General features: G+C 40.4%; 3 protein-coding genes across 6 annotated transcripts; 1 reads left to right on the top strand and 2 right to left on the bottom strand.

The window, feature by feature from the left end:
• Nucleotides 1–32,869: 32,869 nt before the first annotated feature.
• On the bottom strand, nucleotides 32,870–42,652 carry slc26a2 (solute carrier family 26 member 2). Of its 2 annotated transcripts, none has more exons than XM_036568497.1 (5): nucleotides 42,610–42,652; nucleotides 42,221–42,372; nucleotides 39,046–39,646; nucleotides 37,064–37,803; nucleotides 32,870–36,121 (listed from the first exon to the last, which is right to left on the bottom strand). In XM_036568497.1, exons 3-5 carry the CDS (start codon nucleotides 39,625–39,627, stop codon nucleotides 35,344–35,346), a joined length of 2,100 nt encoding a protein of 699 aa, XP_036424390.1. In that variant the 5' UTR covers nucleotides 39,628–39,646; nucleotides 42,221–42,372; nucleotides 42,610–42,652; the 3' UTR covers nucleotides 32,870–35,343. The 2 variants fall into 2 exon arrangements, with proteins under 2 accessions (XP_036424390.1, XP_036424389.1); XM_036568496.1 differs by having other exon boundaries at nucleotides 39,046–39,650; nucleotides 42,610–42,644.
• Nucleotides 42,653–44,017: 1,365 nt separating this feature from the next.
• On the top strand, nucleotides 44,018–63,472 carry pde6a (phosphodiesterase 6A, cGMP-specific, rod, alpha). The gene is made up of 22 exons (XM_036567817.1): nucleotides 44,018–44,494; nucleotides 47,745–47,897; nucleotides 48,097–48,186; nucleotides 48,279–48,419; nucleotides 48,728–48,802; nucleotides 48,926–48,990; nucleotides 50,895–50,961; nucleotides 51,197–51,244; nucleotides 52,203–52,352; nucleotides 52,602–52,745; nucleotides 53,306–53,371; nucleotides 53,470–53,616; nucleotides 54,354–54,461; nucleotides 55,798–55,907; nucleotides 57,225–57,312; nucleotides 57,487–57,587; nucleotides 57,757–57,864; nucleotides 58,673–58,736; nucleotides 60,374–60,448; nucleotides 60,839–60,922; nucleotides 62,612–62,780; nucleotides 63,098–63,472. The coding sequence occupies exons 1-22, from the start codon at nucleotides 44,018–44,020 to the stop codon at nucleotides 63,142–63,144; spliced, it is 2,577 nt and encodes an 858-aa protein (XP_036423710.1). The 3' UTR covers nucleotides 63,145–63,472.
• A 2,432-nt stretch (nucleotides 63,473–65,904) lies between these two features.
• On the bottom strand, nucleotides 65,905–115,387 carry ppargc1b (peroxisome proliferator-activated receptor gamma, coactivator 1 beta). Of its 3 annotated transcripts, none has more exons than XM_036568493.1 (12): nucleotides 115,296–115,387; nucleotides 84,742–84,927; nucleotides 82,954–83,160; nucleotides 79,783–79,896; nucleotides 77,015–77,957; nucleotides 75,631–75,676; nucleotides 75,098–75,162; nucleotides 73,202–73,670; nucleotides 71,740–71,809; nucleotides 71,433–71,551; nucleotides 71,212–71,336; nucleotides 65,905–70,101 (listed from the first exon to the last, which is right to left on the bottom strand). In XM_036568493.1, exons 1-12 carry the CDS (start codon nucleotides 115,374–115,376, stop codon nucleotides 70,010–70,012), a joined length of 2,517 nt encoding a protein of 838 aa, XP_036424386.1. In that variant the 5' UTR covers nucleotides 115,377–115,387; the 3' UTR covers nucleotides 65,905–70,009. The 3 variants fall into 3 exon arrangements, with proteins under 3 accessions (XP_036424386.1, XP_036424388.1, XP_036424387.1); XM_036568495.1 differs by lacking the exon at nucleotides 115,296–115,387 and adding an exon at nucleotides 114,614–115,050; XM_036568494.1 differs by lacking the exons at nucleotides 75,098–75,162; nucleotides 75,631–75,676.
• Nucleotides 115,388–144,179: the final 28,792 nt, after the last annotated feature.

The raw sequence follows: 144,179 nt of genomic DNA, 5'->3' as shown, positions 1-144,179 counted from the left end.
TAAAAAGTCAACTTCAGCCTCATGGTGAATGTTGCTCTTGTTTTACCTGCAGAACCTGTTAAAATCAGTCAAATACAGTTTTGCTAACATGAGGAAAATGGTCAGTTCGCCTGGTAAGTTTATCCAGTAAGCCTGGAGTTTAAGTGCTGAGCAAGAGCGCACTGATGCTGTTGATGCTTAGCTTGTTTCCAGCTTATGGAGGTGAACCTGAGCTCTAAATGCTTGTATTCAGAAATAAAATAAACTGAGCATAAGCACAGTAACAAACATTAGACATTGCTGTTTATTCAGTTCGATGTGCAGAGAGTCCTATCTGCTGATGCCTCCCCACATTTCTTTCACTTTGGGTCTCAAGTCTTTCTGAGTCATGATGTTCAAGTCCGAGTTAGAGTCCGTGTCACTGGTGTTGAAGTAAAAGTCAAGTCCTAAGTCTTTCTCGATTTCCTCGAGTCAAGTCTAAAGTCATCAAATTCATGGCTCGAGTCAGACTCAAGTCCACACCTCTGCTACGTACTCACAACTAATTGCATTTGTCTTAAATTTGTTTAAATTTGTCCCTAAAGAAAGATTGTTCCCCATTTAAAGTAGTATATTCTGTTGTTATAACTACATGAGCAGACAAAATAAGCTTTCTCAGATTGTGTTTATCACTTTTAATTATACAGTTACATTATTTTCTTAACCTGAACCTGAACAGGAAAATCATGAATTCTATAGAGTAGACATTTCATCACCAATGTCGAGTGAGAGCAACAGTGGCTGCATGTTGCAAGCAATGAGTGTATATATCATCTATATCATACAAACCGTAAATTGTTACAACTCCTTCATGAATGTAGTCCCCTCACTCTCGTGCTTGTTCATACAACTGGGTTCTTGTTACAGTGAAGGCTCTGGAGAGGAACTGGAGCATTCCACTTTGCTGTTGCTTTTGTTAGCCTGCTGCTTGTTGATTTGTTCTTAGGTCTCCCACAAGCACTGTCCAGTGTAGTCTGCAGGATGCTTTTAAAGCCCTTTAAAAGCTGTATTTAAACAAGAGAGCTACAATTGTGGCTTCTATCGTAACAACACACAGCACAAGCAGACGGGCTTCAGCCTGCGGTACTATGTCATAAAATAAAAATTCAACATTATTAATAGTCGGTATCGGAAGGGCAAAGTGCTATTTGTGTATCTCAATTCAAAATGTATTACATCTTGGAAAAAAAGGACAACAAATTCAAATATTTGTGTTTTTCATGATATGGGTATTGCACAAGCACGTCATCTTGGGCCCATTCCTGACCGTGTTTTCAGCCGCTTCTCAAACAGCTGTTTGCAGTGGTACAGACAGTCCTCCCTTTAACTCAGATGGATGCATTCCACTTGAGGGGCTCGGCTCCCAGATCGATGCGATATCATTCTATTTCTGGCTCTCTAGACTCCAGGGCATTTTACCAATGATGCTAGTTCAAAATGTGCCTCCCTGGAAATCAATACTTTACCCTATTACTAATCTTGGTCATTAGCAAGGTTAGTCTGAGGTTATATGGCCTCTGCTGAATGGATTATGGCATACAATTGGCGCTTAATTAAAATAAATTGATATATGGTAATACAAAGAATTTCTACTGAATTTAAGAAGAGAATTAGCATTTAAATGATAACCCAGTACGCATTCAGTTACAGTCCTTACTGAAAACAAAAGGAACCAATTATGATAGTGGAGGCCTTTAAATGAAGCGTTTAAGTGGAATGATATGGCTGTCACTGCGCTATGTTGAAGTGATTTGCAGAGAGGAAAACAGACTTCTCCGTTCATAGCCTCTGGAATCTTGTCCTTACCGGACAGTGTTGCACAATCAAGATCAAACATCAGATGCCAGGTCAAATCTATAGCCTGTGAACAGAGTTTAATGTCAATATACAGTTGTCCTTACCATGCAGGTCACAGGACCGAAGTCTATAAGGTCACTTTGGAACAACAGACAAGACAACAGCAACGAAATGCTACATAAGAAATTGAATATTGATCAGTAATCACAACCTGTGATAGAGGTTCATGTCACCCTGGATCGTCAGCCCTATGGGAGACACCAGTCAATTAAATTTCACCTTTATATTCACCTTTTCCACTGACATGCTAAAAACAGAGGTAAAATACTGTATGTACAATGAATAATAGGGAATATTTGTATCCATCCATCCATTTGTATCCATTCAATTCAAAATGTTCACAGAAAGCCAAGGACAGCTAGCATTTCAAAATGGTGTAAAAAATAAAATAAAACCGGAAGAAAATTGACCTACTAGGTTTTGATTTGACAGTGTCAGTGCTCTGCTGATGTAAGAGTTTGTAGTCACACTGTTAAATTGATCACAGGCTGCCATTGAGTCTGATGAAGCTGAGTGATTGAGCTGAGAGACACTCTGACTAGGCCGTAATAAAGACTGCTGCTCCACCAGTGGCACTGATGTATGTGTAAAGAATGGAAAATCTGGTGTCCTGTCAAGCTTCAATAACAAGAAAACACATGACATGCTGACATGGAGCAGAGAAGAATGAGCTAACACAGGAATCTTACAACACCACGCCATAAAATGCTTACTTTTGGCAGATTGATAGCATGCAAGTTAGTTTGAGTCAAGAGTGCAAGTCTGTGTACTTCTCATGTTTTTAAACGATCATATATGGTGCATTGATAAATGAAATAAAAAGGTAAATAAAATAAATACTCCTGCGGATGAACGTATTTTGCTGCATTTAAAATCAAAATAGTCACATGGGCATATTTGATTCTAAGTTGTTGATAAAAGTAAACTCAAGTACAGCTAGGAAAAAAGCAGAATCATTTTTGGCTAAAATATAATCTAATACTGCTGAATCAGGGTAAAGAAATTTTAAAAATAGCATATAATTGTGTAATTGTAAATAGCATTATATTGCTGTAAACACTGTGTAAGTAGTAACATCATGCTATTCACACTAAATGTACATGGAGCAACAGTGTACTTAACTGCATTTAGTTGATATAAACACTAAGTGTAATATCAACTAAATGAAAAGTCTAAAAGAACCTAAAAGAACCTAAAAAAAGTCTCTCACAAAGTTTATTTTTTTGGGACACTTGCTTTCAGCTTTTTTAAAGAAAGGATATTTTTCCACACCTCCAAAGTTCAGTCTTAGAAGTTGGTTGAACTTTCTGCTTCTCAGAATCCAAGAATAATCTACAACCAATATATTGCTGCTTTCAGAACAAAACTTTGTGTCTCTATTTTTGTCGTTTTTCAGTTTTTGACATAATTTGAAAATGCCTGTTGGCTTTTACATTGTGCATGAATTTAATGAGGAATGGACCAAAAGAAACAGCTTGGAAAAAAAGTCTGGTTACATTGACTTACATTAAAAGTATAAACATACAGATTTCTTTGAAAAAGATGAAAGCAAGTTTCCCAAAATAAATGGAAGCTGTAATGAAGGCAAAGAATATGCTAAATACTGAAAAAAACTCAATCATATTTAGTTGTTGGAGCCTTTTGCACAGCTTTGTATTTATATATTCTAATACTGAGTTTCCTATAATGAAACAACAAAACAATGAGTGCAATGGATGAACTTCCCAGTATATCAAGCTTCTATCAGCACAGGAACTTAAGTTTTTTAAGCTCTACACTGCAAACAGTGGTGTCTGGGCAAGTGAAATGATCTTAAATCTACTCAACATATCTAACATTTCCCATATTGAGATTGTTGTCAGCTTATTATAAGATTATTTAATTCATTTTCAGACATTATTTACTTGTTTTAAGTGATTTTAGTAAGTCAAATTAACGCACTGTATTGGCAGACATTTTTGCTTGTTGTAGGAAACATACTTGAAAGAAGCAAAATTATCTGCCAATAAAGTGAGATAATTTGCCTTACTAAAATTACTTAAAATAATAAAAAACATCATTCATAAAGCACAGATCCATCAAAATTGCATTCAAACACATATAACTGCCATATATTCATGGTCTTCTGCAGGCCCCATTCAGTTCACAGCCAGAGCTGTCCATGAAAGAGCGCTCAGTCTGTAGGCCTCAGCGGACCCCCGACTGCATCCGCACTGAAGAGAGGAAGTGAAGGTGCCTTCTTCCATATGCTTCTTGTCGCTATGAGTCACAGAGCTGCCATCCTCATTACCTCTGCATTACACACACCATTGCCTATATTCCAGCATACGTGCAATGGACAGTCACAAGCGGGAGTACTTTCATGAGCTGGAATTTTCCACCATGTCATAGCTAGTAAAGCGCTTCTCGAGCTGGATAAATTTTACCAGAGGAGGTTCTGTAGTGTGATCTGTAAGTGATTTGGCTGCCCAAAATGCATGTATGTTTGCATCTATGCATTTTTCATAATTTTTCTTCAGATAGCCTGGAGTGAAACATCATAGCCCAGATGTTTGTGTCAGTGTTACTTGACAGATGCCAATATTAATAACGACACAGTGCATTGGCCATATCTATCAGCAGGTTTTCATATTAAATCAAAGAGGACTTTTACTGAGTCAGTTCTAGTTTCAGCTTATTACAGATGATCATTCACTGCACACCAATTATTGTCACCCTTGTAAAAGCTAAAGACATTGTAAACTGTACTTGAGTAAAGTCATGAATCTTGTAGGTAATCATTTATAGAATGTGCCCAGAAGAAATAAAACTAATCCAGTTTAACAGCTTAAAGTGTCCACCGAGCCTGACTACCTAAAAAAGTTTAAAAGCATAATAGCAGAAGAATGCCCCTTAACAATTTCTGTATATGCAGAAGGCCAGTATCTGTATATGGGTCATTCTACTGAATTGGTTCAAGGTCATAGTTGAAAATTATTTTGGAGTTTTAACTGCCTTGGACTTTAACCTTCAATCGTTTTGCTTTGAGTGACCCTAATTATGTTTATTTTCTTAAAACAAATGACTAAACATTCCATTTTCTCACTACCAGTACAATAATAATGCTTCCAGAACTTCACCAAATGTTTCGATAGTGATTGTTTTAGCTAATTTTGAGCAGAACTCAAAAACACTAGCCAGCGCATGACTAGCAAACATAGCTCTGACCAGTTTGAACATAAAATCATAATATTTTTATGAAAAACACTAAGAAGTGTACTTAACTGCAGAAAATGCTTCAGTAGTGACAGTAGTGATGATTCTTAATGTTACACACTGATTTACAGATTTTGGGACACATTTACTTCAAAACAATGGGATCTAACTGCTCGCCATGTGGCCATGAGGGACAGGGATGCAGTCTCACTTCCTGCTCTAAAATGCAGAGGTGTGGCTAAAATAAGGCTCCGCCTATGGACTAAAACTTTATGTTTCAGTAGTGACAATTTTTTGTATAAAAAAAACTAATGTTAAATCAAAACCTTTCAACTTCATTTTAAAAGAAATTTTTTTAATTAACAACATGGAAAAAATGCAAAAAAAACAAAATAAGTATTATTTTCACAAATTGAAATTTAGTGGTTAGGGTTTAGGTCAGCCACTTCACAATAGGAAACACCCTATGTTGATTTTGTGTGTATTTAACTTATTGCTATCTCTATTAAGACATTGGACTCAAATAGATCATAACATAATCATTGTAAAAAATCTAAAGTCCAAATGCTTAAATATTTTTTCAAATAGCTTTTTTTTTTTTACTGTGGGACTGTAGATTGAACTAATTCAGTAGAATAATCCATATAAGATCACATGTTGGAAAATAGGCAGAAAGATAGTTAGTGAGGTACATATGTGCAAGGCCAGCTTATAAAAAAAATAAAAGAACTTAAAAATCTATCCTAAAAGATACAGGTAACCAGTGCAGTTATTTCAAAACGGGGATAATATGAATTCTCCTTCTCATTTTTGTTAGGATTTGTGCTGCTGTATTTTGTTTAAGCTGAGGATGGACTGTTTTCTTAGGAATTCAAGTAAGAAGAGCATTGCAGTAATCAACTTGTAACAAATGCATGGATAAGTTTCTCCGTGTCGTTCTGGAATACAAAAGGCTGAATTTGGCAATATTTTATCAAATTAGTGACAGTGTTTACATGGGGGATAAAACAGAGCTCACAATCTAAAATTTAATCAACCTAAAAACACTTCAGATTTGCTACACAAGTCAAAGGGGCCTTGTTTTTCACAAAGCAGCTTTCTTTGACTTACTACCAAGATACCAGTATTTCAGTCTTTCTTGATTTAACTGTAACAAAGTTTGAGACATATCTGACACACAGCTGATAAGACCTGTCAACAGAGTCTTGATATTCAGAATGAATGAAAATATGTATTTGTGCATCATCAGCATAGCTATGAAAAGTCATCTCATGTTTCCTGATTACATGACTTGAGACTCATAACATTTCTAAGGAGAAAAGGGCCCTAGAATTGAACCCTGTAGGACTCCACAAGGGGTTTTTAACTTAAAAAATTTTAGTTACTGGGCTGGCTTAAGATTTTGAGTTAACTGAACTTCAAATAGTAAGTTAACAGAATAGTAATCTGTGTTTTATGGCCTATCAACTTATTATTTAAAGTTCAAAAACTCAAAATTGTAGGGCAGCCCAGTAACTTTCTTAAGTTAATAAGTTAATGACTTAAGTTAATATTTTTTTCAGTGTAGTTACTGAATAATTTATCATATAAGTCTTAAGATTTATAACTGCAGTTTAAGGGATAAAATTGCAGAGATCTGCAATTTCATTTGTTCTGTTTTTGGATTATGGACAGTTTGCACTAGCCAGAATGTGCTGTGTCTATGAGGGTTTAGATGAACAACAGAAGAACTCGAGAGTCTTCATGTGGTTTTATGCTCACTTAAAATCTGTGAGTAAGTGAATTCCTCCACACTGGATCAGGTCTGATGGTTGTCTGAAGTCTGAAAAATCTAAGCAGCTGAACAGACTTACGTACTATATCTCAGCTAATTCTATGTAATCTCTTATAGACTTGGAAGGAAATGACAGGCATGATTTAATTAACAACTTCCTTTGTGCTGCGAACACTAAAGCCTCCTGACATTCTGAGCAGGAAGGATTGATTACCTTAGAGAGCAGTGATGAATAGATGAATGATGGCTCTGCTCCTCCACCTCAGGTTGTGCGTGGGTGGCGGCGGGCCCACTCCTGGGGCGGCTCCACGGAAGTCAATCCGCAGATCCAAAGGGGTCGCACGAGAAAAGGCCAAGGCTGATATACACAGCAGCCTGGAAGCTTGGCTCTCCACACACCGCAATGAAGCGCTCCGACTGCGTGACAGCAGCACGCTTCTGGAAGAGCCAGATATCAACAGTGGCTGGGCACGGTTATGAATCACTCGCAAATGACTTCGCCCCACCAAATGCCAGTGCAAATTGTCATAGCCCAAGCCCATAGGTGCCCTATTCACATCAGGATAATACCTTTAGCAGTGCATGGCGGGGGACGTGTGATTGAGTGGTGGTCTCTCTCTCTCCACACAGGGAAGTTTTTGCTGGCCCTGTTGCTTCAAATGCCCCCCCACCAAGATCCATTAAAGGCCATCATGAGAGAGAATGCCTGCTTATGCTTGCTGAATACCTGAAGCGATCTTATCTGCCTCTTCTCCACCACTTCTCTCCCAACACATGCTTTTTTTTTCCCATCTCCCTTAGTCTCAAGCCCTGGTTGTCATGGAAACCAAGCCAAGCTGTCACTGCCCAAAATGGCATGACGCAAAGCCAATTCTTCTGTGCCAACGACAAAGTGACACATTAAAGTGATAGCTCACACTAGTAAGAAGAGAGGCACTCATAAAATGCAGACCGCCACACATAAAACCTTAGATTGTTGAGCAGGGGAAAGTTGGAAAGATAAAGAATCACTCTGGTTTGATGATTTCCTGTGCTTTTTTTTTCTCAAGTTCTATTTTTTAGGCAATGTGCCAGTTTGAGTGCTTGTCAGTCTCATCTTGGAACACTTTGAGGTTTGTAAGTCAGAATACTTTGCAAATATCATGTACTGGTGAGGTTCAGAGACAGTGAAAACCATCTTAGACCTGAAGTGAATGATGACTAAAAATGTCAGTAAGCCAGCTATAAAGTTTCCTGTTTTAACCTTGATTGCTTGGCTAAACACACATTATGACCATGTGTCTTGACTACTGACAATTTATATACGTGTTTGCATTTTTTTCCAACAGACAAAAGTATTTTGTAACTCTATTTGTATTCAGATGCAAACCTGAGGTGGGTGTGGTTTAACCTGGAAAAGGCTGTGAGTTGCTGTAATGCACAGATGTTGATACGCAAAGCTGCTAATCAGGGGCATCAATAGAGATTTATGGATGGGGGGCTAAGCTGTTTGTATGGGGTATCTGGGGGCATGCTCCCCCAGGAGAAATGATTTTAAAATAGCCCCAAAATGCCTGTTCATATTAAATGTTTAGAGCACTTTAGAGTAAAGCAGGTGACATTTGACAGCACAAATATGAACCTGCCTTATGAATGAGGATATATTCGGGGAATAATATTTGTACAACGTCAGCACTAGTGTCAACAGAAGGCTTGAACAACTCATACCTGCTTTCATCTTACTAACCTCCATCAGACCAGCTCCTTCAGCCCGTGAGCCTCCTTCACCTTCTTCATCTTCCACCACCACATCAGTGTCACTGAAGGGTCAAGAATGATCCACCACTCAAATAATATCTGCTCTGTGGTGGTCCTATGGGGGTCCTGACCATGGAAGAATAGGGTTGAAAGGGGGCTAACAAAGTATGCAGAGAAAGTGCACCTATATGATAAAATAAATGGACAATGAGTGTAGAAACAAAGAGGTGTCCCTAATAAAGTGTGTGTATATATATATATATATATATATATATATATAATATATATATATATATAGTCCATCTACAGGTTGAGGAATTGATGGATAAAAAACTGTGTTATGTGTGATATGATATTGCTGACATTAACTTATTGCAAACAATCAACTGATGTGACTGAATCTGATGATTCAACTGTTTCAAAATACGGAAGAGAATCTGAAAACAAACAACATAAAGAGACGTCTTTAACATGAGTTCTATCTCTTTCGCTTGTTCTCACTCTCACTATCTGAGTGGAGTGTCTTAAAATTCCTGCCCTTTCTAAAATAGTTGGCCTGTCAGCTAGGTAATGTTATTGTCATATAACCAATCCTCTCTTCTTTTCCTCACATAAACCTAGAGTCAGCTAGTTAACAAGCAGGTAACAAATGGGTAAAAACCGAAAAGCTAACTATACTAACCATAATTGTCCACATATTGCAGGTAGGCATCTTCACTGTGTAACCACTTAACATTTCACTCTGTACATTATATTTTTGATATTTTGCCTGAGGTTTATATTATAAATAAGCTTTTAGCCAACATCCTGTCATAAGTGGTTACTGACTGATTTTATGGTGTATTATAGGCTCTCTTTAGAGAGTAGCAGTCAAGACAATGCTGGATTAGAGCTGCAACAGACTTGCAAAACTACACAAAGTAGATTTCAGAGGGTTAGTAACTATTTAATACAGTAGTTTCTGAACAAATCCAAAAAAATGTGCTTTCCAATAAAGTGGTGTACTCAAAGTTTACATCATATCCTGTATTTGAACTTGATGTTCTGCTGCCTTTGCTGCTTGAGGCTGTCGGTGTGGGAGGATTCAAACTGGGAATTGTTTTTCAACAAATTTAATACAAAAACAGTGATACAGTTGATAATGAATCTGCTTTTCAGTTTGCTTAACACTAGAAAGTTAATGTAATGTTATTTTTTTAAGTTATTTTTTAATGGAATATGTTGCTCCTAGTAATGAAATTTAAGATTTCATTGAAGTTTTATTGCTTGGTATTTAAATTTTAGCTCGTATCTTTATGGCACTTTATGTTCAAACTATGCTACAATCGAATGTTTAGTTTGTGCAACTGGCTACACTGGTGTTACTGAAGATTCAATTCCAAGTAATTTCGCACCTTTCCTATTGATTCATGTGTCGTGAAATGACCGGCAGCTGTTGTCTTCAAAAAATAACTAATTAAATAAATCAAGAAACGGATTTATACTGCGGAACATGCCTACAAGCTACCTGCCAGCATGATTGGACCCGTACCTGCCACAGTGAAGCTAAACACAATGACTGACACCATGATGTAGTGTGAGGATTACATCCCGCAATTCCTTCCAACACTCATACCATTATAAACTGCACCCAAGGAATATGATGCTGCCAAACATGCCTTTCCCATTGCAACACTGTCATTTCGGATTCATTCTGGGGATTAGGCCCTGGGTCAGGCGTGACGGCCGTGCTGCGTTTCACCAAATAAGGGTCTTGTAAATGCGCATGGTGTGGTCATGATGTTTGGAGTCATAGAGTTGGTTTACTTGCTCCCTGATGAGAGGAGGAGAAGAGTAGGAGGAGAGGAGATACGAGATAGCTCTAATGGAGAGTCACTTCAGCCTGAAGCCTCCGCTGAGCTGCCGTAATGAGTTTGGTTGGGGAAGGCCGTTAATTAGCACTCTGCTGACTTTTCATTTGAGCTTTAACTAGACACATAATGGGCAACACCAGCCAATTCACACAGAGCGCTGGGGGTTAAGGCCTGCAAAGAGACTGGCAAAAGCTCTGGCAGCCGGCTAGCGAAACCCACAAGATGATCAAGAATACAGCACACCCACATTTTTCATAATTTCAGCAACAGATGCAGGAAGCCAAGCAGATTCCATTTGCTCCCCTCCGTCCAAATGTCCTTCTAACTTTCAGGATCAGAAGCTTTATCTGCTGCTAGTTTAATGATCAAGTGCAGGAAAAAGTTATCATACAAAACCATATGAGAAAAACCTCTCAGGCCTGATGGTTATCGGTTCATTTTTGGCATGTCATTTCACAGAGAAGGCAATCGCAACAGTATGGAAAACCGTTTGCTTAATGTGCTGTCAGAGCAGAGGTGCAGTGAACATCTATTTGCCTTTGCCTTACGTGAAATTTACTGAGCAGTACATCAATGTCAGAAGGCTCTGTGAATGAATGGTTGTTAGTACAAAAAGTTTAGCGCCTTATTTTGAGAACAGTTATCACACTGTGCGATATAGAGGAGGTGCAGTCGTGTTCTGGTGTTGCAACCTGGAAGAGGGTGCAATGTGAGGCCTGTGTTCAGCAGAGGAGGTCCCTGCACTCACCTGACGTTCAACCCTGGTGGCTATGCTGCGGAGCAGGGGCGGTGACAGGAGGCGGAGCAACAAGCCCTCTCTTTCGCTCCTGGCACAGGTGCTCATGCTGCCCTTAACAAAAGAGAGAGACAAACCAATGACTGAACTGAGTAGCGCTGAAAAACTCATGTTGAGAGAAGAACTGAAAAGCCATTATAGAGTAAAAGGCCACTAAAAAATGGTGGGGTTTTGGCTTTGTTTGGTCTTGTGTAAGAACTATGACGCTGCCTCCTGCATCCTTCCTCCCCCGGGATAGCACATGGCACAGTACACTTGTAAAGATAATCCCTAAGTTTAATTTGAACTTTGTAACAGACATAAACATATATTTTACTGTGTATACACTGACTCCTTCAGTAAAGACCTTTGGCCCAGAACAGCCACCACTATTTTCGGTTTCTAACAGACACTTAAGGGTGAGGCTACGCTCCTACTTGCATTCACTGACATATCTTTGCCTTCCTTAGGACGTAGAGCAGAGGTGCCCAAACTTTTTGTCTCAGGGGGCCAAGGTGCTAAGTTTCTGGCGAAAGGGTCAAAAAGTTGAAATAATATGCAAATATAGAAGGTAGGCTTTAAATTAAGATTTGAAAAAATAAATAAATAAATAAACAAATAAATAACATTACACTATATTCACTACACACAGAATTTCATAAATTATGTATAGGCATATGCAAAAGTTTGAAGACCCCATGTCAAATTCCATATTTTGCTTATTTTCTAAGTGAAAATAACACATACAAGAAACTTAAATATGGCATATTTGTGCAGATTTCAGTAATTTCTATTTATTTGCTAAATTTGACATGCTGATAAAAATAAAGCATAAAATATAAAATGTGCCATAACATTTACACATGCCGTCCATATATCATGGGAATGATTCTTGGGTCAGTTGGTTTTGGGAGTTCCCTGCTATCAACTGTCTTTGGCCAAATATTGTAATCATGATGTCTGCTGTATGTGGGCTTGGATATAATCGGTTGTAATACGGACCCCCGCAAGTGGATAAACCTGACTTTTGCGAGTACGACGAAAGAGTATTCAAAGAGAACTCCGTGAAATCTTGGTGAAAGGGGTGTCTTCTGAGGATGAGAGTGAATTATCTACTATTGTCATCATACCTTCGTCAGTATAATCAGGGTTTGGAGGGTTACTTTAAAAATGTAACTGTAAACCAATCCAAAGGATTACCATATTAAAGTAACAATCTGATTACTTCTTTTACTTTTGGATCACTTGTCTTTAATTAAAGATGTTTATTTAAACAAAGAAAAAGAAAATAATTCCAACAAGGCTTTTCAACAAGAATTTATCTCAACATATGTCAAACTCAAAAACTGCACTGTTTTATGAAACAGAATGATAGATTATAGGTGACTTAAATATTGTGCTGCACAGAAACCGTCACCGATCTCATTTTCAGTGAAATGACCAAACCTAGTATATGAAAATATTTTAAATGTGATGCTGACAGATAGTAAATTTCTGTGACAGTATTATTTGTTTAGACATTATATTATTTAGTATATTCAAACCAGAAATCAAGCTTTGCTCCCTTAGAAAAGAAGAGTAATTTTAACAGGAAAAAAATGGTATACTGAGACTAAAAGCTCTTAGATTAAAACACAGGGAAAAAGTAACTAAGTAGTCATTGTAGAATGATCCACTGTAGAACGGTCCAGTTCATTGAATAAAATGGTACCATAATTTTTAGTCACTCAGTAATCAGCTCTCAGTGGTTGCAGTCTGTCACTAACCGTTTTGAACCGGAAACCACACTACGCACGCACAGAAACACTGTAAAACGATAGTAAAAACTACATACCTTTGCTGCACATGCATAGTCCAAATTGGGTTTACGGTTCAAATTGTGAAGCGACACAGTCCACAATAATCCTGTGAATTTAAAAGGGCATTAAAATAGGCATTAAGTGGGATCTGATCATCTTAATTACAAATAATGATAATTTGGACATTATTTACATTTTGCATACATCATTTGAAAACTACTGAAGGAAGAAATCATACATGTGAAAACAAAACTAACTTTTTGCTCACGAGACTTTTCACATTTCAGACTGTTAGTCAAACCTGTCAGGTTAAAGCTTTCAAAAGTTTGATTTATAGACTGTCACTCATCCCTCCAGCAAGGACTCCAATTCCCATAACTCCTTGAATGATCACGTGACCCAGTCTCCTCAGCACACAACCTATCCTAGATCAGCATCGCCTGATTACTGAGTCTTTTCACCTGTTCTGTGAATCATGTGGTCTGCTTAGACAGCCTTTGAGCCCAGGCTTTAGCTTAGCCAATTTGCAAGGAATTGCTTCTGTATTCAGAGCTACTGAGTGTTTCTTTCTGATTACTGATTACCTTTTTCCTGTCTATTATGATTCTGTCTTTTGTCTTATCCCTTGGACTTTGTTATGATTGTGATCATTTTGGACTTGACCTTAGCCTGTTTTGTGACAATTTCAACTCCCTCAGTCTAAGCCTCTTCTGTTTTTAACATCCGCAGGTGTCTAACTCATTCTGTCCCATTACATAGACAGCCAAACTGTAGAGTTTTAAGGAGCAACAAATATATAATAATAATAAATTAATAATTAGTAATATTTATAGAATAAATAGTTTACTGTCTGATCATATTAGATCAGTCTGCTGCTGTAAAAACTGGCATGTGGAAATCCAGGTTAAATGCCTGATTCAAACGTCTTCAGGAAAACACTGCAGATCTCAGTTCTGATAATAAAAATAAAATGCTTAAAAACATTTCTATAGATTGGCTGAATAAGACACCCCCCCCCTTCAAAATAAAACTCCTCAAATCTAAACTCATGTGACATATTTACCATCAAAACGGCGAATTTTGGTTAAAGATTAAGAGTTTACATTTTAATGTAAACCTGCTGGTAATCACTGTTACCTGTAATCTGATTACTGTCTTTTTACTGTAACTTTAACAGATTACGTTTTTTTGTATTCTGGTTACGTAATGCTGTTACATGTATTCCGTTACTGCCAAACCCTGTGTATCATGTTGATTTTGCATTTGAGACCTAAACATTAAGTTGGAGCTTCTTTTTAAGTCTGTGCGGGTGACATTAATATGTAAAAACATATGATGTGGTCAGAAAACCCCTGCCAAATCCACCCCAGTTCCTCTGGCTTTTAAATGACTATTTCAGGCTTAGCAGGACGACTCACTCTCACTCACACACACCATATTTTTGTGTGTGTTTTTGTTCATAATCAGTAAAGCTACTTCTTTCAATTTTAACAAAAAAAATTCCAAGCCCTGCTTTAAGTCTGATTTATCAAGCTATGCTAATTACATCATGTTTCATGTAAATGTCTTTACTAGCAAGCAGTCAAACTCGCCAGTAGGTTTGAAAGCAAAAAAAAGGAGAAAAAAAAGAAAACGAGAAGTCAGAATGCTGATGGGGAGTGAACATTTTTCCAATACATTATGGTGCCCAATCTGCTGACCCATGTAACTGGATGGGGTCATGAGGAAAAGTGTTAAGGAGGAACACTGTGCACTTGTGGTTCATAGCACTCAGTAATATCAAAGCTGTTCGGTCAACTTTAAATGCATATTTTCAGGTGCACTGAGTGCAATACATGTGCAATTTCCTGAAGAGGACTGTGCAAAGGTCACCTTTACAGCTTCGACATAACCTGACTCATTCTGACGTGGTTAAAGTTTAAATCAAATATGAAGTGGAGCACTGCTCTGAGCTCCATGGAGCTCCAGACTGGAGAGGTGTTAGTGAAATTGACCCTATATATCCTCAGAAGTGCAAACCAATTCACACTGCTGTAAAAATATCAGAGAACATTCCATAAATGGCTGTGCCTGTGAGCATTGTCACTGATATACATGAACTAAAGGCAGGAAAGTGTAATTTACTCAACAGACCAATCTCAGTAATCTGCTTTGATTGTCCTGCTTTGGGTCAGATAATAATTTGCTTTAGTAAGTGCTCTTGAAATACTTCTCTCATTCTTGTAAAGGAAGGATTCTATCAGACAGAAGTGTACCTGCAGTCATGGTAATGGAGAAGACTCCAGAAGAGACTTCATTACAAGCCGGCAACTGTGCCAGACTTCATGTCACGAAAGGAAAAGACATCGACGTGGGCATTTAATAGGCTGGACTAGGCCATTATTTTAAAATTGAAGGCATATTATAGCATCTAAGGAGATCAGACTCCAGAAGCGCTGTACAGGGAAGACGATGGCATGACATTTCAGACTTTAGCTAAAGGTTATGGCTTTATTGCAAATTGAGCTTTTAACCTTGACCATAATAACGACTCTATTAAAACGTTCATTCCTTCACTGCTGCTTTGAGTCATACACTGAAAAAACATTAAAAGGGGAATTCCACTGATATTTCAAAATTTCTCCATAATTCAGAAATTGAGATGTAAACGGTCACTCCGAGTGGTTTGATGTGAAATGGTGCATTGTAGAGAAACATACTGACTCCTTTTCTTTACAGTGGTGGTGATTGGAACCAGGAATCATGATGCCTACAGCTCAAAAAGAAAACTTCACCTAACACAAAACAGAAAACAGACACCAAGAATGGCAGAGAAAAGGTATAATCTTTCATTAAAGATTAGGGCTTCACAAATACTAGCATTAATCTGTGTTGTCTGGGTTGCAACTAAATCACACAAAGAGACAACTAAGTTTTTATTCACCTCTCTCCTCCTTTGCCCCTCACATTTTTTTCATCTCTGCATAATTTGGGAACCATTAATTCTCAAATTGCATGACCTTATTGGCTACCATTATGTCCTAATCAGCATATTAATTTTGGGCCATGTCCAGTTTTGTCAGAAAAAGAGCTGTATCATTCTTCTTGGCCATTTTCCAAAAACTTAACTCAATTTCCATTCTAGAGATGCGCTCATTAAAAATAACTGGTTATTGAGGTCATAATCTTGGCCTGGATTGCAGTCTTCAAAGGGTTGTGAGAGTCATCTCTTTAGAAAGTCACAGAAAGGTATAGAAATCATCCACAGTGTTTATATGCAGTGTTGATAGTGGTAACATAGAGGTAAATCTGAAAAGAAAATTTTAAGTTAAAAAAACATTTTTTGGTGCTATTTTGCCTGATAACACTCTTCATGTACCTCTCCACTAAGAATGTCTTTTAAAAATGTGTTTTAGGCCAAAATCTGAACCCATACGGTTTGCTCACATAAAATAAGGCCTTTTTTAAACAAGTTTTGCTGAACTCTAGTCTACCACGGTTTGGCCTAAACACTTTGAACAGTTAACACTCCAATATGTTTCTCCATTTCTGTTGGGCTGTTTACACATTGCATCAACATGCATCAGGTCATGGTTGGATTTTGCTTGATCAAGTGGAAAGCCAAGTGTGAATACACTGTGATCGGATTACAATCAAATCATTCAAACTACATTTGGAAGCCAAGCTTGTCGATTTCTAACATGTCAGGTGAAAAAGTAAACAGACGTTAAACAGAAATAATGGATGTGCTCAGTCTGTTGGAGGTGGTGTGAAATAATTGACATACATGTGTAATTCATACTGCTACACTGTAATATTCAGATTTTCACCCGAGGAACCAAGGTATGGTTTCTGTGCTCCTTGTAGAAAAGCCATTCACTTACTCAAGTGTGCAACACGACTGGCTCCTGGATTCAACCGTGTAGTTCACTGCTGAAAAACAGACCATTAGAAACTATTAGGATTGAAACCTAATGGTTTTGCTTTCTAATAGGGGATTGGCTTTCCAGATACCACCACACTGTTAGAAATGAAGGTTCTGTGCAGGTACATTTTTCATTCATCAAGGTACAAACAATGTAAATGTACCCTCAAAGGTACAACAGTGGTTTTAAGGTCCAATTGTGTACCTAAATAAGTTTTTCCCAGGAAATGCATATATTTGTGTATTTTCATAGCATAATTTTAAAAAACATAACAATAAAATAAAAGGTCTGGAGACAAGACGGGGTGTGTGGAGTCAATACAACTTACAAAATATAATTTCAAAGGATTATGGTACAACTATGTTGCCTGATAAAAGGTACTGAGGGTACCACAAGAGGGTCAAGAGGGGTACTGCCCCAGAGTTTCATACCTTTACTTCTGAGAGTGCAGTTACCTGTACAATACCTTTACATCCCATTAGGAAACCATCAAATGCATTTAGAATCAGCCTTTAGTCACCTGTTAAACCATTAGGATTCTTTATATTGTGATATCAACCCAAACACATTACAAAACCATCAGGAACCATCAGAAACACTTAATGGTTTCTATGTTTTTTCCAGCAGGGTTGACACAGCCTCATCAGACCGTTCTGTCAGCCCATTGCAGAACACACTCTAACCTGACTCTCAGTCTCTCTCTTTGTGCTCTTATTGTGTTTGTATGTGTGTTTAACTGTGTGTGAGACTGTTTGGCTGTTTAACTGTTAAATAAAGGAAAACAATAACACTTCTGATTCTGATGCACGACGAGGCCTAATTACCAAAAAGGGTAAATCGCTGTGCATGACGTCACCGGTCACGTCACGCATATAATACTCGGAATTTCAACACCCCCAACGTCTGATCGCCGTTCCTTTAATTGCGATACATGAAAAAAAACATGTCACTATAAGGACGTTTGGACAGCAAAGCAACACACACACACACACACACACAAATGAGGGGTTTTTAACTGAGGGGCTTCTGACAGATCACGCTTCTTCGGCTGTCCGGATCAAGACACAGGCTTATCGAGGGGAATGGAATGTGAAACTTGTCATCCTGTTATTTTCGCCTCGTTTTTAGAGCCCACGGGGCGGACAGCGCGCTTTTATCCGCGCGTTTATTTTTTTTCGCGCGTTTTTTCCTTTTTTTTCGCGGTTATTTGCGGATCAAAGCCAGAGGTTTGTGTCTGCTTTTAGGGCTCCTTCAGAAGCTCGCTCTCGCCCCGCCGCCACTCAGGCAGCCGCGGACCACCTGTTGAGGAGACTGACTCATTTCTCAGGATGTGACATCGACGAAGCAGCGAGGCGCTGCATATGCGCGCAATAAAGCCGCTGTGCATCACCGCGCGCGCAGCCTATCGGACACCTGCGTGACTCACCCAGCATTTTAAATGATGTGTGGTTTTGACATTGACCTGCGCGAGGGCTAATATCTGTGACTCAGGCGCTAAATATATCACACCTTGTCCGTCTGATTAGCTCCCTAAAACTGCACTCATTCATCCCAGAGAAACGCACGTCTGACCTTTGCGGACCAAAACTGGCTCTGCGCAGCTGTCGGAAACGAGGGCGAGAAAGCATCCTGGAATGAAAAGGGGAATTACTCAGACAGGCAGTAAACAAGAAGAAATAAAGATGTGTACAAAACATCCCCACACACACCTGGGCTTCACTTCTGTTCTATTCAGTTCAGTTCTATTTAGTTCTGTTCATTTCCGCTCCGCTCTTTATTGCCACATCAGGCTGTGAGAAATGTATGATGTCCTCAATATACATCATAAAAACGATTAAAACCTACATCTGTAAGACTAAACGAGGCCAAAACAATTAAAACTAATAAACTTTGAAAATTCTGTGCTGAAAATAACGCAAAAATTCAGTTCATACAAAGATATATACATATAACACATACCTTTACAGTAACAGACCACAACAACATTAAGGATCCCTTTTAAGGGAAGCACGCACCTATCATGAGCCTGTACGGCAGTTAAAGCCTGTAGTGGGATGCCACCTAGCCCCCCCCCTTTAAAAGTCGATAGTATCGGCAAGTCCCTAGGCACGCAGTCCTGGCGAGCACAAACGCCAAAGGGGCACTCGCTCCTTGGCATCAAGCCCAGTCCTTGCCCGAGGCTGTGCTTGCCACTGCGACTCCTTCTGCATGTGGTGGAACTCCCCACAGCACACTGTGCCAAGTCCCGCACAGCTGGGCACAATGGCAGCAACAATGGCGCTCCACCCCCACTGCATCATTGTCACTTGTGCTCGCTGGGGCCCCGCTTCCGCCGGCGGTGACTGACCAGAGCTGGAGGATAGCCTTCCAGCTATTTGATGTGTCTCTTGATTTGTGTGAGCACGTCTGGTATGCAGTAGATGTATCGGCAAGCCCATGACGGCAGGCGTGATGAGCTGTCTACCATCTATGCTGCACATGACCCACAGCTTGTGGCCACTGCTGAACCTTCCGGCTAGCATCCATTTACCCACCGGCCCAGGCTCGCAGCAGAGCCCAGCATGGTGTCCTCTCTCTCCGCAGTCTCCTTTTTTATTAGCTCCACTTATCATATAGGTGCACTTTGTAGTTCTGAGATTACAGACCGTAGTCCATCTGTTGCTCTGCATACTTTTTTGCCCCCTTTTACCATACTCTTCAATTGTGAGGACCCCAACACAGAGCAGGTGTTATTTGGGTGGTGGATCATTCTCAGCACTCCAGTGACACTGACGTGGTGGTGTGTTTGTATGTGTTGCACTGTTACACAGACACAGCAGTGCTGCTGGAGCTTTTAAACACTGTGTCAACTCACTGTCTACTCTACTAGACACTTCTATCTTGTTGGTCCACCATGTAGATGTAAAGTCAGAGACAATAGCCCATCTGTTGCTGCACAGTTTGTGTTAGTCATGTAATATTATTGTTTGTTGAATTGACAGCTATTAAAAGTCTACCTTTCCTTCTTAATTATCAAAATATTTATCATTATTGAAGTATTTTGCTAAAATATTTCAAACAACATGCAGATGGAAAGAAAAAGGTGGAATTGAAAGAAAAAAATGGCATTGTAATAGGCAACAAAAACAAACAATAGCCTATTATTTGTTTTTCTGTTTTAATATTGACATATAAAGCATGAGATATCAATATGATAAGTAATTAGATATGTCATTTTAGGCATACTTTTCACTGTTTCGTGTTTGAATCGCTGTATGTAAGCTGCAGCATCCTGATATTGCCTCCCTCCCCCCACTTGTCAGACCAAATGTACACCTCTTGTATATGGACCATTCTCCTGAATTTATTCACACATAATACGTATTTAAACGTATTTAAACCCAAGCCATTATTAACAATAAGCTAATTCTATACAAAAGCATCATTTATAGAGTACTTTCTATTGGAAGGAGGCTGTTCTAAAAACTAACCCAACCTGTGAAAATAATACTTACAATTTATTTTCTATTAAAAATCTTTTTTATTTCCTTTAAAGTTGAAAGATTTAGATTTTTCATTAGTTTGAATATTTTAAATAAAAAACTTTATTCAGGAAAAAATGTTGTCCCACATTTTCACGTCACTCCCGAAACACAAAGTTTGTAGGCGAGGCCTTATTTTAGCCACACCCCTGTATTTCAGAGCAGGAAGTGAGACTGTATCCCTGTCCCCCATGGCCACATGGTGAGCAGTTAGATCCTTTTTATAATTAAGTACATTTTTGGTGTTTTCATAAAAGTATTATGATTTCATTTGTGTACAGCTGTCCAAAGCTGTGTTTGCTAGTCATGTGCTGGCTCACGTTTTAGAGTTCTGCTCAAAATTAGCTAAAATTTACACTATCGGAACATTTGACAAAGTTTTGGTACTGTTATTTTTGCTTTGTTAGTGACAGAATAGAATATTCATTCATTCATTTGAATAAAATAAACCTAATTAAGGTATAGGGTCCCTCAAGTCCAAGTCAGTAAAAAGTCTGAAAGATGATCCATACAACATGAGAGTAAAAACAAATAGAACAGAGTAGAATTTAAGTACAAATAAACATAAATACAGTGAAATGCAACGAAGGTTTCTTGGTTGAGTTTTTGTTTTGGTTCCTGATTGTTCAGTCCTGCCATTGTATGTATTTGAATATAAATTCCATCATCAGCACATCTGATTTAAATCAACCTGTATTCAAATGTTATCTTTTTATCTTGTTAGTTCATGTTCCAGGTCATAATAAGCACGATTCATCACATCTTATAATTTAAAGGGAAAAAAATCTTGTTTTCTATAGTCTTTGATTGTAGTGACTTTTACCTGCCTCTGAAACATCTTCTGAGTTTTGATTACATCTCTGTACATCAGCGGGTGGAGAAAAATAACATTAGCCAATAATATCATGTTTCACCTTCACCTCCCACCACCCACACCTATCATCAAGAGAAAATACTCAGCTAACTCAGAAGCCCTCTCTGACATCATGTTTCACTCAGGAACACACTAGTGTTCAAAAGTTTAGAAACACTGTTTTTAACAATACAGACCAATTTGGTTGTAGATAAATGTACAAAATGATTTTAATATTCTAATCATGTTCAATTTCACAGGTTTTTAAATAAGGCACTAGGAAAAAAACAGGAAGTGATGAATTCACTATAGACCAGAATGATGAACAGAGCTATAGAAAATTAGTTCAATGACTGAGAAAGCTGTATAACATAGAATTAAATTATAATAAAATTAATATTCAGCATGTATCATATTTCCAAAGTAGAAATCAAATCTCAGGGCACAAAAACTGTGTAAATAGATAATTACAGTAGATTATTTATCTACTATTTTAGTCACTTCAAGTTCAAATAATTCTTGAAATATTGAATAAAACATCTAAAAGTACCTTTGGCAAAGATTCTATAATATTTGTATCCACATAGTATAAGTTAGTATATTATTGTATATAAAATAATAAAATGTATTAATATTGCAAGTGATTCCAGACTTTTGAATGGTAGTGTGCATCACAGTGCAGAGGGTAAATGCGCTATGATCTCGGATTCATATTGACTTTAATTTAATGAAGGACTGATTAGCTGAACTAGGTAGTGGAAGGTCACTGCACTGGACTTCTTCGAGGTGAGGTTTGAAAAGTTGGTTTAAAACATATAAACTCTCACTGCTCTGATAAGTAGTTTACATATAATTTTCTCATAAGACTTTTGAACAGTACTATAGCAAAATTCAGCATAGCAAACATCAAAATCACAGTAAAAAGTCAAAATCAAAATGCAGATAAAAAATCAAACAAAGCACCAGCTGCATAAAAAGACTGAGCAGCATACAGTAGGCCAACAGGAGCACATGGCTTCAATTTTCAGATTTCAAAAACAAGTTCCCTAATAAACGATCTGACACGCAAAACATTCTGATTTTTACATAAATATCATCTTAAAGTAGTTCTGCAGCAGAGGGTCCCTGGAAAATGTCCCACGAGTGCCAGTAAATGCTTAGAAAACTGTCCAATAATGTCTTTGCACAGCTGATAATAGCTAAAACATTGAGACCTCCTTAGTCACTGACCGAGTGGCTGCCCAAAGTATGGCGTTAGTGGAGTCACACAGATGATTTTTCCAGGAAGATATGTGATGTGATTTTTTAATTTATTAGATCAGCGCCACTCTAATAAAATGAAAATAATCCTCTGTTGTGATACAATACAAAATACACTAGGAGTTCATGGATTTCAGTAAAGCAGCGCAAAAACATGGTCTATCGTAAGTGCCACAGAGATGTAGCCAATGCGGTTTTATGGTTAGTTCATTTTTTTTAAGTAAGCATACTGAAGGGTCAACTGTGGCATGCAAATCTGACATTAATCGCTTGATTCCAAGTAATGTGAATGGAAAAGAAATTCTCCAGAAGTGTCTTCATTATGGTCTGGTTTCAGTAAAAGACATGACACAACTAGGTCATTATTGTAAAACAGGAGGGACACCTAAGACCGCTCTTCACTGTTTTTATCATCACTCTTTCTTGAGTTCTTTGCAAATGTAAAGTAGCTGTAAGACCCATTCAGCCTGAAGGATTTTCCTTCCGAATCCACTCAGCTCCATTCAGCTCCTTCTGACATGTTTTATCTGTAGCCTTATTTGATAATGTCATTATTAAACGCTGTTCAAAGCGCTCCTTTCTGTTAAACACACTCTCTCTTTTCTCTACTGTCTCGCTTCGCTCAAACAAATTCAAAATTTCCACAGTTTTATTCCCTCACTCCATCACTCCCTTCTCTTAGCAGCTGTTCCCGTCTGGTCCACGCCAAAAGCAGGCCAGCTGGAGACCCCACCGGCCCTGAGAGAGGACAGAGCACTCAGCCTGAGAGAGAGAAAGTGGGGAGGAGGGTTAGCAAAGGGGGACAGTGAGAGAGAGAGAGAGAGAGAGAGAGAGAGAGAGAAAGTAGAGAGTGAGAGAGAAAGAGTGAGAGAGAAGAAAGAGAGAGAGCAAAAGAGAGATAGAGAAAAACAGTGAGAGAGCGCAGAGACAGAGAGAGAGAGAGACAGACAGAAAAAAGAGGTATTGTGAAAGACAGAGAGAGAGACAGAGTGAGACAGAGAGTGAAAGAGAAAGACAGAGCGAATGTGAGGGGAGAGAGAGCGAGAGAGAGAGAGAGAGAGAGAGAGAGAGAGAGAGAAAATCTGGGGTTTCAGATGGGAAGCAGAGGCAGACGGTGGTCAGGCCCTGTGGAGAGAGAGAGGCGATGACCCTCCACTGGCCAAGCAAAACTAGTTCATCAGCTGGCCCTCACTGATGAGATAAATGACAGAATGTGGCAGCGGTCAGGGTCAGGCATCTGCTGCTATGAGCCCCCCAGCGCAGCAGGACCACCACACAGAGGGCGCAGAGACTGCGTACAAAGTGTGTAACAATACATCTGGTGTAATACATAAATTTGATTCATGATACAATCTTATCTTATTAATCTTATCACAATATTTTGAACTAAATATGATAGAAGAAAAATAGTAACTGTATCCACATCACTACACAACCTACTCATTAGATTAGAGCTGGGAGACAGGAGAAGTGTGCCATAGGACACTGAACATGCTGGAGGGTAAAGATGTTTGTGACGTTCGGTGTTCAAACAATGCGCTTGACCTATCCATGATCTACATTCTTTCAACTTACCCTTGCTAGATTGGACAGGCTGACAAAAGTCCTATTGAACTTAATGTATGCATGGGGCCGGTCACACTAGGATAGACCGGGTGCAGTTTTTTTTGTGTGATTGAAGTTTTTACGGATAAACATTAAGGGTAATATAACTAAGTTTAGTGTTGATGCTAAGGTTCCTTCATAGCCTACACCAGGGGTCGGCAACACGCGGCTCCACGGCAGAATTAGATTTAGATAAAAATAAAATAATCCTCCTTTGCAGTAAAATAAAGCTCTGCTGATCGTTCTAATACAGTTTTAGGAATAAATGGTCTTAAACGCTGGAGTTAATGTAGCCTATAACTGCTAGTTCACCAACTTTTGACCCTGAAGGTTGGCGCAGACTGCTGGTCACCATAGCAATGCAGACAATGCTAGAAGCTAAGGAAAACGAAAGAGAAAGATTTAAGATGAACATCGATAATTTGGAGACGAATGGACTTATTTGCATTTAAAAACACTTGATTTCCTGAACGCTTGGTTTCCTAATTTAATCTGCAACGAGAAACTGCCAAACACTAAAAAGTCGCTAAGATGAAGTCGGCTTCTCATTCGAATTTTCATGTTCCTCCTTAAATGGTGCAGCAGTTACATTCTGGTGCCTTAGGCACCATTTAAGGTGGAATGGGAAAATTAGAACAAGACGCTGGTGAATGAGAAGCTAACTTCAGCCTCGTAAAAAGCAAAACGCTGAGAGACATTTTACAAGAAACTATTCCACTTTTGAAGAAAAGTATCCTGCTGGAGATGTGAGAAAAGCGGCTATGTGAGCCAAAGCTTAAAGCATAGCAAACTGAGTCTGCTTTTTCATTCATATTATACATTCTAGCCTATACTAGTATTTACAGTCAAGATAGTAAAATGGACATAAAGATGATATGGCTCTCAAGGTGGTTAGATTTTTGTTGAAAGGACAAATGGCTCTTCTTAACATTTGGGTTGCTGACCCCTGACCTACACCACCAACTTCTGTACTATTGGCTATAGTTCCTCAGAGATATGCTGACAACATTTTCTCCATCATACTTCACACACTTAGATACGGAAATGTTCAGATCCCAATAAAAACTCACAAACCACACAAAGTCTCTATAAACAAGGGTGGGGAAATGAGGGCCAGAGTCCAACACAGTTTGGTGATTTCCCTGCTCTGGCACATCACCTAAACCTGGTAATTAATGATGAGTTCAAACAGGTGTGCCTGAACAGGAAATTCCTGCCTCTAAAATCCCCAAACCAGCAACAGTAAAGAGATGATAAAGTAATGGATGCTTGCTGTAGCTATAACAATGTTTCTGCACAATTTAAAAAAAATCGTTTTACTGCTTTTTAAAATGTTAAGACCTCAACAAAGGAAAAACAATACCACTTACAGAGTACAACACACACCAACCCAAATATGGCAGTATTATATAGTATAGTTGAACAGTATACATGACTACATGCCTTGAGAGTGCACAATCATTGCACAGTCTTTCCAGCATGTATGAGTTTGCTATCAGCTCCATCACCTTCTATCTCTTTATCAATGGTCAGTTTGTGATCACGTGATCACTGTTGGGTGGATAGCTATGGTTGGCAGACCATTATGAAGAGCATTATGGGCTCATGAGTGGCATAACTGTCTAAATGTTGGTCTGTCATTGGGAGATTCCCAGTGATGCCACAGCCATTCGTCTTAGTCTTCACCCTTTCAGCTTAGTGGCATTGTGTGATACAGGGAAACCTAGCTAGCCAGTAGAATTGGCAATAATGAAATCTGTTAAAAATCCAAGAGAAAAAGAAGCTAATTCTTCTAATAGCAATAAAAAATTAGACTTTTCCAGACATTTTATGACCTTAATTCTTTAAAATCTAGTTACGACTTCATTGAATGTTTTAGGCTCTGTGGTAACCCTTTATAAGGCACAGTGAAATAACATACACCAGATCTGTCCAAACAGTGAGTGCGTTTACACTTAATAATCTGATAACTGCAGAAAATCAGATTCTGTCAGTAACCCAATCAATGTGTTTACATGTACTTAAGTAATCAGATAATGGGAAACTTCAGGTCTACATGAGTCAGGTGGAAATCGGATTTCTGCTTTGCAACCAGTCAATAAACTCACAGAAGACGTGACGTAAACGTAATGTAAACTCAAACTTCATGCCGCAGGTTTTTTTTTCACGCCACTTTACCTGAAAATGTGAACATACAGAATCTAGAAGATGAAGAATATTTAAATCCTTCATTTCGTCAAGAATGTATTTGTCAGTGTCGCTCCAAAAGTTTTTTGCTTCCATCTTGCGGCAACGCTGTTTGCTTATTTCCGGTTCGCAGACAGAGAACTCAGAAATCAGAGTAAGAGTTTATATGCACTGAGAAATCTGATTATTGAGCTAAAACCCAGCTCTCTTTATTGGATTTCTTAATCGGATTTCTATACCGTACTCAGATCTAAGAGAACAGAGTATGCTGTTTACACTGCCATTTGGATAATCAGATAACTGCACAAATCTGATTATGATCAGATTATTGAGTGCATGTAAACAAAGTGTGACATTTATCAATATCTGAAATCAATGAAGTACTTTAAATATAGGTATTTTGACAAAAACTAAGCTGACTTCTCTTTAAGTTATTTGGATTTTTTTTATTCAAGAGCAACAAAAATGCATGCAAAAAATGATTTGTGGCATAGTTTGTTCAATTGCATTAAATGCCATAATCAATAGAATGCATTTGATTTTATCCATGTCCCCAGTGCACATTGTTGCATTTTTGCTTTCAATATATTCTTTCACAATGTTTTGTTTTACCTTTTTTGCCTGCCCAGCTTCTGCTTAGCCTGCCATCTGGATTACATTCACCTCTGCCAAACGAGCAACAGGAGATGCAGGAAAAGACTGATGAATGTGCTGCAACATTGAACCTATTTCATCCCCCTGCAGTTGCTTTGTTTTGATCACAGTTCACTGAACAAAGCCACACTTACATATTGGAGGTGAAGTGCAAAAGGCAATGAGGAAGCACCTACTAGCTACTGTACAGACAAAAACCTGCAGCTCCTGCCTTCTCATGAATATAAATCAAAGGCCATATACTGTGGAAGTTACAGCACAAAGCGCTCCAGTGATTTTAAATGGCACTCCTCCAGTTTGGATTATGCAGATGCAGCGTAACTTGGAGGCAGAAGACAAATGGAGATGCCAACAACCTGCCTTTAGCGCCGTGCGTTGCTTTAGAACGCTAGCCCCTAATACAAAAGCCGTGGCACTACAATGCGCACGGAATAGAAAACCTAGCACCAACACAATGCTAGAGCACCAGAATGCGTGCATGAAATAGCTAAAAGAAACATTATTTCAGCCACAGCCACATGCTGGGCTTTGATACTGCTGGGAAAATGGACATTTTCCTTCTTTTTTTTTTTTCTGTCCCTCAATTTCTTTTCAGAAAACATCGATTGGAAGCGACGAGGGAGTTTATATAAGAGCATAAGAGTGAATTATGCTAGAGAGGAGATTGCTGTCATGTGTGCTATAACTCAAAAAGCAGAGCGAGGAGTTTTATGGATGTTGACAACTGACGGCCAGCAATTAGTTCCACAATTATATAGTTATCTACACTGTTATGCAATTACACCAGTGATCTAAAAGGGGGATTGACAAGAAGACTTGGAAACCAGAGGGACCCCACAGGCACTTTTTCAGTCTCAGCACTCAGAATCCCTGGATATAGAGAAGAGGAGGCTTTTATATTGTATATTATACACACAAATGCGTCTCTTCACACCTTTCACAACAGTGAAAAAAAGTGATATCACTGATTTCACATGTATTGTTGCACATACACAATGTGCATCAAAAATTTGGGGACACCTAGCTTTTCAAAAAGTTTTCCTTTCTTTGTCAGCTTGCAAAAACTTAAGATGACACGGGCTTATTTAGCAGAAAACAGGCACGTGTGAATATTTGTGATAGTGTGTATTATGTTCATGATAATGGTATCTTGGGCATAATGAAATATCCCACACATTTTATACCCTTGTTCTGACGTCAGGTCACACCTGCATTCAAACCTTTCAGCTGTTTGAACCACCTTTGGCAATAGTTTGGTAAAGAAACTGAAAAATGTCAAACCATACCAAAAGAGTCACTTTGGTGAAATCATAGGTGAATGTTGCAGAATATAATCACAGAATTGGTGAATAGCTGTTTTATGAGAACAAAACTTTTGCAGTCACTGTAAAAATGACTATAATTTACTGGCTGTAATTTCTCGAATAATTTATTTACAGTACTTGATATAAAGAAACAGGCAAAGATTTAAAGATCTGGCAAATGTGCCACTATATTGCTAACCTCTGGTAGCAAAAGCTTCAATGTTCACGCATACATGCATAAAGTGCATTCAAAGTATCTTTGGGATAAGAATAACAAGTAAAAAAAAAAAGTCTGTGAAATGAACAATAGATGAAAAAATAAAATACTAAAAGCTAACAAAACAGCAAGGAATAACAAGAACCTCCAACCTGTCACTACAAGATTCAGGGACAGGCTGCTCAAGGTATAAGGTACTGGTCAGTTTCCCAGTATGCTTTGCAAATACCAGCTAATTACAGTACAAGCATCTGGTTACGGGCTTGGCTGAGGGGGCAGCAAGGAAGCATTATGCCCAGAGGCATTGCTATACTGACCATCACCAACTAGCCAACTACACTGTAGTTATCTTAACCAGAGAAGAAAAAAAAATAAACAAGTGCCTAGTTACTATAACAGCAGACCACAGCAGGGAAAAGCCAATTAACCACAGTTCCACCTTTCACATCACTAGGAATAGATGTCTGGGTGAAACGCCGAAGAAAGCAGTTACCTCGTTAAGCAGCCTGTGGTAGGAACTGAAACAGCTCAACTATGTTTCCACAGACACAGTGGAGCAAGGTGAGTTTATATGTTGGCACTGAAAAAGGTGTTTGATGACACTTTATTTTGAGTGAAACGAACACTCAAAAGACTCTCAGTAACATGTCAAAAACATATGAGGGTTAGGATTAGGTATTGGGTTGAGGTTGAGGTTAGGGTTAGGATTAGGGCCAGGGTTAGGGTTAGGTTTTGGTAAGGTTGGGTAAGGTTAGGTTTTGCGTAATGGAACTAACATGTTAACAATTCATCTACTTAATGTAAGTAATGTATCAACAGTACATCTTCAATGTATTCAGATGATTCACTACTGCTACTTCATGGATATGTTGTTGATGTCTTACTGATAATCTTTTAAGAGGTTATTAAGCATCTTCAAAGGATTACTCCAAATGAAGTGTTATCAGAGCCAGTTTAAGAGGAGCCTGGCCACTTCCTGTTTCCCCATTATATCATAAACATGACTGTAAAACCCGAGAGCAAGTCCTCAATGAATGGGAGTAAATGGAGCTTAACGGCTAAAAACGAAAAGTTAACATAGTTTCTAATCACACGCCCAGAACTTTAATTTTAGAAAGTAGAAGAAAGTATTTCACCAAAAAGCAAAGGAAACGTACCCATGTATTTTCTTTTTGCTATAGCAAACGGGCGTTGGCCAGGACACTAGCATCAGAGTCGCATCTACAAGTTCTCTGCTAGCATTAGTGCTACTGAGTGCTGATTGGTTGGTGAATGGAGCAGCTCATCGGCTGTTTGTGCTCACAGACGTCATGGACATACATGAGGTGCCGTTTTAGAATCCTATAGCTCGAGTTTAAAAGCTCTTAAAAATATAACAGCAGCATTAAAATGTTTTATGTTATTCAGTGTTCAGGAAATGATTGTATTCTTTTACATTAAAAATGTTTAAGCAAATGCTCATCTTAAACCATTCATTTTGGACTTGCTAACGTTTTATGTCTTACATTACACAATTAGTGAGAGTTTGCGTTCGATGGCGGTGTGCCTCTGAAAAATAAGTAATGATCTAAGGAGAGCTGTGGTGGTCACCTTAATTTATTTAAGGTGGAAAAAGATACAAGAACACAAGAATGTTGCACTTTGGAATTATCCTGTATTATAAAAGCACAAACATTATGTAAAGTATGTAATATTTTTAATGGCACAGGAGGACTTTTTTTTTTGAGCAGTCCGAAATCTGGGCAGTTTATCTTAAAGTGAGATGACCTAGGCCCCCATAGCTACACTACTGGTGCTAGTTAGACTAAAGGTCTACCACCCAGCCTGAAAGAAATAGGAGAAACCAGACATAATGCTAATGATAACAGAACTGAAGACTGTGTCGGTATACAAAGAGCAGTTATGGACGTTTTTTTCATACAAAAATCCCCACAATGTAACCACCGACACGGTGTTATTTACACTACAGTAGTACACTAGTTTCAGGCTTAATGTTGTACTCAAAATGCTGTGGGCTGTGAGGCTTAATGTGTATTTCAAATTACTCAAAAACATTCCTCAGTGTGGCGATTTGAGGCCTGATATGCTGACAAATAGTCTAAATGAATTCACGGCGCTACCCTGTCGTGTCTTCGCCTGAACTCAGATGAATCTGATTTGCGGAGAGCAAAAAGGACAGACAGAGAGAGAGAGAGAGAGAAAGACGGGGAAGGGGGGAGTGAAAAAGGCTGCTTTGACTTCAACTATCTCAACACCTGCTAATGTCATTGGGACATCGAATGCCTTGGAGACAGCGGTGTCCCAGGCAGCCTCGGAGATGAGGCGAGAATACCATTTTTCATGACAGGAGACAAACTGGCCTGACGTTTTAAAGGCCTCATGAAGTACAGATATGAAGCCGAAGTGCTTACTTGTCTGCATCCAAACCTCAAGATGACAGGCACATCTTCCGTCACGGTCTGCAGTCTGAAAGACCTGTCAGCAATATCATAAAAACTGCAGAAGTCTTTGAGCAGATCTCATGTGACGTTTGCCACAAATATGAAGGGCTACAACATCGAGAAAACGTCTGTTAGCCGTTCAAGGGCGGATTTTCTAATTAGATGTTCTACAGCCATCTGGTGGTGGTTTTAGGGTACTGCACCACTGGCGAACTAGGGTCCCAGAGGGCTAGAGTTCAGCATTGTTTCTTAATTTCTACACTCGGACACACCCATTAGGCCTGGAAAGTCATGGATGAGTTACATCAGGTGTGTCTAAGTAGCAAAACCCCCAATCCACCAGCACTGGAGTTGAATGTCCCCTTTGTAGAGTATCTGCTCATTTTGGTGTTCAAATGGGTGCTTATGAGTTACCTCTATGTGCCCTTAGTGACTCCTGTGGTGAAGTCTGCATTGTTGAACACTCAGAACAGCAGCAGTCTTTTACCCACAATTCCTAGGTCCTATTATAGTGGAGGGGCTTGTTTACAGCTGACCGATGTAAACGTTAGATGTTAACAACATGCAGCGTAGTTGTTAATATCCCCGAAGTGCACACTTGGAGGAGGGCCACAGGGCTTAAGGTGCTATTTGGGACAGGCCTTTAGTGTAGGATTAAAATGGAGAACCAGGGAGTGTCCCTTTAATCTCAGTTTACGTTTAAAGGAATGGTTGGGTCAGTGAAGACATGGTTAGTGTCTAAATTTTGCTTCTTTAGTTTAGCGCTGGAGCTACGAAGCGAACATGGTTAAGATGTAAACAAAGCCATTCAGAGTGGTTTTGGTGTAAAATGCTTCATTCTAGAGAAACTTACAGAGTCAGAATTGTTCACAGTGGTGGTGAGAGGAATCAGATGGCTTGAGTGTTTAATGCCTCTAAAAGCTACACAGAGACAGTTATAAAATAAAATGCATATGAATACTCAGCCTGATGTCTGAGACATTATTTTGTGGTAGTTTTGTGATGAAGTTAAATGTATTGGTGCATGGTGGAGGAATACATAAAAGGTTTTCGAAGGCAAAATAGCCCCCAAAGAAAACTCTTCTTTTTTCAGATTTACCACTATTTTACCATCATCAACATTACACATAAAACTCAGAAGACACATGTAGGTTCATTGGTGGTTTTAGATTGTAAATAAAATGTCTATATGTGTGTTGTAGACATAAGGACCCCTGGTTCCTATCACCATCACGAAATAAATCTGAGTAAGTTTCTCCACAAAAGAACCATTTCACATCAAACCACTGTAGATTACTGTGCTTAAAAACTGTTGAATTCACGTTTAAATTCTAATGCTTGTTAGCATTTTCAGCCTTGTAGCTCCAATACTAAACTAGTTTGGACACCAGTGTATCATGGCTGATTGACTACATCTGGGGTAAATGGAAAACTGTGTAAATTTGATTATTTCTTTAAGCTGTGTCTCAGAACTTGTTTCTTACTCTTGCTCATCTACTAGCCAAGTCATTGTTGTTTTGAGTTATTTTATCCCGTCCCCAGCTAGCAAAATGCTAATCAATCACAGGCTAAGACAGATAACACAACAGAACAGCACCTCTCTGTAGTAAGACTGAGGTATTCCAGCAGAGAGAGAAATGACTTACAGAGCAGATAAGGGGGACTTGTTTAATTACTGGTCAGCCAGCAGAACATGGGGTCTGATCTTGGCTGTTTGGCATTCAGAGCTTCGCACAGAGAGATAAGTTTGCCTTCACACATCAAGAGGACACAGCTACAGAATGAGAACACAGGGCCTTCTAAAAAGAGACTGGGGCAAGCCTTTACTCTGGCAGCAGTGCAGTGAGATATAGCTGTCCTTAACTGTCCTTTTACAATGTAGAACTGGACAAAAGACAAGAAGAAACAGGTTTGCAGGTAGTATATATGTTCTGTTTATTTTGTGCAAGCCATAAGAATCTAAAATGCACTTAGAGACATAAAATAACACAAAGCTTTCCCTTTTGAACACCCAAATGGCGAAAAACCTGTAACAACCACCGAAACCTTGTACAGATAGAACATTACAATGAATGAATAACAGTGATCTTGGTCTAACCTCAGTGATAAATAAGACAATAGAACTGATAAATAGGAACAATAGAAAAGATAATACAGCACTTAAAGCTCTTAAATCTCAATGAGAAATCCAGTTTATGATATTGCATAAATAAAATCAAATTCATAGGAAAAGGCAGAAAAATATATTCGAAAAAACAAATGTAGATAAAACTGCTGTTACTATAAATGGCTAAAAATTAAGTACATCTGAGGTGCCTAATGCACGATCCATCTCTTTTACAGCTGCCAGGATGGAAGGATTCTGGCAGTAGCTAGGAAACCCATGTTTGGTTGGGAGGTTGCCGGTGGACGTGACTTCACTGACTGCTGTGACGTGGCTGTCTACAGAATTGGACCCGTTCAACAAGTCCATGTGAATGCCCTGAATTATGTAAACTAACCCCAACCATAGTAACAAATCCTGGAGAAAAGCTTTCTGAATTGATTTTCCTTGTTGACACAGTAAACTAAAAAAAAAAAACAAACCCTGACATTCTGCTGTTTACAAAGCATAATGGCTCTGCGTGTCTTATCTTGAATGTAGTACGATTACAATGACTACATATAATCTCCTGCAGTGGGAGAGGCACGGTGAACACGTGGATTCGCTTTCACCTCCAGGTTAAACAGTTTTCAGTCCAAACCTATAACCGGTTGGTGTTAAAGAAATAAGTGAATATACATTCTGTAAATGGCACATAGAAAATACTCATAAAAAAGGCTGGTACTTGCTTTGTAAAAGCAAATAATTTGTAAAAGCAAAGAATTTGTTTACTGTTGTTCTACAGAAAATTCCCACGAAAGAAGATTCATATTTTAAGCCACTCAGTAGTCGATGCAAACAGACATATTACGTCAACTTGCTTATTTATAAATAACATAAAATGTCAACTCAAGTCATTAAATATGGCTATAAGAAATGAATCGTTCCATATTATTTGGGAAGACTTCATCTTTTGCATAGATTTCTTTGGCATATAAAGAAAAAACCTTCCTCCTTTTGAGATCAGTAACTTGTTCTAGTTTGACCAGCAAAACTGAGTGTAACAACACACAGTTTTGAAATTTTAAAGGACTGAAATAAAAAAAATAATAATAAAGTGCTGCAAAACACACAAAAATGTTGGATTCTGTAACAATGAATTGTTTGGTCTTCAACAGCAATCATTCTTTGGACCTCTGCATCTTCAATGAATTCTTCATTTTCACAGAGAGCAAGCAGGCACTCAAATCCAGACTGTCTAACATACCTTAAGACTAAAAAAAAGAAAAGCTACAAAAACAATCATATTGCATCATATTGATTGTCAATCTGAAATAACAGTAAGGCACAAAGGTTTGACTGCAAAGTTCAGTAAACATGCTGCTTGAAGAGGGGAGGGTAGTATGATATCATTATTGTGATAAATCACACCAGTATTTCTAGAATGCTGGCCAGTTGTCTGCATAAAAATAGAGGTTTAGACCAATTGTAGAGAGCCCTGTAAATGACTATCAATGGTGTTAGTGTAGCAACAATGAGTCGTTAAAGTAAAGGTTTGGCAAAAAATTGAATTTGCACAACCCTAGAAGTCATTACTGAGGCAAGTTTTCTTTAGGTTTAAACTGGAGCTACAAACACTGCCAACAAACACTAGAAACCAATAGTGACCCAAATCTTTTCTGTAAATGCATCCACAAAACTTCACTATGTAGCTGAATGCTGTAAGCAGCTATTTTAGAACATTTGTTGTGCTGAAATCATGCAAGTATATGGATGCTACAGATTAAATTAACAAACTGAATATTTTGACTGAATATATGTTTAAAAATACAAATGTAATCTAGCATCTACATTGTCTGCGTGACACAGTATTCAGCTACACGGTATGGTTTGTTCATATTTTATACCTCACAGCAAGTTATACTGTGTCCTAAAACCACATTGACAAGCCTGCGTGACCCTTAATAAAGACCTGGATATGGTTTGAGTGGAGTGCTAGATTTTTTTGGCATGTATTTACAGAAAAGATTTTGGTGAGTACTGAGCTCTAGTGTTTGTTAGCAATGTTAGCTCTGTAGCTTCAGAGTTTAATACATCTGGGGTAAGTAATTGGATTTATTGGATTTTTCTTGAAGAAAAATTATTGGATTTTCTTAAACAAAAATAAGTCATTGTGCACTTAGTATGATTTTTAGTGTTTTTTTGCACAGCTATGCTAATGCTTTGTATCTGTGCATTGTGAAGAAGTATCGCGATATACATTTTTTGCCATATTGCCCACCCCTAAGCATAAAGCATTTTTCTATCAGCAAATGGTCAGGCAATCACCATTCTGTGACAGTAAGCTTTGGGTATAACGAACGGCATCACTGATAGTGTGAAAAATAACTTCTGGGCTACCCGTCTTAGGGTCATAGTAACCACCCCTCCGCAGGGAATCAATCACCGAGGTGCTGCACTGCGCTAACAGTAAGCGCACCCCTAACTCCTTATAATCCTTATGCACTTCTTTTAGAGCACCAACACCAGCACTATCCAGAAACAGCACTGCACTGCAGTCTATAACCAGTGTATGAAAGGTAGGACTCTGTGGGAGGAAGACATTGGTGACCGCTTCAGGGTCCTGCTTGACCCCATTCGCTGCAGTTTCCTGCTTCTTCCTCTGCTTCTCCAGCTTCTTGCGCCTGGCTTTCTCTTTCAGTGGGTCCAGGCCCACGTTGCGATACAGAGACTTCTTAAACAGAGTCTGGTTGGCATAATAGATAGGAGCTTCATAGCGAAACACAGCCACCCCAGGCTCCGTGTGAAGGCCTTTATATGATGCCAAGTCCTCAAAAATCTCATAGTCTCCAGCTTGCCCCAGCTGGAAGACCTGGGCCCGTTGAGTGCGTCCCAGCACGCAGAAGGCAGACACCAGCACTCCCACCAGCAGGCCGAGCTCAGTGTTCACCAAGGCCGACGTGGCCATGGTGACCAGCCAGATAGTGGCGTCCACGCGGTTCACGCGCCACATCTGGGGAACATCCCGGAACTTCCGGAGCGCTCCACGCAGATTCACGACAATGATGACGGCCAGGACACATCTGAAAATAAGGAGACAGACAGTGGTGAACATACAAAGATGCTAAAAGCTAAAAATAACTTCAACACCTGACAGACAAACACATTTCCATCCAAGTTTGAACTACATTGACTGCTGAGTTTTGGAATAACTGCTCATTAAAATATCTTTAATACACTTGCATATCGCATATCTGCTTAGTCAGTTTGCAATGACTTAATTTAAACTGTGTCATTCCTTAGAATTGGACTGCTTTTATTATTGTGCCTTTAATGATACGTAAATAAGTCATGTTCTGATTGGCTGCCCTGTATTAGGATCAAAAAACCTGTCTGGGCTGAAACACTCTGTAGTCTGGAAAGGTGAATAATGTAAATGCATTGGCTTTTGTGACATCAAAACAAAAAAAAACAATGCATTAAAAAGATTTTTTGCAGCTTAGATTCCATATATGGATTGTATGAACTGGAGAGCGAAGTGACATTTTGAAACTTAAATAGTGATCACACATAAAATTCTTTTACTTCAACAAAGTGAAAATTCCAGTTTTCAATGATGTGGGCCCTATAAGGAATACTTCCTATTCCTTATAGCGTTGGGAACCACTACATAACCATTATACAAAATGGTTATGATGCCTCAGACATTGTTTTATGACAAAACATATTTTTAAAAGCCATTCTTGGTGGAGGCTGCTGTTAGATAAAATAGTAACAAAAGCCACTGTTTCACCATTACCATTATTATTTTAGATAGTAAAAATGTCTACATGTCTTCTAGACAATATGAACTTTGGTTCCTATCACCACCACTGTAAAAATGGTCATTTTCTTTACAATGCACTATTTTCCACCAAACCACTCTGAATGAGTTTGTTTACAACCCAACTGCTGCATTTTGTAAAAACTGCTATAGATTTCCCCTTTAAGAAAATCATATATACTTTACTGCAACATGCACTTACTTCTGAAGAGAGTAGAAGAGAGGAGCAATGACGAGGAGCACTAACAATAACACCAGTGCAGTGACCAGGCCTGAGAGCTGAGTCTGGCAGCCAGTTGACTCCTTCACTAGAGTCTTGGTCAGGGCAGCACTGGTGGTGAAGCAGCGGAAAAAGGATGGAAAGATGTTACAGAACCCGATGGCGTACATCTCCTGGTTGGGGTCCACCACATAACCATGTTTCTTAGCAAACATCTCAGACAAAGACACAGTGATGGCAAAGCCAACAATGGCTATGGAGAAGGCATCAACTGCTATGTTGGGGATGAGAGACCAAGCTGGCAGCTGAGGGGGCATGAAGCCTGTGGGAATGGCCCCAGCTACCTCGGATCCATACTTCTCCTGGAACTGACCAAAGTGGGAGGCCAGCGTAGCAATGATGACCACAAACAGCTCAAAGGGAATGGGTGCTTTGAGTTTGGATTTAAAGCGGTCATTGAGCTCTTTGGTGGGGACAAGCACCAGCAGGCAGAGGAGGCTGGTGATGAGGTCACAGATGTTGGTTTGGCCCAAGTTCCTCAGCAGACTGATCCAAGTTTTGATCAGAGAGCCCCAGCCCTGGGCACGAGGCAGCTTCAGGCCCAGAAGGTACTTCAGCTGTGAGGTTAGGATGGTGAGAGAGGCACCAGTAGCAAAACCACTCAGGAGAGAGTCAGAGAGGAACACTGAGACAAAGCCAACCTGAAGGAGGCCCATTAACACCTGAAGTCACAGAAAAAAGAATGACATGAATAATATTATAGGTTTATTTGTCAGAGACCATCAAATAAATATGCACCTTTAGCTCAATTATGTGTGCTAGTTTTGTATGTATTTATTCTCCACTTCTGTTTTCTATGTGACAGGTCCCCCTAAAGGATGTTCCTGTTGTTTGTAGGTTAGGATGAGCTCCTGATAGATGACTTCTCAGTCATGTGAAAGATAGTTAGCAGGGGTGGGAGGAAAAAAACTCAATACAGAACAATATTGCAATATGCAATATTTGGGTTTAAATTAATAGACTACCAAAATGCACCATGTCATAGTTTTTATTAAGGACAGATCTCACCCTGGATGTGGGAGTACAAGGTTAGATCCCCACATTCAGACAGGAATCAGAAAACTACGAACATTACATTCATCTGCCACTGAAAAGTGCTCTGAATAAAATCATTTATTTGAAATGTTGCTGTCTGCTTTAGAAATAAGACTCTGTTAAATATGTAAATGTAATATTTTAATTTTTTTAAGGTTTGTTTGAAATTTGTCTACTTCACAATTTTGTTTTGCCTCAATGAAAAGACTGAGGTCAGATTAACCATCTTCTGTTTTAATAATAGCAATAATTGTAATAATTTGCAGAAATCACAGTATGTTACAATATGTCATATCACAATACTTAGCATATCACAAAGATTTAATCTGCAGTAGAATCATATCGTGGCTCAAGTACCAGTGCTAAAAAAAGCTCCTTGTGTCGCAAGTTACATCCGGGTGCTATGACATAACAGAGCAGTTGCTTGCTTACAGAGAGGAATTTGCTATATGTTTGCATATGCAGTATGTTCTTGTACTGTGGCGTTTCATGGTTGATTTGTTCTGTGACGGCTGAAGTAGTAATTGTCACCTACTTTCTATCACTTTTCAAGAAGTGTGAGTTTGGGTTTAGTTTACTATTCTGAAATAGTGCTGAGTCTTGAATATATCTTCTTTATTATACTTGTCACAATCTTTCTTTGTTTTAAATTATTCTGTTGTGTATTTCCAGGTTTAAAAGAAAAAAATCCAAATTTTCAATATGGCCCAAAACTTCTGGACCCCACTATGAGCCTGGCGCAAACAGGGATTTACACCAAATCATAATAATCTATTTGCCGTAAATAATCTGAATACATTAATATGTATCCCCTCACCATTCTACCAGTAAACATACACATTTTAAACCTTCTAGGCAGTTACACTTACCTGGTAGACTCCTGCTGTGAAGGTGACGGTAGCTCCGACAATGATGGCGTAGCAGCTGCGGTCACAGTGGGGAGCAGTGCTGTTCTCTAGGCTGGTCAGATTGCTCTGTGGATCTGTGAGATATCCAGCCACAGCCAGCTCCCTGTCCACAACCTGGCCCACCAACAAACACAGCACTCCGAAGATTCCTACTGAGATGTGCCTCGATGTCCCCAGGAGAGTGTAGATGATGCTGGAGAAGAAGGACGTGTAGAGGCCATAGATTGGATCCTGACCTGCCAGCAGGGAGTAAGCAATGGACTGGGGCACCAGCAGTATGCCCACAATAACGCCAGACATGAAGTCACCTATAAGCCAGTCTTTGACCTGATATCGTGGCAGCCATTTCAGAATGGGTATAGAATCAAAGAGCAGGGCTTTGGCTCGACCCGGGCTGCAGGAGCATTGCTTTTTCAGCTTTCGGCTAAGCACCTTTTTCAGAGGTTCCTCTTCTCGCTCACGTTCCTCCAAGATTAAGGGAATGTGAAGGTCACCCTCGGGTCCAATATCTGAGGCAGTCCCATTGCCCTCACCACCAGCCATCGTGCACTGACCCAAAGCTCTCCCTCAGAGAAAGACAGAAAGATATATCTGTTAATTGGGCTACCAGGAGATGTGTTGCGTAGAATGCAGCCATAAACGCTACATATCAGTTTGACAAATTAGTACACTGAGACAAAGCAAAAGGAAGGCGTGCATCTTAATCTGTTTGATATGGGAATGTGATATGGCCCTTTAATGCAAACAAAGGATTTTTTATCAAGGGACAAGGATTCATCAGGGCAGGCCCAAGACAGTCAATATTTGCTACACGGCACCACAATCAATAAGTCATCAAGCAAACGTTATCTCAATGTGTCTCAAATGACTTTCAAAGGGTAAAAACAGCGAGGTACTTTGTATGAATAAGGTTGGGTGTATACGTATACATAAGAACATACATATTAATAAATAAATTAACTAGTCTAACATCCACTAATAAACAGAGTCAGAGACATCTATGAGTCAGAGACATCCATGGGTATTTATTGAACAGAAGCACATAAAGGGAAACAAATTTGTCATTATTACATGGGCTACAATTAGACATTGTTAGCATGGCAGTGAAATGCATGTTTCTACATTCTGAGTGATTCTACAATTTGCTGCCAGAGACCATGTCAACAGAATACAGCTTTTTTGATTGATCTATTCACTCAGTGGCTTCAAATCCCAATATTTCAAAGGGAGACAGTACTGTCATGTTTTAATTTGCAACGTTATAATCAAAAATCAGAAAGACAAGACCACGTCACTGGACAGAAGAACAAAAATATATTGTCTATGATGCAAAGTGTCGCTACAGCTTATTTCATTGTTTTAGTGAATAGTATGGAGTTTCATTAAAGCAAAAGCTCAATGTTATATATCACTGAATATTATGAATATTATTATTTGGTAAAGCGTGTGGTCTAGGCCAGTGGTTCTCAAACAAGGTGCTTGCTTTGGGGTGGCTGTGAGTTCTAAAGGGGCCATAGAAACATTTCAAAAGTTGTATCTCTACTTTCTAATGTTTAATATCAGTTAATTAAATCTGCTTCGAACATATCTAAAAAGAGGTACTTGTTTAAAAATGTTGACATTTTTAAAATTAAATATACACGCCAGTCGATCACAATATGTGCCCATCCAACATCCACTTAACAAGTAATCTGTCACAGATGAGCAGCATATCACTGCTGTCGGAAACAAAACCTTGTATCTCCATTTTTGTTGTTTTTCAGTTTTTGACCTAATTTGAAAATGTCTGTTGTCCTATACATTGTGTGTAAATTTCATGATGAACGGACCAAAAGAAATGGCCCAAAATTACTTGGAAAAAAGCCTGGTTTCATTGACTTACATTGAAAGTAAACTATGTTTTGTTCCTCTCCTTTAAAGTTATAATTTTGGAAATACCAAGTTTTGTTCGGACAGCAGCGATATGCAAGGTCACAGACAGCTGTGGAGAAAACTAGCAAAACTGACAAGGTTCTGGTAAGAAAACACCTTTGTTCGTTGAGTGAAATTAATGATGGGGGCCGAGGGGAAGCAGTGCACTTAACCGCTGGTCTAGGCTATGTGAAGGCCGCATGCAAGTAAGACCACACAAAGTTAATCCAGATTTCTGACGATTTACTGTAGGCCGGCTAAATCAGGGCTGAAATTCAGTCCCGCCAGACCCACTCCCTCATGAAACAACAATCGGCACTTTGTACGAATGGGCCAATGCTACGAGCAAGGGCAGCTTGACTTTCAACATTTCTGCAACCGTTTCACTGCCAAATATTTTATGAAGTAGCTTGCATTGTAATTTGTTTAATTCGTTATAAACCAATTAATGAACTTAAGTGGGGGGATAACGAATGACTTTCAGAGGTGTTAAAAATGTGACACTAATCCAATAATTACACCTTTTTGAGTACATTAAAAAGAGATCTACTCAAACTGGATTTCATTTGTTTGTTTGTTTGTTTGAAAGTTTTCTTTATTTGACTCATTATTTCACCAAAGTAACTACATTTACATGAACAAGCGTTTAGGCTCTGGCAGTGGCTGCAGTACTCTGATATGGTTAACCTACTGATCCTCTTTGCTCTAATATGGATTGCTTGTTTTACAGTCATGCAAACGCACTCAGTTTCATGCGACCCATGCATGAGACCTAACCTCATAATCAGGAAATTATCTGTGCATTACTGTGTCATTTCAGTTATGACACCTACCTGAGGATTAAACATCATAAAAATCTTTTCACGAGGAATATTAACACTTTTTCTTCTTGAACTCAGTGTAGGTTACAGTTAACAAAGTGCAAGTTACATTATTCGCCAACCTCACACGCGTAAACAAACAAACCAAAGTTACCGCAACTTTAAACTTACTTCAGTTTGAAACGACACAGCATGCAGAGAGTATAACACGACATCCTTGAGGAACAGCTAACGCTAGCTTGCAAGTGCCCCCAGTTTATGAATGGGGACCATTGATGACAGTTGAATTTTTGCAACGTGTACTTGCCTCCCTCAGAGCAGGGCTACGTGTACTACACTGACCAAAGCGAAATTCAGAAAGACGCACACAAAGTTACTTAGTTCACCAACGGACATCCACTCACCTCCTAACGATTACACGGACACTTAGTGGTGTCTTCTTTCATTTCACATCCACCGCAGAACGAGTCTCATCTTGCCCGGACTTCAGTTTAGTGACTCTTCTAAAACTGTAACAGCAGACGGCTATGACATCAGCAGCCATCATGGAGCTCCACTGTCACGTGATCAGCGTCGACAAAACACAATCACGTGACTGACCAAAAACTTACAGTTAACATATAAAGTGTTGTAATAATGTTTATATATATATATACGCGACCCAGAAGGATAAGCGGTTTGTATGTATGTATGTATGTATGTATGTGTGTATATATATATATATATATATATATATATATATATATATATATATATATATATATATATATGTATATATATAAGCTCCACTTACTATATAGGTGCACTTTGTAGTTCTACGTTACAGACTGTAGTCCATCTGTTTCTCTGCATACTTTGTTAGTCCCCTTTTACCCTGTTCTTCAGTGGTCAGGACCCCCACAGAGCAGTACTATTTGGGTGGTGGATCATTCTCAGCACTGCAGTGACACTGACGTGGTGGTGGTGTGTTAGTGTGGTACGAGTGGATCAGGTCTGCAGTTTTAAAGACTGTCCACTTTATTGAACACGCCTACCTCGGTCCACCTTGTAGATGTAAAGTCAGAGACAGTAGCTTATCTGTGGCTGCACAGTTTGTATTAGTCACCCTCTAGTTTAGGGGTGTCAAACTCAACCACTAAAAGGGTCATATCAAAAAAATCTCAACAAATGAGCCAGAGAACGCCTATGTTTTTATTTCATTTTTAAATAACATTTTGCCATAATCTGAACTGACCTGCAAAACGTCAGCAGCAAAATATAGGCACTTGTAGTACACCCTGAAATAGTACATGAATAATTTTACAGTACTTTTTTGCAACATATTACAATCTTTAAAATATATTAAAAAAAAATCAAATCCCCAGGAGCTCGGTCTTTTAAACCTGCTAATATTAATAGAAAATTGAAATTATTTTGCGGCCTGGATAAAATTGTGCCGTGGGTCTTGTGTGTGACATATGGGCTCTAGTTCTTCACTCAGTCCAGTCCAGCAGTGACACTGAGATGTTTAAGAACTCCAACAGCTGTGTCTCATAAATATGCACATTTCATCATTTACGTCATATGTCATATATCATACAATTTATGTATGTTTCATCTGTATATCGCACGAGAGAGAGAGAGAGAGAGAGAGAGAGAGTAGGCCCAGCAATCCAATGGTATTCTGATGATACAGCAAGAGACTGTATCTGGCATGTGGTGTCATGTGTTCATGTGTTGATGTAAAGGTCAGAGACTCTGTACTCTGTAACTAGTTCACATGGATATTGCATAACATACAGGAAGGACAGGATGCTGCTCCCTAGTTTGGGTCCATTTATGCTAGGAGCCCTATGGCTTATATCCATACACTGACTGACTGGGTAGAGTTGAACCCAAATTTAAACAGCCAGCAAACTGCTTTCCATTATATCTCACAACTAAACGGATTCCCTTTCCCATTTTCTCTCTGAGAATACTGATTTTTATGGACATTGTATCCGAGGTGCGAGCACTGTTGTGTGAATTTCATAAGCCAAGTTATAATTGGATGCAGGATTAGGAGCACACACACACCTCTTTAAAACAATCCCTGTAATCCCCAGTTTGTCTGTGCTACCCTCAGCTTAGGTGCAGAAGACAGCACAGTCCACTGAGGTTTGCAGCCCAGTAGGAAACTCTTTCGAAAAAGAAATATAAATTCATCTTCTCAATAAGGCCAAATGGCTGTAGTGGACCAGGATGTGGCCGAGAAGTTTTTGGACAGCAATCCGGCCTTCGCCAAACAATACTATGACACCCACTTCAGGGCCCAGGTCATCTCAAACCTGCTGTCCACTTCCAAGAAGGCAGAGGTGGACTTCAACCAGTATCATAACCTGAGCTCTCTAGAGGAGAGCGAGGTGGTCTTCGACATGGTGAGGGACATGCAGGAGAACCTGCAGATGGAGAGGGCCGTGTTCAACCTCATGCGCCACCTGTGCTTCATCATGCGGGCGGACCGCATGAGCCTCTTCATGTACCGGCAGAGGAACGGCACGGCTGAGCTGGCCACACGCATCTTTGACGTCAACAAGGATGCCACTCTGGAGGACTGCCTGGTGCCTCCGGAATGTGAAATTGTTTACCCGCTGGACACAGGCATTGTGGGCCATGTAGCCAGTGTCAAGAAGATAGTGAATGTACCTGATGTGAGCCAGGTAGGCCAACCACTCTTAGATGTAATGCGAGATGGGCTGTTATTTCAGTCTGATCCCAGTATCACTATTGAAACGTATTCTATGATCATAATAGTTATTTGTTGCCAACTCTATCTTACAGCAAACTGTAGGGTGCTTTTGGGTTTGGGGGTGGGATTGGTAGAGAGCTTTACTGCTGCTGTGCTGTAGCTGTTAATCCTGAGTACATAGTCATACTTTATGGAACTAAGTACATTTTTTTAAAAGTGATATTTTCCAAAGCAGTGATATGATATAATAAATAATACAAAGTAACAGAGTGCAATGGTATTGGGGAAGGACTCACAGCTTCACAGAAACTGTGCATTAGCTGGGTTGTTCTAGGCTGGATGCTGCGGTATCCCTTGCCCTTGATGGCAGTATGGTGAACAGGCCATGTGCTTGGTGACTTCTGTTCATACAGTATTACGTGTACAGTACTATAACAATGAAGTTAAAACCACTAACAATCTCAAGGCCTGCATTTTTTACATTTTGAGAGGTCTCAGCCAAATCCTTGAGTCTCAAGATTGGCAGCCCTATTTGTTCATCAAAATTCTCACAAACGAGAATGAGTTTCCTTCTGAGTCTTAAATCCACTTCACCAGTTCTTCCTTGCCTAGGCGTGCTCATTAGGGTTTAGACCAAAGTTGCTTTTCGCCACATCTGTTGTAAAAAGATATAAAGTGAGTTGAATTAGGACTGGAGCAATCAGACAGGCTGAATGAACAGCAATGTGGACCCCCTGTGGTAAAAACACAATGTTAATACACATGCAGACCAGCAGAGGGCAGTGCAGGACTGCAATAGCTTTCATGTTATGATTCTGACGCATTCGCTGCCACTAGCTGAAGCATTATCTGATAAAGAAGTTTAATGCAGTTTCCCATAATACCCTGCTAATATAAAGACACATCAAGTACATCAAATTAAGGTCATTTTGCAAAATCATACTTTGGAAAGCATATTTTTATGCAATTAACAATATGATTGATTACCTTTACCTGGTAATCAGCCCACTGAAGTTAGCTGGCAAAACATGGAGGACTTTTTATTTACATAGATCAAAATGACTGTAGTGTGTTTAATAGCTTCATGTTAGCTCAAAATGCTTCAGTTTGCTTGTGATGTGTAAAGAGCATCATATGGCTAAAAGAGAGCACAAGGCCCAGTTTCTGAAGGATGTTAAAGGTGAATTCTACCATTTTTTGAAAATCTCTTAATCTGAACTTGTAAACAGAGTCATTCAGAGGGGTTTGTTGTGATGTGGTTCACTGTAGAGAAACATGCTGATTGATTTATCCATTATCCATCAATCTGATCCATTTCATTATTTAGAAATTTTGAAAAATCAGTGGAGTTCCCCTTTAACATTGCTCACAGGGCCAACAGATTAATTTCAACCTGAATCACACTGCTGCAAAAAAGAACGCATAGCCAGACGTGCATGACAATGGTCTGGGGTGAAAGCCGTGAAATTCAGCTCACCGTTTGATTAGCGAGGAGCAATCATTTTTCAGAGGAACAGACTGTCTCTCTCCCCGTCAGCATGAAAAGCAAAAACTCCTCAGCCTGGAAAACGGTTTCCTCTGTAGAACACGACCTCTCCAGAGAACATAATCACTTGTAACAAATTGGTTTCCTTTATCTTTGTCGATGGTAACGTGTGACTGAAATACAAAGTCTCAAAATGCAGCAGTGGCACTCCCTCATTGCTTTAGGCATCTTCTATACATCTGACCAGTGACCACATTTGGTAGATGTTCAGCAGTTTTGAATTTGAGGACTGTTTTGTGCAATCTAACGCTCGATTGCTTTTCATGATTTGCTCCACATGATGACTCTGATTCTGTTGATCCATCTGAGAGAAAAGTTTGCGATTTTAATGGCACACAGACAAGTTATTCAAGCCTGTAGTTCAGCTTTAGGGTGAAGCTTCACCTTTCTAGTGCCAGTAGGATGCTACAGTGGGATTAGTGCAGGTTTCTCTTTCCTTTCCCTGGCTGTGGGTGTTACTGGGCACAGGGAATAAAGCTCTTTAATCTCACTTGAATTAGAGCGATGCTGGATTAAATCTAAAGGTCAGTGCCTAAAGCTGTGTTCTCCAAGTCAGCGGAATAACAGCAGCTTACCTTGACTCCACATCTCATTCACCTTCTATTTTGCAGTAGAATCATAACTGCTCCTTATATGCAAGCCTTTGAATACCTCTAGCCTAACGTGGAAAGAAAAAGAAAATGATAGCGGACCCAGTATTGACCCCTGAATCACCAAAAGAATGGTGCTTTTCATCAAATGTATTTGACAGAAGTTATTACCTAGGAGAGACCAGCGGTGAATTTTGAAAAGCCTGTGGAAGTTTAAAAGGGCATTCTGGCCTAAAACTAGCATTGATATGGTATTTGTTATGTTCTGTAGTTTTCTATATCGCAGCACTGCGCCCCTACGCCTCATTGGTTTGACAGTACTCTTGATTTTGTATCATTTTTGTGTTTTCATCCATCAGTGTTCTCTCACTACAATACCCAGCATGCATTATGCAAATACCTAATACAATGATTTAGAGTCCCTACGGAACTGAACAAATTCTGACTGCTAGCCTGAGCTGAAGGCTAATAAATACTTCTGTGGTGCTAGCTAGCATTAGTGTTACTAACTTCAGTTTGTCATGAATAATTCATCCCCAAATACCCAACCCAAAAACACTTGTCTTTCAAAATTGACTTCCACCTTCAAGATACATCTTCAGAAGGAGGTTTTTCTGGTCTTTAAATAAGAAGTCTTGCTACAGACATTATTGCGGCTCCACTTTAAGAGGCAAGTAGGCATGTTTAGAACAGATGTAACAATGTTTTTTTTTATTATTATTATTATTTTAGCCAGAGCTTCCCTTTAAGCTCTGTTCATACATTTATGTGCCTTTCATATAATCTGATCCACATGGTTGGTCAGACCATGGCATGTGTTTTTTCCCAAAATGATTGGTTGCTTATAAATGTGGTCCAAATCGAAATTGACAAAGTCTTGTTGTATGGAACTTTTTTTGCTTTAGATATCAAGGAAGAGATTAGATGCATATCAAAGAAATGAAGAAATCAAATTTGTCTCTTTGCCTAAAAGATTTGGAAGAAAATAAAGTTTGACATGACTTGATATTGTAACGTTCCCTGTTGCTCTTATAGGTTTGTAGCATCACTTTTATATAATTCTAAAGGCATGATTCTCTCTTCAGAGCCCTTACTACAGTGACTTTGTGGACACACTGACTGAGTACACGACCAAGAATGTGCTGGCCACGCCCATCATGAACGGCAAGGACGTAGTGGCCGTCATCATGGCAGTGAACAAGATTGATGGCCCGTGTTTCAGCGCACAGGATGAGCAGGTGTCCCCTCTCTCTCTTATCATCATTCTCTTTCCTTAATAGTGTGCATCATACTATACTCTATACTACAGCTGACACGTGAAATATTGAAGGCTTTAGGTTCTCAGCTTGGACATTTCTGTGTCAATCTTATCTGCCCAGCATTGTAATACTCAGACCATGGTGATGGTAATTCATAATACATATCTGTTTCTTGCAGACGTTGCAGAAATATCTCAACTTTGCCAATCTGGTTCTCAGAGTGTTCCACCTGAGCTACTTGCACAACTGTGAAACCAGAAGAGGACAGGTGAGGTCTTTATTCTCGTTCTTTTGCCCTGTGCAATTGCACTATTTTGGGTTTGGTCTATTCAATGGTTTCCATTTACATCCGCTTTGCAGGTGTTGCTCTGGTCTGCCAGCAAAGTGTTTGAAGAACTGACGGACATTGAAAGACAGTTCCACAAGGCCCTCTACACAGTGCGAGCCTTCCTCAACTGTGACCGCTACTCCGTGGGCCTTCTGGACATGACCAAAACAAAAGTGATTTTCTCAAAATGCGTATTTGTCTACTGCTATAGCATTTGACCTCAATTACATTTTCTTTATACCTTTCATATTAGTAAATGGTAATGCTTCTTCAGTAGACTAAATGTCAAACATATGTCTTTACAAACACACTTCAGCTTGGCTGACATTTAACATTAAACGTACTGCAAAAATAAAAAATCCAAGCTGAGGCGCAAGTAAGGTAGAGCTCTTCTGAAATCTCAAGAGAGTGTTTTCCCCTTGGATAATTACAAATTACTGGCAGTCGTCATGACTGAAAGCATCCTTTTTCATGCTTCTAGGAGTTCTTTGACCTTTGGCCCATCCTGATGGGTGAGGTGCCTGCATATTCTGGACCAAAGACCCCTGATGGCAGAGTGAGTGCCGTAGAATATGACTTTAACTGACCTTCAGAGCATCATTCATTAAGTCAATGTCCTTCATAACAAATACATGACGTGTTGCTTCGGGATAAGCTTACGATATTGCTTCCCCCTCAGGAAATTAACTTCTACAAAGTGATTGATTACATATTGCATGGAAAGGAGGACATTAAAGTAATACCGTAAGTCACTGCATATTTATGATCTTGAGGTTCAACGTTTAATTACTTGGCTTTTAAGCATAGCCCTGTCACATATACCTTGAGGTGAGGCTAGAATCCTCTGTCTTGAGCATTGGTTTGATTACAATAGCCATAAGCATATCAAGCATATCAATCTCAGCCATAATATAACAGCTCAGACATTGTTATTTTACTATAATTAAACATGATGATTAAAAGGTCTGGAACCACCCAAACACCTGTTAGAATTTACATTAGATTTATCTAATGTTAGATTCTAACACCTAACAGTAGTTAGAGCTCATCATAATGTATCATTATGTATTAGACCAATTGGTTTACATATGACTTATATTACTGTATTATATACTAATACAACCCGATTTTCAAAGAAGTTGGGATGCTGTGCAAAATTTAAATGAAAACAAAATGCAATGATGTGCAAATCATTTAAACCCTTATTCATTTGAAAATAGTATAAAGACAACATATCAAATGTTGAAACTGAGAAACTTTATGTTTTTTGAAAAATATATGCCCATTTTGAATCCAATGCCAGCTACACGTTTCAAAAAGTTCGGATGGGGCAACAAAAGGCTGGTAAGGTTGTGTAATGCACACCTGCAGGTTAATTGGCAGCAGGTCAGTAACATCACTGGGTAGAAAAAGAATCTTTCAGAAATTAAGATGGGGAGGGACACTCTGTGAAAGACTGTGTGAGCAAATAGTGCAAATATTCAAGAATGACGTTTCTCAACATAAAATACCAAAGAACTTCGGGATTTCATCATCTACAGTACATAATATCATTAAAAGATTTAGACAATCTGGTGAAATCTCTGTATCCAAGGGACAAGGCTGAAAACCAGTATTGGCTAGCCAAGATCTTTGGGCCCTCAGGTGGCACTGCATTAAAAACAGACATGAATCTGTAGTGGAAATCACTGCATGGGCTCAGGAACACTTCTGAAAACCAATGTCTGTGAACACAATTCATCACTGCATCCATATATGCAAGTTAAAACTCTATTATGCAAGAAAAATATATAAAAAGAAATCATATATAAAAAGTACCCAGAAACACCGCCACCTTCTCTGGGCCTGAGATGGACTGTGGCAAAGTGGAAAAGTGTTCTGTGGTCCGACGATTCAAAATTTTAAATTCTTTTTAGAAATCATGGACAATGCGTCCTCCGGGCTAAAGACCATCAGGCTTGTTATCAGCATACAGTTCAAAAGCCAGCATCTGTGAAGGTATAGTAGTGCATTAGTGCACATGGCTTGGGTGACTGGCACATCAGTGAAGGCACCATTAATGCTGAATAATATATAGGTTTTGGCAACATATGCTGCCATTCAGACGATGTCTTTTTCAGCGAAGGCCCTGCTCATTTCAGCAAGACAATGTAAAACCACATTCTGCACATATTACAACAGCATGGCTCCATACGACAAAAGAGACCCCGAACTGTTAAGCAGCTGAAATCCTATATCAAGTAAGAATAGGAAAATATTTCACTTTCAAAACGACAGCAGTCGGTCTCTCCCAAACCCTTACAGAGTGTTGTTAAAAGAAGAGGTGATGCAACACAGCTGTAAACATGCCTCTGTCCCAACTTTTTTGGAATGTGTTGCTGCAATCAAATTCAAAATGGGCAAATATTTTTCAAGAAACAATAAAATTTCTCAGTTTTAGCATTTGATATGTTGTCTTTGTACTATTTTCAAATAAATATAGGGTTTACATGATTTGCGCATCATTGCTTTTTGTCTTCATTTACATTTTGCACAGCGTCACAACTTTCGCTGAAATGGGGTTGTAGTTGTATTACAATATTTAAGCTGTAGGATTAGATAGATAATGAAATTTTTTGCAAATCAAATGCATTTACTGTGTTCTGTAGGAATCCCCCTGCAGACCACTGGGCACTGGTCAGTGGACTGCCCTCCTATGTTGCTGAAACCGGCCTGGTGAGAATCTTCCCTCAGTCTTCCCTGACACACCTAGCTGTGGCAATCAAACAAGCCAGAAAACCATTAGACACAAGGCCATGTAGCTCTCATGTGTGCGGTGACGGGAAGCGGAATGTGAATGAAATGTTGGAGAACTGCAGTTGTCTGGACAGAGTAATTAATAAAACAGTGCTGTTCTGTACCAGTGAATCTCACTGCTGCTTTTCTCCTCTCCTCTCTGCCTGCCTTTCAGATCTGTAACATAATGAATGCTGCTGAAGATGACTTCTTTGAATTCCAAGTAAGCTCAGCTTTTTAGTTTACTGCCAATAAGCGTCAATAAATCAATATTGATTAAATAAAAAAAGCAGTTCAACCACATTGCTTTTAACGGTATTTATCGTAATTAAATGGGGATAGATAGATAGATAGATAGATAGATAGATAGATAGATAGATAGATAGATAGATAGATAGATAGATAGATAGACAGACAGTAAATGAAAGCTGTTTTGCTGATTTACCATTTGAAGTTCAAAAAACTTAATTTTAGGGCAGCCTGGTAACTTTTTAAAGTTGAATTACCATTTTTACAGTGTAGATATATTATTATTATTATTATTATTATTATTATTATTACACACATTACTTTGCAGAGACCATGCTTCATTTATTTAATTTTCTGTCAAAATGGCCATTAAGTTATTTTTTGTACATACATCATATTTGTCCACACCTCCAAAGTTCAATCTTAGAAGTTGGTTGCATTTTCTACTTCTTACAATCCAAATAATAACAAACACATTCAGTGATGTTGAGGTCTGGACTTTGGGATGGTCAGTCCATTATTCAAAAAACACCAACAGCTTCTTTGTTTGCTTTGCAAAGTTCTCTCAAAGATAAAAGCTTTAAGTACTGTTTATCTGATGGTGAACTCCAGTTTTGGAAACTGCTGTTTGTTTGTTTTTGTTGTTACTTATTTTTCTTTGACTTTCTTTTATGAAAGTGGCTTATATCTCATCAGATATATCTCCTGAAAAGTGAATGACTTGAACTCAATGGCCATTTTGACAAGAAATTAAGTAAATAAAGGGATATATGACTTTTACCCAGTACTATATAAGATAAGATACTTAAGTATTATCTAGTATAGTTTGCTTATTTAAAATAGAGTATGCTTTAACTGTGCTGACACTTTTAAACTAGCATTGTTTTCTGAAATGTACTCTTAAATAAAACGTATGTTGTTGTTTCTGTCAGAAAGAGCCTCTGGACAGTACAGGCTGGACTATAAAAAATGTTCTGTCCTTGCCTATTGTGAACAAAAAAGAGGAAATAGTTGGTGTGGCAACATTCTATAACAGGAAGGATGGGAAGCCGTTTGATGAAATGGATGAAACGCTAATGGAGGTATTTGTGGATTCAGTTTTGGCAGACATGGTGTGAGAAATGAGTCACAGCTGTATTATTACACAACTTTGCATTATTCATTTATGAGGCCTTCATCCAGACACTGGTATATCCATGCAAAAAGAAAGAACCGCAGTCTAATATTTTAAACAGAGTAAATGTGGTTCTGGAAAAAAGTGCAGGGCTAACCTTGCTGAATCCCAGAGATTCACAGTGTTTAATTGGAGTTCTTGTTCTCTTTCGTCTCAGTCTCTTACTCAGTTCCTGGGCTGGTCAGTGCTGAACCCAGACACCTACGAAAAGATGAACAAGCTGGAGAATCGAAAGGACATTTTTCAGGACATGGTCCTCTACCATGTCAAGTGCAGGAAGGACGAGATCCAGAACATCTTGGTGGGTTTCTGTACTGCTGACAAAAGCAGCTAAGCATCTACTGTGGTTAGTATAGTGAAGTGGGGAATGTCCTTGCTGTCCATGTCATAAACTGAGATTTGAGGCCCTGCCTGGGCTGTACTGCACACACGAGAATCCTTGGGCAAGACAATACTGTAACATGTTCAAGAAATGTTTTGGCATGTTAGTTTTAGGTTATGTGTTCTCTAGCATTTAATGCAATTGGGGTGTTTTGTTATGGACTCCTATGTAGAGGGTGAGGCCAGGAACCACCCCAGGGGTGTATATATGTCTGTGAGTGAGCTGGGAGGGTGAGAGATGGAGCTGGGGTAGGGTGCAAGCTATTAGAGAAAAACTCCACTTATGTATGGTGTGGCTATGACTGACAACAGCTGGAAAATAAAGCACCACAACTTGTATGAAAACAGTGCCTCTTTAGTCATAGCGAACGCTACACTATTGCATTTAATACCCTTGAGAACACTTTAAAAAAGCACTGCACACACACAGAATTAGAAGAATATGGCTAAAATCTAAATGAACTGTGTGCTCTGTGCTAGAATACACGAGAGCTGTATGAAAAAGAACCAGATGAATGCGACGAAGATGAACTGGAAGAAATTCTGGTAAAAAATTATTTAATTAAAAGACTAAATGAAATATTTATAATTATATTATTATATGGTGAAGCACCTTTAAAAGCTGTATTTTTTCTGTTTTATAGGTAGAGGTGCTGCCGGACTCGGAGCAGACGGAGATCTTCGAGTTTCATTTCTGTGATTTCGAGCACTCTGAGCTGGACTTGGTTAAATGTGGCATTCTGATGTACTATGAGCTGGGAGTGGTGGACAAGTTTCATATTCCTCGTGAGGTGAGTTGGAGCTAACAAGCTGTCTGCTGGTTTGCTTCCAGTGCCGTGCCGTCTGCTCAGAATAAACTGATATTCAGAACTAATCCTATTCTCTCCTTGTAAAAATGGAAGTGGGCAGAGATTGATTTGCCATATTTATGAGATTTGGATTCATTTTATTCATTCAGACTCTTATTTTGCTTCATTTTAATGAAAACAGCTGTATATAAGATTTTTTGTTAAAGTTAAAAAAAGTAGCATTACCGAGTTGAAGAGGCATTGCTGACAGCTGTCACCCTGTGAAGCCTGCAATAATTTTTGGACCACATTACACATCTTTATGTTTTAATGTCACACACGCAGGCTCAAAAAGAAGGCTTGATGTTTAGGTCCGGCTTGATGTTTAGGTCACAGATGCAAAATCAACATGATGCTGATAAAGATATGAAAAAAATAGTAGATCATTTACTTACATCCCCAAAAAACATGGCCTTCAAGTTCTCTTTGAATTCTCTATCAGTGTGTTTACAATCATCAAAACCTACATAGTGTAGCTTTGAACTATTTAAACTTTAACCACAAGTAAATATAAATGTAAATATATCTATTTTTACAGTTTTACACAAAAAATCTCTAAATAAGATGGTATACAAAACATATATACTATTTCTAGTTCCTCATCATGCTGATTAGTGATTAATAGCAGCTTTGCATGACATATTGGATTTGGTAGGTCAGAATTGCTCTGTTGTTCACAGGTGCTGGTGAGGTTCGTGTACTCACTCAGTAAAGGCTACCGAAAGATTACCTACCACAACTGGAGACATGGCTTCAATGTGGGCCAGACCATGTTCACACTGCTCATGGTGAGGAACAGGAACTACACAATGATGTCATTATCATTCACTTGGTACATTTGGTTTAGCCCTTACACTGCAAGCTTATTATTGAGTTATTCATTTTAAATTCTACATTATGTATTTTACTTCTTTCCCTGCCACATGACACCAAAACAGTGAAAATGTATGTTTGCCTAGCCATTTTCCATCATATACATGCTCTTAGAATTAAACAGTCCTTGTGCTTTTAAGACTGACATATGTAAATAATCTGTTCTGAGTGACTGCCTCATTCAAAAGGTTCTCCAGGCATAAGGAGACAGCCTCCTTATAACATCAATGCAAATGGATTGAGCTTAATTGATGTAGGCTGTAGGTGGATATATGAAGGGTTTTGTTACAGTTTTTTTCATGATATGTGATGTTTGGAGTGGGTTTTACGCATACAAGAAATATCAATGCCATATCATGATTAATATAACCAAGGAAAAAAAATCTGTTTTCCATTATATGTCAGCTCTTTTTTCAGTAATTTGTTACATCCAAAATTGTTACAGATGGATATACAGCATATTGGAATGAGACTCTTGTGACATCACAAAACTAATGAGTTGAAAACAAGTTTTTTGCAGCTCATTTTCCATATAAGTGACTGTATAGGCTGCTGTCTAAATAGCGCCTTTTGAAACTTTAATAACATCTACATACTACAACAAACTCTTTCAAACAAGTGAGGAAAATGATATGTGTTGTTCAAGACTTATTAATGAGTAACCGCTATGTATTATTCTGTAACTGCTCTGCTGGTTGTGTAGCTACAAGAGTGAGAAATTGAAACGTGGACCCACATATGGGCCCTTGCAGTTAAAGGAATAAATATCAGGCCGATGGTAACGTACCTATGTATAGATTTCACTGCATCTTAGCCTAGAGACAAACAAATGACCCCTCTTGACTACAGCGCTCGAGACTTTGATGGATTCCTCCCATTTGTGTCATGAACGTTTCAGTGTGTGGCTGTGTGCAGGTAATATGTACCGTTATAGGACCCTCCTCCAGTACATAACCCTTAAAATGGAAAGCGTGCCAAGCTAATGAGGCAGCCGAGCATGAAACTGCTCCATGCTGCCTCATCAGTAATCACAGGGAGCGAGTCGTAAGTCAGGCAGGACGGAGGTGTGGAATCGGCGTGAGAGCGGGCCTTAATGAGCCTTCCCCAGCACTGCTCCCAGGTGTCACTGAGCCTAATGAGCTCTCTGGAGTCAGCCTGCTCCTTTACAACAGGCAGCCATGGGGTGCGAGTGGGTCTCCTTGTGCAGCTCTGCCGAGAGGCCCATTAATGCTGGTTTTAACATGCTCTCAGACAGGTGACCTGAAGCGCTACTACACCGACCTGGAGGCCATGGCCATGCTCACTGCTGGCTTATGCCATGATATCGACCACCGCGGGACCAACAACCTCTACCAGATGAAGTACGATCCACTTATTACTGCCATCATCGCTGCAGACAAAGCTATGAAATAATGTTACGACTAGAGAATAGCTGACAAATAACCACAAATTCTGATTATAAGATGCTAAAACTAGCCTAAATCTGATACTATAGGCTAATGATTTTATGTGGTCATAATTAAACAGAATCGAACAGTTTTAATTAAACAATGCTGTACTGACATGTCAGATATGTTTGAACCTTAACAGCTCAAACTCTTGAGCTGTTGTTAAATAATTCTTAGCTTTTTGTTTGGCTTCAGCTACCTCTTATTTTTCATTTTTTCAATCAGTTCTCATCAGATAAATGTTTTAGTTTTTGTGTTATATCATGCTTCATTATGCTAACATTAGCTTTGGATTCATTTTACATATATTTGTTATTGTAACCATGATGGTATTAGTAATTGGTGATTATTAGGTTGGCACACGTGCTAGAAACCATTGATTTTTTTTCCACCTGGATCCAGGAGTGGGGCCACAGGGACACAGCGAAAATCTGATTGGCCCCTTAAGTGTCCCTGGGCTGACACTCACCACCTATAAGCACATCATTAACTAATATGCAAACGTGCCGCTCAAGTCAATTGTGCAGATTGGACGAGTTTTTAATTGTGGTCCCTGCTGTCAACAAAGAAATTTCTGAAAAGGAATCAGATCATGGTCATTTATATGCACATATAGTAGTTTAGACACAGGACATATGAAAGCTTTGAAAGCGGTGAAGTTGGTTTTGTTTTTACATTTCATACGTTTTCTTTCTTCAGTAGTTTCCGAATGGAGGTTAAAAATGTTTATATGTGTACATTATCATTGTTTGCAACCAAGACAAGCAGCTACCATTTTATTTTTGTCTGAAATTGATGTAGAATATGTTAACTTATGTGGACTGTCCACTGAGAGCTAAACAAGCATCACAAGTGGCAATCATAGGGGTTAAAGCATGACACGCCCTATGCAGTCAGTAAAAGCCTGTTAGCCCATAGAACCCAGGTGATAGGTGGAGTTTTTAGAATGACTTCTATTTATACTAATTGTTGAGAAGGTAAAAGGAGATGTCTGCCAAATTTCATACATATTGACCTTTTGACCAAAATCTTAATATTGGACAAATGTATTGTCAAAACAATATATCGATTAAGGATTAATGTAATTACATTGAATTACTAAAATAAAATATTAGAATTACTTTTTAAAAAATATATCTTAACCAAACTCTGTTACTCCTCATTAATGAGGCTTTAATTAAGTATATAAGCATGTTTTGGAGCATCTCTTCTGTGTGATTATTTTCTCAGGTCTGGGAACCCACTGGCAAAGCTACATGGCTCCTCTATCCTCGAGAGGCACCATCTGGAATTTGGCAAAACTCTACTGAGAGATGATGTAAGCCTGAGATTGAAGATTCTTTCAGAGCTTCTTATAATATTTTAATGGAATAACAGCCGTGCATGTCTGTGCATGCATGTGTAACTCAGAGCTAACCACCACAATTCCTGCTTTTTCACTATTCCCAGTCAGCAGTGTGTTTTTTCAGCTTCTGTGATTTCATCATTTCAGGCCTTGAACATCTACCAGAATCTTAACCGACGGCAGCACGATATTGTGATCCGTTTGATGGACATTGCTATCATTGCTACAGACCTGGCCTTGTATTTCAAGTAAGGGTATTGCATGTTATAGTGTGCCTATGATATAAGAATGTTGGCTTGTTTTTGTGCAGATCACAGATGAAGGCTACATCACCATAGAAACTGCAAGAACATTTCTAAGCTGTCAGTTGTTTGTCAATGTGAATGACGCTGAGTTAATTATTATGTGGACTTGCAGGAAAAGGGCCATGTTTCAAAAGATTGTGGATCAATCAAAAACCTATGAGAACTGGGATGACTGGACCAAATATATGATGCTTGAGTCGACCAGGAAAGAGATAGTCATGTAAGTGCTGGCCTGTTGTGTGCACCAGTAAAATCCCTGACCACATCAAAAGAAATTCAGTGCAGTGTAGTGCTAATACAGTCACAGATTCACTGCCATGTGATTTTATACGATGCTATAAACATAATAGTAGACAGAATAATTAGGGTCAGTATAGATTATGTTAGTAATTGAGTAATTGTGAGTAATTATTTTGATGATTAAATGAAACATTAAAAAAACATTAAAAATGGATATAACTGAGTAATGACAAACCATAAATTGGCTTTCAAAAATGTCACAATACTTTATTGGAAAAAAATGAACAAGAAAAATGATAAACAAGGAAAAATGCCTTTAAAAAGGCTTCATTAATACAAGGACACACAGTGTCATAGATGCAAAGCACTAAGAGTCATTTTAGTGCCAGTAGAGCCCACTTGTGAAGAATCTTCAGCCTATTAAACATGAGTGAGTGAGTGACAGACAGACTGACCGAGTGACCGAGTGAATGAGTTACAGGCAGGGTCCACAAACTGCGCAAACATCTAGAAATCTCAAAACACTTTATGGTAAAAATGCATATAAATGGGTAAGCCCATCTAGTTCTTTTTCTTACTGTTAGAGAGACCAATAGAATTAAATATATAAATTATCATCATGCAAATTGACAACTAATCACTATTGATTCATTGTGACTGTAAATTTTAATTATTTTAATTATTTTTTAATTATTTCAAAATCCCTTGACTAATTGCTTTATGATTATCATATGGATCTTGTTAAGTTCATGTAGAGTACCAGCATGGTGCTGATGATGTTTTCACAGGGCGATGATGATGACTGCCTGTGATTTGTCTGCTATTGCCAAGCCCTGGGAGATCCAGAGTAAGGTACGGCATTCCTGTGCAATAATGCAGTAGCAGGCCAGATTCAGTGGCCCCTGCATTGGAAACGGGCCATGAGTGCACAAAAGAAATAGCTGTGCTCCCAGGCAATATACTGTAATGAGACTCGTGCTCTATTCATATGGTAATGTGATGGTTTGTTCACACTATGTTATTGTGTGCATTTAGGAGGCCACAGTTTTGTAGATGATTCTATACAAAAGGCTATCTAAAACTGGATATTGAAATGTATGAACAGTTAGATTTTTCTGCTCATTCTCTTTTATGCATTGAAGTACGGTGCCAAGCTGTGGAAATACAGATGAAAAATGCTAATGAATGAACATGATGTTTTGCTCCAGTTGAAATGTGCAATCTTCCCAGCACATGAGCTTGTTGGAGGTCAAGCAATATTACTTCTGTCCTGTTGAGCTAATTAATTAGCTCTAGTTTGCAGTCTGTGAACTTCTTCAGATTATAGTGAATACTTGGGGGTTCCCGAGGGCGTCACTGTGCAGAAATGATAAAATAGAAGCCTGAGAAGTACTTTCAATACTAACTTTAATGAATAAGATCTAATCATATAGGATCACTATTATGCACTTTTGGAAGTTCTGCACAGCATATTTCTAAAGATGATGCTGGAAATAACATTCTAGTGCAACTGCAGACATAATTATACTATCTTATCTAACGTGTTGCTTGATATATATTCCAAAACTTTATTGTTGGCCCCTTTAAGAGATGATGTAAGCCTGTGATGATGTAAGTCCCCTTTATTAAAATCTGTACCTAATTGGCCCACAAACATGTTCACATTAGGCACTGTTGATCAGCATGTAGAATTGGAGCTGATTTATACTATCACTGTATAAAAGAAGCAAGATGCTGTTTTTATTGTTGGATGCACTGTGATAATTTCTAAGCAAGTATCAGCGTATTTTGGTTTGTTTCATCAGAGTAAGAGTTAGAGGTGATTGAAGTGTGAAATATGACACTATGTATTTGTTTTCTTGGTATTTTATCTTACCCAGTAAAACAAAAATCTACCAATGTTCATCTTTGTTAGATCATGTTCCTCACGTCTCACAATATATGTGACAACAGAACCAAAAAATCACAATATTACCAGAGAAGAATAAATTAAAATGTAGAAATAGCCAATTCACAATCAACGTTACAAAATGTTTCTCTACATGTTGTGTGCAATCACATGTTTTCATCCATCCAAATCCCCAAATCTTATGTAGTGTAGATTGAGATATATGGTAAGTTATTTAATGAATTATATTCAGTGTTTCATTGTTTATTAACAGGTTTGAACAGTGTGAACTTTTGACTTTTTCCTATTTTTTGTTTCAGTGTCAAGCAATGACAACAGCAAAACCATACATATAAATTGTGTATAAAACATGTTTTATGGACTCATAAATAAAATTCAGTAATAACAATATCTATATAATAAAATATCTCTTCTACTTACAAACACACATGCAGTACAGATTGAACGTTTATTATTTTTAACAGCATTTCTCTGCTTGATTCAAATATTTATGAGTGAGAGATAATTTATATGGAATGCCATGGTTTTGTTATCAACAGTGATAATTGCAACTTCTAATAGTTAAACATGTGTCCTGCAGGTGGCGTTGTCAGTGGCTGCAGAGTTCTGGGAGCAGGGTGACCTGGAGAGGACCGTACTGGAGCAGCAGCCCATTGTGAGACATTCTCTGTAATGACGGGACAGAGAAAGTGAGAGAGCAGGAGGCGGTGGTGGGAAAGACAGAGAAAGAAAGAAAAGAGAGAGCGAGAGTTAAAAAGAGAGAAATTTCCCATGGGCCACGTAATGATGTACTGCCTATTATGTGGTGCAGTGAATCAGAAAGAGCGGTCGTAGTAGCCCAGTCAGCCGCACCGTTCCCTAACTCTCCTATTTTACACAACTCTGACTCCAGATCCTTTAATGTCAAGTTTTTCAAATTACCATCGCATGGCTACTAACTTCCTTTAAGTGCAACAATTCCTACTGAAATGGTGGAGATTTGGCTTTTTTAAACGGTTGCACTTCACTCTCACACAATGCTAACGAAGTGTTGTTTACCCTCTAGCCCATGATGGACAGGAACAAAGCAGATGAACTGCCCAAACTGCAGTGCGGTTTCATTGATTTCGTCTGCTCCTTTGTGTACAAGGTGAGCTGCTCCATTTTGATGAGTCGACACATCACACACAAGGATTCTTTGACATAAATTCATCAAGATGTGCTAGACATTGATATGTTCATGTATACATCACTCTCGTAACAAAACCTTGTAACTCTAACAATTTTAATCTGATTTTTTTGCACACCATTTAAAACGCTTGCTGTCCTTTGCATTGTGTGAACATTTGATGATGAGTGGTTCCAAATAGCTTAGAACAAAACTGTTACATTAATGTACTTGTAAAGTTAAGAACATGTTTTCTTTCCTCATAAAGCTACGAGATACAAGGTTTTGTTACATGTACACACTTAAAGATGGTTCTTAAAGGGTTGTTTAGTAAAGAAAATGAACGCTTTGCATGTTTAAAGGGTTCTTTGCATCATGAAATGGTTCTTCAGATTGATAGAGAACGTGCTGGTAGAACCAAAAAGGGTTCTTCTGTGGTTACAAGCCTGATATTGTCACAATAGCAGAACCCTTTTTGGTGCTATATAGAATCCTTTTCGAAAATGATCTATATACAACTATATACAACACATTCTCCATCAATCTGAAAAATTTCATGATGCAAAGAACGCTTTCTTTTTTGAGCGCTCATGGCTCTATATAGAACCATTTTCTTAACTAAAAGACCCTTGAAGAACCATCTTTTCTAAGAGAGTATGTTTGTTTCTGAGTGTGTTGTGGATATCGTCAAAACTTAAAGAACACTATACAACTGCATGTTTCATTACAATTACAAAAACAGACCTTATCAAACTTCAGAAAAAGTCGGAATATTGTGATGCATATCGTGTATCTTGTCTTGAACTATCGTGATGTTATGTTTTTGCCGCATCAACTTCCCCTAGTGTAGTGCAGAAATAGAGTGGGAGTTTGTGAACTGCATTATTCATACAGAACTTTGGTTCTCAGATGCGACTGACTGCGCTTATGACGCAGCTACTTGAGCTGAGGTCAGACTAAGTTTAGCCTGTCCCATCACCCTCAAGTATGAACGGCATGAGATCTTCTTTCACCATTTTAGCTTTTTGTGATAATTGTCTTTCTAGATGTTGTCAGCTAATAAGAAACACTTTCAACTACCAAGAGCACACTAAGTAACAGCAAACATGTAAACCACTGTGTTAGAATCAAGAGGAATCCTGAAAGCTGAAATAGCCTGCACCCTACCGCCTCCACCTACGCTAATCTAGTCAACCTTTAAGACTTAAAAAAAAGATAAAAGATGGTTCTTCAAGGGTTCTTTGGTGGAGACAGTGATTGTATATAGAACCATGAACACTCAAACAACCATTCACATGCTTAAAGATTTCTTTGTATCATGAAATAATTCTTCAGATTGATGGAATGTGTTGTATATGGTTCTATATAGAACCATTTTGAAAATGGCCCTATATAGCACCAAAACAGTTCTTCTGTTGTTACAAGCTTGACATCGGAACAGTACAAACATGAGCTTAATACAGCTGAATATTAATATGAGATGACATGAGGTATAGCTCAACTTGAGGAGTAACTATAGAAGTACTAAGGTCACTGCAGACTACTATTAACCAATAAAATGCCTGTATTACACCACAGTTCACTGTGGAGGAGTTCAATGCCTTCTTGGCCGTAGGTTGACTCATTAAACCCAACTTGTTCAAGCACACACTCCTCTGTCTTCTCCTGCAGGAGTTCTCTCGCTTCCACGTTGAGATCACGCCCATGCTAGAGAGACTGTTGAACAACAGGAAGGAGTGGAACGCTCTTAAAGAAATACATGAGGCCAAAATGGCAAAGATCGAGGAGGCCAAAAAGGCCAAAGAGGAGGCCGCAGCTGCTACAACAGCTGCCAAACAAGGTGAGAACTTCTAAAATGCCATGAGTAAAAAAAAAGTGATTGATGCCCTGAAATGACTATTATTATCCTGGACTTATTAGTGCAGTACATTGTAGACGTATCAGACCTTTTCGGAATGGCAGAAAGCAAGAGAAGCTTTAGAGTGATCATCATGCTGTGGTGATTTCTTGCCATGGCCTTTCACAATGTGTAGGTTAAGAAACACAGAGAAAGTGCTCTTTAAACCTCTTCGCTAATGGGGCAGATTTGACACTCTACCTGAGAGACAGTGACCTTAACCTGTGTCCAACTAACCTCTCTTCTCTCTGCTCTTACAGCGAATGCTGCTCAAGCCTCGCAGTCCAAGACCTGTGTGCTCAGCTAGAGCTCAGAGGCTCCAGTGCAGAAACACTCCATATGTATGGAACTTTGCTCATTCAGTTCAAGTTAGATTTCATTATTTTCACATTTAGGTTTTCAAAATCTCTCATTAAGATTAGAAGTTGTGGAAGACGTCAATACAGCCGTGCTTAATGTGAAATGGACTGTTTCAGACATTTTAAATAACAGCGTGGTGATAACGCTCTGATGTGCTGAACATTAGCTAATGAATGTTACATTTACATTTAAAGGATGTTGCTGTAATATAAATGAGCATACAGTTTATCAATACTGTCATATCAAAACCTTGCAACTCTTTTATATCATTTGAAAATGACAGCTGTCGATTCACGAGGGATGAACCAATTGAAATGGTGCAAATGTACTTGAAATTAAATCTTAATACATTATCATACATTAAAGTTGAAGTGTTAGTTTGGCAAAAAGTCAGTTTTTACACACATTTTCCACAGTGTTGTGTGGGTCCAAGACGCGTTTGATGTCCAAACAGCAGAAGCTACTATGCTAATGTAGCTAACAAACAGTAAAAGCCAATAGTCACCCAAATCTGAACAAAAATTCACAGTGAAGTTTTATTTTTACAGCTACTGTAAATCATACTGTATCCTAAACATTGCAAAATTTGAACACCAAACACGTCTTGGTTTATCCACTACATCTGGAGTACGTGGAAAAATTTATCATTTTAAGAATGCTTTTTTCTTCTGTTGTAAAGTTACCATTTCGGAGATATGAGGTTTTGTCCCAACATCAATGTTATATACATATATATATATACACACTAATAGCAGCAATGAAGTGCAGTTAATGCATTTAATAGCAGCAATGAAGTGAATGAAAGTGAAGATAAGTACACATCCTCTACAGAGAAAACACACTTGTGCACATTTTTAAGCACAAATACTGTTTGCTAAATTTCACATATTGAAAAAAAAAAAAACATAAAATGTGGTCTGTGCAACTTTCATTTTTTTTTTTTATTCCAATATGTTTTATGCAGTACATAAGTAGAAATTGTGCACTTAAATTTACAGAAAATGCCATATTAAAGTTTTTCCCTGTAAAGGATGTGTTAACTTATTCAATCAATAAAGCATATAGTTTCACTGGGGGTATTTAAACATTTGCATACAACTGGTGTTGTAATTGATGTTTCAGATAAAATGTCCAAGCTAGATGTACCTACCAACCTATCAAACTCAGTGTATTTATGCCTAGAACTGTGTAGTGTACATAAAGGAAGATGCTATTTTTTGATCCACACTATTTTTGTGCTCCTCATTCACGTAACGCTGTACAGTCTGATACCAGAGCTAAAAATAAACAGAACCAGCTGACAACCTTTTGCTCTTACTGAGGTTCGTGTAACCGAGCTGTGCTTTGTAGATTTTCCGCAGCAGCAGCTCAGCCTAGAGGATGCGGTACACTCGGCTGGGCTTGTGTGCGTGCGAACCGTCCCACTGGGACCATACATAATCATCAGACAAAAGCCAGGATGATGCCCGGAGGGGAGTAGCATAATTGAGTGGAGAGGCGAGCAAGCTGATCGTCAGGGTAGGACTGGGGGGGCCAGAATGCAGCTACAGCATTGACGTCATCTCACACACGCAGTCAGTGCACGTCAGCAGCGTGTGATGTCATGCCTGCATCTACCTCACTGCTACAGAGCTGCAGAGAGAGGCGTATCTTCTGAGCCTCGTGACGTCAATTCATTCACACGCACACACACACGTGACTTACAATGATACAGTGGAGTGGTGAGCTGCCATTGGTTCCTCAGGATGCTGCATTAATAGGGTGGGCTTTTATTATGCCCTGCTGGCTGGACTTTCATGCTCCAATACAAAGGCTGGAACTTCTGCCTGGATACTGAATTTTCAGCACAGTAGCCAATCATGCATTTCCTATTCACACAGTGGCCCAGCTGGAATGGGGATAAGGGTGATCATTTCAGAACAGCTGCTGCTGAGGTTTTGACAATCAGCTCCCCCCACCACAAAACAATTCCAATCTGTGCACTACATGTTCCCGAATACTCATTCCAGGAAGCATTTCATAACACTGACTCAGTTCTGGGGAAGGTATTGAACTCTCCTAGCAGCATGCTACATATTAAACCCCATTGAGCAAGAACTTAGAACATGACTGGATGAAAGTATTTGAATCGGGGTCTGCCCAAAGTGTGGCCCACAGGTGTTTGATGTTTGATTTGGCCTGCAAGAGAGTTATTCCAATCCCACCCCCCTGCCCATCCAATTAGAACATATAATCGCTGTACAAAAAAAGTATTTCTATTTTTTAATTCATATTTTTCTACATAATTTGAGCACAGCTGCCATTTACATTGTGTGAAAATTTCATGATGAATGGACCAATAGAAATGCTCCAAAACTGCTTGAAATGAAATCTCTTTACATTAACTTCCATAAAAAGTTAAGAACATTTCTGTCTTCTCCTGGAAAGTTGCAATACTTTTTAATTACTTAATTTTCTTCCTTGTTTTATCCTTTCCATTGTATTTTGAAGTATTTAAGTAGCAAAATATAGTGTAATGTTATACATTTAAAAACCCCAATTTGGAACCAACCTACCTTCTTTATTATATACTGTTTTATTAGTTTTGGATCTCGGCCCACCACAAATATTGCACCTTGGCCAAAAAACCCCTGGCACCGCTGGTTTATACCATTCTGTATCTCATGCGTAAACTGACTTTAGAGATGCAGATATCCAGCATACGTTGTTCATTAGGATTTTCTTTTATTTTCTGGAGGCAAATCAATGAATATATGTACCTTTTACAGTATATGAGGATCAATTTCTACAGTTTAATAATAATGTAAACAATCTCAGAAGAGAAATGTATTCAGTTTTAAAAGGAAGCCATCGTCTTTTCTCTTTAAACTATTTACACGAATTAAAATATAATTTATAACATCAGATAATTTCCACTGTATAGATAATCTGTGAAACTAGATTTTAACAGTTCAAAAATACTGAAATGCATTTTGTCTCCATTCTCAAGACATATGAAATCACACAATACAAAGAAAAAAAAAACACCATTAAAAGACATCCAAGCTAAGTGGCATATAAATAAAAAAGAACAAACTCAAAATAAAACCAATATATGTAAAAATATAAAATCTTACTAGCAGTATTTACCATATACCAAAAAAACTAAGTTAAAAAAGGAAAAAAAAATCAGTGAATTTCATAGTCATTAGATGTAAAGACTCAAAATAAATCAAAAGAAATGAAACAACAAAAGAAATCAATGTATGCCCTTTGACGCTGATTTTGTTTCCACCAAAGACAAAGTCTCGAAGCAGCAAGACTACGACCATCACTGGCTTCATGGATACACAAAGACATCAGAGGTTCTGATAGCCCAGGCTCTGGCAACAAAATGACACATAATGGGACTGCACTTTCGATATTTGTGATCATGGTATAGCACAGACAATATAAATAGATCCCAAATACAACGATTATTGGTGATTTAGTGGGCGTATTCTTTCCGATATTGCAATATACTTTGTGAACGATGAGCTCATAGGGTAATAGATGTGACATGATTTAAAGTGTTATTTGTATTTTTTGTTGTTTTTGTCTTTTTTCTTTACGTTTATTACAATAACAATGAACATGTACACTCCAACCCACACTCACTTCCACACAAACGAGGCGGATCACAACATTCATTCGCGAGATGGACTTGATGTGCTACTGCACTTATTCCTGTACAAACATCAAATGTATCTTTTTTGGTCAACTTGTCTCGTATAGCTCATATAGCGATTGCTGAAATGAAGATGTATTGCATTTTGAAGAGGGTTCCCTTTGGAAGTTTTTTTTTTCCTTTATTTTGGATTATCGCAGTCTGTACATTCTAAACTGATGTCGAATGCTGAAATGTACTGAAGTGCTTTCAAACGCTGAACAAAAGTGTCAAAGATCTTCATAAGAAATTATATCATCTATATATATATATATATATATAATGTATATATCATCTATATATATTTATCTACACAAACCCAAATACATATATATTCATATATGTATATACTGTATACACCTTTCATAATATGGCTGTATTGAAAAAGTTTACTTAAGAAAACAGATTGGAGTTTTAAAGGACAGTAGATGTTATTAGTAAAAGCTAGATAGCTGTTTCCCCTTTTGTTTTTAAGGCTCTCCTCGTGAGATTGGGCTGTCAGTTTGTTTCCTCATAAGACCCGTTGAAGTGACCCAGCGCAAGATTCAGCAGGTCTACAAGTGCACGCAAACATACACATACATACACATACGCATACGCACTGCTTGTCACACGTCACAATTCGCACACTCGTACTTAGTCACTAATACCGCATGACAGTGCAGGTGGATTCAGTCAAGTGTTGTCCATGTGAGTACCAGTAGAAAGTGGCAATACTATATAGAGTTTCGACAGAAAACCCCAACCTCAAGCATACTTCAGTGCTTACAGTTGTTTGTGGATTACGTCTCAGACAGTTACTATTTGAGGTGTACAGACCACTTATCCGTCGAGTAGTTCACTGTTTTTCACTGTATCTAGCAGTACAATATCTCATTTCAAGGATTACCCCAAATAACTTTAGGCCAACCTCTTAAATAAAAGGCTCTCTTAGATAATATGTATTGCATCGATTCTGCTCAAAAAATAAAATAAATGACTTAATTACAATTATTAAAAACAGAAAAGAAAGACTTTTTTCTTCTAAAGGGATACTTTTTACAAGTTTTTTTTTTCTTTTGACTTATGAAGCCACGTCCATAGAAAATTCCCTTCTGCACCTCCCTGTATTGCTCAACCTTGCTCACCAGACAAATTGCATCATCGCTTCACCTTTGCCCCAGTAGACACGCCAGCTTTTGAAAACATGTGAACACCTCTCATGTTTACATTAGACACAGTGCTATGTACACAATATATACCTACATATATATAGATCTATTAAGATTTATGTAAACCAGCACATTCTCCCACGTTAGTAGTATACATACTAAGCACAAACACTCGTTCAGGTTTTCTCAGGACCTGCGTGGGATGTTTTTTGTTTTTCTTTCCTTTTTTATTATAGATGACACGGCGCTTGCTTCTGTGTCCGAAGCGAGCACGTAGATCAGCGTCCAGTGCCCTAGGAGGGTAGGCCGAGAAGGCACGTCCTGACTGGGTTAGCCTTAACACTGAATAAGGCGTGTTGTACTTAGTGTGCGCTCGAACAAAGTCAAAGGAGGATTTCAGTGATGTAAACATTCAGTTTCCTGGTGTGTTGCTGAGGAGGCGATCGGATAAAAGGGGAGAGGCAGGGATAATGCATAAGAAACACATACATACGCACAAAAAACACACGCACACACACACACAGCTCCACTGTACAGGATCCACAGGCTGAGGTCAATGATCCCCAATAAGAAAAAAACAAAACAAAAAAAAAACAATTGCGAAGGCCGGAGCGAAAAGACTTCAACTCCCAGCACGCTTCAGGGGCCAAGCCCAACCTGGGACCCGACAAAAGACAGAGACAGCACGCTTGGATATACTTTTAGACTGCAAAAAACACACAGAGAACAATCAGAGTTTGATACTACGAGGCAAGAGCTAGAAAAAACCCGCAGACTTTCCCCTATTAGACAGGAGTAGAAAAAGAGAGAAAGAGAGAATATGAGAGAGGGAGATGTAAACAAGGTAGAGATACGCCGGTATCTCTCGGGAGATTAAGCTTTGGAAATATCGTCCTCCCAGATTTCCACCGCCCTTCTCTCATAGGCTAGCAACACTAACCTCCAACAGCTCCTAGGCGCAAAGAGGGCCATGCAAGGACACGGCTGCTAACTTGATGGGCTGTGCTGCTGGATGAGTCACACTAGATTTCAAAAAACCTTTTAAACCAAGACAGATCGACAGGGCAGACTACATTCAGATCTGTTGAGGGATACATTCCACTCAGAAACAACATAAAAACATAAACCCAGTCCTCATCTTTCTGGTAAATGTTCAGATTTTCAGTCTAAATGGGACACCAAGTGCATTTGGCTCACATCTCAAACCAGATGTATATTTGATGGGAATATCATTCAGGGGTAAATATGGATAGTGCAGCTAAACTGGTTGGATCATTGCTTGTTAATCTGTGGCAGCCAGCAGCAGAACCCAGCCAGAAGAGGGGAGAGCGAGAAACCACAAGCTACTACCTCGTTTGAGTGCATAGATGAAATAAGGAAGCACTAAAATTACAATAAAAAAAGACAAAGTTTTTTTCCTTTTTGATTTGTAAACTCTGCGTTTTCAGGATTTTTTTTGTGGTTTTTTTCTCCGCTTTTCTTTTTCGTCATTGTAACATACAGTTGAACATCCACAAAGGTTGACTAATTATTGTTTAGTTTATATACTTGTACGACAAAACGGTGAAAGTTGCAGTTCCACCGAAAAAAGTGACAAAGGGTTACAAAAAAACTAAAAAGAAAAAACAACACACACGCATACACACGTCACGACGACCAAACCGAGAGAGAAGAGAGAGACAAAAAGAGAGAGCAAGGGTTTGCTACAGAAGCCCGGGCCGCTCTGAGTCAGCGGCGGCCGCCTCGCGAACGTACGCCAGGGAGGTCTGCCGTACTCGCGGCTCTTTCTGTTGTTGTTTCATTTCTCGATTCCGTCCTCAAGCCCCAGCGGGCTTCCGTCCTCAGTAAGAAGAGACGAGGTCCTTTACTTATTTATTTTTTTTAAACTGATTCCAATGTTCAAAATGTAAACATGAGGTGGAGTCTCTGCTGAGGTGGGGAGGCGCTGCAGGACAGGGAGCGCTATGTAAGGCGTGTCAGCGATGCAGACTCCTCTGGGCCTCCTTAAGGAGAGTGTCAAAGTCCAGAGCGTCATACTTGCTCTTCACTGGGCCTGGTCCCGCCTCATCTAAACAGACAAACACAGCACGGTCAGTCCCTGGACACTGCAGTAGTATATTACATCATTCAAATTTATTCATTTAGGAAAGCAGCTAATGAATGGGAAATGCTTCTTTTATGTAAGATCAGTCTCTCACTGAATCTTATTATATATTTCCGTATGAGCGGATGAGTCTTGTTTTGTGATGCTTGATAAATGTAATATTGAATGTTTATTGAAGGGCCCATATCCTACCTTTGTCTTGTACTTTATTTTGATTGATGTATGTAAATGATCTTTGCTCTGACTGGCTGCCCTGTATTGTGCCTCATTCAAAAAACAGTCCTGGCAGAAGCGCTACTTATAGCATGAATGGGCAGAGCTAAATTGCTGTAGGCTGAATAAGTGGATATTTATGTATATGTGTTAGTTTTCGTGACATTGCAGAAACAATGAATTCAAAACAAGCTGTTGTTGCAGCTTAGTTTCCATAGATGGACTTTATGGACTGGCGAGTGAATTACACAATAACGCATTAATGAACACTTTAGCTGGGAAAAATGATTATCATTTTATCATTCCATGATCTGACATTCTTCTTTAGTCTTGGAACCACTAAGCTAACACATAACAGAAGCTTGTATCCCATCAGTTAGCACAGGGCAAAGCGCCTCAAACTGTACCAAGCTTTTAATGCCTTGACCTCCAGGCTTATTATGATAAAATAAGGCTAATATTATTAAGCTTATTATTCAATGATTATTCTTATTTTTTCAGTAATCACTATGGATTATTCAAGAGCTACTACGAAACTAATATATAGGTTATATAGTTAAGTGAGTGAAGAATTGAAAGGTGAACCCAAATAAAAGCCCTTACAGTTTAAGGTGTCAAATAATCACGAACAGATTTGCTTATGTTTATTATGCTTATGGCATACTGTTATCTATAAAACTGTACAAAAGTGTGTTGCACAGCTAAAAACCTGACAGTTTCAGGGTTGAATTTTGCCTGTACTTTTTCCATGTTTATAGCTATATTTGTAAAATTGTCTAAATGTGTTTTGTTATATTTGAACTATTCCTTTAACTCTGGCTCATTCCTCATCAGCAGTGTTCGCCTCTTTCGTGCTCTTACCCAGATCTATGTAGCGTTTTCTGCCGAACCTCCGGCCACCGTTCCCGACATGCTGACCCACAGAGTCCCGCCTGTGCTTGGGACTCAGCTCATTCTGCCTAAAGGTGATGACTCCACAGCGCTCTCTGCACGCACAAACACACGCACAGGTCAGTTAATATGTTCCTTTAGAGGCCCTGGCTGCTAAAACAAGGAAGCGAATGGGCAGAATTTGAACATACTCATTCTTGACGAGCACTTGGCAGTCTTCAGGGTTGCCGAAGGCTTCAAAGCGCTTGCGCAGCATGGCTTGTGTGACGCTGCTCGGCAGGTTGTGAATGTAGAACACTTGGCACTTGTCCTGAAATCCCAGAAGCATTCAAGATTGTTAGCTTTTTGAAGCACAAACTAATCCAGCACGTACGACACATCTATTAAGGCAGTGCCAATAAATGTACGTCAGTAAATTTCTTTAACATTGTCTTATTTTGTGCCTGACATCCCCAAAAGAGTCCCAAATCTAGATCATGCAGCCAGAACTCTACCTACCCCATCCTCTTGTTCATGTTTAGTGTTATTCCTCTGCTTGTCTCGGTGGCACGTCTCAGAGCTCTCACAACTACAGAAACCAAAACAGCAGGAATGAGTTACAAACAGAGGAGACAAAACTGTAAATCGATTTGGATAAGAGCTTCTGTTAAATGCCATACATGTAAATGAGACATGAGAAGGACAGGACTGTCCTGATCCAATCTAAGGGATCATACTGGATCAAGGTATATTTTCACTGCTATGTTCAGTCTGATCAAAACTTTCATTAAAGCTATTTTATGGAACTGAGATGAAACAAACTTCTAGAAGTTCTTGTGTTTAAATAAGTTAATGAACAGCTTATATGTGTGCAGTGTGGAAGTATTTTAGAGAGGAAAAGGAAAACATTGCAAAAGCCATTTGCATAATCTGCAATTTGAGTGCTTCATGAGGTGGCAGTAACATTTTAAAGCTATTGTTGTAAAAAAGAAAATATTAAAGCAAAGCTTTTTTTCTTAATGCATAGCTATTTGATTGTTGATGCACCCCCCACCAGGAACACCTATCAGCATCCCCGGCCCTCTGATCAGCAGCCCCACTTCACTCTCGCCTGTTTCTAATCACAGGCAATTACCATGGTCTATATTAGAACACCTACACTCTTGCGTTTACAAGATATTGCAATTTCACTGTCAGGTCTGAGACATTATTTTCCCAGTGGCTTTGTCTGCTGCTTTTTATAGATTTGTGAACGTTTTTTCCTCATACTGTCTCGCTGCTTTTAAGCCATTTCTCTGAATACACTGTGCTTTGTAGACATAAACCCTATTCTAGCTGGATTAGCTTTACATGTGGAGGTGTAATCTGAGTGAACATCAACAAGATCCCTGATTTTAATCCAGTATGAATTTGCAATGGCCAGAGTTTTTACAACTCTGCTAAGTAATAATTCCAGAGCAAAATTACCTTCTATAATTCATCAAACCTGGAGCTCCTGGAGTAGTAATAGTAGTCTTGTTCAAATTAACCTCACTGTAATGTAATAACAAATCCTGGTAATACACATCGGCATCTTTTTGTTTTTCCACTAACTGCTAAAATGGAGTTCCTGGCTCTATCCCAAATTCAAAACAAGACTACTGTAATATACTACTTTTTTGGTGAATGAAATTAAATATCTGAAGGTACGGCCAAATTCCTTACAAATTACATAACTGGACCTCCTCTGCTAAACTAATCCAGCTCGATAAGGGATTAGTCTTGAGTTTTGTGGACTGGCCATTAAATTCTGCATTTGCATCAAACATTTTTATGTCTTGGATTAGTTTTCCTAGCTTAAATGCATTAGTGTGCACTGTGCATCTGCATTACCTGTGATACAAAATCACATCAGGACTCAGTATTGGCAGATGCTCAATATTAAACGAATCAGATCAGGACTAGGGCCAAAAAAGTAACTGAGAAAAAGAAGGAGCAGTACCTGAGGGTGAGCTGGTGGCAGGGTGAGGGTGGCTGGCAGGAGTCTGGTGATTGGGCATCTGCCTCTGGAGTAGGGGAACAGGCGGGCGAGGGCTGTCCCATCTCCTCCAGGTCATGTGGTGGTAAGGCTGGGGGCGAGTGGGCCTGCTGCTCCCCTCTCTTGCTGTCTGAGCTCTCCTCCTGCCTGTCTTTTGTCTCTTCCTCTCTGTGCTGGCTCTCTGCAGGCCTCTTGCAGCTATGGCCTAGGTTCAGCATGCAGTAGTCGTGGTCCCCATAAGCACGTTTGGACTCCCCCTCGCCCGCTTGACCCATGCGCCTCAGCTGTGCGTACAGCTCCGTCTGCTCCGGAAGCTTGCGTAGATGAGCCCGTGCTGGGCACAGACCTTTACTGGGCGGCTCGACTTTACCTTCAGGCTTGAAGAGCTCCTCCTCCACTGGCTTATGAGGGGGTGTGGTGGGGGGAGTGAGTCCTGGAAGATAGCACATGCTCATGAATCACCTACACACATGACCACCAGGTAGATTTTATCATCAGTCTTTGAACACTTAACATAGATACCCAGTTGTTGGTTTATGTTAGCTAAGTTTTTAGCAACAGTTCACATAAGGTTTTATTATATAACCTTAAAGGTCAATCTTTAATGCATTATTACATATATTTGTTATTTTTATTAAGATAGTTTTTTGTTAAAGTAACTGGCTAATGCCATCTGAGCAGTTTTTGTAAGTCCATGTAACCATCCTCATAAATGAGCAACTTTTCTCACATTAGAGCTAGCTGTTTATAACAGTAATGTACGGTACACATGAAAATCTTATTTTAGGAGCAGTTTTAATGTGAGCAATTGCTAACTAAACATGTTAACATAATAATCCAATGGCATAAATTACAGAGTAAAAATTAAATGAATGGCCAAAGAAGCTTGTCCCTCATACTGTTTGCATTGTTTGTATATAGAGACAACTGGAGGGTAGGTCTACATGAATGTTATGTACAATACTGTGTAAAAGTCAGAGACCACCCAATATTTATTTACTTTCTAATCAAAACAGCCATTACGTACAATATATTCATTTTTCAGCATCAGGAAAAAGCTATAAAACACATATTTGTGCAGAAAAGTAACTAAAAATTAGTAATATTTTAGTATTTAGTGTGTCCACCTTTTACCTTTATTACAGCTTTGTTTCATCTCAGGAGTTTTGCTTTCAGTTTTTAAAAAGAAATCTGCAGGGATATTTTTCCACACCTCCAAAGTTCAGTCTTAGAAGTTGGTTGTATTTTCTGCTTCTCACGAGTCCAAGTAATCCAATGCATTCAATGATGATCGATTTGCAATTTTTCTTCTTTTCTGACTAGTTCCTTTTTGCAGTAAGGTTTTCTCCTAGCTCTTAAAGATGAAAGCTGCCAGGACTGTTTATCTGATGGTTACAGTTTACCAGTGGTTTACCAGGTCTTGCAAGGTTGTTAGGAGTCCCAGTTTCTCTATATCTTTTAATGTTTTTAACTCTAGTTTTGTAAACTAGAAAATATATGGTAGATTATCTTATATCTAATCTCCACAGAAATATCTTCTGAAAAAGAAATAACTTGTTTTGACTGGAAATTAAATAAATGAAAGGTGGTCTCTGACTTTTGCACAGTACTGTGAATAATTCTGCCTATTAGACGTATATCAGCACCTCAGATTTTCCCATGTAAATGTCGTGACCTGAAAGAGTCTAGCTAATGGAGCTTCTGTACTTCATTATTCATTTAGTTTGCCGTCTTCCCCAGCACATGCCTAATCCCTGGCTTCCCTCTGGCATGCTTTTGAATTTAGGGGTTGAGACAAGTGCTGAAGTCTCCCTAATGCCACAACGGTTCGAGTCCCTCTGACTGAGAGCACGACATTACCTGCTGTGCCACACAGCTCCACGCAGAGAGTCTGCTCAAAGGGTCTGTTGGCATACTGGGTGTCTCTGATCATGACAAAGAGAGAGAAGGAAAGAGACATTGCAGAGTCAACATTAAGGCTTCTGAGAGAGAGAGAGAGAGAGAGATAGAGAGATAGATAGATAGTGAGAGAGAGAGAGATAAAGTCTGAACAGCTGACTCATAAGATAAACGTTGTCAGATCTAGTGACTGAAGAGGTCCATGTTTAGAAAGCGTTCAATATACCAAATTTACTTATCATCAAATCTGAACTATGCATTACTGGCTATGACTCACAACAATACACTATAATTAGCACAACAAACTGGCTCCAATTTATTTATAGACCACTGTTACCATGAGAGGCCAGTGGAGCGCTTTAGGATATTAAAGCAGTAGTAACACTACAGGGCTCCCAGAAGTCATTTGGGAGACGTCCAGGCGTGTTCTAAAGCTTTAGGCCTGGACTGCCTCCAGTGTTCTAGAGCAGATTAGGAGTGAGGGGGACACACACCCTGTTGATTTGGGAGTCAGCGGCAGACAGAGGCAGGCGCGTTTCTCTGCAATTAGAACAGAAAAAGAAAATCGCACACATGGTCAGAGATCACCGCAGCTTATCAACCAGCTCGACACATTCTATACAAACAGTGGAGTGTTGTTTTTCACATAGACTTGTTCCCAGTCCTGATCCTGGAGTACCCCTGCTGTGTACACGCTGAAAAACATGTTTTTCATGTTAACACACCCTATCAAACCTTTTAGCTACACTATACATCCAAAGGTATCAAGACACCTGCTCTTCAGATGTACTAAAAGGCCCATATCACAGAAAACTGAATTTTTTTCTCACATTTTTACAAGTACATGAACATTCCATACAATCCAGACATGGAAACTATGCTACAAAACAGCCTGTTTTGATAATAAATGTTTTTGTGATGTCACAAAAACCAACATATTTACAATATTCAGCCTACAGTGGTTAAGCCCCACACATTCATTCTAAATTCATCAGGAGTGTTTCAGCATGGACTGCTTTTGAAACGAGGTACCATGAAGGACAGCCAATCAGAACAGAGGTCATTTACATATCTCAGTCTTAAAGACAGTAACAAAAACAGCCTGGTCAGGAAAAAGTGAATTACTAACACAAAAGTGGACCTCGTGAGAAAAAATAAAAAACTACAAGAAAATTTTGAATATGAACCATTTAAAAAGGAGCCGGTCCACCTTCAATAACAGCCTCTACTCTTCTGGGAAAGCTTTACACTAGATGTTGGAACGTGATTGCATGGATTCTGATTCCCTTGAACCGCAAGAGCATTAGCGAGGTCAAGCAATGGTGCTCAAATGCAACCCAAAGATGTTCAAGGGTGCTTCATTACTCCAGACACATTTCCACTCGACAGTCAAATGCCACGGAGCTTTGCACCACTTAGTATTGCACATGGTGACCTTGGGCTTGCGTGTGTGTTCCAGAGTGTCAACGCTTTTTTATGGAGGCTGCATGCATGCAACTTAACACCTGTGTCAGCAATGGATAAGTTTTAAATAGCCCTATTCTTTAATAGTGTCTGTACACTTTTGGACAAATGCACTCTTAAAACAGAAAGGTTTCTAAATAGTTCTTGGATTGGATGTATGCTCCTGGGAAAATAAACTAAAAAAGTTTCAGTTTATAAAGAACCAGCCATTTAGGGAACTAAAAGTGGTTCTGCTATGACATCACTCCACAGAACCCTTTCTCGCACCTTTATTTTTAAGTGCTGTGTACTAAACTATGCAGGACAGGGGTACTTCAGAACCAGGACTGAGAACTGGAAATCTGTGGAGAGGGTGAGAAATGGAACATCTCAATCAAACTTTTTGACCAATAAGTAAGGTTACTGGTCCCTTACCGTCAGTACAGCAGGGGTTAGGGGTTTCGGGGGTCTTCTGGGGGTTCATCTTCTGGGTGCTGTCATCAGCAGGATACGCAGGAAGATGTTTGACTGAGCTCTCCTCCTCTTCGCTGGAGTGTCCAGCGGGCTCTGAGCGGCTCGGTCGTGGCTTTTTGGCATAACGGCTGGGAAAGGAGGCCAGGCGGCGGGAGCGGCGAACGGAAAATGAACCCTCCTCCTCGGGCTCTGGGCTTTTGGGCCGTTTGCTGGCAAGCCCCTGCGAGCCCTCGCTGCTAGACTCTTTGGGCTCGACTTTGGGCCGTAGAGGGGCTGCGGCAGCCCCTCTGCTGTGGCTGTAGGGTGGGCTGTGCAGTCTGTAAGGCTTGCTCACGTCAAAGGAGGTTACAGCCTCCAGCAGCTCCTTGAGCAGCGAATGGGCTTTGATTTCCCTTCTGCGGGCGAAGGGGTTTCTGGACTTGGTTCCATTGTTGTTGGCTGCAGGTGGGATGGGTTGGGCAGCAGGTTTGGGGCAATTGGAAGGTCCATTGCGGGGGGCTGGGGGGTTATCAGCCTTGGCCCTGCGCGCCTCGCGCTCTTTGCGGTCCCAGCTGGCCTGCTTGCGTGTGGGCAGACAGTATGTGTGCATGTATTTGATCAGCTCCACCACTGAGTGCAGCTCCTTCTCGGAGGTGAACTGAGGCTTGGGCGGCTCAGGGCACACTGTGCTCTCCACCTCGCTGCTGGATCCCGACTCTTCCTCTTCTTCCTCCTCCTCCTCAGAGTCACTGTCCTCTTCCTCATCCTCCTCTTCATCTTCCTCTTCTTCCTCGGTGTCGGCCGAGGGTGTCTCCTCAGTCTCAGCCTCCTGGGTGGTGGTCAGGTGGCGGTGCAGTTCAGTGCAGAGACGGCCTGCAGGCCTGACCACTCTTGGCTTTCTGTCTGCTGGACACATCCTCTCACTCTGCAGAAAAAGACAGGGAAGAAATTGGTTAGATTCAATGACATAAAAGTAGCCAGCTATGGAAACTTAACCACTTCAATGTCCAAGCCTTTATTGGCAGGGCCAGGCTCCCATTCCTCAGTCCTATAGCTTAAGAATAACAATAAGCTTTAGGATGGAATAAGCATGTGCATTTAAGCAGTTAACCACTTAAACTCTATGCTTATTATTCGGTTATCATTACTGTGGCAAATTATCCAGTAAGTACTATAATTTGGCAGCCAATCAGAAGCATATCCAATCATCAGCTATTTTTTTTGGCATACCTCTTTTACCTTTAATATTGAATATTTGCACAAATGGCATAACTGAAAGCTGCACTTGTGCTGAATCAAAAGACACAGAGATCACCAAAGTGTAAAATATTGTTGAGTAACAGTAAAAATATTTTTAAGCTTAGTGCTCAAATGGTTAATGGATGCAGTCCACAATGAATGTATTATCTGAATGAAAAAAAAAGAAAAATCACTTCACAATATTTTAGTAGGAGCATTCACGTTTGCCCATACCGGCAGAATCATTTTTAGCAACTTAGTAAGCCAACTCATCCTCTCAGTCTTCAAACTATCAAAATAATTAAATTACACTAAGAGTTATTCTGCACCCCATTGTGGTGTCTGCCATGTGCTGGAATTACAGTGACAAATGTGCCAAGGTTGGGAGGAGGCTATGAGGAGCAAGATGGTGAAACAGGCTTTATGTAAGCTCCCGGTTTGAGGCAGGACTGCCCTTTAGCCCGCTGGGGGCCGTGGCTTTGCTGTGACAGATGGCCACAGTCAGCGCTAATGCCGTGCTCGCCTTGCCCGCACAACAATAAGCCAAAGCATGGAGACATGGCGTGACATTCTGCATCTCTAAAAACCCTGTTCTTCAGCTCAATCTTCAGATGCAGGCATTAGCATGATGGTGACAATATGCTGCTACAGTGTCTGCACTGAAGCTGCATCTGCCAGATGCCTTTTTAAGTCATGTGTAAAGTTTTGTCCACCATGCCTTGCTGCATGTTCAGCTGGGAGGTCTTTTAGGAGGTGAACAGGCTAGGCTTGGCTCTAAGGCTGCAATGATAAGTGCAATAATTAGTTCACAATGTTGATTATGTGAAAATCCAATTTCTCTTGCATTTTTAAATAATGTTTAAAGCAATTTGAAAACATTTTTACAAAATATATCATTCACTAACCAGTCCATAACGTAAATACACAGTCTGTTTTGAATTTATTGGATCTATGATGTTATAAGAACCTACTCATTTACATATATTCACCTGTTCAGCCCACAGCAGGTTAGCCCTGCCCATTCATACTGGTAGATGTTTGAGCTCTGAGTGCTTTTTAAATGAGGCACGATACATGACAATCAGAACAGAGCTCATTTATCTTTTAACAGTCTTAAGATTACAGTAAAACTAAGCAATAAAGAGAGGTTGGAAAATAATCATGTAAAAATAAATTATGACCATTTTCAGTACATACACCAACATATTTATTACAAGAGGTAAAAAATAAAATACAAGAAAAATGTAGGATACAGGCCTTCAAAAGCAAAAGCGCTCTATACTGCTGTGTAATTTTAATGTGCATGTGGTCAGATTGCAGTACACTACAGGAAGTGTTGGGGTGATTTGGCTTCTATTGTTTCCTTCTGTGCAGCTTTGAAGAGGCACAGTGATGACAGCAAAGTAAAAAAAATTGCAAAAAGCATAATGGTTCAATTGTTTGATGAATTTAATTGGACCAAACAATAGTTAACATATTAATAGATTCTAAAAAATTCTAAAAGTAGTCACCTTCAGGACGGGCCGGGCAGGCCTGTAGTGCTGCGTCTTGCGGAGCGCACTGCTCTCTCTGTGTGAGTCCAGACCCACAGGCACATTTGGGGGCGACAGCAGGAGCTTTTTCAGCTGTGGATGGAGGGAGAAAGCAAGAGAGACAGACATAGAGAGAGAGAGAGAGAGAGGGAAGGAGAGAGAAGGGGACAACTAATTAGCAGGCATGCCACTCAGTACATCCACACAACACAACATCAACACATGGAGCGTTCACTGCCTGATTCCTACCAAACAAGCCGGCATCATAAACACAGCATCAAAATGCAAGGAGGCACGGAGGTGGGAAAATGATATCAAACAGCAATGTTAATGCCGAGCTCCACTGGGCATCCAGAGCATTTGAGCTGCTGTGTGTTGGAGGAATTTTTTATGTTTTTTTTTTTTCCTATTTCATCACTGAAATATAACACTGCATATGAATCAACATCTGACACAAATCTGTTCATGGCAGCAATCCCCTCTGAGCGGCCCTAGCATGGGAGCGAAGGAAGAAAAACACAGGAGAGAGGGGTGGAATGCAGGTTAACAACCGCTCACTTTCTGAATGAGTATAGCCTGGGATCTGGGATGCTGAAAAAAGGTATGATGAAACCAACAGGGGGAAAAAACAACCCCCGTGCTGCCCGAGTTGCCGTAGCTGCGGTAAGTGCGCCAGTTTGGCAGCTTTGCCCGCGATGCCTCTCAGGGCCCATTGAAGGAAGCAAAGGGGCACCAGGGGCTTCCATCGCACCATACAAAACGCTACCGGCACGGCATGGCCATCTACGCCATGAAAACATGCGCCCGGCTCTCTCTCCCCACGCTACCCCCCCATCCTCAATGCACCCCTTGTTCCTAAAAGAGACTGGCCTCATTGAGGGGGTCGAGCTACACTTATGGCTCAGGCCAGCAGAGGGCGCACTAAACCCTGCTACACCTACAAAGGCAAAACAAGCCCTAAAGCTGTCTGGGAAGCAATCCATGAGAATACAGAGGAAAGCTCCATTAGCTGTATCAGTAGTTCCCTATGAAAATGAAATGCATTCACAGACTACAAAAATATAAAAAGAGTACATTGTAATATATTTTCAGCATATTGCTTTTTTATATGGGCTTCCCAACCCTTGCTTTCCATGTTTTACTGTTTTCTTCCAAGGTTCAGTTCAGAAAGGGATTGTTAATTAACTGATTAGTTGGATCAGGTGTTTTAGAGCAGGGAAAATGCCAAAATATAAATGGCAGTGAGGTATAAGCTTTATGATTGAACCAACAGAAATACATCTGTCTGGAGGAGTAATGCTAGACATGGTGGAGCATCCGTTTTGCATTTTTATGATATTCATAAAAATAATCCTCCGTCTTTCAGGCTAGAATTTGGAAACGAATCATGAAAGTCTAAGAGGGAAAATAAACACTGATGGTAGTTGCTGTGCAATATGAGCTCGTATTAGAATTATCACTGTTGTATGCAAGGATATGATTTACTGCTTGTATTAAAAATGTTGCAAACAAATTGAGTTCCATATATTTTGCCTTAATCGTGCATTTTAAACTGCCAGGCCCATATTATAACTAACTTAAAGGTCCACTTCATTTATATTTAAAATTTCATGCTGTTAAACAGCGACTTCATAATTCATGAGGCGGCTCTACTGTTACATCCCTAAATGGCACCATTTAATAACAATATATGCATTCTGGGTGCTGAATTCAGTTTTCAAACCTATTAGTCAAACAAGAACACAGAATAACATGAATGTTGCTAATATTGTATGCTAAAGTAATGTACTTTAAAATAATACCATTTGCAGGTAGCAGAACAGTCAGAGTGTCCCTTTAAGACAATGATACAGGCAATTTCTACCAGTTTAAGAACAGGCTCCCTCTCCCCTAGGCTTCTCTTACTTAAGGTACTTTGCTCCGATTTCCATCCTGTAATTTAGTCCAATTTTGTTCGAGACCAAATAGTGGCAGAGGTACCAGGCATTCAGTTAGCCGCTTTCATTGAGGCAACAATAAGACCTTTGTAACCTCCAACAAAGCGAGTCCTCTTTAGGCCTTTTAATAAAGTCTGAATCCAGCGGTTGATTTGGACTCCTACTTTGTGAAATTAAGCCTTTATGTTGGCTTCAATGAAACGACAGGCAATAAAGCAGCAAATGTAGCAGGTATTCTACTGTGAGATCATAATTCATTTAATGGACTGAAAAAAAATGTTCTTAATGTTGCTCGGCAGAGTGTAACATCATGCTGATTCAAAGACACAGAAATGGAACAGAAACAAAATGGGTCCGGAGAGCTTCTTAATGCACTCGAAGCCGACAGGCAGGCTGGAGTAGGCTGTAGGGAGCAGTTAGAAAAAGAAAAAAACATGTTTTTTTTTCCTGGAAGTGACATTTTACAGAAAGGACAGTGGAGCCTCTCACAAACAGGTGTGAAAACTGTAGAGGGGATTGGATCAAGAAGAAAGAGAGAGGGTGTGAGTGGGAAAGAGATTGAGAGAAAGGAGGAAATGGGGTGGGATGGAAAGAGTGTAGAGGTGCACGATATATCAGTGGCCAATGCAGTATTCACTGAAAAATGGGAAAATATACTTGGAATTACAATTGATAAATACAAATGATATATACTGACATATTTTTGGCTTGTACATGCACTGTAGCATGCATTTACTAGGTGCTTTCAACTCATTCAAATAGATGGCAAAGTGGATAACCCACATATTGAAGACTAGAGGTTCACTGTTATTAAATAATATCAATTTTTGCAATAATTGTCATGTCCAACTTCAGCTATGCCACGCCATCAATCTTCAGAGTATTAATCTGTCCTGTGCTCACTGCACTTGATATATAAATATATCGGTGCATCCCTAACACACAGAGAGAGAGAGAGAGAGAGAGAGAGAGAGAGAGAGAGACAGGAAAAGAAAGAAAAGGAGAGAGAGAGTCTACAGACTACAGCAGTAAGTTGTGGCTGTGCTCCGACTCCCTGCCTGTGAAGAGGATTCTTATTAGAAATGGTTGCTAAAGAGAATTGAAAAGCCCAAAATGAGAAAAATTCAGACCTGTTTTTGCCTATCATACCCATGCTGAGGGGTAGTCAGAGGCCCATCCAAATCCACCTTAAACAGGAAGGAAGGGTTCTTACTAGAGACGTGTCTTCAGTCTCTGGGCTCAACGAGCCTAGGAATGGCTCACTGTCCAATGGGAGGTCATCTTCCTCCTCTGCCTCTTCCTCCTCCTCAGGGTCTTCCCCCAGCGAGGGGAACACAGACAGCCCCCCCACCCCGTCCTCCACCATGCTGTCCAGGCTGTCTGTGAGAGCAGCGAGCAGTGCCGCATTCTCCTCTTCTATCTGTAGGGGGCATAAGAGACAGGGCAAGTGTAAGTGAGCTGGTGATGACCTCTAAAGATCCATAGAGACTTGTCCATCTGCACATTCTGCTTGAGAGACAGCGCGGCTATCTTATCACCATGGACCGGATCAATCCCAAGGTCAGGTGACCCCTGGCTTGCTAAGTGTTTGCTGCTAAAATCCTCTTTTGAATTAAATTTGCGTCTCTGCAGCTAATGATTTAGTGTTCCCTGGACCTGTCCCATGGAACTATACTCTCTTTTACATATGGAGCTCCAGTCATGCCCAGATTGCATGCTACGGTGGGTCGTTCCACAGGAAACAATGAGGTTTCATCTTACAGAGGTTTTGTCCCACCTGAAGGTTAATTGAACTTGGCTTGGAGATCAATGGCTTCCCTAGTATCTCAAAATAAACCTCTATAGGGATCTTCTCTGCTCAGTGCCTAAAAAAAATCAATTGCAGCACAGAATTACATGAAGTGATGAGTAAATTAGCACTGGATACAACAAATGTAGGATCAATCAGCGTCGGCAGAAATAGATGTGCATCTGAACACAACCTCCGCCATCATACATTTGAGATAGTACCATCCAAAGTTTCACTACTTGGGTTCAGATCTCATTTCAACTACATTAAACCCAATCAAGCTCTATTAGATTCTAGGATCAATGACAATAAGCCTAATTGAGCACTATTAGTTACTCATATTAACTACACTAAACCCAATCAAGCTCCATTAGATTCTTATAGCAACAACACTAAGCCCAATCAAGCTCTATTAGATTCTTATATCAGCTACACTAAGCCCAATCAAGCTCTATTAGATTCTTATATCAGCTACACTAAACCCAATCAAGCTCTATTAGATTCTTATATCAGCTACACTAAACCCAATCAAGCTCTATTAGATTCTTATATCAGCTACACTAAACCCAATCAAGCTCTATTAGATTCTTATATCAGCTACACTAAGCCCAATCAAGCTCTATTAGATTCTTATATCAGCTACACTAAACCCAATCAAGCTCTATTAGATTCTTATATCAGCTACACTAAACCCAATCAAGCTCTATTAGATTCTTATATCAGCTACACTAAACCCAATCAAGCTCTATTAGATTCTTATATCAGCTACACTAAACCCAATCAAGCTCTATTAGATTCTTATATCAGCTACACTAAACCCAATCAAGCTCTATTAGATTCTTATATCAGTTACACTAAACCCAACTGAGCTCTATTAGATTCTTATATCAGTTACACTAAACCCAACTGAGCTCTATTAGATTCTTATATCAGTTACACTAAACCCAACTGAGCTCTATTAGATTCTTATATCAGCTACACTAAACCCAATCAAGCTCTATTAGATTCTTATATCAGTTACACTAAGCCCAACTGAGCTCTATTAGATTCTTATATCAGCTACACTATGCCCAATTAAGCTCAACTTGCTTCTAATATCAACCACAACAAGGCCAGTCAAGCTCCTTCCGGTGGGAATAGCTATGAAATGTGCTAAGATTAGATTAGAGCTTTCCGATTATTGGCTGGAGGATGGACAGTGTGGGGTCTGACCTCAAAAAGTTCGGGGTCCCCTGCGCTGTACTGGATGGAGGGAGGGGAGCTGTCTGACTGGTCATTGCACCAGTGCAGCTCACTGAGGCAGTTCACTGAGTCAAAGTCGCTGGCATCCAGCTGAGAGAGGTCAAAGTCGGGAAAGTCGGTGTCCAGGCGGTCCGAGCAGACCTCCTCCTCCCCATACTGAGAAAGAGACACAGAAAGACAGAAAGAGAGAGAATCAGTAAGGTCACAGGCCTACATCAAAAGCACTTTTCCCCTTAGGACCATATCTAATAATACAGCTCAGCCTTTGAATGCTAAGAGGAATCAATAGGCAGGCCCTGTGGTGAGTAAACTGCACCACTTTTGCCTTGAGTAACGGCTATGCTGTGGGTATCATCAGCGCTGAAGAGTCATATGAGTCAGCCCGCTCTCTCAGCACAACTTCATTACCGCTAATGAAGCGAGTGTTGTACCACTAAAACATGCCTTCGAAATTAGCCAAGCGGCACTTCCACAAGAAAACCGCACCACACGCAGGGCTGGTAAATGCAGAAAAAGGCAAGGCTGTGTGCGCATGTGTTTGCGCATGTTTGTATGTGTGCATGAGCATAAGTACTGTGAGAAGGGAAGTGCTTCAAACCCCAAGGGGTGGACGAGAAAAACCACACATCTCCTCGCACTGTATCCTGGTGTGTACAGTAGATGTTTTGCTGGCCTTACTTCCATCATACAAGCCGTTCTCTGTGATGGTGGACTAAACCTGCTACCACTTTTCCTTACTGGAGGTCAATGCATGAATATTCTATAGGGCCACTCGGATGCATTCTTGATAAGCTCTTGCACTACACTGACTCCTCTCTGTTTCACAAGGCCGACCACAGAGCAAATCCAATTCCGTTCAGTTCGCTGAACTAGCCCTGGTCAAGTGGTTAGGAAGTCAAAAAGAGGCACTCAGTGTTAGTGTCCTCTCACCAGTGGCACTCTCTTGAAAATGCAGTGAGTATTGTGGAATCAATAGACACTACTGAGCAAAGATTAAATAAGGCTGTGTCTTATTGGGGGAAACTTGGTACAGTTTACTTACAGATATCTTTTTTCCTGTAACAAAGTAGCATAATGCATTACAGTTACTGACTTAGGAAGAATTACGTTAAGTAAACAATATTAATTATGTGTGATGCATTTAATGCTGCACTATATAAGATTTTTTGTTAAAATTGAGAGACGTAGCCTTACTGAGTCAACAAAAAAAACAAGGTAAAACGTGGTGTCCGTGAGCTGCTGCATCGCTGTCATGTCAGATTTTTTCAACCCACCTCCTGCCTATTGTGTGCAATTACACATTTCCACCAGAGAGGTCTCCAAATCCCCAAATCTTACATAGAGCAGCTTTGATTATCCGTGCCTGTACTTGTACACAATATGCATGCGCGTGCTACCTGTAACAGCTGACTGCACATCTTTGTGAATGTGAGCAAAGCAGTGTGAGCACAGGAAGCATCTAATCATGATGATGTGAAACTGATGGATAAACTTTTTTTTGTGGCGAGTTTCAAGGTTTTCCAACAGCATAAGCTATTCGTAATTTTATTCAAGCATAACTGACCATGTCTTGTTTAAAAGTTAAGACAGTGACAGAGCTTATGAATGATGACTGGCTATTTCTAAGAACTACTGAGTAGTTCTTTCCAGTTGGAACAGATTTGTGGGTTTTAGATAGTAATGCAGAAGTACTTTTTCCAGGATGTAATAAGACAAATAATAACCTATATAATAACTATACCACGCTGGTCTGTTATCGCACATACTTGTGGCTTGTCCCTTTAATCTTATCATCATTATCAAACTGTCGCTGCCATCCATTGGTATGGTTGATCTTCACTCTGATTGAACCTGACACCAGTGCAACGAGCTGATACAGCTAATAATATTTTGAGATGCAGCTGTGGTATTGTAGCATGTCCAGATCAACGTCTGTAATTAATGATAATAATGAGGGAGACAGGCCTGTGGTCCCAGTCACTGAGCATCGTGGAAGCCCTGATTGTGAGAGCGTGTGTGAGGCGGATGCATGTGGGGCAGATGCAGTATCCACAGGCTCCATACACGCTTGCACACACAAACCCTCGCTGCTGCTGCAGCTTTTAGCACTCTCCTCACATCCTCCTCACGTGCCCCTGAGTCATCCCTCCCCCCTCCACACACACACACCTCCACATATCCCCCTACCCTTATCCCCAGCTCACGGGAGTGGCCGAGCCCCAGCTAATCAATCTCAACATACCCTCAGCGCCTAACATTTCCACACGCCTTTGTCTTTTTTTTGACCTTTTTTCCCCCTTTCCTCTTTCTCTGTCTTCCTCTCTCTCTCTCGCCCTCCTCGCTCTACCTGTTATGGACAGCCTCAATAACAATCAATAAAAAGCTCCTTGGGCTCTGAAGGTTTAAGGTCACTTCGCCGAGCATGCACATGCACGGTACCACATGCACGCATATACAAACCTGCACACGCTGGAAATTCAAAGCGTCTCAGTGTTCTGCATTTTAGAGGTGTCTCCTGCATATCAGACAAGCTAGCATAAGCCATGTGTCACAGGAGAGCTAGCTGCCGAGGTGTGACTCACATACCAACAGCCGAGCCTGACCTTATTTGTGGAAGCTGTGGATTCCCACCCATTCTGCCCATTACTGATACACTAAGAAGTTGATAAAGTCACTGTATCACCCCAGTAACCGGACAGGCTTTGTGACTTTGACCAGACAAGCTGATCACGTTTAAAGGCATGACAATTCAGCTCAGGTTGAGCCATGTAATTCATATAACTAAAGTCAAACGCATGCACAGACTAAGCATTCACAAATGCACATTACTAAAAGATATAAACCCATTTTAAAGATAAATTCCACAAATTTTTCAAAATTTCTGCATATATAAATCGGGAAGATGTGGTTTGATATGAAATTCTCCATTTCAGAGCAACTTACCAAGTCAGAATTATATAGAGGTGCACTGTAGAAAATAAGACCAACTCAGATTTCTTTCCAGTGATGTTGATAGGAACCAGACGTCTGCAGCATTTAATGCCTCTAAAAGCTACCTAACAGAAAGTGGAATTAAATGAAGTTATATGTGATGGTAACAAATATGTTGCCTGATACCTGAGACATTGTTTTATGATAGTCTTGAGCTGCGATTTTAGCCTAAAAATGTTCTTAAAAGTCCATATATGAATAGAAGATACATGTAGGGCACTGTAAGACAAAATAGATTTCCCACAATTTTACCATTATCAACACAGTTCAGTGGTTATTTTGTAAATAAATTGGCTATATTCATGTTGTAGACAACACGACCTCTGGTTTCTATCACCACTATAAAGAAATCAGAGTCCGTAAGTTCCTCAGTAAAGCACCATTTCACAACAGATCACTCTAAGTTTGTTTACATCTTAACATTTGAATTTGGAAAAAAGGAGGAATTGAACTTTAAACCTTAATATTTATATTTACTGCCAATTCCTCCTTGTTCTTCTTTGCTGCTTAGTCATAGGTTTATAGAAAATGGGATTCAAAATTAGATGTCGTAAAGGAGGAGTGCTTTGGATGATTGACAAAAATAATGAATTACTTATCATCTCTAATGATGACCTTTAGCTCTTGCCCTAACAGAAAAGGGAAAATGTCGAACCCATCTGTGTTTTGTCATTAACATTTAGAGTCTGAGGTCGTGAAACGCTACCAGTTAGTGAGGGCTTCTGTTAAGTGTGTACACTAAGCAATACTCGTTTGAAGGGCATCAAGATAAAGGACATGAAGACAACCTGCCATATGACCTGTGAGGACATTTGCACTCATGTCAGCTATACTGCCCTTTAAGTAAAGTCAATGTGCACCAAATTCATTGACCACAATGAGCTCCAGCACTCCAACACACTACCATACAAGGTCAAACCACTGAAGAAGGACACAGAGTGGCAATGTCACTGGATAGCCAGCCACAGGACATCAACAGAAAAGGAGGCCGACCTGAACATTCAGAAGGTGCCATAACAGAGACAAGAAAAAATAGTCACTTGAGACAAGTTTTTCAGCACAAACAGCTCATCAAACACCACGAACAGCTTCATATACACTAAAAAGCCCTGAGGACCTCTTGCTTTTAGGATTCCTGTCACTGAAGAAATTAAAAGAAAAGAAAAGCACTGATTGACTAAATCTATGAACCGTTCATTCATCTCCTGCTCCTGTGAGTTAATAGGCTCTTATCTGGGTGCCCTGTTCCCTTTGAGCCTGCTGCTATCTGAGGTATGTTATATATAGCCGTTATCCTTGGTCTTATGACTGGCTCTTACACAAGCTGCTTGTGACGGGCCAGGCTTTAAATGTTGCCCATGCCAAATGCAGATGGGCCAAGCCTGAGTGCCTCTCCCTCACACACATACACGCACACTCAACCCTCCCACTCACAAAGCCCTCCAGCTTACTCTCAGACATGTCCTGCCGCTACTGCTAAATGGATTCCCTCTCAGCCCGCTCCAGAAAAAGCCGGCTCTGTACCGGCCAGCCAGACCGGACAGGAAGATTTCTACAGCTCTTCCTCAGGAGCAAGACATTTCCAGGAGGTACTTGTCCAAGGGCCATGCGGGGCCAGCCAATGTTCCAGCAGCAAAGCCGCAAGGTGGTGCGCATCCTGTCCATCAACTTCCCCCTAACCGCATGACCTCTGACCACATGACAGCAAACAAAGAAAAGATGTGAGCCTGTCTTAAGCACTGGCAACTCTGGCCAATGCATTTCTATTGGACAAAACCTCAAATTGGCGGCACATCCCATTACCTGCTTTAAGTGAGAGCTAAGTGATTAAATTTGCTCTTCTCGGGTAGTTTCTGAAGGAGCTCTCCACCGCAGCCATGAAAAGAGGTCTAAATTAACTGCAGATGGTTGGAAGTAGGGCAGTTAAAGGAAGATCTGGGGCATCCATGTACAGTGGAGGAGCAATCTTGTCTGTCATAGTGTTGAGTAAGATTGATAAAAAGCCTAAATAGTGAAACCCCAAAGATTTGCTGGCTTCTTTGAGATCCCTTCTATCCAAACCAGATACTGACAGGCCATCACACTACTTTTAATCTCCCTTTCAAATATGTCTACTATTGAACATATTGACCTAGTCAGGCAGTTCCAAAGTAGTACATTTCCAAACATTCCAGGAAAAAACAGTTCTGCAATTTTTGGCACAGTGATTCAGATCCATGTGTTGCAGCTAAACAGTTAACTTGTCAAATCCTTGTCTTTCCTCCTTATATTTGTCTTTATTCAGGACTGCTGACTTCCATTGTTCACCTGTTCTACAAGATTGTGGAGATTGCAAATGGATTAGGGCAACTCAGTGGTGTTTGGGCTGGTTGCCTTTACTGACCTCGGTTCACCCCATGGCGCAGATCATTCAGCCCCACAGACTGTCATAATACTATAAGAAACAGATGTCTACCACACCAAATCTAACTCTCTAACCTTCTTCCAACTCTCAAATACTTCCTGAGTAGTGCTGTTGATTGAGAGAGAGAGACTCTGAAAGACATTTCAGTATCAATGTTGACAAATCTGGCATGTGAGATCTAAGAAGTCCAGTTTTAATCCTGCTTAATTGTTGTCAGATTAGCAGTCAAACTAAGTCTGCATCTTCCAGGTTGAGAAGCGTACTGAGTATGAGTGAAGGACATGAACTGTGGCTTGAGGGGGCACGGGAGGGAGGGTGTCAAGATGGACGATGGCCGAGCCCTAGTGCCCTCAAATATACCAGGACGGTAATAGGATCTGATTAGAAAGGATTCATCTCTTAGAAAAAGGACCTTTGACAGACGATAGAAGTCACTCAAGACCTCACATTTGGACAAGAAAAAGAGAACGCAGGCTGCAGAATAAAGAGGAATGGATTAGAATGAGTGGCCATCTCCACATTCATTCATGAATTTTAAATCCCCAAAGTCTCCTTACGATTCTGATTAACTAGTAATTCAACCACTGATCTGGTACGAGGGAACGCTCTTTACTGATCTGACTCCCAAGAGGACACAGTCAGTGAGGCATCCTGAGCCAAGAGCTGGAAGCGAACCAATTTGGCTCTATTTTATTCCATTCTCTGCTTCTAAGCTCTACACAACCGCAATCACTACATCCTTCCTGTCGCATGTCTAAGGCATGATAGTCCTTACTGCAGTCTAATTATTTTAAACAAATTTGACAATCTACAGACACTTCAGACATGTTTTTAAGTGGATAACAAGATTTAGCGAAATAATGAAGGCCAGTCTAAAGATTACAAAGGTTAATGAGAACAGAATCCAGCTTCACAGGAAAGTAGGTTTTCAGCCGTAGCAAAAGTTTGAGAGAGGGGCTATGAAGGGCCACAGTGAAGTGCCTTTTATTAAGTTACTGCAGAGATTAACGCCAACCCCCCCGACATGACTCATTGTAAAATCTGGAGACAAGTCCAGTGAAGGTGTTGCGACCTCAATTTTGACTTAGCTGAAGTTATTACATCTTTACAATGTTCAAGCCCAGACGGCCTTTCAGTTCAGCGAAAACCCATAGCCCTGTCCGTTTGGTCTCTATGCAGGCCTAATAAACACTCCAGCTTTCACCTATCTCATATATCAGCTCAGAGACCAGGCGACATTAGTCATATACTGATAATATCTAATTAATTAGGAGTCATTACGTTATCTTTTGAGGTGTGAAGATCATGAGAAAGACATCACTAGATAACAGACAACTGGAGAAGTCGCCAAAGTCCTTTGGAGAAAGAAAACAGCAATGCATCAGCAATCCAGTCATGAGGCTACAGCGAAAAAGCAAGCAGCCTTCTTTCTACAGGCCCCTAATGCATGGAGCATTCAGGGAAGTGCTGAGGGTAAATCCCCAGAGGATGTTCTTAAATGCATAACATGCAATCTCACTGGCATTACCTCCACTGCCCTTACGTCTAATTAATTTAGGATTATGCCTGCTTATCTAAAAATAACTCCTTTTGTTGTGGACCCTGTCAATAGGAGTGATCTCTCTCACACAGATCCTCCTTTTCAATGTGTTAAATATTTATTCTGAGAGAAGATTTCTAGGAGAGGTGTTAATACTAAAGGTCACTTGAGGAGTATATATTAGATGGGAAAAGAATGTCAGCAACTGTTATTAATTCATAATTCCCCTCACGCTCGTCAAGGGCTTGGTTCTCATCATATCTAAGAAGCAGTCTGTCAAGGCCTATCAATCTCCTTCATGGGCCAAATCTGTCCACAGAACCAGCCAAAGAGCAAGCCAGACATGTTAGCTAACAAGATGACGAAGGCAGCACCGCAGAAAAGACAACAATGAGCAGAAAAGTGTGTTTTCTTGTCTTTTTCTGAGAACCAATTACAGGCAAAATGCCATTCTTGTTTGTTGGCATAGTGAGCTGTGGATAAAAAAGATCAGGGCAACAGTGTCAGACAGCTTGCTGCTGTGCTATGAAATGCATCACGTGTGAACACTATTTTTAAATCGCCACCAAGAGTAGTTTCAGTTATCTAACAGGTCTACTGCAGTAAACGTCTAAAGGAACAACAGAGGTTGTAGTATTCTATTTCTGTTTTAAAGCTGCACTATGTAAGATTTTTTTGGCTAAAACTGAAAAAAGTAGCCTTACTGAGTCACTCGTAATCATCAGACTAATCTGTCCAGGGAGGGTCCGAAGCACAACTAATATTACCAAATGTACTTCTGCACATTGTGTGCAATTACACATTGCCACCAGAGAGGTCTCCAAATCCCCACATCTTACATAGTGTGGCTTTAAGTGCTATTACTAACAAGAATCCTTTCAGTGCTTTAAATAGCGCATTCGGTCATTTTGAAACACAGCATCCCAAGGTCACTGGGATAAGGAAACGGAATATGCAGGCAGCAGCAAGCACATGAGAGTACAGAAATAAGACCAAGCGCCGGCAGTCAGTGTTGGCCTGCAGATTACTTAAAGACACAGGAGATGAAGAATCAGCGGGAGATCCAAAAGGTTGTCAGCACTCCTGAGCTTCCCAGGCCAGATCTGTTTCAGCGGAGCAGCACTAGAGCACTTCTCCAGTTTCAGAGCCCCATGTAAGATTGCTGGCTGGCCTCTGCACGTCACATGCTTCTTGCACAACCCTGCAGCACAATGTGGCCGTTCTGGCGCACAAGCTGCAGCCCAAGTCCCACATTATCACTATTGGGGGCCCGCAGCTCCTAGGAGGTGCTGAGGTAATTGTACCTGCTGCAGTCACGACTACAGTGGAGGGGGAGTTGCAGGACAACGCAGGCGCTGTCTCCGGGCAGAAACAAGGCTGCCGTCTCTAAGGAGACTCAAACGGTCTGAGAAGAACGCCTCAGCTGCACCAATCTAAAATTGTGAGTAATGTTATGATGAATCAAAGCGAGAAATTTAAATGTGGCAAAACTGTAGCAGGGAACTCATCTGGCTAAATTAGTGGCTGAGTCGTTCGTATTACATCCACAGACTGTTCTGGCTGGAAGGAACAAGTTCTGCTCTGCCTGATGGAAGAAGTTACAGTGGATAGATGGCCCAGGAAGTGAAATGAGCTGCGTCACATTGGAGTGACTGCAAACAGATCCCAAGTCACAACAGCCAAGGAAGATGGCATCAGCCCAGCTTGGTCTAATTCACATGCTGGATTCAGTGTCTGTCTGCCCGCTCGCTCTTTGACAACAAGGATGGCAGTAATTAAATCAAAACGCTTTTGTTACTGGCTCCCCTTAAGCGGTCAGGCAGAAGGCACTGTTTTTTCTGAAATGACCACTCTCCAGCGAGCTGAGAATAAAATACACCTGAGGGTGCAGTGTCCTTGTGCTGTGCTCTATGAGCCACATCCTAGCATCCTCAGATGGGGTTGGAGGTGGGTACAGCATATGCTCAGCCCAGCATAAAGAACCAAGAATAAAGCAAGAAAAAACTACAGTGTTGTGTCTTATAGAGACTGGCAGGGACAATGACAGCAGCTGACTACTCATAATTTTTGCGGCCCAGGCAGTGTAAGATCGGGGCAGTTGGATTAGAGACCCCAATTTCCATCTGTTGCCCAGGTCACGGTGTCCGGAGTTTATCAGCCTTAACCGCCCCTTCTATAGTCAAAGATTACCACAAGGGGTCAGTAGAGCCTCCAAACTTCCTGCAATAAACAGAGCCTAACCTCTACAGAGCCCTGTAGGTCATGCATTCCTTGATATGATGAGTATTAAGAGCAGTTACTATATATAAATGCCAAGTGTTTATAGACTACATCAACCTGCATGCGATGTCAAAAGGGGGACCATAGGTCATGGACAGAAGCACTTTCTCATGGGTCTCCGCTAAAGCCTGTCCATCAGAAAGAGTTAAGCTCTAATTCTCAGTCTAATTCTTCCTTAGACTTGCCTATTCAAACAGAACATAAACTGTTGTCTATATATGGCAAAAACCTCTACTGCAGTGGTATTATGGTTTGAATCCAGTCATCCCTAAGGGGAATGCTACAGTGCCGTGAACATTAGTAACCAGTTGCAGTCACGCTAAACTCTTCTCTGAGGATATTTTAGATGAGGGAATGCCAGAAAGTGAGGGATTTGCCATAAGAAAAACAGTCATGCACAGAGTCAAGGCCACCATCATTTGTCTTCAACTTAAGGTTCTCTGGTTATTCAACAGTAGCCAAGAAATCGAGGCACACAATATTCCCGTTTCTATTTTAGGGGTGCTTTGAGAGAACAGGGTTTGTTTTGAAACACGAGAATCAGCTGAAGTGCCGAACTGACCTTTGCTTAGAGAAAGGTTGAAAGGACAGCACTCGGACACAGCTGTTCAAGTTTCATGCAAAGTTGAGTGGCAGCGGTTTACTGCAGGAGACATTTAGAACTGCGGATACTAAAATACTAGCCGTGCCACATGCCACGACTGCAAATAAAACATACAACTGTGTCTATGAACATGTAACACACAGGCTATTTTGACACTTCTTGCATAGTATAGTGATCTCTGAGAGCCAAGCATGGAAGAAGTGCTCCAGGAGTTTTGAATATGGAATTCGTATTTCAGAAGATTGCTTCAAATTACAAGACAGGTCAAAATGTTGCAGTGCCCCTAACACATGACCCCTGGAAGAGTTCAGAATAGCTTGTGAAAATCTCTCCATCCCCTGCCAAGAGTAATGTCACAGACACCTCTCCTCGTGCATTTGATGAAGAAACGTAGCCTTTACCCTGAATATCTATCTCTGCTCCATAAAGACCCAACGTTTATCACAAGCTTGAGTGATATTTCTGAGTCAGCACTGTTTTAGGTCTTGGGGCAAATCGTGAGTGGTCCACGGGACGGTTCTGGCTTTCTGGGTGAGCTCTGAAGCAGGGAGATGACTCACCCTGAATTCCTAATGTTCAAACAGAAGGCAGTGCCATCTGCCAGGCCTCATCTTCAAGCCATTGCTGTGGAGAGTGTAACTGTAGGGCGTTTCAACATAAAATGTAACCAAGTCGAGTAGAGTTTCCTGGCCTTTTCACACCCTTCATTTCCCGCTTTGTCTAGAAGCCCATATTTATCAGCCCCTTTTTTGTGCTAGGACTCTTCTTCTTCTCCAGTAATGATTAGGTTCAAATATCATGGCCACCAACAGTTTTAGTGTCCTATGTTATTTAAAGAGAGCTTACCCTGCTCAGAATGGCAGCGATGCCAGCCATTTGTCAGCCATTTGGAAAGGGTGAGCAGTCACAACAACCTGTATTTGGCTCTTAATGAATCCTGCCAGGATAAGCCATTGGTTAAGGTCATTAGGACTAATTAAGGTAGGGGCGATTTCTTTTCCACGTCAGTTTCCCACCCAGGCTATGGAGGGAGCTGTCATGTCAAGGACATCGCAGCAGCTTAGACCATGTGCTGAGCGCAAAGCCTAGACAGTTGGAGGGAACTGAAGGTCATGGCAGAGTTGCTGCATTGCTGGGAATTAGCCCATAGGAGTATCAGTGGCTCCTTCCCATTTTTGTTGCACAAGGTGAAATGACACATTTCTCCAACCGAGACCCCCCTTGGTGGTGCAAGGCTAATCGCTTTCTTAAAGCCACCTCAAATCCATTTGTACATTCCTTTCTTTTACACAGCATGATCTAAAATGCTACACAGGTCTGTTAACCTGACATCTTTGTTCTGTTGAGAAGAAGTGTTGCCAAATGAAAGAAAATCTCAGACCCCATTCACTACCTTCAACTTCCTATTCGGTACATATATAGTAACTCCATTTCTTGAATTTAAAATAAAAACTGAGCATGACTAAAGATGAAATTGTCTACTTTGCCACATTTTACCTTCACTGTTACTGGAAGGCCCAAAGGTCAGTTAAAAGATGTAGCAAACACTCTTCTCTCAGAGCACAGGCAGCCGCAGACAATGCTAAGATTTATTTGCATCCCTTATATTTACCAAAGCTGCAGCAGACGCTGGACACTGAAACAGTCTACTCCCATTCCTAGAGATCCAAGCTGCCCAGTAAGCAGAGTGTGATCAGACACTCCTCAGAGCATTTACACTCAGCCTGTTCAACCATGGCAGTTCAAAGCCACAATCATTTCAAGGGAATAAACTGTTCTTTTTGACAAATTGTTATTAATTCCCCTCTTGGCATCTGACCAAGACAAATCCTGTTCCTGTGCATGCACTGCTGCATTTCTGGAGGCATTTAGGCCTACAGTGTGGGGTCTGTCATTTTCATTCATTTCATTACTGCTATTGATAGCGGTTATTATTCACCAGTTCTATCAGTCACATTTGGCTATCCCAGTTTTCTCATTAAACAACCTCTTTAATGAGTCTCTAGAGCATTTAAACCTAACAACAACCACAATAACAACGTTAATAAGTACCAATAGCTTTTGAGGCTTAGATTAAGCCTTGTGCATCAAAAGCCACTCTGCATCACGTAGACGTTAGACTGTTGGTTTGCCACCTGTTCGGTCTCCTCCGTGTGGGTTGGTGAAGATCGGATGTGTGTCCCACGTCCCAGGACTACCTGTGGGGTAAATCCCAGCACCCTCCGCACTCCCTGAAAGGTCAGGCCTTTTTGGTGCAAATATCAGGAGCTCCATCATGGGACATGCAGGGTAACAGGGTAACTCCCCAAATCTCTCTGCATGGTCCTGAGATCAGTTGCAGCACTTGAGAAGGAGCACCTGCCCTCAACTGCCCCAAACTACTCAACTACATTTTTAAGTCTGTTCCGGGAAGGATCGAATTAATGTCATCTCATACTCTAGTAGCACCCATTAATAATAAAGACTGGAACAGCAGGGGAATGGCTGCATGTTTCAATTCATTTAAAACTGTTTCTTGAACCCTTAGCAACTACAAGCAACTGCTAAGTAACTGAAGTGGTTCAGAGAAAGCTTACGCTGATTATATGCATCTAACATATGTTTTAGCGTTTTGCTAAAGTTTAATATTTATGAGAAATAACTGATCCCTACCACATTCCATGTACCACCTCAGTTCAGGATTTAGTGCACTTCTAAATGAAGTACACTGGATTGTTGACGACACTCAGGCCAGCCTGCTACATCTTCAATAACAAAACACTAACAAAACCATTTCATCCTGTCAGTCAAGGCTGGCTGTTTATAAAAACCGCATTAATGGAAACACAAACACACAGTAAGGTTTTCAGGTTTGAGCCCCCACAAAATCATTATTAGAGCACAGTGCCCCTTAGGATCAGTGATGCACCACGTTCACACAATGAAGGCACCTCTCAGGACTTCTAATGCAGCACTAATGTACGGCTAAGCTGTAAAATGAAAACAAGACCGGCAAATATCTTCCATTCATCATAGCAGAGATTTAATTAGATGTGGTGTGAATCATTAGCTTCACTCTCTCCTGCGGAGTTGTTCTCTGACTAGTTCATTACGCTCGTGTCCAGTGAGCAATGCGAAAATACAGGAGCGACCTGTTTATCTGTGACTCTAACTCCACTGAACACCGCTCAACAATAATACAGAGACAAGGAGAGAAAAACTTGTAATTGGCTTTAATCGTGGGCTTCGAGCTTCTTTGGCAGCCTTTCAATCTGGATAGTCTGGCTGTACTGTAGTGTGAAGTGTAACTAAGACCTCCTATGTGGAACACCCTCAACTCGCCAAAGCACCTTGACCATTCATTGTCTGACAGTTTTTCAATGAGGTTTTGTGCAGGCAGCTATAGAAATGCTTTTGGTTGTTGCTGAGAAACTGGAACCCCACGCCAAGCCTGATGACAGATTTACAGAGTCAGTGAATAAAGATTAAGAGTGTGGCCAACTGAGCATAAAATAATTACACATGAGCTACCAACAACGCGTACCTCTTAATCATGTGAGTTTAATTCATTAAGAATGTTAGCGGGGTTGCTAAGGAAATACGCAAACGTCAGGGCACTATTAATGCACTGCTGTGGTAACTCAGGAAACCATTACACTTCTTTTGGCCTGTAAGGCTGAAATCTGTTCTGTAGTGTCTCTTCTCAAATTGGCAGATGGGCATAGGGTCTGTGAAACACGCTTCATACACTGTTTGACCACCGCCAGACCAACTGGACTGTGGCATGGAGAAGCGCTGCTTGCTTCAGCAGTCAAACAAACGCTGCATCTTTTGACTGTCACCTTGAATAATTTCAGCAAAGCAAAAAAAGGCTCAAGACTGCACCCATGTCCTCAGCCGACCCGTGCACGTGACTGAAGCGCCAACCAAGCGAAAGAGAAAGTGTGATAGAGAGAGAGAGAGAGAGAGAGATGAACGGCAGGACAGTGAGAAAAACACACAAACGCACACTGCAAAAATTCTGCCATCTTAAAGGATGAGGGGCGAGGGCCTAAGAGATGGAGAGAAAAAGAAATGGTGCTTGTTTTTTTTCCTCTTTTAAACTAGAGTGCAGTCTCTGAGTGCAGCTGAGTACCATTGGAAGGTGCATCACGTTTGTTCTTTCACAGCTCACTGCTCCTGCTGCCTGGCCTTTCCTCCCTCTTCAGCAGCACTAACTCACTGTTCCCATCCTCCTTTCTTGCCTCTGTATCACAGCCACAGCCATGTGCCTATATGTGGAGAACGTGTTTAACAGGCAGCTATTTCCCATGGCACCCTCAGACGTACACCTGCCTCACAGAGGCTTCAGGCTCACTGTAGGACTGAACCGCTACCCCAGCCAAAATCTGCTGACGTGCACAAGGTGGCAAGGGCACAGCACACCTCAGCTCAAACACTGATGAGAGTCGCCATACAAAGCTGCACCGCCATTCCTCCTCAAGGTGACTGAAAAGCTAAGAAAGTGGTCCTCGTCCCACAAGGCCTCGTACAACTGCATGACCCAGATTCGCTGTTTGGGAATCCTGCAGATGTATCACCTTTTCTTTACTTAGAAATCGCAGTTATTGCCAGCGATAACGAAAACATGTTGTAATTTGATATTTTTTGTCACTCATAGCTCATTGAAACAAGTGGAGAAAGTCTGTTGAAAGTGCATGTTCAAAACGTTCAAACAATAGCATATTTATTTCGAAGTTTTGGTCACCTTCCTGTACTCCAATAGCAACATCACTGGCGAATTTTGACAGCAATCAGACAAATATTTCTCAAAGTTCACCCTGAAGACTGTTGTGATTGCTGAACTGTATGCATAACTCACAGAATTCAAACATATATTACATTCATTATTCTCTTCATGCCAAATATGGCACTATTTTGAAGACTGTAAAAAATTCATAGCATGCTATACAGGCCAAAGTACAGCCTTCACACGATGGGAATCATTATAACTAAGACTCCACAAATAAACAATGACAGAAGTCCCCCAAATAAATTATAAATACAGTCTCCCATTTTTGGATGCTTTTAAGCAAAGATTCATCAAAATGTAATGATGTTATGTGAATAAAATGAGCCAATGTCATGTGAATAAATTACATTTCAATGTTATCGAGCTGATACTTAGTAGTAGAAGACGTAAAAACGTGCCACATTTGCCACAGCCTCTTTTCACTGATGATATTTATGTATTTTTATCAATTTGTACAGTACAAACAACACAAAATTATACTGAACTGTGTGTAACTTATTTACCAGACTGTTACAATCAGCCCCTCAGTGTGTTACACTAAATCCTGCCCCAGGGCTAAGTTTCATTAGCATTAAGTAACATTTGCCCTCTTTCTGAACTGTTCATTAATGGTATGTGCTAGAAACAAAGTTTAAGGTTTCAATTGTTGCAGAGAAGTGTAGGCTCCTTGTACAAAAATAATTAATCTTGCTCAAATATTTGTAAAATTATTCAGCAAAAAATAAAATGTGTTATGTCCCACTCTTCCCTAATTCCCTAACTATGTAATTCGTTGCGTAATTATGTAAATATATGTAAATAGTATAGCTAAAATACTCATTTTTAATACTCATTTTAGCCCACAGTTTGAAACATAATCAAACACTTCAGTTCTGACTGTTATACCCTGTGATTCTGTACATTTAATACGCTTTCCATCACCTCCTCCACACGCCACTGAAAATCTGATTAATATCCACATAAAGGTTCACCTGAAACACTGTATTACTTGACTTAGAAGAATGGATTGAAAATGCTCAGACAGCCCTCGAAGGCATTCAAAGTAACAGAAAAAAGCCTTTCAGCTCGTTGTCAAAGTCTGAACTTCAGCTACACCATGCATAATGACTCTCTAATTGCCATGTACATAAATGATAAAGCAACTTAAAATATTAGTTTCATGAATTATTTATCTTAAAGTCAAATTTAATTCATTCCTCTGTGTAACTATGACCACTCATTAGCCCTGATTACTCTATTGCAGTTATCTTTTTGTTACTGATGCAATTAATTAGCTGAAGTGCTCTTCCAAGCCTTCAGGCAAACAGATATCCTCGTCCCGCTCCAGTGCTATTTCATACCTTTCTATTCATGACCGCCTCCCCCAAAAGCCAGGGGTAAAGGCCATGCCTTTGCCTGTCCCCGAGCTGGAATTGAGTGACTTAAGTGAAGGCTTTGCCTGCTGTAAGCACAGAAAGACCCTCATCCAATCCACAGTACCAACCTTTAGCATGCTCTTATCAAATGTCTTAGTGGGAAATGACCGCTCCATGCTTGTTATATCAAGGGCAAATGTAGTACACGAACTTGCCTAATGTAGCGTTGCTCTATTTGTAGAATTTAAAACTGTGACAAAGACCATGTATTTGAAAAATCATTCACATGTGCCAATTATTCAGCTATTTATTACTTGCTTTCACTTTCTAGCCTCAGTTTATTCATGCCCTGAGGGACTTTGCCTGTGTTGTATGGATATCTTCAAAGTCAGAAACTGCAGCAATAAATTCTGCGCCATAGTGTCGTCTGCACTTTCTGATCTCCAAAACACAAAGGTCCGTATTAGGGCTCTTCAGACAGGCAAACGTACTGTAGATAACGGTGGAGCAGAGTGCATACACAAACACTCTCGCTCCCCTTCTCCCACACACACACACAAACAGCAATGAGCGTGAGTGCCCGGGGTGTTATAAATCCAAGGGGAGCCATCTTTGGAGAGTGTTGCGAGGTCACGGCAGATGCCGTTCCCTCTTCCCGCGTGCTTCCTTTTTATGACTGTCAAGGTCTGTTCCATTGACAGGCAGCATGAGCCATAATTCTGCCCAACCACCCACTCCCTGGCTGCAACAAGCCTTGTCACTCACACAATGGCTAATCCCTCCCAATCCATAACTGCCGTTTTGGGGATCCCAGTGTCTGTCTCAAATCAGTACTTATTAGCCAAGAGCTGTAATTACTAACATTTCGTTCTCCGTGAACTAAGTCTTCAGGCTCGGTTTCTGCTCATGATTATGCAGCTTCCCCTGTCTCTGCGTGGGAAACGATCACATGTCTGTTATCCTTGCCTCCGCACAACTCAGAAGCCTCAGTCACGTGAGCCCTCGTACACATGCTGGCTACCCACTCGCTAGGACTGCATTTCAAATTGACATGCGAGAAATGGTCCAAACGGTACACCCCCCTGTGCTGGTGTGCTGCCCGAAAATTGCAAACATCAAACAGCTTCGAGGGAGCCACTAGCCGATGGCCAGTCTCCGTCTGGAGCTTTTGCCAATGTAATCAGTGCAGGGACGTCCTTGAGAGGCAGACATACACACTGCCTCTGTGACACATCATCACCACTCTACCGACCCATCCCTCACCTCCCTCACCAGCGCAGACATCAACCAAAATCTGCTAAAGCACTACCTGCCCAACACCCATACAACAGCAGACCCTGTGCTTCCCACAGTGGTGTACCACAATCCTCCGGCGGTCGGACACTCGGTCAACATGTAAACAAATCCGCTGAAGATTTACACCGAGCTAGTGTGGCTGACTTACAGCCACGAGACTCCAAACCTAGGCTACAGTGATTCCTGCCTGCGGCGTCTGGGATGACTGATAAGGGAGGAGCGGGGATGCCAGCTGACAATCTGCCTGCTTCAGGAGGCATCTGACAGCCATCGTGGCTGCATTCGCTCCTTTTTTTGCCCAAGTGCCTGACATTTGGGCTCTTTTCATTATAGAGATGCACTGCCTGCAACGCCAGACACATCCGAGGGGAGTGTGGAGAAGACAGGGCCGCCTGTCGTCCCACTCACCTTAAACGACTCTGCCACACAAAAACACTTCCACTGGGGCTAAAAGATGTACAGCAAAATCAGCAGTTAAATTTAAGCCTGCGGAGCCGGCAGTACTCACATTTAACTCCAGCAGTCCTGCTGTGATTTAGCTGCAAGGACAAGGTAGACAAAACATGTATTATTAATGCATCAAATACAGTCGTGTGCAAAATGTTGGGCGCCCCTGGTCAAATGATATTGTCTTGTTGATGTTCTAAGTGAGGAAAAGTACATCCTGTACAGAGAACACACTTCTGCACATTTTTATGCACAATTGCTGTTTATTTGTTGAATTTAACATATGGATAAAACATAATTACACACAATTTGTTTTTTTTCCAATATGTTTAACTTAGCAAATAGTTAGTAAATAGAAATTGTCCACAAAATTAGCAGATACAGACGCCTGTAAAGGATGTGTTCACTCATTTTCACTCAGAAAATCAACAAAATATGTGAAATGACTTTTGCATACGGCCATAAATCAAGGCAGAGGCTGGTAGAGAGTGTGGTTTTTGAAATGACCCGTTTCGTATTATTGTTTAAAGTCACCGAAAGGGCAGGTGGGAGTCAGTCAAAATAGCAGTTGTAAAGGAAGATTAACCAAATGTGAGCAGATAACTAGCGCTTAGGGCTTAAGCCCTAGCTGCTCACCGGGTTAGGAAATGTTAGGAATTACACTACTGTTTACCTGACTTGGCCTCCACTCTGTCATTATCCTCTCAGGCAACAAAAAACCACAGAGCTTCACTAAATGCTCTGTAAATTGAAGGAAGAGGGTACGGTGCAGAATGCAAATCTTAATCTGATAGGGATATTTTTGTCACTTATAAACAAAACAGGAAAAAAGGGAACATGCAGAAGCATCATGTGCTTGAGCGTCAAACTCAAAACCCTCTGCTCCCATGTGCGCTCCTTTTCCTCCCTACAGAAACGATGGGAAGAGATTAGCGCAGCACACTTGTTTACACAGTAGAATAACCCTGTTGAAGCAGCGGCAACTATGAGAATCATGTCACAGATCTGTGTGGTCGCGCGGCACGTGACTACACAGTTCACACAGCAGCGCAGCCATATTTGGAATAAAAGCTGGATTGAGTCAAACAGAGACAAAGAGCATTAGCGGAAGCTTTCCGCTAAGTTTCTTGGTGTATCGCTACACAAGCCTCTTCAGGGTATAAGAAAAAGTGCAATCTGACAATATATTTCCTCAGTCATTGGAACAAAAAGTAATATAGACGATAAGCAGCGTATCGTATCAATGCAGCTGCTGTCTGATAGGACACAAATTGGGTCTACAAAAGCACATGTGCTCCTCTGAACAAGCAAGGCTACTTTGAACTTCACAGCTGTCAGATCAAAGGGGGATGTTCCTTTGAGTTTTCCACAAACAAACAATCCCTGTTCTGTCAGCCCAATACCCGCCGTGTTCAAATGCAATCACACCAGGTTATGTCTTTATATGGGGAGAGGGGGCCAAATGCATGTAAATTATAATCTGCCAAACAAAGGTAAACAGCTATGAAACACCTGTCCTTTCTGATGAATCCTGCCTCATTCAGGCAGGAGATGTGAAAAGTGTCCTTTTTCTGTCCTAGAGATGGACAAATAATGCTAATTCTGGCCTTCAATGAAGCTGACCCTGAGTCAGATTTTGGTTTCCATCTATCTTTTTGCTTTACAACCAAGAAAGCAGGTAAAAACTGCTTCAGTTCTGCTGTAAATCTCAGACAGATCAGGTTAAAACTGGATCTAGCTGCCTACAGGCGAAAAGTGCCTTGCTGGGCTTCTCTGAATAATACATGGCCATGAAGCACGACCACTCCATCTCATGAGTGACCTTGCATCCCCATGCTGTAGAGTGAGCACCTCTAGGATCTCCTGATTGGTGAACACCCCACTGCGTGTGTCTTCTCCAGAGAATCAATCTGGGTCATGAACTGTAGCAATCATTTGTCTGGGTCTCAACTGAATGACCCAAAAGGCTGAAAATTTCCATCTGTTCTGACCATTTTACCCAATACTTCCATGTAATCCTGATTCCTTGAGCAGCTTTTTACAGCATGCGCACTGAGTAACTGCGTGGCCTGATTCCCATGTTCATATCAAGGATGAGGACAGTTGCACAGAGTTGTGAAAGTCCTTTGGGACTTTGGGCCAAACATCAGAGAGTGGCACTGGCAGGTAATCCATCTTTGTCCCTTCTCACCCCACTCATCAGCAGATTAGCAGACCCAGCTAGAGGTTTCTGTGTCACTGGCTGTCCTCCGAACGCAACTCCTGTTCCAGGCAGGCCCAGTACAGAGCAGGGAGAGAGGCCTACAGGGGGCAAAGTAACTCCACTGCCACTAACAGCAGAGCTACTCCACTAATGGATGCCTCAGGCACCCTCCATTGACAGCCATGTATCCGTGCATGTCTATTCTCTGCATTCCCTGTGCCTTGGATTCAAGAAAATCAGTTACTTAACTATACAGTGAGGGTTCACATGCTAATGAACATGATACAGGTTGGAGAAAAGTGGTCTCACAGAGCTGAGAATTACCTGTAACCGTCCCACTCAAAACCTCCTTTGATGTAAGCACTGTATGTCGCCACAAGCACAGCCTAGTCATGTATTTCTGGAAGCGAGTGGGAGTTTACACCTTTAGGGCCTCTGTCAGTGTGAATTAGTGGGTGTTTGCCACGGGATGTGGGAACCACTTATGCAAGTCGCAGGCTTGCTAGTGGAGAACAAAATGACTTACTCATCCACTATCCCCTATACTTCCTTTCATAACGGTTTCCTGTCTGTCCAGCTATGTGTAAAGGACACACCAGGGCAAAGTCATGGAGACGAGGCCATTATCTTCACTGTAACGTGCAATACCATTGTCTCTGGATTTCATTTCCTTAAGCTTAAGAAAGGGAGGAAACTGTCATCAGTGGTGCTGGTTAATATATTATCTATTGTCCGAGAGTTTTAACTGCTCTGTAGAGACATGCAGAGCAAGAACATTCTACAAAACCCATTCACCAGGTCCTAACAATTCTGTCTTTATTTAGCCTTTGTGCTAACCTTGAGCTACTGGCAAGACACAAATACTCGAGTATGCTTCTTCCATCTTAATGAACCTTCAGCAAGAGACGCCCCTAAAGCCTTTCACTCCACTATGAGGTCCTTCACTAGATCAACATGGAGTTCTATGGTGGTACCACCAAAACAAAACCATGCTCTCCACATGAAAGACCAGCCTCACATTCGTCATGACCTGACTTCTAAGTAGGCGGGATTTTACACCACAACACAAGCTGGCAACACATGGCTGTCATTACCATGTGACCGGCCTCTTGTATTCCAGCGTGTTGGCAGACTTAAGAGGCATTTATGAGAGTGATTTCCGCTTCAAGGGAAAGAGTTTTATGTGATCTGTATAACTTTTCTATCAAGCCAACTGACAGAGAATTCCACTATAGCACATTTTTAGAGCACCTGTCAGGGAAGCACAAGAAGTGTGAATGTCGAAAACAGCTTTATTCTTTAGAAATAATGTAACCCACCGAAAGCAGAAAACAAATTTTCAGGGAACTGTCAAGAAAGTATGTCAGGGTGCAAATTGTTTTCCTTCTGCGAAATAACCTCAAGAGAAATACACCCAAAGAAATCAATAAGCCATCACAGCCAGGTTGGATCCCTATCTGAACCTCCACCAATGTTTGTCTTCCTCACAAGCGTGTGCCTGAGGAGACTGATCCCCGAAACGTCCACTATATCTGCGACAAGAGTTGCACGAGGAAGATAAATAATACCTTAATGTAAAGTGCTGCGTTCCCACTGGGTTTTACCCATTAACAATGCATGTCGATTTCAAACTCTGGCAAGTACAAACTCTTGAGTTTGATATCAATTATCAGAAGAGGACGATGAAATGCTGTCTGTGTGATCATGTGGGAAAGCCAAATATTCAAATGTATGCAGTGAAAATGCTAATACAACCCGATGAGATTCCTCCTGCCCTCTCAGAGGCAGAGTGAGGCTAGAAATAGGGTCACGTGCAGCCTAGCTGCATGCGGGAGCCACTGAAAAGCACAAGGAGTGCTGAGAGAGTACATGAAAGGAGTAATGCAGGGAAAGGGAGAAAAAAAAGACATTCTGTAGAGTGTGCAGAATTCAAGCCTTTGACGAGGAATAAAACTGACTCCGGAACTTTCTCTTGTGATTGCTATAATTTTGCCTGGTGGCAAAGAACATCAACTGTAACCAAAGCCTGTCTTGGAGGGTTTAGCTCACTCTCCTGGTCTGGTAAGGACTGTTAAGGCCATGGGATAGCGCACTGTGGCTGAAAAATCAGCTGGTTCTCCTTGCGCATCAGCATTGGGGAATCTGAATTTGCCATAGATGTCTGAGAACCATCAAGCTATTTATAAATGCTCCAGGTCAAACTGAGATATATGTCTTTATATGGTCAATGTTATGCCTCTTTCAGAGGCTGCTTCTCTCATCACTCAAATGCCTGACCAGAGCAAGTGAAATCACCTAGAACGAGATAAGCCAAAATCTGGATAAGAGTCTGTTTTTTTTCTGTTGTTTGTTTTTTAATCATGCGCTCTTCAGTGAGTTTGAAGATCCAAATCACAACCAAAACAGTGTTGTGAAATGTCCCCGCTATGTATTTTACTGCCCTGTGCTCACGTCAGCATGAACAACAACTTTCTGTGTATATGGGTGGTACTTCAGGGTCTGTTACAAAACTACTCGTTACTACATAGTTGGCGTGCTTTGTGAATGGAAAAACACCCAGACATGCTGAATCATTCAGAAATTGCAAGTCCGTACCAGTAAAAGATATGTTACAGTTCACAAAGCTCCACATCCGGATCCTGTTAAACCACTGCTTTAAGCATTATAATCAGAAAGAAACGTGGTCATGTGACCCTATTTTTACATAGTAAGTGATTCGAGTAAGAGGGAGGAGGTGCTCACACATTTTGGCAATGTCATCACAGTCAGCATATATTTTGAAGTTATGGAACAGCATGTATGCAACATAATTATAGGTGGAGGGGGAGAAATGCAGCAGGGTAAGAAATACAATGAGGTGGGTGGATTTGTAGGTAACTTTAGAATCTCACACGAGCTACGTGACTTGACTAAAACCGTTGGGACTCCTTGTCTTTCGGACACTTTCCCTCCGGCTGAGCTCGTAACATATATTCAGATCACCTGCCTGCACACCCCTTAGCCATTTGTATGCACATCGTTACCGTATTATTTAATTGAGACTGGGTTCAAAGTGAGAGTACCGTATGAGTAAAGCCAGCCTTGACTGGCTAAGAAAGTGACAAACTGCAGAGCTGTAGTCACGCTACCAATAGCTAAGCCTGCCAAGCTAAAGTTCACTGTTGAATTAGGTCACAGGCACCAAGGCAGTGAAGCAGAGAGGAGATTCCATTCACCTGTAATGGTGCCGATCTGGTGAACACCTTTTATCGTGCCAGACCACCTCACTGAAGATAATGGAATTACACAGTTTTTTGCAGGGCATGGCAAGAGGCCCAGCAAGTCAGGAGTTCACAGAGAGAGAGAGAGAGAGAGAGAGAGAGAGAGAGAGAGAAAGTGACCCACTGAAAGATCTCTAGTTATTTCTCCCAAACTAGAACACCATGTGGAGGAACACTGTGGTGCTTTGTTGCTGCGAGAGGCGCGGGTCCCCTCGCCTGTGCCGTCCCTTGCTCTCCTTGCGGTGGACGGAAAGTTTCCAGAAGGTGCGAGTAGTGGCCTGCGCCCTTATAAATGCTGCCAGTTTCCATAAACTCTGTAGCAGCGTTTACTAAATCCCTGTAGCCCACAGCAACATGTTTATCTGGCAACTCATGATCTTCACTCCCTGTTCCTGCCGCATTCCCCTGGGTGTGAAACCTCTTGTTCATGATCTGTTGTGTGAGCCTGCTCGAAACACTCCCTAAAAAGTCAACAGTGGACTGGGCCTAAATTATCTGCAATGTAATGATAGCAGTGTATTTTAAAGAGATCACCATGGGTCAGTTTGTTGTGTAATGAAAGAAATAGGCGATAGATAGAACCATGGGACAACATAAATAGAGAAAATAAAACCAGGAAAAGACAGGCCACTAATAAACACTTCCCCATCTCCTCTCAACAGAGTTCCAGCTATTGTGCTATATCAGGTGTAGCTGCTGGATGTGCCTGACATCCGCCATGAGAGCATAATAATTCATACAAAAAATGCACCCAGGTTCTATTTACGTCTGAAGCTTTGAAAAATATATAAAGCAACGCTCTGCACTAAAGATAGCCCGTTAGTTTTCTAGGTTCACATAATCCTGCTGATTGCTGATCTGAGATTCGTCTATGTCATGACTGATTAGCTTCAAGATGCTTCTTGGCAACAGCTGTATGCTATTTTAACATCCGGCACTGACAGAACCATACATAAAACATTAGCAAACAAATCCGCAGACAAATGTCTTATTTGCCTTTAACCAATCAAAGATAGCATTTCTTTGAGCATGATGATCAAAACAGGGTGAACAGAGTTCAAAGTCCATAGTATCAAGGGCACAACTAAAACAACGCCTCGAACTTGAGTTTTAATGAAGTATTTCACAGGTTTCTTTTGTCTCATGCGAGTCTTTACCAGTTTGAGCTTGCCCTCCCCTGATGTTATATTACCATGGCGGGGTGTGCTGCACTGCTCCTCTACTAATCCAAAACATGCGGAAATTTCCTCCCACCTTTAACTGCTTCACAACTAGGTGATTGTGTCTTCCACCAGCCTCCAGCTGAAATGAATGCTTTTCTCAACAAATGGGGTCACATGTGCTAGTCAAATGCAGACACTATCATCATGACTACTACAGGTACACCAGAGTTTGGACATTACTCGCTCCACATTAGGTGTGTAAATGTTGAACAGTCCTTTCTTCAATACCCACATGGAGTCCTCATATCTCCTCAACTGCCAACCTTTGGCTCATATTTTGTTATGCAAGACTGTTTCAGTGGCACCAGTGTGCAATTTTCTGGTGCAGATTTGGCTGGCTGGCCACCTCAGACCAGACATTCCACTTTAACACTGACTGCAATTTGAGATTTGGCTAACTCACACAACATTTTACTATCCTCAATAATAATATTCAGTTATTATCAGCTCCACTTAACATATATGTACACTTCGTAATTCTACAATTACAGATTGTTCATCTGTTTTTAGCATACTGTTTTAGCAATGATCAGGACCCCACAGGACCACCTACAGATTTTATTTGGGTGGTGGATCATTCTCAGCACCGCAGTGACATTGACGTGGTGGTGGTGGTACAAGTAGATCAGACACAGGAGTGCTGCTGGGGTTTTAAAACACTGTGTCCACTCAGGTCCACCTTGTAAATATAAAGTCAGAGACAGTTGCACAACTGCTGTTGTATAGTTTGTTTTAGTCATCTTCTAGTCCTTCATCAGTGTTCACAGGACACTGTTAGCTGAATATTGTTGGCTGGAGGACTACTGTAAGTATTCAGTAAGTAAGTATCCAGCATTGAAACTGTGGTGTTTAAAAACTCCGGCAGCACTGCACACACCAACACACCACCACCACGTCAGTGTCACTGCAGTGCTGAGAATGATCAACTACCCAAATAACATCTGCTCTGCGGTGGTCCATTCAAGAACAGGGTAAAAGGGGGCTAACAAAGTATGCAGAGAAACACATACAGCCTGTAATCGTAGAACTACAAAGTGCACCTATATGGTAAGTGGAGCTGATAAAATGGACAATGGGTGTAGAAATCAGGTAGGTGTACCTAATAAAGTGCTCAGCAAGTGTATTTTGTGCATTTATTTCACATAATAAGCAGGTGGTGAGCTGAATTGTCTGGGGATGACACACCTGTGACCTTGTTTAGATTGCAAATTTGCTGTCCCAAGCCAGTTTGGTTTTGCAAATGATGACCACTGCAAACAATGACCTCAACAGCCTGGCTAACCTCAGGCAGGTTCAACTCAGTGCGCTCAATCTGGTCAGCTGTATTAGCACAAGCACGCTGATGCTGTATTATCATTAAAAATTTAGATTAATAGGCATGCACTGATATGAAAATTGTGGGCCAACGTCGAGATAAACAAACATTTATAAAATGTAGAAACTGGGATTAGATCCAGCCAAATTAGCATTACGGAGAAATATAACATTTATTTCTGCAGGGTTACAAATTAGGGATGTGCATCCCAACTAATTTTGATATTCCAGTATATGCAAGAGTTTTAGAAAGGATATCCGGTTAACCATGGGTGAGAAAAAGTACTTTGGCCGAAATTAAAGAATGGTGTACTACTTTGTGGTGTTCAGAGGATAAACAAATCAGACGCATCAAAGTTGAGCAGCAAGCAGAGGATACATTTGACAACATGTTTTATTATTCAGAAAAAGCAGAGAAAATGAGTTGTTTTTGTAGTGGATGAGTAAAGTACACTGCCTCTTCAGATGTGAGTTAAAACTGACACACTTACTCACAAACACGAGCAAAACCAGAACATTTGACAGCTTTGTTAAAACATTAAAGTGGCGTTTCATTGTGTTGTTAGTCCGTTTCTCCATCTTCCTCTGATGAAATGGAACAAGTAGCCGAATAGCAGTTTCACTGTTTGAATACAGGCGAGGCACTTTGAACAGTTAACCAAGTACTCAAGTATTCGTGTCCATTATTACAAATGCAGTAAAATGAATGACATTTTAGTGCAGTGGCCCAGCACTGTCTAAACATTCTGCTCTTTCAGAGTACAATGAATACCGGTTTGAAATATCCATGAAATCTAAACATCTTTCTGATGCCAATAATGTTATTTTAAGCCATTACATACTGAAACCAATATGATGCTGATATCATTGTGCATCCATACTACTAATAAAATAACAATATCTTTCTCATACAGTAGCAGTATGGAACTTCACAATGCTGTAAACAATTCCAAAACAACAAAGTTACTTAGATCAATACTGCATCCTGCCTTACAAACAGTACAGAAGCTCTGCTCTGCACCTGACCATTTGTAGAAAGATGAGAAATATTCATGAAGGCACAACCCAAGGCTAGGTCAACAGACCAGCAGTAGAGGACTAGCCATCTATTATAGGCTAAATGGCCTCTCACATGACTTAATACATCGTTCACTGAGAAGAGTGTAGCTTACATGAATACTAATGTGACTAACACAAGCTCAAGAATGCTAAAGTACATGTTGAAAGGCTGAGAGATATTCAGATCATTTCTGAGATTGTGTTAAAGGGGAATTCCAAATGTTTCAAAACGTGTGCAGAATTAACTCATTCAGATGTAAACAAAGTCAATCAGAGCGGTTTCATGTGAAATGTGCCATTCTAGAGAAGCATAACAAGTAAGAATTGTTCACAAAGGTGGTGATAGGAACCAGACATCTGAAGCATTTAATGTATCTAAAAGTAAACTCAGTCAGAAAGCAATTATATTAAATGGTTACAAATACACTGCCTGATGCCTGAGACATTATATTATGATCATTTTGAGATAATATATTGGCCTAAAATGTGTTTCTTAAAAGATGATCATGGCGGAGGGGTACATAGAGGGTGCTGTAAGGCAAAATAGTCCCCAATGAAAAGTTATTTTTCTCAGATTTGCCATTATTTTATCATTTTACATTAGATATAAAAACATGTATGTTCATGGTCATTTTGGATAGCAAATAAAATGCCTACATTCACATCAATCCACTCTGAATTATGCAGAAATGTTGAGGAATCAGTTTTAATCCTCTTTAAGGATTCCCATAACATATGATGCAAAGAGGAAGTTTCTCACTCCTCTCTTGCCTGGAGGTGCACACCTGGGGACTCAAAGCAAAGGTTAACCTTTGAAGCCAATTGTGCAATCAGCTGCCAATGGATTAGTTTGTATTAATTATTGATATCTGATCCCCCCACTGTCCACAGTTTCCCCCCATGCAGTCAGAAATGGATACAGATCCATGATTGTGCATTCACACACGCCTGCTCAGATTCCCTGAGGCACTCCTCAAAGCTGCATGACATGCCTCTGAGGCACTGATGGAGGAAGCAGCCAGTCTAATAATCACTCGCCAAGGAAAGAGGCAACTTCTTGGTGAGAACATGCTACAGAGTAATTGGGGTGAATCCATAGGAGACCCACGGAGGAGGTGAAAAAAAGCGCAGTCCTGCGAGCTGCATTCCAACTAAATAAAATTCCACGTGCCAGGGGCGACCAAGTGCTCAATATCAGCACTCATTATCGGCGCCTTACAAATTAATACACTCAAGAATATTGGATTTCTTAAAAATGAAAATCAAAGTGAAATTAGATATAATGAGCCAGCTTCCTGACATCATATCGAATGCAGCATCTTAAGCATGCACATCTCTTTCACCGTTTTATTGAAGCAGCTTTGATTTTTCCAGCTAAAAGCCACTGTGAAGGAAAATAAGAAGTGGAAGCGCTTAAGTAAACAGGCATACACAGAGACCATTGTCTGAACCTTCTTTAAAGAGCATGTCGGCTCTGCATATTTATGGTGGCGAATTAGCATAAAATTATCAGCGGCCATGCTGGGTGACACTGAGCTGTGTGGGTAGAAACATTTTAAGGTGTAAATACATTTGCCTGTGTCTGTCAAGACAGGTGACTCAGCCTGTATCTCGGACGCAGAACACATAGCACTGCAGTGCCGCATATCACGACAACTCTCTCTCTCTCTGTGTCTAGTAAGCCTGAGAGAGAGCTGGTGCAGTATAATGTCCATCTAAATCTGCGTCTCTCAGATTCTCTGCAGTCCTTTCATCAAAACACACACAGCAGTTCATGTACGAATCTGGATCCGGACATAACCTGGTAATGGCTGGTGTGTCAGGTCACATGGGACACAGGCCTTGAACCATGAAGCCATTTTTTAAGTGTGTTTCCTACTCAGATGATTGACCTATTTAGAGCACTTTTGGTTATTTCGAAAGAACAGACTAACAACCATCTGCAGAAAGAGTTTCTGTTTATATGATGTGCCTTAATACCTGGATCCAACTTCCTATACCACACTATCAAGCACGTTATATCCAAGCCTACAGCAAAACAAGTCTTAAGTGCTTGTGCGTGGGTTTGGTTTAGCTTAAACCCCAATCTAGATGGCTTCTGGATTAGCCAGTATTAATTATTCCATCAGGGAGCTGATTAAGAGAGAAAAAACAGTCGAAGTTGTTATTATGAGTAGCAGGCAGCACTTCTCTCTGGCTCTCTCCAGCGTAAATGGTGAATTATGAGTCGTGATGTAAGGCGCTCCGTTCTGCGCATGCGCAGTCCCTTGCAGCCCGGAGGAGGGCGCGCGCGTCAGCGGCCCCGCCCCCTTCCTGCTACTACGTGGAGCGGCAGCGAGCACATGACTGCAGCAGCGGCGCGCGCTCGGGCTCCGGTCACGAGGATGGAGTACTATTACAGTCCAGACGGTGCGGTCAACCCAATAACCCCCGCGACGAACGCGAGAACATAAGATAAAGCCACCTGAGCTTCATCACCTCCAGCACACAGCACCGGAGCGGCGGCACAGCGCGCTTCCTGTAAAGCTGCGCGGCTTCATTATCATCATTATCACCACCATCATCATCATCATCACTGCGTTCAGTCACACGTCAACCCTAACTTTCCGCCAACATTTCATTCACTCACTCACTCACGTTGCGAGTGGGCGCGCGCCACTACTGTACTCCAACGGTCCGACTGATTTGAATCAAAACACCTCCTGTAAAATCCATTACTAAGCACGTGACTAACGTAACTAAACAAAACACATATTGTAATATTCCAAAACACCTTTAGTGATATCTATTGCTAAGCACGTGACTCACCCCAACATGGTTTTACTAGTAAAAAAACACAGTGAAGGCTTAACCGCGCAGTATTTCCCTGTTTAGGCTTAAATTCCATCCCGCACGACGAATCTGCTCATAAAACTACACTACTACCCACAGTCCACAACCCAGGATCCTATAGTGAAAGTAACAGCAACGCCGCCTTAAACTGTTACCAAACTCAATCTGTTACCAAACTCATCAGTTACCAAACTCATCAGTTACGCAAACGCAACTCTTCTTCGGTTACGCAAACAAATTATTATCAATTACAGTTGGTTCACCTTTTTCCAGTCCCATATGGCGACCCATTCAGAGCACCACGTACAGTCCCCACTCTCAGACCATCAGCCCCCTCAAAAGTTGTTCAACTTCACGTATTAGTCACAGGTGATGTTTATGCGCTGATGAATATGAAGCCTGCACTGGTATGCAGATTTAACAATAAGCCAGTATCGCTGATGTGGGTACCTGGTGAATACCTGGGAAAACACAAGCCCTTTCTGCAAAGTCTGGTTTTCATATTTAATATTTCTATTCGTTTGACCCACAATCTCTCGCCATAACGCACTTTAAGTTCAAGTTCACGCGGCCAGCACCCACGTGTCAGACTCGCCGGGCAATTCCTATGATTTTTTGGCAAATCCACTCATTTCCAAGTTTTGCCGTCATAATCATTCCTAATGCCTAAAATGGCTCATTTTAACTACGTTAAAAATGCAGGGCTAAACGAATTATTATTCACTCTGCAACTCAAAGGCGAAACGGTTTCCGCCAATTCCTCCAAACTCCACGTGAAGCCCAGACGTCAGGGCTTCAAGACACCGGCTGCACGGAGCGGAGACTGTCCCAGCATCGAGCTCCACACTCGCGCCGCTGCGCCGAGACACGGGGGATAACGCGCAAAAGCACGGCCCGGGTGGCACGGCCGCAGCCCTGGCCTGACGAAAAATGAGCATCCCTTACCTGGCTTCCAGAGTTTTCTGTCAGGTAATTGAAGACAAAGGAAGAGAGCTCCTCATCTAACAGGGAAACGCAGTCCGCCATCTTCTAGAGAATGAGATCCGAGAAGTCAGAGGAGGGGGGTATACAGGTTGGCTCGCTTGCAGTGACCAAGTTCAGCCGCCTGGAGGCAGCATACGGACCGCACTCACTTACTGTTACAAAACTGTTACCAAACGCGCTAACTATTCCAGTGTGGCTAAATGCGCACTTTCTGCTCATGGATAATCCACACAGCACGGGAGATAAGGGCATGATGCCGTGGGAAAATTGTGCAGGCTGTGATGGGCACGATGGACTGACTGCCCACCAAATCCACTCCTAAAGCGTTAAGCACTGTCTCTACAGGGAGTCAAACTGCTGGTGCTGCTTCAAACAGCTCAAGGCCTATGACTCATTTCTACGGCAAGCTTTGCCTGTCTTTTACTTCCACATCAGTGCCAACCAGATTTAGACTAAGAGATATTCCCCACAAACACCTGCAGGATGTATACATTTGCACATTTCACACATCCTACAACGTTTATAACTGCCTTATTAACCTATTAAAGGACCCACATCATGGAAAGCCAGCGTTTCCTGTTTTTCAGTGTATGTAAACATTGTTAAAGTTTCAAAACATAAGCTTACATATATCTGAACATACAATCGTACCAGGGCAAGTTACATGCTCTGTTGATTTTATAAATAAAATAACTACACGTTCTATAGACAACACACTTCTGCACATTTTAATGCATTATCGCTGTTTGTTTGCTAAATTTTATATTTCATGTTTTTTTTTTCCCCCCAATATGATACATTTAGCAAATAAACAGTTATAATACTAAATTTAAGATATTAGAAAATATATATACGTAAATACACACACACACACACACATACACACACACACACACACACACACACACACACACACACACACACACACATACACACACATACACATATATTTAAGCAATAGAACTCGAAAGGGAGTGTGTTATCTCGAAATAACATCACGGCTGTGATTTGGACGCAGGCACAAGCCAAAGGCATTAGCCAGAAATGAACCAAATACCATTTGCCAAACGTGTAGTCTCATCTTCAGAGTCTGACCAAATTGGGCTGAGCCATAGAACTGCCGCAATATCAAGTATAGCCCAGTTTTGTCAATTTTTGCTAGATCAATATTAATGTTGTTTTGTTCCAGCCAGTCTGTAAAGCATTTTACAGCCCATTTTGTTTGGCGAATGGTTTCGGTTCATTTCTGGCTAATTCCAGTTAGGTAGATAATATAGCCCAAAGTTATGGTGCAAATAATATTTTATTTTGTTGTTTAGAAAATAGAAAATGCTCCATTTAAGTTTGGGAGATTTTTACACTTTTAATTTGACTGTATATGTTGTGGCATCTGCCATGGGTTGCGTAACATACAGCATGTATGTTAATATGCGTGTTTTAATGGCACAGTAACAAAAACATGGAATTAAGAGAGGTTGCAAATGGTTATGTAAAATACAAGAAAAGTGCAGGATGTGGGGTCTTAATTGGGCATATCTGACATTTTAAACCTCCTTTGGTCCAGACATTCTCTGAGCTTGCTTAAGCACACATCTAAAGATTGAATCAATGGCTAAAAGTGAGTTTTTATCATTTAATTTATCATATCTAATATAATATAATGTTTTGGTTAAATGGGACTACTGATTATTAACAAAACAATTTAAAGATCCCAATTATATGAAAACTTTGTGTAATCAACCAGAACAAGCTGTGGCTTTTTTCTGTGTCAAACTGAATTTAGCTGCTGGGCATTAATGGGTTAAAATAGTGCCATTCCTTTTTTCTATGTGGACAAATTAGACCCTTATGACTGAAACTACCGCAAACAAACTCAGTATTAAATGTTTACATGTTATATATACAATTTTCCCAAATTACATGGCATTAACTATAAAATTCTTCTCATGTGTTTCCTGTCAACGTCATCTGGGAGTCAGAAATATGTGGGAGTTGTTGAAAGGCTTTCAGTAATGATGCTGAAGCACACTGCCATTTTCTCATTGCCTGTTATTTACAGATTTTAAGGATCTTGAGACATGCTGTTGATCTACTCATTGTAATCAGAGTGACTCATTTGTTTACTCCAGCTCTTGCTTCAGCACCGACCAAAACAAATGATTCCGCTCCATCTTTGTCAGAACAGCAGGACCTACACTGCTGCATAGACTGACATCAAATCAAAGTGAAACATCTTGGAAATAATAAATGAGAGAACACTGTATGCAGTAGAGTGCAATAAATTTGAATCAACAAGCCTTTAAAGGAGTGTTACACCTTCTCAGCCAATCAGAAGTGCCCTCAGGCTTACAGACTATTGAACTGCATTCTGACAACCCAGCTATCGACCAAACCCATGCTGTTTTAATGTTTGAGGTCAGAGGGAGTAATTCAAAGACATGCCTAGCATAGGAAAGCACGCTAAACAGTGCTGAATAAAGGTTCTGTCAATCCAGCAACTGAAAAAAGTTTCCTCCTGCTTGAGAGATGGAGGTAAACATGTTCTTTTGGGTAATCTGTGTTTCCATTATATCACAAATTCAGGTTTATTCAAACATATAAACTTTCTGCAATGTGTTTCAGTTGCCTGGTGGTCTTCTTCACTGATAAATGTCCAAACACTTAGACCTTAACCTCTTTAAAATCCCATCTTACTACATCCTTATTATCCAGTAATTACATAGATTATAATGCAACAGTGTTATTCATAAGTTATACAAGTGAGCACTAAAAGTTTGAACCCACTGACCATTTACTATGAATGTTTGGGAATTGTGAGCCGATGCTCACCAGTACAGCACTGTGCAAAAGTCAGAGACCACCTTTAATTTATTCAATTTCCAGTGAAAACAGCCAATAAGCACAAGTTTTTGAGGAGAACATGTATAGCTGTCAAGCCATTATTAAGAAAAGGAAGCAGACAAAATTAGTAAATCAAACAAAGAAGCTGCTAATGTTCTCAGAACAATGGATCGACCCACACCGTGTATGGCCCTCAACATCATTCAGCGTGTTTGAGATTAGCAGAAAGTGCGACCAACTTCAATGACAATGATATTGAAAGCAATCTCCTGAAAAGAATGGCAAATGAATTTAAAAGAGAGGAATGCTGCTATATAAAATGTACAAATTGGGATCCAGCTAGATCTAAGCTAAATCTAAACATTTCTCCAATGCCATATTTTTTTAACCCCTTAAAAGGCCAAGGACCACCTGCATACTTCTATAACCTAAGAATAGCTTAGCTTGTTTGCATTAAAGAAGCTGTAGTTACTGAATAATAAGCCTTACTATGTAATAAGCCTGAGATTTTAAGGGGTTAAAAAGCAACTATCTGCTGATACCAGTATGATTCTGATATCACTGTGCGTCACTGCTAATCACTTCACCGGATGGCTCAGAAGATGGAGTTAAGGATGTTCTTTTGGCTATTGTATGAGTTCAGTTATTTCTGTTGTGCATTAAATTAAATTTAGCTTATTATTGTTTCCACTATTTAACCAATTCAACCTATTTAACCAATTCAGTTACAAAACATGTGCTTCTGTGATCTGTTTCAGCTGCCTTACAATCTGTTTCGCAGTTAGACACTGTCACACACTGGCACTAGGTCATATTTAAATACCTGATCTGATGGCTTTTGACCTCTGAATGTAGCAAAGGAACTTTGATCTCCTTATCGTGACACAACCGGACCATGAGAACTGTTGGTCCTAGAGCTGAAGAGAAACAATAATAAACCAGATCAGTGATAAGAGCAGAGGGATTGGATGACATTATTTGGCTGATGCAACCGTATCAAAGAGCACAAAAGGCCAGTGACAGTCTGGAATTCAAGATCTCTTTTTACAGCCCACTGACAACCCCCCACCACCAAGCCCCCCCCCAAGTGTGAGTGTTACTTATACATGCCACCTGCTACAAGGGTGTGAAAGGTTACTGGAGTGACTGGCCGGCCTTTTCGGACAGCTGTTGGAGTAAAAACTCAGAGCTGTCTGTAAGTATCAATCAGTGGAATACCCCATTTCATCAGTCGCATTATCTTATTGATTAGCCCGGAAGGCCTTGACTCGTCGAGGTCAATAGTGTTGTCCAGTCCTAGTTGTCCATAGGCAACAGTCAATACAATTCACACTTTGTTTTCCGAAGCTGATGTGCGCACACTAAGTAAAGCACGTGATGAGTTTTTTACCTTATGATCAAGGGGGGTTTTAATGGACACACTGTGTTGCTTTTGAGAAGTTTTTTCTCCCAGCCGATTTAAGTCCCTATTCAAATAGAGAAGTGCTTGTCAGTTTGAGGAGGCTTAATAGAGGCTCTGGTGTGGAGGCGCGGACACTGAGAGACGACATCTATCAAAGAGAAGTTTCATTCTTCCCTATCAACTTAACAAAAGTACTAATTTGCCAAGTCCAGCGCTGAAGGCTAATTTAGGTGATATATGCCAAAGCTGTTCCTTCACTGAGAAAAATAGGAAATGTTAAGTCTTCTTTCAGATGAGAACAACGTGTTGCAAAAGTGCAGAAGATCTCTGGGATTTTCCTAGTCACAAGACAATTCAATTAAGACACAGAGAACAAAAACAAACCCACAGTTTTTGTTTTTGTCCATTTTGTATGGTGCTGACCTTTCTGCTAGACAGATTCATGCTTAAAAGAATAAGATGTAATAAGAGAAGAGTCATATATGACTGTAGTAATGTGAATGTTGGTGCTTCATACATTACTGTGCAGAAGTCAGAGAACAGCCTCAATTTATTTAATGTCCAGTCAAACAGCCATTATGTACAAGGTATTCATTTTTCAGGTATACTTATGAGGAATAGATATAAGATCATCTATCTGCATAAGGAAGAGGAAAATAAATAAACAGGAGTTTCCAAACCTGGAGTTCAAAAAATGGTTAGTTAAGTCTATGCAAGACCTGGTAGACCACCAAAACCTTGCTTCTGATCCGAAAAAATCCACAGATGTTTCTGTCCATCTTTCCACTGTGAGAAGACAGTTCAATGCTATGAGTCTGAGAGGAAGTACAGCTGTTACTGAGCAAAAGAAAAGGACAAAAAGACAAAAAACTGCTGTCTCAGAGTCCAGATCTCAACAACACTGAATGTGTTTGAGATTACTTTGCTTGTGAAGCAGAAAATGCAACCAACTTCCAAGACTGAACTTTGGAGGTGTGGAAAAATATCCCTGCAGATTTCCTTGAAAAACTGAAAACAAGTCTCCTGAAAAGAACAGTAGCTGTAATAAGGCAAAGGTGGGCACAGTAGATACTGAAAATTTTGTTTTATATTTAATTATTGAAGCGTCTATGTAATCTTCTGTTAAATCTTCTGTTAAAAAAGCTTTCTGGGGTTTTTCTTGATCCTAAAAAAATGAATAACATATACTTAAAGGCAATGGTGTCTGAGCGTGGCAGAGTACTGAGTTCAGACACTTTAAACAACACTTAAAAATCAGTTGAAAATGATAGTAGAAGAGTGTCTGCCAGGTCTTTTCTGGCTGCCAAATTCAAAATGCATCTATAGACTGTCTGCATCTCTGTAACAGGATGTAGCTGACCATTAGAGCCATTTTAGAGGATATCCAATTGTGTCAATGTAAACAAAACCCACAGTGGTCGTATCTCATCACTGGGGGCTTGGCTAATCAGCTGGTCATGCCCAGTGCAGTCTGTATCAGGCCATTTTGCCATGACACTACTGTACTCTTGAAGCAAAACAATAAAAAGGCGAAAATGCAGACTGTACATTTGAGTGAATCTGTGTCCATTCTGGGTGATTTATGGAGGAACTACAGGACTTTTAATGCATGGTTCTTCCATTTTAGACAAAGGGCATTTGACTACTCTCAGCTGTTTCTTGGACAGCTGTGTGTCTTTGTACCATTAGTCATGCACAGGAGAACTAAGAAAACGTCTGGAGTTGAATCCATATGTGGCTTTTTCACCTGGAACCTCTTGCTACAAACCATCAAGAGACTGAATAATCAGAATAAACCACAGAGACAAAGCTAGAACTATGGACACCCGTTCACACCAGATAAAGGAGAAAGAATCGCCTTTGTTTTACTTTTTGTCCTTCTCCGTTTCTGTCAAAATATTTACTTAGCATCTTGAAATAAGTACTTATTGTGCCATTTATTCATTATTTATTTTTATGAAATGAAAAAAACTCAAAACGACATAGTATCTCAAAATCTAGAAATGTCAGTGTCAAGTCAATTTTCCAAGAAATACTATTTCAAGTAAAATTTTGTTATTTTGTGATACTGAGTCAATATTTTTGAGAAACTAAGTCTATATTTTGAGTAAATAAGCCATTATTTTGATATGCTAATGCAATACTTTGAGAAAGTAAGTCATTTTTCTGAGATATAAAGCCAACATTTTGAGAAAGTAAGTCTTTTTTGAGGTATTAGGTCAATATTTTGAGAAAGTAAGTAATTATTGTGAGATACAGAAATAAAGGAAGAGAACCAAAAACACATTTTTAATGTGTTTTTTACATGTTTTCAAAAATACTGTTAAAAAGCAAGCACAGACTGGGGAGCTTAGCATTTACAAAAGACCTGGTAGGTCTCAGTGGTGAGTGCCTGAAAACTCTCGAAGAAAAACAGGTCAAGAATGCTCTCCAGGATGTATGTAGGCATAAACTGACACAAAAAGAGAGAAGAATACACCCCCATGACCTCAGTGGTGACATGATCCAAAGCACTGACAAGCCTAGAACAAAAAGGCCAAGTTACAGTTTGCTAAAAACTACTTTAATATGCCTGAGTTCTGGGACAAAGTCTTATGGGCAGATGAGGTGAATATTAACCAGAGCCAGAACACATGGACATGCACGGCTGCCAGTGGAACTGACTCACTGGTCTTTATTGATGGTGATAGTAGCAACGTGGAGAAATTCTGAACTACAGAAAGCATCTCAACTGTTCAGATCCAATTGAAAAATTATGTCACTTTTCAGATAGTTATGGACTGCACTGCATGTTGCAGTAGATGAGTATCCTGGCTTAGCACTACTAAAGAGGCATAAGCAAGAAAAAAGAACAGAGTGTTTATTTTGACTTGTCAATAAAATAAATTACCCTGCAGTTCCCTCTCAGTGACCCAAGCCAGAAGGTCCATTAAAAACAGACATTGTCAACATTTGTGTCTGTGAGTTTGAAACAAGAACAGGTGGAATATTAGCAAGAAAGTGGTAAAAAAGGGTAAAGGTAATTGGTGATTTTCTGATTTAGGCCTGTTGTAAAGATCATTGACATGCTGTTGACAGGCAGGCAATTTTTGCTAATCTTGCTGCTTTATGTACCAAAAACAGTCGTAGTTTTACCACCTCTCTTTATCCCTTAGAATAAAGCAGGCAGTTTTTGTTAATGTGCCTTTTAGATATATTTAAATGAGCACTGTTCTGATTGGCTGCTTGGACTGTGGCCCTTTTAAAGAACAATATGGTCACACACACTCTTTATAACTTCAATGTGAATGGGTGGGGCTTAACTGCTGTAGGCTGAATACACAAAGGGTATTGTTCCAAAATGCATTAGAGACCACCTTCAAGTTTTTTTTGTTAGGTTTTTTATGATAAACATTGTTGGGAGGGGGTATTACTCTTTACACATACAATACATATCGGTGCTACATTATTATTGGTAGACCTTTATCAGAGAAATAAAAATGAGTTTTCCATTGTCAGCTGTTATTACATTCAAAAACTCCTTATATCTATAATTGCTGCAAATGGATGTACAGCATTTTGGAAAGAAACTCTTCATGTGTTAATGCTTCAGTTTTCATGACACAGATGATGAATCCAAAGCAGGCCAGTTTTGCCCTTTAGTTGCTCTCTCTCTCTCTTTTTATATATATATAGTGTGTGTGTAAAGGGCGGTATGGTGGCGCAATGGGTAGCGCTGTCGCCTCACAGCAAGAAGGGCCTGGGTTCGATTGTGTGGAGTTTGCATGTTCTCCCCGTGTCTGCATGGGTTTCCTCTGGGTACTCCGGTTTCCTCCCACAGTCCAAAAACATGCAGTCAGGCCAATTGGACGTGCTAAATTGCCCCTAGGTGTTAATGTGTGTGTGATTGTGTATGTCTGTCTGTCTGCCCTGCGATGGACTGGCGACCTGTCCAGGGTGTATCCTGCCTTCCGCCCAATGACAGCTGGGATAGGCTCCAGCACCCCACCACAACCCAGAAGGATAAGTTTAGATGATGTATGTTTGTATATATATATATATATATATATATATATATACATATACATATATATATATATATATATATATATATATATATATATATATATATATATATATACACTACACACACACACACACACATATATATGGACTAGGGACTGAATGGCAGCCATACTACATTTTAGACGTTTTTAAATAAAAGAAAATGAGAGAACAAACGATTTTCAAACACATTTGCGCTTTAATAACAGTCTGTGACTGGGAGTTAATCTTCTGAGTAAAAGTGAACTTCCCCCTGTTTGTCCCTGAAAGGCCTACTCTGTGGACACAGTGTCATGGAAAAATCCTAACGGTTCACCAAGGCTTGTTTACCCTAACCTTGAGCATTGTCAGAATTACAGTATCAGCCCCCCTGAAGGACAAGCTGATCAAGCTTGGTAAGAAATAGACCGTTTAACCACAGAAATACGTGTCTTCACTGCGTCCTGCTGGGTGAAGTTTAACTGAACAGGACAAGTTAGTCACAGTGTGTCACTATGATATGCAGCGCCTTCAACGCACTGAACAGGGAGGCGAGGCGGAGACGAAGCCGCGCTCTGATTGGACGAGAGGCTAGGCGTACTACTGATATGCAAAGCACGCGAGGCGAGCCGGACAGTGATTGGCTGGCGCTGCTGCTGGCTGAGAGGCCGGAGAGAGGGGGTGTGCGTGGAGTAGGCCAGGCAGTGTAAGTGCTGAAAAGCAGCTTCCTCCAGCCGACACGTGCACGTCCGTCACATGACTCGCGCGCACAGCGCCGGCCGAGCACTGAGCCGCGCGCTCACGTATGTCACACTGGTTAAATAAATGGACGGTCAGGCAGGTCACAGGAGTTTTTCAAAGTCATCTGATCTCACACAAACTTGCCTCAGACAAGGAACAGGAGTCTGGCACTGGACATTTAACCGCGTGTCCACGTTTGATAGCCCCCCCAGCTCCTCCTTGGTCAAGATAGAGCGAAGGGCAGAGAAAGAGAGGGAGTGGAGTGAGAAACTGAAAAAGGCGGGAGCTGCCATAATGGGTGTATGAGAGAGAGAGAGAGAGAGAGAGAGGGAGAGAGAGAGAGAGAGAACTGGGCTGATTTATGTAGCATTTCTCCACACTCCCATCTGCTTTCCCCTCTCTGCTGTTTGATGTGTTTATTTTTTTCACCCAGATTGAACAAGTGAGGATTACTGAAGGCGGATTTAGGATAGTAGGTGCACTCACAGTCAAACAAGAGAGACTTTGCACAATCTGATGGCTCAAACAAAGATCAACATCAGATATCACTAAATTGTTTATTTGTGCAAATCTCATGAGTGATTTTGAAAGACATAGGTTCCCTTATGCGGGGCACACTGGAAAGTCCGCACAGTAAATTCATTCTTGTGAAATGAACTCATACTCATACTATGATTGGGCCCAGTAACCTAGGCCCACCCACTTTCATTCCTGACCCACCCAAAATGACAAGTCAAATTTACTTTCAATATTAAAATCTTATGATTAACCAAATAAGAAAACTGTAAAATGCACTTGCTAAAAATTCTGCAATGGCATTCAAAAGCAAGAGTTGATTGAAGCCACAGTTCTGCTATGAGAACAGTCCTCATTACAGGCACATAACATACAGCAAACCCATGGGGGAGGTCACCACCAGCCACTGGCTTCAGCTTCACAGTGAACCCCCATCACACACACACACACACACAACCCACACACCAGATATATCACATACATATACTTTAACTAAACAATACCAACATTAACAACAATAAACAACATAAGTAGTACCTTTTTTAACTGGTACGCGCGCCTCCTATGAGCCCCTTCCTGCAGCTCTCTGCCATGACCATATCGTAGCATCCCGCTACTGGCTCGTGCTGCCATGCAAAGGGCGATGCGAAGAGACTAATGGGAGGCGCGCTTCCAGTCAAAAAGGACTTAAATGTTGTTTATGTCATTGTTTATGCTTGTTAGTTTAAGTGGTATACGTGTTACCTGTGTGACTGTATCTCAGGCAGTGGGCTTAGTTGGGTAGTTGGGTTGAATGTCCATGACGAAGTAGAGATGTATACCTCATGATGAACCCCCCTCCCAGCCCCCCCCCAGCTATTTGTGTTGTGATAAGTGCTTTTCTGCAATTGTTTCAATAAAAGAGCACTACTCCCAGCAGAATTGTGTTTACTCTATGCTGATGCCACAATATGACATTTGAAATTCAATTCATTTTTGACTTTCACCAATCAAAATCCCAGTTTAACCAGTAAGCCTAACTTTGAGGCACAGGCGTGTGCACAGGCAGACCCCTGGGGCCTGGCTGTTTACCCTAAAACTGTACAAATGCCATGTTGGTTGCTGTGTAAAATAACAACCATGTTTTATATTGCCTGCACCGTTTTCAAGATCATTTTCAGTGAGATGAGGTTCGGAAAAAGAGCTTGTGCTTCAGCATGGTTTCTGAATCTTTCTTAGGTGCCCTCGGTACAGCAGCCAAACATAATCATGCAAATAAAGGTGTTAATTACTACACCAAGTGTTCATAATTGTAAAAAAAACCCAGAATGTTATGTAAGACTGTTGAGCTTGTGAAAAGAATTATAAGTGAATATTATATAGTGTAGTGAGTATTGCCAGTGTTTTGCATGCTGGTGACTGGGGTTCAAATCCACACATGGATAGTAATGTTAGTGTTTTTAGCTTCCTTTGGAAAAACTATTAACACTACATTTGATTTTATCTGAAACATGATTACATCATCTCTCTTGATAAGCATAATTGCAATACACAGTAAATTAAGTTTAATTCATGTTTATTTTGCCTTTTTTCCCCCTTGAAGCCCTGCCACTAAAATGTCTGTGCATGGGCCTGGTGATGCGTATGCTGATTCTCTCCTGCACCACCAACACTCTCAAACGCCTAGCTACAGTTTCTCTCCTGTAGGCATTTCTCATTACTCCGGTATGAGAAGTATGAGTTTATTGAGTCCTGCATTAGCAGCAATGCTCGCAGCATTTTAGAGATAAATGTGGGGAGGACTATTATGTGGATTGAAGGACTGGAAAGTAGCAGAGCACACCATAATGTATTAGATAAACCGCAACTACAATTATCCAGCTCTGATCATCAACCAGCCCAGTAACACTGAAGGCTGAAATGCCAGCATATTAAAGTTATGTTGGTCATTATTGCGCCTGTGTGCAAAGCAAGTTCTGGTCGATTAGCAAACTGGTGTCTCCTAATGTAGTGTTTGAACAATGTTTAGCAACTGCCTCATTTATGATTTACACTCACAAATTTGTTGTGGCCAGACCTGGCGCCTCTACTGCTCACATTTTTTCGGCTGGTTCTGTGCTAGATCAAAACAACTGGAGTTATTGCTGTGCACACGGTCAGTACTCTTCGAAGGAAAGGTCAAACCACACTGATGTTACAGTGTACTTAACAAGGTGGGAAAAAAGTAACAACAGAGTGGACCTCTTACACTTTCCTTCTAGGAGAAGGTAGAAGTCCAACTGACTTAGACTTTGGGACATTGTGTAATGTTTGTATCCCCCCACCCCACCTTCCCAGAACCATGAACTTCCCCCTCCAGAATCTCACTTTCATCTTTGACCTGACCTGGAATTCACCGCTACATTGAAACACATCAAAACAAGGCACTGGTTAGGACAATGGCCGGAGGCCTCTCTGTCGGAGTCGCCTGTGGGCGAGTGACCTGTGGGGCTCGTGTACAATGCTGGACAGTGACCGCATCTCAGTGGCTACAGGCTGTGTGTACATTGCTGCATGTGTGGCATTCCTGCCTTTGTGTCCTCATTTGGTAGACTTCATTTCCCGCCAATGTTGTCCACCTCCCGCCCAGGGACTAAACCCACAAAGAGCCCTCAAAGACTCAGCAGCTCAAGAACATAACAAGTCTGCGTAACAGAGAAGAGAAAACAGCACTAGTTATCTTCCATTGTGCGAACAGCAGCGCAAGAGAAATGTGATTATTCACAGCGCAAAATCACCCATGTTAAATTACCACCTACTGAAAAGTGATTGACGCAACTAGCCCACACACTGTACAGCGGAGATCAGATCAACAAAGAAAGTCTTAATTTAACAAAGGTCATTTTGCTGCATGCATTCTGTGGTGCTCCTTTTATTCAAGCTTACAGAGATTCAAGGCTAGTCCTAGTGTCTCCTCTGGCACATTCCTGTCTCTTTCCATGCCAGGTTACAGTTACTGTTCCTGGTACACTGTAATCTGATTGTTCAGACCTCCCTTTGCATCAGAGTGGGTATAGTAGATGCCGCCACTCTTGAGAACAACCAGAGACTGGGTGTCTTTGCTTGCAGACAATGTGCTGAGATCAGTTCTGAACTGATGACTGTGCTATGACTGCAAGTCAAGGCTTTGAAGATGTCCATCATGGTCTGGTAGGCTCATGTCCACAGCAGGCCATAAGAAAATCCAGCTCAGAGTTCTGAGTTCACTCTTAAAAAAAGATCTCTTCGTATGGAACATTTACATTATCTGGATGTTCTGTAGCCTCTTTCTGCAGGCTGCCTAGTAGCCATTGTGTCAGCAGAATGGAAATTGACTCAGGATAATCATATAAAAATATTTTTCCTCATAACTCTCATGCAGGTTAACTGAGATACTGTTGGCTCTCTGTGTGTGAAGAGCTGTGACTCTGATGAGCTGCTAGCTAGCAATGAGGGGAGTAAGGGGAGGGGTGAGAACCCCCTGCTGTGAAAACAGTTCACTTCTCTCCACAAAGACATTCGTCCCAAGATAAAACAACAGCACAAACTCAGCTTTCTTGACATAAATAAAAATTGTGCACAGTTTACAGTTTAGCAGGCCAGCATTTCAGGCCTACTTCTAAGAATTCATACACCTTTAATGGTTGCATGAACGTTCACCTTCACCATCACCTTGATTATAGACAAAGGAGAATTTACTGATAAGATTGCAGCAAAATGTTACTATGTTAGGCCTATTTTAATCTTCTCAGTTTACATGGATATTTTGTATTTTGAAATTGAGAAGCTAAAATACACTTCTTGATTCTAGAAGTAAACATTACCTCGAAAGCAAAGTAAAAGCTTTATCTCAGTAAACAAAAGGTGTGAAGGTTGTCTTTTGTCCCCAGGGGCCTTTCTACTCCTGTTCCTGTTCTCAAAATCTTACTGTTGTAAAGGTGTGAGGTGTAGGGCTGGTTCAGGTCTCAGCTGGGCCTTTGTTTAGCGTGGGATTCGTTTATATCAGGGCATAGGAGAGTTAGTGCTGGAGTGTGTGCTGACAGCCCACCTGCTGAAATGCTGAGTTCACTGCCAGATGCAGCCCAGGCAAACTAGGCCAGTTTACTGATAGAGGTAGAACAGTTTCTCGATGGTCCAGTGCTGAGCTGCTTGGGCATCCCCAGAGACATTTTGATTTATGGGAAGCAGCCCTGGAGAGGAGGGACAGAGAAGAATACATGATGCCCGTCCTCACAACCCTTTCTCAAAAGCCTGGTGGATAACAAGCTGTTGATTTATTGAAGAAATGCTTATTAGCTGGTAATGCAGTTATTTGGAAATCTAATCTTCACATTTTTCAAACGTTTTTGCCTTATCCCAAATGTAGTTGATCACAAGACTTATTTAGTGTCCAAAGTCAGCTTCTTTAATTTTGCACTGGAGATACAAGGCTAAAGTAGCTGAGAGCTAATACAAGTTTATAGCTGTCAGGTTAGCACTGCACAAACTTCAAATCACTACAGATTTGTCTTAAACTGCATGAAGCTGTTAAGTAATCTCAAACAGACTTGCTTGACCTTTGACCTCCCCCCCACCCCTTCAACCATCCACCTGCTGGATGTATCATGACTGCTGCTACATAGTGTTCCAGGGACCTCATCATATACAAATTAATCCCTGCTCAGCTCCCATTGTAGCATTATTAACAGAAAATTAACAAGCAAGATTTTCAGAATATATCAAAATGCTATCAAATCAAAATAGATGTTTTTGTTAGACACAAAGCATGTTATAGACCTAGTTTGTAAGCCAATCATTCACTCTTTCGCGTACTCACTTACTCATGTTTAGCAGACTGAAGATTCTCCACAAGGGGGTGCTATTAGCATCAAACCAGTTTTTGGCACTTTATTATAGAAGTACTTTGCATCAATGAAACTGTGCATTATTGTTATTATGAATTGATCTTTGCATTCATAATGTGTATATTTGGCAGTTCACTAGATAGGTGTAGAACAGAAATGTGGAATTTAAAAATATTGTATTCTTTTTGAACAGCCTGAATTTTGTCTGTACTGTAGTTCCATTTGTATAGTAAACAGTAAGTCATACAGTGTTAGAAACCACATAAGCACTGCCCTTCCCCCATCCCTCACATGCACTTGCGTGCATTCACTTGGATACAGATGGGCATGCAAGCTCACACACAAGCACAGAGTTCTATACACACATGCAGCAGAGCATCTATTAAGCACAGAGCAATAGATTTATAAACCATCAAATCAGTGTCGTTTAGTGCAGTGGGTGGGCGTACCATAGCTACACCTGATTTGGTGAAGACAGGTAAAGGAAGTGTTCCTGAGAGAGAAAGATTGATGGAGAAAGAAGGATAGTGGGTGTTTCTTTTTTCTGTGTGCTTCACAGAAACCCAGGGGCATGTTTGGAGAGCAGCCCAAATCTATTTACACATTTATACGATATGGTACCGACTGCAGAGGCTGGAAAGAAGCATGAAGGAAGCATCTGCACATGTGACATCCCCACAAATGTCCCTGCAGACAGAGAGTCAGGCTGGGTCACTGCCCACACCAGCATTCAGCACAGGACCAGCAGGTTAGATCCATACTGCTCTCATGAATCCCACACAATGGCCAGTGATAAACTGAATGCATGCCTGTCCCAGAAGGACAAAATTATAATTATGGAAATAATGGCCCTAACCCCTCTATTCCTCTCTCTCTCTAAACACTCCCACAGACCTCAGCAGTGCGGAGATGTGTTTGTACCCAGAGACATAGGATGTGATAAGGCAGCTCGCTTATCACAGACACACACTCCTTTAACGGCGAACCTCTGGGTAATTGAATTATGCACAGGGCCATTTTCCTGATTATGAACAGCGCTGCATGGACAGTTAGACCGCATGTGTGTGTGTGTGTATCTGTTGTGTTGTTTCTTTGTTTTTGTATGATTTCAAGACAAGACTGTTCTGACTTTGTAGGCAAACAGAGAAAAACACAGATAACCTCCAGACGATTTCTTCTGTTTTTGCTAATTTTACAGCTTTTAAATGATCATTCTATTTATTGAAGAAAAAGATTTATTTAAAACCTATATCAACCATGTGAAAAGCAACTACCTAAGTAAGTACCTATTAACTGGTTGTGCCACCTTTGGCAGTAACAATGGCAATTAAATGTTTGTGATAACTTGTGATGTGTCTTTTACATCTCTGTGGAGAAATTTTGTCCTGTTCTTCTTTGCAGAATTGTTTTAATTCAGCTACACTGGAGGGTTTTCGAGCATGAACTGCCCATTTAAAGTCTTGCCACAGCATCTCAATGGGACTCAAGTCAGGACTTTGACACAGCCATTCCAAAACATTCATTTTGTTTCTTTTGAGCCATTCAGATCTGGACTTGCTTGTGTGCTTTGGATCATTGTCCTGCTGCATAAACCAACTGTGCTTGAGCTTTAGGTCACAAACTGACGGGTGAACATTCTCCATTGTTCTGAGAGAGGGCAGAATTCATGGTTCCATCAATTATGACAAGTTGTCCAGGTCCTGCAGAAGCAAAGCAAGCCCAGACCATCAAACTACCACCACCATGTGTGACTGTTATTATGATGTTCTTATGGTGGAATGCAGTCTTAGCTTTACACCAGATGTAACGGCACCCATATCTTTCAGAAGGTCCCATCTTTGACTCATCAGTCCACAGAATATCATCTCAAAAGTCTTGGTGGTCATCTAGATGTTTTTTTTTTGTGAAATGTGAGATGAGCCTTTGTGTTCTTTTTGGTCAGCAGTGGTTTGCACCTTGCAGTCTCCCATGGAGGCCATATTTTCCCAGTGTATTGCTTATTGTGGAATCGTATACATTGACCTAAACTGACAATTCAGGCCTGCTGTTCTTTAGATGTTCGTCTGGGATCTTTTGTGACAAAATAGTAACTTTACAGGTGAAGAAAAAAACTTTCTTAACTTTCAATGTAGCGTGTGTTGTAACGTTAATATATTTTATTCTAAGTCAATTATAAGTATTTCTATTGGTCCAACTGTCACAACAAAATTCATAAAATATAAAGGCCAGCTGGTATTTTCAAATGATATTAAAAAACAACAAAAATACAAGCCTTTGTTCTGACAGCAATGATATCTTTGATACTTATAGGTCATATTATTATTACATATAGATACTTGCATATAATATATGTCAGACATATTAGTATTACATATAGCAACTTACCCATATATAACATATAGGGCATATTATTGCTGAATATGAGTGCATCTATATTGATGCCGTCAGGACAAAGCCTTGTATCTCCATGTTTGATATGAAAACACCAGTTCGATCAAAATCTCATGATGAACTGACCTATAGTAAATGTCCAAAATGATGTAGAATATGATCTTGTTCCATTTACCTCCTTTAACAGTGAAGGGTGTTTTTTCCACCTCCTGTAGAGTTATCTTTTTTTGTTTTTGTATACAAAGCTTCTGTTCAATATGACAATATTTATAATATATATGGGGCATGTTATTATTACATAAAGGTACATATTACGCATATGGAATATAATATTATTGCAGACAATGTAACTTGACTTTTATCAAAGTATTTTGGGCCATTTCTTTTGGTCCATTCATCATGAAATTTACACACAAAGCAAAGGGCAATAGGCATTTTCAAATTAAGCCAAAATGTAATAATAAAAAAACAATAACAAAAATGGAGAAACATGGTTCTGTTCCAGAAGCAGTGATATATAGATACTTACTTACATATAATATGTATGGGACATTAAGTTATTACATATATGTACATACATTTATATGATACAAATGGAACATGTGAATGACTCCACATCCTCACATTGTATAAAAAACTGTGTGAGTGTGTGTGCTTGTCCCTGCTAGCTTGTACCTCAGCTCTGACAGGGCTGCTGCTCTAAGTCTCTGCTGTGCTGCAGTGGTTAGTCATATGAAGATTATACAACTACTGGTACTTCATTCCACCTCATGCTTAAAGGGGGAAAAGAGCTAAATATAAACACGGGCAGCAGCAGCAGCATCTCTCCTGCATTTGCAGTGCACAAGGCCACAGCCACACTTCCACTAAGAGAGGTTTTCACACAACTGTGACTCTTTCACAGGCAAAAAAGGGGGTAAATATGGATTCCTTCATAACTGTGTTGCATAAGTGGCCCTGCAGATTAGTTTTTCCCTAAAGATGATTTTAGTTTTTTTCTCCCACAAAGTCTTCATCAAAGAGCTGGGTGGAAATGTGTTTTGTAACAGTTGAAAGCAGATACATTACGGTGCATTTACATGAAAGGGAAATAGCAAAAGTTGGGCACCAGTTTACCGAAGGCCGTCAGGTCATTTCTATATGTATTAGACAGAAGCTGGCTTAAAAACTGCAATTTCTGTACAGGCGCAACCGAAAAAGGGGCAATGAAAGAAAGTCGGCTGACTTATCGCTTTGCCTTTTTTCTCTTTCTTTGTGCAGCGCGAGATTCTGAGCGCTCCTTTGAAGATGGCTTTGCCAGAACACCCAGAGTGCACTCGTCTTTTTCCTTTTTCACTGCACAAGGGGAAAAACAGAACAAGTGATAAATGAACTGAATCCTCCTCATTCCTCATTTTGACTTGTGAGCTTCACAACTGACATTCTGAATCAAAATTATGTTCCCATGTGACCAGCTCTGGGATCGTCTTTGTCAGCCCAAATAAAGCTGTTTCAGCATTCAGTTCCATGCTGACATTCTCGGTGGACATTCCGCTCACATGTGCACATATACACACATGCACACAAACACACAGCGGTGTAAAACTGTCTTTGTGGGGTTTCCTTAGACTTGTGCAGTTCTACAACTGAACAATGCTAAAGCAGAAAAATCTGTAAAATAATGGTGTGGAAAGAGGGCTGCCAGACAAAACCTGTTAATTAACAGTAAAAGTATGTTTTCACAATTATGGTAAAAAATTGCAAAATTGCAGTCATTTAATTTCTTAGAAATACTGCCTTTTACTGTAGATCAACAGCTTCTGTAGTTCAACTTGTTATTTTGACAGTATTTCACCAAAATAATAACAGCAACAACCATTAAAATACATGCAAATGTCTGTGAAATGAAGGTGGTCATGTTTTTTGTGAATTTACATTCTATTTCTGTAAATTAACAACAGCAGTGTAAAAATACAGTACAAGCTTTTACAGTACTTTTTTTTTTTTACAGTGGATGTCTACACTTAAATCCTAATCAGAATCTCGTAATCAAAAGGAAATCTTTATATTCAACACATACATAAGCAGTGCTGTTGAATATTTGGGGGCTTAAACAACATCCTAAATGGGGGGCCCTTACTCACCAGGAATATATTATTTTGTATGTTACAATGAAAATGAATGAATGCTTCCTTCATTTTAACCAGGAAAAAAAGTATAAATGGTTAGGTAAACACAATAAAACAACACCTCATTATTTAAAGAGGACATAAAATCTTTTAACATCTAAACTGTCCATATACAATACTGTACAAATGTTAGAGTCTGTCTTCATTTATTTCATGTTCAATCGAAACTGCCATTCCAAGTTCTTAATTTTTCAGGAGATAATTCTGAATAGATTAGATATAAGATAATCCATGTGCATAAGAAAGGGTAAATAAGTGAAAAAGTGAAAGTTCAAAAAATCAGATAGATGTAAAGAATGATACAGAGAAAATGGGACCCCTAACAACCCTATAAGACCTAGTAGACCACCAACACTATCCCCATCAGATAAATAGTATATAATGCTCTTTCATTTTTTGAGAGACAGAAGAAAAGTCAAGCTCCACTCTTGCTTCAGATCTGAAAAAATATATGTTCATGTCCAACTCAGCACTATGAGTCTGGAAGGATGTGTAGCTGTCAAGAAGCTGTTACTGAGAAAAGAAAATCGGCAAATCAAACTAGGAAGCTGTTGGCTTTGTTGCTATTCTCGGAACAATAGACTGACCACCCCATAGTCCAGACCTCAACATCACTGAACGTGTTTGGGATTAGATCAGATTGTGAGAGTCAGAAAATGTAACCAACTTCTAAGACTGACCTTTGGAGGTGTAGAAAAACATGCCTGCAGATTTCTTTGAAAAACTGGTTTCAAAAACAATAGAAATTGTATAAAGGTGGACACAATAACCCCTAAAAAAATTACATTTAATTGTTGAGGTTTTTGTGTAGTGTTTTGTTAAATATATGTTTTCTGCATTTTATGTTTTCTGTTGCTGAAAAATGAATAGTTTGTACATAATGGCTGTTTAGACTGGATATTGAAAAAAATGGATATAAATGCTTTCTGAGTTTTGTACAGTACTATAAATTTAATTAATAAGTAATAAATCAAATTTTCAAAAAGTGATTGATAAGCGCTAACAACAACTACTACTACTACTAATAATAATATTAATTAAAATAAACATACTTGTGGGGCCCTTGGTAGATCAGGGGGCCCTAAAGAACTGCTTATACCACTTATAGGTCCAGTCTCTCAAAAACGTGACTGATGTACACACACACGCACACACACATGCATGAACACACATACATAAACACATACACACATACACAGATGCACACGGCCAGTGCTTTCAGTGAGCACTAGCCCTTCAAAAATGCGACTGATGCAGCTCTAGTGCCAGGCTGCTGGGGCACTGATCGAAGCAAATGCCTCCCACTCAGCTGGCTCAAATGTCAGCCTATGGGCTTTCCACTGGGAGGCCTCCTACAGGCACGCCATGCCACCAGACGAGTGACCTCAGTATCTCACTGGAGAGCTAGACGGTGAAGAAGAACCTTTTCAGATCCTTTTCTGTGCTAAAAATGTCAAATTACTATGCAAATGAGTCAAATAAAGCTCCTCTCACTGATTCTCCTTTCGCCCTCTCTCCCTCTCTCTCAGAAACAGCTGTTGTTGGATGTGCACCAGAACACCAGCTTACTGGATCTGCTTAATGTGAACACAGCCCTCAGGGGGAGGGGCTTCACTGAGCATATGACTGTTAGCGGAGGATCACCCAGCCATCACCATGCACATGCTAATATGTTAAGGTTTATCATCGAGCCCTGCACTTCTTCATTTCCCTTCATTCAAGCACACTCTACAAAATAAATGTTCTTCATTGCTTCTTGACTTGGATGTATAATTCAACACTCTTAAAAATAAAGGCTCCCAAGACGGTTCTTGGAACAGTTCTAGGGAAAATATTTGGTATAGAGCCTTTCTTTAAACGTTAAAAAGGTTTTGTGCGCAATTACAAACATGGTTCTTTAAGGAACAATCTACAGAAAGTGGTTCCTCAATGGCATCTCGCTCTGAAGAACCCTTTTTGGCACCTTTATTTTTAAGAATTTAGGCCTACACTGAGAATTTGGGAAGAGGCTGTGGAGAAACAAAAGAAGCAAAGAGAGAGAGAAAAAAAGTGGAACTGGGATTGGATGAGGCAGAGTATACCAATGAGACAGAGGAAAGGAACGGGCTTGTGTAAGATAAGGATTAGTCATCTGCTGTTAATCCCGGACTCATACTCCCAGTGAAAAACTCCTCTCTGCTGCAGCACTCCTGCTGACCTTCTGCAGCAAAATAGCAGCTTCAAAAAGACTCTAGCACAAACATTATGAAGTACACCCCCGCAGACAATGCCCAAACTCTTACAATTCCTGAAAACCACACCATGCGCACAGCTATACTGACGAAACAGACAAAAACTGACCGCTGTGGTTGTGTGGTTAGAAAAGCCATGCGGTTAGGCACAAATTAGCCATGCAGATACGAAAACCAGGACTTTCCCCCAAGAGAGCAGCCATGAAGCTCAACTGGGCCATGAAGAATACGCAGTGCATGCGCTGCCTCACTGAAGGCTGTGACACACATTCCCGCAGAGGAGGAACTGAACCTGATTCACAAATGAAGGAGGAAGTGCTGCCAGTTTGCAAACCAGTTTGTACCTCATCAACCGTCCCAGACACTCACATGATGCAATATTCCACAAAACTGAAGTGGATTTACAGTGTCTACAAATTTTACCCTGATAGTATTAACAAAACAAATGCTAAATTTAACAGTTCATTTACTGGAAGTTTCCAGTCACAATCTTGGCCTCCATATTGGTTCCTTCTTTGCTCTAATCCAACCAGTCAATGAATTAACAACCCAGTCTGGAGCTGGACTGAAGTGTTAAGCAGCATTCATGATAACTGTGACCATGTGAGTTTTTCAACTCAGCACATCCTACTTCCATCTCAGAGTGTTACTGTTTGAGGTCGGAAAAAAGATGGATGCTTATAATAAGCTAGTGCTTGTTTGGCTGCTGTGTGAGCATAAAAAGCTCTCAGTTTGTTTTTTTACCTTTTGAGAATACCTCAAGGCTCTCTAGGCCTTCAGAGAAAGTCTAATGATTTCTGTGAAATAAAAAAAATAAGTTCATTTAAGGTTAAATACTTTAAATGTCCCATGGAAAAATGATCCAATTAGAATGTTTTTTTCTCTGTGTCAGGTAGATATAGCCAAGCTAACTCTCCCATTGCTCAGGATTTCAGGAGCTGAATTGAAGGCCTAACATGTCAGATTAATCAAGATAGCATGGACCTGATAGTAGAATCAACAATCCCATTTTGATTTCCAATGGTTGGGACCACTGTGACCCTAGCTGGACTAAGCGGTTAACGACGATGATGATGATGATGAGACCAATTATGTGAAAAAAACATCACTCCAGGCAGTGTGTGACATACTCCCTGGCATTCAGAAGGGCCAATGTAGGCTGGCCACTCCAGCACTGACTGGCTGCTAACTTGCTTGCCATTGTGGTGGTAGTGCAAATGCTAGCTTCAATGGCAGTAGAATGTTTGGTTTAACAGTTCTTCTTCTGGAAATGCTCTTTCCATGTTCCATGCATTAATTGAGGTCTTACACATCTCCTCTTTTGTCTTTGGTTTGAGAAATGAGTAACAATTCACTCTTTCCACCAAATTCTTAGGAAATTGGTCAAGTTTTCAAATTTACAAATGTGCTGTGGCATATTGTAATTTTTTTTCAGAGGACTGCTGGGCATAGTTACAGTTGCAAAGCAATGAAGGACCAACTGGGTGAACAAAGTTGCTACAGCATCACTGGTGAGTTAAGAATGCCAAAGACAGAAGCTCACCGACTGTGGGTGAAGCAGTTAACAATGACCTTTACCTGAAATCGTATTTGAGCATCTATAGCATAGTGTCATAATGAGTTTATTTTCAGGGACGCCCCCCAGATTTTTGTTTTTGAGAAATTCAGGGGGTCCAAGAGGTTAATTGGAGGGTCCCAGACCCCCAAGGACTCCCTGTATTTCATACCTTGACTCCAGGCCTTCTGGAAGTCCTACATACGTCACTGTCTGTGAGTATGAGTGGTAGCCTAATCATTATATGTCGAGTCAACTTTTTCTACATGGAAGTGAGAAACTTCCCAACAGACAAGCAAGCACTAGCTTATTGTGAGCATCCATATTTTTTCCTATCTCAAAACAGTTGTGTAAATGCTCTGAGGTGGGTAGATGAAAGTTCAGAGCCGGAAAAATTCCCAGCTGTCATGAGTGCAGCTTTAGAACAAGTAAAACAATACAACGTGCAAGGCAGGGTGACTGCAGGACGGGATTGAGAACAACTGCTGCAGGCTATTTACTTTTTCCTGTGTGTGAAGCTTTCATACCATGAATCACGAAATTGGCACACCATGGGCTAACTGGTTATGTTCAGTAGAAGTGTTTTTGTGCCCATTTCCTGCTATCACGTTCAGACTGATAGTGTGGAAGACTCAAGGCGCTGCCCTGCTGCGTTGCAACATTACATTTGGCCAGTATGTGCCTACATCCCTCTCGTGAAGTCCCTCCGGAGTGTATTGTTGGCTTTCTGCCACTCAAGATGACAATCAAAAATTAGTGCAGACAGTGAAGATGGACACAAGAAACTCTTTGACTTCCATGTGTTAGTCTCAGACTTCGTGGAATGCTAATCAGTCAAATTACACAGGCATATACTTTCCCAAGAATTGTAAGATAAGGATTAGATAGCTACAAGAATGGGGCAAAAGTTCAGGAGCATGTGCGCCAGGCAGGAAATGGGCATACTTATGACCATTTTGCCCACATGTTTTGTTAGTATTACGATTAGGCTATCAAATAATGGGCTATGATTGTTTCATCATTAATCAATGTCCTATGAGGAAGTATGTGCTGCTAACGCCTGAAGCTGCTTTAGCATCTGAAGAATAGCTGTCATCTCATTCTCCATGAGGCAATTCATTTTATTTCATATCTCAGACAGAAGAGAAGGCCTAAATAGTGTTAGACAGGCAGCTTTGTCTCTGCATGGCTGATGCAACACTAAAAATATTACCTGCTGCATGAAGAACCTCAGCTACAACAACGTTAGCTACTTGGATTTTTTTAATTTTTGTTTTATTGCTCATTTATTTAATCATTTATCATTGTAATTGGTCACTCCTCAACAGCACCACCAATCACGAATGGTGAAGTGCTCCAACACCTCCCTGTGACGCAATGAACCTGTTCCCCAACCCTGATTCCTTCTGATTGCTTAAAATTGACAAACATATTAAGATTGAATGTTGCCATTGTGACTGCTTTTGTTTTTTTGAGAAAGATAGTCCAGGGTTGTGAACCTGCATGGATGACCTCTGTCTCACAAGCAGTAAATTTTATCAGTCTCTTAATCCAGAGGGACATAAGATCTGCCCAACCCACACAAGTCAGAGTAAGCTGGCTAAATCCTGAGTGACTTTATTCTGCACTGGGTTCTGTGTTGTGAATACATCCTCTAGAGCCCATCTCTCAGCACCACAGCTTTTTCTACAGCTTGTTATTAGCTTATCATTAGCTTAGCTTTCTTTCCACTAGGAATGCCTCTCTTTAGCATTTGTAGTTTGAAGTTTAAACCAATTTTTCAAAATGTATGCATAATTAAACTATTAAGATGTAAACAGAGTTATTCAGAGTGGTTTGATATGAAATTCACCATTCTGTTGAAACCTACTGAGTCTTACTGAATTTGTTCACAGCAGTGGCGATAGGAACCAGACATCCAAAGCATCCAAATGCCTCTAAAAGCTGCCTCACAGTGAACTGTTAGATGAAATGGCTACAACTGTGCTGCATGATGCCTAAATATTGTCTTACGATAGTTTCATACTTTGTTGTGGCCTAAATTATATTTCTATTTTTAATTCATACAGGGCAGAGAGGAACAGTAGTAGGCAAAAGTCCAATTTTCTACATATGACTGTACATGCAGAACACTGTGAGGCAAAATAGTACCCAAAAATGTATTTTTTACCACTATTTTACCATAATCAATAATAATAAAATAAACAAATACGTAAATTAAAGCTGCATATTTGTGTTGGAGACTCTCCTGGTTCCAAATCATCAGTACAGTAAAGAAGATCTGCTAAGTTTCTCTGCAATGCATAATTTCACATCAAACCACTCTTGACTTTGTTTGCATCTTGATGATTTAAATTATGCAGAAATGTGAAAAAAAGGTATCTCCTTGAAGAATCTGACTGCCTTTTCTTTTTTTGTCATGGTTATTGGTGTATATGTAGGGTATGGTGGTGGAGTTTCATGGAGAGGATCTTCAGTGTTTATAAAGCATTCAAATACTCCTTCAACCACCTGCATTCAGTCTCTTTCCTTCTCTGTTTTAGAGTCTATCTCTCCACTTGCACCCATTCATCCATGGCATGACCAGTTACCTGAGCAGAAAGGACGGAGTCCAGTTCCATGGAATTCAAGGCAGTTGTACCAAGCCCTGCTGCCCTCTTCCGCACTCCTGTGATTTCGAATGTTTGCATTAATTATCTTATCTAACACCAGGATAAATAAACCTGTTGATAAGTTCTGAGGCCTTGAGGTAAAGCTTCATACTATATCACTGCACTTCAAAGAGGAAGAGCTCATAAAAATGTTTGTTATTAATGGCAGTTGGAACTAGAGCATCTCAAAGGTCCTTCTGAAGGATGTGGTTAGCATAATTCCGTTTGTTTGTGGTGTGAGATAATTCTTCACTTAATTTAACATGTTTTCCCAGGACAGAAAGGCATATACAAAACACCACACTCATGGGGGAGGTCACAACAAGCCATACACTTCACCCTCATGGTGACCACCAACCCACACTAACCAAACCCAGTCTCCAACACAACAAACACATAATACATATCCCCAACTGGCGAACAACAACATAAACAACACAAATAGCCCCGTTTCCGCAGGACTCATGCCTCACATGATCCTCTTGGCGTAGCCATCAGCATGGCCATGCCTCAAGAGCATCTAGAGGCTAGCACCGACCAATAGTGGGTCGCTACAATGTAACTGATGTGCGCAGTCAACTAATAAAACCACTAGTCAGCACTGTGGGCAGCACTCGACTAGTTGAGTGCCTGAAATATAGCAAAAGCAGTGGTAAAAACTGCAGTGAACAGTCTCGAAGGGGCAATAGCCAAAAGTATGTTATTAGTGTGGCAATGCTACGTGAAATTAAACCAACTCCACCACTGCGGTGAAATACAGGCTTGACTGGGACGGTTTTCAGAACTGCGAGAGGAAAGGGCCATTCAAATCGCATATAAAACAACCAATCACAGATGTGATTTTAGTGTGTGTACTGAAACAAACTTGGAATACCATAAAGCATAAAGATATCTTGTTTGCTGATTATTTACATTTTCAAGCACAAATCAGGAATAATGGTATTGCCAGGAATGTTTCCTGGTCCACTATTAAGGCCTATACCTCTTTTTGAAAGGCTTATTGGTAGACATGCAACTGCTTGCTACTAGCATTAGCTTGATAAACAGATGCCTGTTTCCCATGACCAATGCACAGGCCAGAGCCACTTTAAATTCTTTGTGAGAGGTGAGATTGAGAGAGTGATGATTTTAGCATGCAGTTTACATCAGACAGTCTGTGTACTTCTGTTGGCAGAGAGCCTGGGGGTTAAACCTACTAAGAATACCACAAAAACTCTGCAGTGCACATCTCACAACTCAAACCTCACCATCTCTCACCAAGCCTCACTAAAACCAGCCTGTATTAGTAGGCTACTAACAAAATACTTTTCACAGATGTCTGGAACAGTCAAATATATATTTTTAAATGTGGTAATGATGACTAGTCAACTACTGTTTTGAACTAGTAGTCAACTAGTGAAAATGAATAGTTGCAAACCCCCTAATTTGAGCGTGCCTCTGCCACATTTTAAAACTGTATCCATTCGTTCTATAATTACAGATTCAAAAGATGTGTCAGAAAGAAAGAATGTAGAGGAGAGATGACTGTTTATTCTGTGTTTGGTCCATTTACACATCTTTGGTATGTTTTGGGCTCATATTTTAAAGAAACTACACCAGAATCTGTTTAGAAGTGGACTGAGACCAACCAAGACAGACCTCTGACTAAGACTGACCTCCAATTACACGTCTTTGGTCTGTTCTGCACTCATACTTTACATGAACTGCACCAGAATCCATTTAGAAGAGGACTGAGACCGACCAAGACCAACGCCCTCACACCTCCTTTGGTGCACACTTGGGTTTAAAGGCAGTGTTCTCACTTATTCTAATGAAAGACTCTAACAGAGCAATCGCATCAGGGTTTGTTGAGAACCAAACCTACCAAGCGTGAACATGCCCATAGAATCAATATGCTGTAGCTGACAGTAAGAATATTTGACACCAAAAGGTGTGGATAGCTGACACCCCTAAAAGTAGTGATGCTAAAACTGTGCAATGTTCACTATAACTTCGTTATCTATTTAGTAATCTTTGTAGGTCTGAGTAGGCCAAAGGTCACATTGCTAGGTTTTTATAGCCCGGCAAGAAAAACATTTGTCAGCAGCCCCAACCAGAGGAACTCAAGGACAAACACTGTCTGGTAGAAGGTTAGTTCCACATCAGTGCCTCAACATTCCAGGGGTGTTGCTCCATATCTAAGAGTCAGCGGCTTTGTCAGGGTGACCTCCAGGCGCCATTTACATCTGAGAAGCATGCAAATGACACACGGCCACAGCAAACGGTTTCCGAGGAGGTCAGGGTTGGGATCTCTATTTGAAGACACCTTTTGCATCCCTGAAGTATCTCTTCCAGTGCTCCACAGGGAGGAAGAGCGCTGAGTGGGACTTACCTCCAGGTCAATGGAGGAACGTCACAGGCTCTGCCCCATCGCAGTGAGATGCTAGGCCACAGATCGATGGCTGTGCTGGCTGATGTGGTGAACGAGAGAATGGTGGAGGTGATAAGCTCCCATCTAATTACACAGCAAGGCCGTTTCAAGGCCATTTATGCTCTTCTACAGCACAGCTTCCCCTTTAGGAATCAATATACATTCCATCGTGGTGAGGTCTAAAAGCCAAACCAGTGCTGCTTAAAACACAATGCTTTACGCAGAAAGAGGGTAAACACTAAAATGGAAATCGAGAGTGCATGATAAGTGAGAAGTATTTTTGGCTGGCCTCTCCGACATGTTTTTCCTTGGACAGTGAGACCTTTATGAAACACGAAAGGCCATTTCACACCTCTATGTCACCCACTTATTGGTTTCTCCGCTTGGGAAAGGCAAACAACCACCTTAGGCCCCGCGCTTCACACAGTCCCGCGGTGAGAGAGGAAATGACTTCAAATAATGATTCCCTTTCAAATTAGATTGTTCATTCCTTTTATATTAGATTATATGTATTTAAGAATATACATAGGCATAATATGCATGTCTATGAAGCACACCCAGACACATGGAAATATATTTAGCTAATGTGATGTATCGTTTTGGAAAGCTGACGTTACGTGGGGGGATAAATCTACATCCCCACACTGCACAGCCACCGGCTCTGCGCACATTCAGCCTGATCTACGTGTAGGCTTGAATAAGCCAGCAAAGTCATAAGCTCAAACAGCTGTGAGACAAGATAAATGGCTGATAACCTACAATTTTCTTGTATTTTTTCTCTGAGGTCCACTTATGATGTTTGTATGGTATTTTATGTACCAAAAACAGTCATTACTCATTTTTTCATGACCATTTTCCAACCTCTATTTATGTTAAAATAAACAGGCTGTTTTTTTTACTGTGCCTTTAAGACAGACTTTATGGCCAAAAGTATGTGGACACTACCTAATCATTGAGTTCAGGTGTTTCAGTCAAACCTACTGCTAAAAGGGTATAAGATCAAGCACATAGCCATGCAATCTCCATAGACAAACGCTGGCAGTAGAATGGGTCGTACTGAAAAGCTCAGAAACTT

Source organism: Colossoma macropomum, unplaced genomic scaffold (genome assembly GCF_904425465.1).
Source record: "Colossoma macropomum unplaced genomic scaffold, Colossoma_macropomum, whole genome shotgun sequence".
Lineage (NCBI taxonomy): Eukaryota > Metazoa > Chordata > Actinopteri > Characiformes > Serrasalmidae > Colossoma > Colossoma macropomum.
The sequence above is the reverse complement of the archived record's forward strand: the minus strand, read 5'-3'. Positions and strand labels throughout refer to the sequence as shown.

Coding starts and splice junctions, on each gene's coding strand:
- slc26a2 (XM_036568497.1), bottom strand. CDS start 39,627: ATGGCTGGTGGTGAGGGCAATGGGACTGCCTCAGATATTGGACCCGAG. Junction 37,804..39,045: donor TCACAGCAGGAGTCTACCAG/GTAAGTGTAACT, acceptor CTGTGACTTCAG/GTGTTAATGGGCCTCCTTCA. Junction 36,122..37,063: donor CTCTTCTACTCTCTTCAGAA/GTAAGTGCATGT, acceptor CCTTATTTTCAG/ATGTGTCCTGGCCGTCATCA.
- pde6a (XM_036567817.1), top strand. CDS start 44,018: ATGGCTGTAGTGGACCAGGATGTGGCCGAGAAGTTTTTGGACAGCAAT. Junction 48,991..50,894: donor GAGGACATTAAAGTAATACC/GTAAGTCACTGC, acceptor TGTGTTCTGTAG/GAATCCCCCTGCAGACCACT. Junction 54,462..55,797: donor CCATGTTCACACTGCTCATG/GTGAGGAACAGG, acceptor ACATGCTCTCAG/ACAGGTGACCTGAAGCGCTA.
- ppargc1b (XM_036568493.1), bottom strand. CDS start 115,376: ATGGCGGACTGCGTTTCCCTGTTAGATGAGGAGCTCTCTTCCTTTGTC. Junction 73,671..75,097: donor GGAGCTGTGTGGCACAGCAG/GTAATGTCGTGC, acceptor GCTATCTTCCAG/GACTCACTCCCCCCACCACA. Junction 71,810..73,201: donor TGCCACCAGCTCACCCTCAG/GTACTGCTCCTT, acceptor TGGTTTCTGTAG/TTGTGAGAGCTCTGAGACGT.